General features: G+C 56.2%; 4 protein-coding genes and 1 long non-coding RNA gene across 15 annotated transcripts; 1 reads left to right on the forward strand and 4 right to left on the reverse strand.

Annotated features, from left to right (window-relative positions):
- The first annotated feature begins 8,509 nt into the window (after positions 1-8,509).
- On the forward strand, positions 8,510-16,832 carry LOC114484861 (uncharacterized). 3 transcript variants are annotated; one of them, XR_008616542.1, is made up of 4 exons: positions 8,510-9,195; positions 9,879-10,150; positions 15,958-16,307; positions 16,415-16,832. It is a non-coding gene; the product is annotated as an uncharacterized lncRNA (long non-coding RNA). The 3 variants fall into 3 exon arrangements; XR_003678229.2 differs by having other exon boundaries at positions 8,511-9,195; positions 15,958-16,832; XR_003678228.2 differs by lacking the exon at positions 8,510-9,195 and adding an exon at positions 9,202-9,521 and having other exon boundaries at positions 15,958-16,832.
- A 20,177-nt stretch (positions 16,833-37,009) lies between these two features.
- SMIM41 (small integral membrane protein 41) lies at positions 37,010-37,285 on the reverse strand. Its single transcript, XM_055082385.1, has one exon. The coding sequence runs from the start codon at positions 37,283-37,285 to the stop codon at positions 37,010-37,012; it is 276 nt and encodes a 91-aa protein (XP_054938360.1).
- A 1,840-nt stretch (positions 37,286-39,125) lies between these two features.
- On the reverse strand, positions 39,126-45,686 carry ATG101 (autophagy related 101). 5 transcript variants are annotated; one of them, XM_028484006.2, is made up of 5 exons: positions 45,052-45,686; positions 44,832-44,975; positions 44,456-44,577; positions 42,006-42,334; positions 39,126-39,974 (listed from the first exon to the last, which is right to left on the reverse strand). In XM_028484006.2, exons 4-5 carry the CDS (start codon positions 42,255-42,257, stop codon positions 39,570-39,572), a joined length of 657 nt encoding a protein of 218 aa, XP_028339807.1. In that variant the 5' UTR covers positions 42,258-42,334; positions 44,456-44,577; positions 44,832-44,975; positions 45,052-45,686; the 3' UTR covers positions 39,126-39,569. The 5 variants fall into 5 exon arrangements, with proteins under 5 accessions (XP_028339807.1, XP_007100978.1, XP_007100980.1 ...); XM_007100916.4 differs by lacking the exons at positions 44,456-44,577; positions 44,832-44,975 and having other exon boundaries at positions 45,052-45,193; positions 45,451-45,686; XM_007100918.4 differs by lacking the exons at positions 44,456-44,577; positions 44,832-44,975 and having other exon boundaries at positions 45,052-45,193; positions 45,304-45,686.
- Positions 45,687-53,332: 7,646 nt separating this feature from the next.
- Positions 53,333-74,375, reverse strand: NR4A1 (nuclear receptor subfamily 4 group A member 1). 5 transcript variants are annotated; one of them, XM_028484002.1, is made up of 7 exons: positions 74,351-74,375; positions 57,439-58,316; positions 56,497-56,626; positions 56,036-56,187; positions 55,496-55,698; positions 55,231-55,409; positions 53,333-54,149 (listed from the first exon to the last, which is right to left on the reverse strand). In XM_028484002.1, exons 2-7 carry the CDS (start codon positions 58,312-58,314, stop codon positions 53,893-53,895), a joined length of 1,797 nt encoding a protein of 598 aa, XP_028339803.1. In that variant the 5' UTR covers positions 58,315-58,316; positions 74,351-74,375; the 3' UTR covers positions 53,333-53,892. The 5 variants fall into 5 exon arrangements, with proteins under 5 accessions (XP_028339803.1, XP_028339804.1, XP_028339806.1 ...); XM_028484003.2 differs by lacking the exon at positions 74,351-74,375 and adding an exon at positions 67,989-68,189; XM_028484005.1 differs by lacking the exon at positions 74,351-74,375 and adding an exon at positions 62,045-62,069.
- Positions 74,376-92,566: 18,191 nt separating this feature from the next.
- On the reverse strand, positions 92,567-102,289 carry TAMALIN (trafficking regulator and scaffold protein tamalin). The gene is made up of 8 exons (XM_024123115.3): positions 101,954-102,289; positions 99,788-99,837; positions 98,127-98,181; positions 97,919-98,021; positions 96,549-96,642; positions 96,377-96,443; positions 94,382-94,448; positions 92,567-93,927 (listed from the first exon to the last, which is right to left on the reverse strand). The coding sequence occupies exons 1-8, from the start codon at positions 102,203-102,205 to the stop codon at positions 93,416-93,418; spliced, it is 1,200 nt and encodes a 399-aa protein (XP_023978883.1). The 5' UTR covers positions 102,206-102,289; the 3' UTR covers positions 92,567-93,415.
- Positions 102,290-110,441: the final 8,152 nt, after the last annotated feature.

Consider the following 110,441-nt stretch of genomic DNA (forward strand, 5'->3'; position numbering starts at 1 on the left):
AGATCCCACATGCCGTGGAGCGGCTGGGCCCGTGAGCCATGGCCACTGAGCCTGCGCGTCCGGAGCCTGTGCTCCGCAACGGGAGAGGCCGCAACAGAGAGAGGCCCGCGTACTACAAAAAAAAAAAAAAAAAAGAAAAAGGAAAAAGAGCACTTGACTGGGAATTAGGGGCTCTGGGTCTGGTCCTGTTTCTGTCACTAACTCATGGGGGGAAACTGAGCCTCAGTTTACCCATCTGTCAACTGGCAAATGGGATTTGTGCTCTCCCTGCTTCCACCACCCCCACACTGCCAGAGCCTGCCCTTCTGCGATGGGATGGGGTACAGGGGACCATGAGGCCCCTCCCTGAGGAGTCTTGCCCTGGAGGAGCTGCCAGTCTGACTGGGGAGGTGGGCAGGGACGTTCTTTAGCACTGTCCCGGGCCACTGTCCATGAGCCTCTCCTATGGGTCAGCGCTCACGACAGTACTGGGAGGTAGGGTCATCGCTCTCTTTTACAGATGAGCAAACTGAGCCCAGAGCCGGGACTCCAGCACAGCTCTGGCTGCCTCCAGCAGCCAGACAAGGGGGAGGCCACCGGAGAGGGGTGGCCCAGGGCCCTAGCCACCCACCATCAGAGCAGGTGTGTCATGCCGCTGCGGGCAGGGGGTCCCCTGGGCCCGGAACCTGAGGAACTCGGGATCTGTGTCTCCCGCACCGTTCCGCGCCCACCCCCACGGCGCCCGACGGGGACAGGACCCGGTGTGGCGCCAGGTACCGGGGAGGGGCTCGGAAACCTCTGTTCCCGCGGCGCCGACAATTGGTGTCCGCCCGCCCGCGGGTTGGCGTGCCTGGGCAGGGAGGCGGCTCGGGGCCGCCCGGAACGGACGGGACGGGACGCGACGCGGGCGGCGACGCCAAGTCTGAGCCCCGCCGCCTTCGGGGGCGCCCCGCCCGAGGCAGGGGAGGAGGAGCTTCCCAAAGCCGGTCGGGCCCCGCCCCCTGCCGGCCGCCGCAGGTGGATGCAGGTCCGGGAGACGGCGCCGCCTCTCGGGTCCCACTACCCAGATCAGTCACTCATCAAACAATTTCTGCTAGGGCTGAGGCCGGGGGTCCTGCGGAGGGGAAAGCCAGAGCCTGGTAGGGAGGCCTTGCCTTCTACCGTCTTTGACCTGCCAAGCCTCTCAGCCAGCCCGGCAACACCCAACACCCCCTAGGCCACACCAGAGACACCCTCTGCACACCCCGCAGCCAGGCTGCAGAAGTGGCCTCCTGTTTCTGGACTCCCCTTGCCCAGAAAGTGGGCAGAGCTGGAGCCCCCTCTTCCTGACTCCGAGCTGCTCACACACCCTCCAAGCACACCTGTCATGCTACCCTTGATACCCACCCCTCCTCCTGCCTACAGCCCAGCCGGGAACGTCCACCCAGTCTTTGCCTGCCTGCTCTAAGACCCCTCAAATACCAACAGCAAAATGCTTATGTAGCAATTACTATGGGCGAACCCTGTTCTTCCTGCTTTATAAACATCATACATTTTAACATCATATATTTAACAAGCCTGCCCAGAACAAACGCTGCACCGCCCCTGCCACACACACACACACACACACACACACACACACACACATATTTTGTGCCTGTCAATAACTCCATGTTCCCAGGTCTGGGCTCATGTGTCTTTCCTATCCCTCCCCCACCCCCAGCCCCGTGCTGGCAGCTGTGCTTCAGAACATTGAGCACTGCCTGTCCTTCCCTCCGCTGAAGCCCCCTCCCCCGCCACTGTGCCCCATCCTCAGGCAGCTCTGTGGGCAGCAGGTGCTGGGGAAGGAACAGAGACTCTACTCCCAGCCACTATGCACTGCTGTGCGACCCAGGGCTATTTTGTGCCTGTCAGTAACTCCATGTTCCCAGGTCTGGGCTCATGTGTCTTTCCTATCCCTCCCCCACCCCCAGCCCCGTGCTGGCAGCTGTGCTTCAGAACATTGAGCACTGCCTGTCCTTCCCTCCGCTGAAGCCCCCTCCCCCGCCACTGTGCCCCATCCTCAGGCAGCTCTGTGGGCAGCAGGTGCTGGGGAAGGAACAGAGACTCTACTCCCAGCCACTATGCACTGCTGTGCGACCCAGGGCAGCACAGGACCCTCTCTACGCCTCAGTTTTCTGAGCTGCGGGAACAGGTCATTTCTAAGGCCATGTCAGACCCCATACAAATGTAGGGTTTTGTATACAGTAAGTGCTCACTAAATGCATGAACAGCTGTTCACAGATTGTGACCCTGCTCTCAGCCCCCCTTTGAGTCCAGGACTTGGGAGGAACCGTGTCCTCCGCCTCCCATGCCCTGGCCTTCCTGGCTTCTAGAACTTCCGGATAGATCCTGGTCCAGGCCCAGAGGAGTCCATGACAGGAGGGGGTGATGATCTGTGAACAGGCCTGGCAGTCTCCTCCTCCCTCTAACCCTCTTCAGGGCCTGGCACCAGCATACAGGCCAGAAGAGAAAGATAGTCCAAGTTCACATGTGTTCAGAATCCCCCATTAGAGCACTATGAACCAAAGGTCCCCATGGGTTGGACCTACAGGGTCTACCCTGGAAGTTTCCCATCTGTAAAATCAGGAAGAGTCAGCTGACCATGGTTTTCAGCATGTACTTGAAGAGCTGCCCTTAACAAGCTCGTAACACTTATTGAGCACCAACTGGTGACAGGCACTGCCCAAGGCACTGGAAAGACAGGCTGCTGCGGAACGCAGAGAAGATGCTGGCAACCAGCTCAGATGCAGAGGCAAGGACAGAACCTGAGGCAGCAGGTTCTCTTCCTGGAGAGGGGAGCACGCACAAGGTGTGGAAGGTGAGGGCAGGGCCAGCTGGCTGGGGAGGGGCAAGGAGAAGGGCATCCCTGTGGGAATTCAGAACAGAGCCTCGGGTTTCCCCAAACACCACAGGTGGAGGACAGGAGAGAGCATCTGCAGTCCTGACCTCTGACTTACTGTGGCCTGAGCGCCAGACAGTCACATCCTCCAGTGGACAGGACAAGAAAAGAGGGGGTTAAACACACAGCAGAAGAGACCAGAGCCAGGCACCAGGCAGAACTTCCTGCTAGAACTGTCTGAATTCCAAACTGACCAGAGACTGAGGGGTTCCCTGATACCCAGGGCTTTCAAGAAGGGGTGTCACCAAGGGGCTTCAGGAGGGTCCTTTCTACACCAAGGTAGAGGGCTGGGGGAAGACCTCTCAGGGCTGCTCCACGCAGGGGAGGCTGTGAATAGGACAGCAAGGTTCAGCCATTCTCACATGTCTGGCCTTGTTTTCCTCACACAGCAGAAGTTACTTCGTCAGCTTCCTGGAAAACCTCTGTGCAATCACTGATGGAGAAGCCCAGGCCTCTCTCTCTCTCTCCCTCCACCCTCTGTTCTGATGCAGGAGCACAGACCCACCCGCTCCCAGCACAGGCTTGGGACCTGGCCCCTTACCCTGTCCTCTCCCAGCTGGGCCATCAAGATGCACTCACCAGCACAAAACCCAATGCACCCCCAGGCCCAGGCCCAGCCAGTCGGGGAGAGAGTGGGGAGAGCACACAGCCTGTGCCCAGGAAATGGGGCGGGGCGGGGGGTCAGGAGTCCCGAGCTCTAGTCCCGGCTCTGGGCCTCAGTTCCCCAAGCTGCACAGTGAGGGGCTGAACTAGAAAATATCCAAAGATACTCCCAGCTCCGACTGTTCTAGGACCAACAGGAAGACATACTCCCTTCCTTCACTGCGCCCACAAGGGGGCCAGGGCCAGAGCAGGGGCTGCCTCCAGACTCTGCCCCCACCAAGCTGTGTAACCTCTCTGTTGAACTCACTTGCCAAAGTGTCCTGGCAGAGGGGCTGTTGCTAGGGTCAAATGAGATAATGCTGGAAAACTGCACTGGGAGCATGGAGTCGGCGCTCTCACCTTTCATCTCCAGGGTGAAATTCCAAGATGGTGCATCTGGCACACACAGGATGACCGGCACAGAAAGATACAAAACACATTGCACTCAAGGGCTGGGGAGAGTATGGCCAGGGGGTAGGCTGGAGGCTTCCAGGGAAGGTCTGCTTCTCAAGGGAGGCGCTGGTCGGGAGCTGGAGATGCGAGCATTACAGATAGGGAGACGGGTCTAAGGAGGGGGCACCTGCTTCCTCAGGCCGTCTCCCCCGGGCCCCCTCGCTGGGAATTAGGCAGGCTGAGCCAGACCACCCCACCTGGAGAACTGACCAGGAGAACTGCCCTGCGACCCCAGCTCCCTTGAACAGAGAGGGCAGCCCTTGCCAAGGGAGCCCAGCAAAGGCTCCTGGGCTTGGAGAAGGGAGCCAGGGCTGTGCAGTGTGGCCTTGGCCAGTTAAGAGTCTGTAAGTGAAGGGACACTCCATGGGGCTTAAGATCCTTGGGGGAATTCACGACCCCTAGCCCACCTCCCTAAATGTGCAGAGGAGGAAACTGAGACTTGGAAAGGAGAGCTCACTTAGCCAAGGTCACACAGCAGCGAGCTCCCTCTCTGAGCCCTGACTGCCTTTTCTGCCTCCCAGGTGGGGAGGGCCAGGCCTCCCTGACTCCAGGTGCCCTTACCCGGGTCTGGGGCAGGTGTCAGTGTCTCCATGGAGGCTGGGAGGCCATTGCTGGGCTCAAGGCCAGGACTGGGTACCGCAGAAGCCAGCTTCTTCCTGAGTAGGGCGGGGAGGCCCAGAAGCAGGGAGACAGCCTGGCCTCCACCTGGCAGACAGCATTTGTTACCTTGTAAGGTACTTTCTCTTCTCCCTCAAACAGCTTCTGACCAAACTAGGTGGGGTTGTGGGTGGAGGAGGTGAGGCTTGTTCTTGGAGCCGTGCCTACTCACCTACCCAAGAACACCTGAATAGCTCTCCCTGGGAGCAGCAGGGTCCAGAGCAGCCCCCTGGCCTGTCAGAGAAAGCCAAACAACATACAGGCACGTCTGAGGACCCAAGCCTGGCCTGGGAACCACGATCCCTGGGTTCCCACCCATGCCCCTCCGGGAGGGGTTGTCTACCTGCGCTTAACCTGCGCTGCTTCCCCCTCACCTCTGATTTACAGCCAGTCTGGCTCTCCTGCCGTCTCACACTCACACCCAGACATACACACAGCACCTGCAGGGGGAGGTGGGGGGCAGGAGGCGGGAGGCTGGTAGTTGTGTGGAAACCGCACTTTCTATCCTTCCCTGAGGGCAGTAAGGCCTGGTTCCCCAAGGAGGGAGCTGCCCACCAGGGGCCCAGGGCCTCCTGCCTCTTGCCCAGAGGAAGCAGGCTGGGCACTGCCCGGGAGTCCAGCAGGGCCATGTCTGTCTCCATCTTCGGAGGCATGGAGGGGTCCAGGACCCAGGGCGGGTGGCTGGGAGGGGCAACAGGGCTGCTCACTCACCGGACCCTGTGGGGCCCCTGCCTGACTCTGAGTGAGGAGTGGTGTCCGGGGGTCCCAGTGACAAACTGGACTGAAGTGGAGGACCAGGGCCAGGCCACCATCACTGATGTCCCACACCTGGCACAGGGCAGGCCCCACTGAACACCTGATGAGGGGCTTTAAGGACGGCTGGCCACTCCCTAGCTATGTGACTTTGGGCAACTGTGAGCCTCCCTAAGCTCTGGTTTTGCCTCTGTAAAGTGGGAGTGATAGTTTCCTCCTCCCGGAGTTGTTTTAAGGGCCCACTGGGTCGACAGTTTGGATAGTAGCACATGATGGCCTGCAAATGGTCTTTACTGGGCAGCTGAGGAAGGGTAAGTGTGCTCCCCAGGGTCTCTGGCTGTGTCTGTGGACACCAAACCACTTCAGCCCTTCCAGGCCCTAACCGGAGGGAGCTCCAGGGGTACAGGGCACTTGGTCACCGAGGAACACCTCAGAAGGGGCTCACAGCACCACCGGGAAAAAGCACTGAGGACACGGCCCATGCCGGGCGGGGTCCTCTGCCCCCAGGTCGGCATGTCCTGGCCCCAGGGCCATCTGTGCACACAACTGTGTGTGTGTGTGTGTGTGTGTGTGTGTGTGTGTGTGTAAAGTGCCGCCAGGCCCGCTGGGCCACACCCTGATGACTCAGGGCTATGGCATGCGCCCTACCCGGCCAGTGGGAGAACAAAGCCAGCAACTCAGGGCCTCGGCATCCAGGCTGAGTCACACGCAAACACACCCAGCCAGGTGCCCCCATGCCTCCCAGGCTGGTCCCACCCCAAGGGATCTGCAGTGGAGAGCAGAGGCAGCCTCTCACACTGACGAGGGAGGGAGGGGGTTGGGGTCTGGGGTTAGGGTTAGGGGCATGCCTGGGCGCAGCTGACGGACAGACAGGAGCCTGACTGACAGACAGGCCTCGGGTCTAGACCAGGACCATCAGCCCACCTCTGGGCCCCCAGACTTCACTCACCCCAGGCAGCAGAGTCACAGGCCTGACCCTGGGACCCCAAGTCTGGCCCTGAAATGTATGGGAATTGTGATAGAGTGAGACGGCCAGGCCTTCCAACTACCATTCTGGTTAACACCAGGTGAGGAGTGGTTTCCCCACCTGAGCCTGGGAGTCAGGGTGGTCAGGAGAGGGGCCAGGGCTCACCCTGATAAGACCCTCCATCTCCCTGACCACCAGTGGCTCAAAGAAGGAGCAGAGGTTCCCAGACAAGTGTCCAGAGTGAGAGAAGACGCCCAGGCAGAAGGGCAGGGAGCAGGTGGGTGGCCTTCACGGGCAGGGAGGAGCCCCAAACCCCAGGCCAGCCCAGTGTGGCATGGGGCCCCTGCTTCAGCTAATACCCAGGCCCTAGAGAGTCTGGGGTGCAGCTGCAGAATGCCACCTCCTTGGGCCCCCGCCTGAGCACAGACGGTGGAGGGGGTCCTGCCACCACCTGGGGCCAGAGCATCCGGTCTCCAGCCGAGGCCTTAGCCGAGAGCAGTCCACCAAAAAGGGAGAGGACAGACCCAGCAGGACACCACAGGGCAGACAAGCAGATCCCTAAAACCCTCAACCAGCTGCGACCATGCCCAACCCCAACCCAACCCAAACTAACCCCAAACTGTGAACCACGCTCACCTGGGCTTGCCCCACCCCCATCCTGAACCCATGGCCGGATCTGACACCGCACTAACCCCAACCCTAAGGCCAAGTCTGAACCGTACCCAACACTACCCTGAAGCAGCTTCACTCCAAACCTGGGTGCTTCCCTATGCCCAAATTTTACCCCATTCGCAAAACTCAGCCCTAAAGCAATCCCATCCCAAACCCCAGCTCTGACCTGCACGCACTCTCAGACTTTTGCCCAAAATTCCAATGTCACCCCAACTGCAGCCCCAAACCTACAACATTCCTCCAAACTCTGCCTTCCCAGGCCCTCCCTTAATCCTAACCCGTATTCCACATCCCAGTAGCACCCCACGCCCTGTCTCTACTCTCACCACCGACCCTAGCCCAAGATCCCCAAACCCCAAGCTCCCCACAAGCCCACTTTTCTACCCCACCCGCCCCATTGAGCCCACGCTGTGTCCATTTTCTGACAATCAGAGACCTCTGCTGAGCCCTGGAGTGTCAGGTGGGGGCATAGATCCAGGGTAGTGGGTCAGGTCCCAAATGCCCAGGCTGGGAGTCGAGGTAAAAGGGTAGGGGCTGTGGACAGGACGTGCCCCCAGTAAGAACGGCAAGCACTCTGCCAGTACCATGAGCCCTGCACCCAGTGGCCCCATGTGAGGACTTATATGGGGTGGGCAGGGGGTCATTCAGTCTCTGGGCCTGCCCTAGCATGCCTGTCCTCCCAGCTGAGGTGGGAGCTCTGCTCAGAGCAGTCCAGGGGCCCACTGGGCCCACCCGGCCCAGAAACCCACCGCAGTACAGCCCCCAGCCCACTCCTCTACCCCAGACCCTGGGGTACCCACACCTCGGGGGAGGGAGTCAAACCCAGGCCTCTGAGACTTGTGCCAGCATTCCCCAGGGGGCCCCAGCACTCCTACCCCCTGTCCCTGGTCTATAGGCCCAGTAGGCTGAGTTCGAGGCCCTCCCTCTGCAGTCTGGGGGAGAGGGAGCAGGGATGCCTGGCTGGTATCAGCCGACACCTCCTGGCCCCAGGCCCAGGCTGCATTCCCAGCAAGCCAGGACCTGCCACTGGGTAAACAAGCCGTGCTCAGCACCCTCCTCCGCTGTCCTCCCAGACTCCAAGGTAGCTGCTGCAGCCAGATGAGAAGGTCTCTCCCTCAGCTCTAGCCGAGGCCTTCATGCTGCAGTTTCTGTCATGAGACTCCCCAGGACTCCTCTCCAGCAGGCCCAAGCACCCCAAACTCCTCAGGCCGCCACAGCCTTCTCTCACCCACTCAGCCCTGCACCCCAGAGACCCTGCACCCATGGCAGCAGCATGATCCTGAGTGGGTCCTTTCCTTAGCCTGCCACTCCCTGTCAGAAGACCTGGCCCTTAGTGGGCCAGTCAGGAGCTGTGGCTCCATGCCCCCCACCATAGTGGGCAAGGGAGAGCCTGAGAGGTTGTAACTCATCACATCTCACCTAGGAGGGTTAGGGGGTAAATTGCCTTGCCCCACCTCAGGCCTCAGCCAGTCCAGGGCTCACTCCAGAAGCCTGGATAAGCGCACGGGGCCTCTGGAGGCAGTGGAAGCTAGAAGACGCAGGGGACTCAGGGATGGGGAAGGCAGGACCAGGCCCCCGGGACAGGGCCTCCCCAGACCGCGGCCCTGGAAGTTCTTGCAGTCATCCAACCTGATTCCCTACAACGCAGTCCAAGGGGAGAAGGAGCTTTTCTTCCTCTCCGTCCCTCCGGGCACCAGCCAGGTCTGGACCCAGGCGCCTCTGGCCTGGTGCCCACTCTTCCCCACTCCTGCTGCTCGCACTGGCTCTGACCCTGCCCCTCCCACGCTCAGCAGAGAGACCCAGCCCTCCCTCGTCCGGGGGTCCGGGCTGCCCAGAGTCTCCCCACAGCTCCCCTGCTGCCCGTGGAATTCACGGCAGGACTCCCACAGGGTGTCAACCCACCCATTCCAGCAACCAGACCCCTGCTGCTCTCCACCTGCCCCTGCCCGGGCCACGCTGGCCCCGTACGCTCTCCAGAGAGGCCGTGCGGTGTCAGCCTCCTGGCTTTGCTCAGCTGCCCCTCCCCTCCACTTCCAGACAGGAAGCAAACCCTATCTGTCCCTCAAGCACCAGCTCAAAGGCAGCCAGGACTCCTCTCAAGCAGGCCCATCTCCTGCCTGCCGCGCCAGGGACGGAAGGCTGTGGCCGGATGGTCTGTGCCCTTGGGAAGCAGGAGATCAGGGGTGGCAAAGACCCATCACAAAGCTGCAGGACAGGGGAGGTGGACGTGCCCTCGGAGACAGAGCACAGTGGTCTGGGCCTGGGCTTCCCGGAGGGGGACTCCTCTTGGAGGAGATGGGGCTGTGATTTCACGGTGGTCTTGTCTGACACCTCCATCCCTCCCCAGCCGGCTTCAGGCCACTGGGTGGTAGCTGGGGGCTAGTGCTTCCCACCTGGAGCTCCAGTTCTCACGACAGTTTTGTGACATTGATGTTACTGTCCCCATTTTACTTACTGGGACACCTAGGCTACAACAAGGTAAGTGACTGCCTACGTGGCAGAGTGGGAATTAGATCTCAAAGCCCACCCTCCAAAGAACTAAAGACTTGCCACAAGTGGGTGTGAAGGTAGGGTCCCCGGGGGAAGGGCCAGGAGGGGGGCAGAGCCGAGGCCAGACTTTCACCTAAGTCGTTGAAACCCGACAGCGGTGTCCCCGGGCCTGGGGGAGCAGCCAGTACCCCAGGGCACCTCCACAGCCCGTAAGCGACTGATGTCCCGCCCCCCCCTCACATTCCAAGTGTCGTGAGCAAACCCCGCACCGCAGCCCGTGCACCGCGGAACGCACCCACGCACCTCAAACCCTCCCCCGCTTTCGCCCCCACTGTCCACATGCAGACCAACCAGACCGGCCGCGCCAGCCCCGCCGCCACCAAGAGAGGATCCAGAGTCTCCCCGCCCCCACTCGGAGCCGCCGTGAAAATATTCCGTGGCGCACTAGCGCCCCCAGCTGACCATTGTGGGACAGGCAGGGCGCAGGGACCCAATCCAGGCACCAGGCCAGAAGGAGGAGTCCTGCGTGCCCCAGGATCCCTGCCCACCCACCATTCCTCGACCTCCCTGAGCGCCCAGGGTCAAGTCGGAGGGGGTGAGCCAGGAGCAGAGAAGAGGTAAGGGCGGGCCTGGGGACCGCATTAGCAAAAACATAGAGGGGAGAACAGCAGGGCCTGAGGCTGATGGGTGGGTGGAGTGTGGGTTTCTGCCTTGGACTTGGTGATGGATCAGGCCCAGGCTGGAGAAGGGAAAGTCGAATGGGCATCCCAGATTTCTGGCACTGGCTGGATGATGATCAGAGCTACAGGTGAGAACAGGTCTGGGACAGTGGCTGAAGGACTTGTCTTGGTCATGTAGGCCTTGAGGGACCTGAGCGACATCCTGTGGAGACCAGCAGGAGGTGGTCTGGAGAGTCCGTGGACATGGCAGGGAGGCAGGGACATTCATTACAGCGCTGGTCCCCTCTCTGGCTTCTGACCCATCCTTGGGCAAGACTCTCAATGGGCTTGGTGTGGATTCGCTGCTCCTAGGGTCCCTTCCTGTTCTTGTACTTGTCATTACCTGCCCAGCCTCCCTCTGCCTGGGCCTCAGTCCCCTGCAGAGCCCTCCTAAGAACACAATGAGGACACAGATAGTATTAACTCCGTTTACTGAGCACTTACTAAGTGCTAGGCACTGCACTAGGTGGCCTCACCAGGCTGGGGGTGAAAACTGGCCACTCTGACATCAGTGCCCAAATCATAGGGGCTCCTGGGCCCCATCCATGTGGCCCCCAAGGTACTTCCAGGGCCCCCAGGGATGCTGCCTTCCCCACAGACAGGCACATGTAAAGGCACCCTGCCTCAGTGGCCAGTGTCGTCCATGAGAACGCTGCTCTGGAGAGCTCTCCATCCCCCACCACGGCCCGCTGAGTCCTCAGACCTCAGAGCCTTACATGGGTCTGCAGCAGGGTACTGAGGAGGAAGAATTGGGGGCGGGAGGCAATGCTTCCCTCTCTAACCATCATGCTCCCCAGGCCTCAGGGTCACACTGTTTAGGCCCAGAATCTCAGAGGCCTTCAAAAAAATGACGCTCCAGGCTTCCCTGGTGGCGCAGTGGTTAAGAATCCGCCTGCCGATGCAGGGGACACGGGTTCGATCCCTAGTCCGGGAAGATCCCACGTGCCTCGGAGCAACTAAGCCCGTGCGCCATAACTACTGAGCCCACGCGCCTAGAGCCCAGGCTTCGCAACAAAAGAAGCCCCCGCAATGAGAAGCCCGCGCACCGCAACCAAGAGTAGGCCCTGCTCACCGCAACTAGGGAAAAGCCCACACGCAGCAACAAAGACCCAATGTGGCCAAAAAAAACCAAAACCAAACGAGGCTCCTTCATCACCTGGTGCCAATCCCCTGAACCCCTCTCTCTGAAGGGGCCCCACAGCAGCCCTCCAGGCTGGTGGGACTGGCCCTGAGCCTGCTCCATCCACTGTCTCCCTCCCCCCTCTCTTGCCAGACACCTCGTGCACAGACCTCCATCCTCTTGCCAGCCCAGACACCAAATATACCCTATACTATCATTACTATACCTTATACTGTACCATGTCCTCTCTGCTATACTATATTCTATATTATTCCTATCATACTAGGAGGTGGAGACTGAGGGCCAGAGAGGTTAAATAATCTGTCCAGGGTCAAACAGATAGCTTGGAACAGAGGCTCATCCCACCCTGACCACTCAGGGTAATGCCTGGCATAGTAAAAGGCCCTTTGTGAGCTGGCTCCTACCTGCTGGCCTTTGCAGACCCGGCTCCAAGCTGCCTCCTCGGTGAGGCTGAGTGAGGTGTCCCTTCTCTGTGCTGACCCCAAATGTAACACTTTTCATTCATTCATTTAATAAACAATTACGAAGCATCCACTACGTTCTAGATGCTGCAATACCACCGTGGGCAAGCCTGATCCCTCCCTTCACGGAGCTTACATTCCATTCGGAGGGGAAAAGGACAGTAAACAAATATGTACAACATTGTTGGGGTCACTTCATGGGTTTGAAACGCACGCAGTCACCCGGGGCCCCGCCCTTGGTTTAACGCTCTGCTGCCACTATCTTGGAATTCTCAATAATATTTTAACAAGGTGCCCACGTGTTCCTTTTGCATTGAGCCTGCAAATTACGTAGGCAGTCCTAAACATAGTATGTTTGATGGTCGTTGCCATGGAGAAAAATGAAACAGGAAAAGGGAACGGGGGTGACAAGGAGGAGGGATGATAAATTTAAATCAGGTTTCATCCAAAAGCGATGGTTAGTGAAGGCTTGGATGGGGTGACGGAGCCAGCCAAACGGCTGTCTGGCTGAGGACAGGGCAAGGGCGGAGGGCAGAGGTGGGATGTGGCTGGGGTGTGAGGAGAGGCAGGAGGCCAGGGTGGCCAGAAAGGGGTGATGGAGAGAGGGCTGCTAGGAGGTGAGGCCCGAGAGGCCCCCGGGCTAGTCACTCAGGACTTGGCTGTACTGTAGAGACAGGAAGATACAGGAGACTGGTGACCAGGGTGCTGACGTGATCTGAGTTGAGGACGTACCAAAAGCCCCCTGCGGCCACGTAGAGGAAAGCCTGCGGGGCAAGGGCAGAAGCAAGGAGACCACTCTAACACCTTACTGGGATCCCCGTTACTTTTCTGTGTCCCCAGTAGACCTGATGGACTAGGGGTGGGGAAGGGGAGTAGAGGCCTCAGGGGTGATGCCCAGGTGTCTTTTGTGGGCAACCAGGTGGGCAGAGGAGCCATTCCACAAACCAAGACGGGGACCATCACAAGAGGGCAGGGCGGGTGGGGAGATGAGAGGCCATGGCTGCAACTTTCACCTCAGAAGCTGACCAAAGGCCCAGTCGGGGTCAGGGGTCCACCCACAGACAACCACACCCCACCCACCCTCGAGCTCATCTGTTCCTAGATGCTGTGGGGAGTATAAAAACCTGGCCCTGCCCCTCCCTTCTCTCCCCTCTCCCTGACCCCTCCCACCCTTGACGAGGGAGCTTCTCCTGTTCCCCTCGGACCTCCCCAGCCCTTCCTGTCTCGCTTACAACCTCAGGGAGGTGAGGGCTCCAGCAATAGTTAATTTGCATTTCATTTAGAAACGTGACCACCGGGCAGGGCCACCAAGTCCAGCCTTCAACCAGGGTCCCCTCTGCTGCATCCTGTGTAGCAGGTGCCCTCTGCTTTCATATCTCCAGGGCCCAGGAACTCACTCTCTCACCAGGAAGCCCAGCCCATGCTTGGACAGCTCAGCCAGACACCATTCACCTCCCTGTTAGTCCCTGCCTGGTCTTCTCTGAAGGCACGTGGAACACAGCGGCTCCCTCCTCCATGAGATGGGGGCAGGGGGAGACAGAAATGGCTTACTAAGCACCTGCTCTGTGCCAGGCACTTGGGGTGCAGAGGCAAGCAGCGTGCTGGGTTCCTTGCCCTTAGGTCACGTGACAAGTCCCTGCAATACAAATTGAAAAGAACAGCGAATTTTATCGAGCACTTACTATGTGCCAGACAATGTTCCAGTGCACTTTATGTGTAATAAAATCATTTAGTTGTCCCAAAAGCCCTCAAAGCTGGGCTCTGTTAATTATATTCACCTATGCATTGGCCCAAAGTCCTGCAGACACTATGGTGAACCAGAGTTCATGCTCAGAGGAGCAGGCTGCTGGAGTTAGCAACTAACTGCCTGTTTTAAGTGTTGGCCAGAGTTTCGCTTCTCAGTTTAAAGGGTTTCTCTCCTCCATCATCTCCAAAATACAAAATGCCTCTTCTCCCCAAAATGGCCCGCGCAGGTGGGAAGGGGCACAGTCCTCTGGCGCCATCTAGGGGCAAAAACATGCATTGCAGAGGTTTAAGTGCCGCCGAGGTGGGCGCCCCCGTCTGGTAGGGACCCAGAGGGACTAACTGCAAAAAAAGATCCTGTTAGGACGTCAGGCACCTCCCACCTCCCACCACGTGGCTGTGGTTCAGTATTGTAATGATGACTGCACACCTGCTTCATCTAGTTGCCAATCAGAAGACGGGTCCCTGTAGAACTGTGTCCCTAAAACGTTATTGTTTCTTTGGGGGGGGGGTCCCAAGCCCTTTTTATATGAACACTGGTGACTTTAAGAGTTCTGCAATCTGGTGCTCTAACAGACGGCTTCATACAGTCCCTGAGCACTGTTAGATTGTCCCTGATTCTGCAGTTAGGTAGACTTGAAACAGACCTTACTGGGGGATGCATGTAAGGGGGTATCACTCACAATACTGGCAGCATTCTTTTCCTTAGGATGGGGGTGGGTACAAGGATGTTCATTTTATTATTTGCTAAACTTTGTCTGTAATTTTTTATAGATATGAAATTTTTTATTTAAAACGTATTAATTCTTTTAGACAAACTTCCCAATGTTTGAAACCAACTGTATTATCACCCAGTTGTACCCACAACGAAGCACAGTGAAACAACCCTGGAGGCAGGCCCCCAGGGAAATCTCAGTTTCTGACCCCACACCAGCCACCCAGAGAATAAAACCAAGCCTCGAGGCCAGGAAGCTGCATGCAGCTCTACCCTGAGAACTCTGCCCCTTGAGCTACCAAAGCTTAATGTACAAGAACTACAATGGGTGTTTCACTCATTTGAAAAATAGTTAGTAAGCACTTACTATGAGCTAAACACTGTGTGAGGTGCCGGGAATCCAAAAGTGAGCTAGGTATGGCTCCTTCCAGCAAAGAGGTGACCCTTTCAGAAATGAGTTCTGACCATAAACAACAGCAGGACAAGATGGGGAGTGGGAGGTGCCATAAGAGGGAAGGGTGGGTGCAAAATGATCACGTCTATCTTGGAAAATCTGGGAAGGCTGCCAGGAGGAAGAGGCATAGCGCTGGGCCTTTAAGAGCACTAGAGGTTGGCTGCTGGAAGGAAGAGACTCATTCCAGAAGGAGGGAACAGGGTCAGGAAAAGCCCAGAGGGAGAGGATCCAGGGGTAGGTTTAGGGAACAGCAAGAAAAAGGTGGATTTTAGAAAAAGGATCCTGGATTCTCAGGCGGGACAGGTAGTTTGGTTTGCCATAGTGGCGGGCCTGGAGTGGGTCTAGACTTGACTCAGGAGGAGTGGGGAGCCATGGCAGGTGTTAGAGCAGGAGAGTGCCCCATCAGAGTTGCAGCTGTGTGCTAGGTGCTCGGAGCAGGGAGCAACTAAGCTGACCAGTGAGCTGGCGGCATAGGCCGGTGCTGGGAGGGGCGAGCAGAGAGAGAAAGGATTGCCCCTTCGGGTCTGTCTCTGTCAGTGAGTCTGCAGGGTCAGGAGTCATGTGGCCGACCCTCCCGCCCACCCACCCCACCAGAGGAGGTGGGAGTTAACCAGCCCAAAGCAGTGTGTGCACAGCACCCACTGGGCCCTGAGGGGCCACAAGAGATGCAGGACAAGAAGCCCGAGCCCGCCTATAGGAGCCAGGGGCAGCTCCCTGGAAAGCTGCCTCTACAAGGTGGAGCTTTTAGGAGCCCACTGAGCCCTTTCCTCCCACCAGAAAAATCCCCCCCACCCATCTACTCGCTAAGGACTGGTCTCACCACAGGAGATGCATTGCTTAGATCCAAACTTTAGTCCTTGTAGTAGATTGAATGGTGGCCCCCAAAAGATATGGCCACGTCCCAGAGTCTGTGAATCTGACCTTATTTGGCAAAAGTGTCTTTGCAGATATAATTAAGGATCTTAAAGTGAGATCATCCTGGATTATCCAGGTGGACCCTAAATCCAACGACAACTGTCCTGATAAGATACAGAAGAGAAGGGCCTTCTGTAGTGGTCCAGTGGTTAAGACTCTGTGCTTCCACTGCAGGGGGCACAGTTTCGATCCCTGGTTGGGTAACTAAGATCCCACATTTTGCGGTGCAAAAATAAAAAATAAAATAAAAATTAAACAAAAAAATGTTTTTTAAAGTTTCAGAAAAGGAGGCATGGATACATAGAGAAGGAGAAGGTGATATGAAGGCAGAAGCAGAGGTCGAAGCGATGCAACCAGAAGCCAGCTGTTATTGTTATTATACTGATGCACAGAGAGGTTAAGTGATTTGCCCAGGGTCACACAGCTTCTGAGTGTTGGAGCTGAGATCAGTAGCCAGGTTCCTGCCCACACCCTGAACCATTACAGGAGCCTCTCCCATCAGCTAAGTGCTCGCTGCTTTGCTTCTCTCACAACACTGCTCTGTTTCCTTCTTTCTGAGGACAGCCTTGTAACCAACGCCTTTCTGCCCCAGCTGCTGGGAAAATCGAGTCAACACTAACACCCAAGTACAGCACTGGGACTACCCTCCGTAGTCCCACCAGCTTTGTTTTCTTCCCAATTAAGGGGCCCTAGTTTTCTATTTTATCATTAATGATAGCCTGCTTCTTTCTAGAGAGAATGCGGAAGGCAGTATGTATTAAAGACGTAGCAGTAAGACCAACACAGAGAACTAAAATGCTGGGCCCACAGGAAACAGCGATTGTACAAGGCTGACTGAGTGGCCACAGATGCTGTGATTAAGCGTCCGGGCAGCCAGGGCAGAAGAGGAAAGCTGATCTGTTACTATCTGCAGGAAGCAGGCTCCTTTCTCAGTGGGAACAGTGTTTTTCCCTTATAATAAACTCAAGTGAAAGTTGCTCACATGGTCCTTGGTAAAGGGAACGCTGAGTGATGTGATCCACTGACTACGTCTTGAAAAACTATTTTTGCCACAAAAGGAAAGTGTATTTCGTGTGACTCTTGGCCAACGTCAAGGGCACCGCACTGAGCCACACTCAGGGAGGGAGAGTCATCCAGGAGAGAGACCAGCATGGTCCAAGGACAGACTGGCCAGAACTCGGAGACCCAGGCCTGGATGGATGGCTCAGCCCTTCAAAGCTGTGCCCTAAACATCCTCCACGGGCTTCGGTTTGTGAAAAATCGTGTTCCCTGAGAGCAGGGTCTAGTCTTTTCGTGTCTGCAGTGCTGCTCCCAGCTCAATGCCCTCAACAGCTGAGCTGGTTGGAAACGTGGGCAGAAGGGTGGTTGGGGCCAGCACCACGCCCTCTTGCCTGGTGCGGTGGACACTTCCTTCACCCCCCATGTCTGCTCTCCCCTTCTGTAGCAGCAGTGGAGCCCTGATTTGTCACTGGGCACATGGGCGCCCTGGTGTTTCCCAGCACCCTGGGCAGCTGGTTGTGGTCATGCAATCGGACAGCCAACAGCATGTGAGTGGAGGTCATGAGTCCAGCCTCCCCTTTGGGGAGACACCCTCTCCCTGGGTCGTCCCCTCCCGCTGGCTGGAAGCCAGAGGTGGGCTTGGCAAGTCAGCGTGGATGGAGCTCGCCTGTCAGCGTGTGGAGCAGCAAGACAGAAAAAGCCTGAGACCTGGGCTTCCCTGGTGGCGCAGTGGTTGAGAGTCCGCCTGCCGATGCAGGGGACGCGGGTTCGCGCCCCGGTCCGGGAGGATCCCGCATGCCGCGGAGCGGCTGGGCCCGTGAGCCATGAGCCATGGCCGCTGAGCCTGCGCGTCCGGAGCCTGTGCTCCGCAACGGGAGAGGCCACAGCAGTGAGAGGCCCGCGTACCGCAAAAAAAAAAAAAAAAGCCTGAGACCTGATGCTGTGCAGCTGCTATGCCAGTTCTCACTGTTCCTACCAGGACGGTACGGGACAGAAAACCAAGTTCCATCTGCTTAAGTCACTGTTATTTTGAGTCTCTGATGCATGGAGAATGGATAGCCCAACTAAACCCCAGTGAACCTGGGAACTCGGGTGAAAAGCCATCGTCTTTTGTCCCTGGGTGCTGGGTTCAACCAAGCAGTCTCCCCTGAGGCTAGTTCCCCAGTAGAAGGATGGCTGTTCCCCCTGAGGCTTTTCACGCATTACCTCATCCTCACAGCAGCCTTGCAAGGGACTACACACTGTCCCTGTTTGGCAGATGGGGAAACTGAGGCTCAGAGACATGACCAAACCTGCACAAGGGCTCAGAGGCACTGAGAGGTGGAGCCAGTCTCAAATCCAGGTCTGCCTGCTCCAGAGTCTTTGCTCCCCTGACAGAAATGAGAATTGTTCACCACTGAACCAAATGCAGACACGCTGTCCTCTGAGCGCGAGAGAGCCGTGTCTGCAGGAAATGCCTTGGTAAGCCTGCCTGGCGTCTGAGCTCAGATCCCCCAGGTCTCCGTGACGGGTTGTGACAGTCAGTCGGCAGGGCTCACCAAGCGCGGTGGGGCTTCGCAACCCTACTGAGGTCTGGTTCCCCCAAAAATCCACTGAGTGCGGGGCGTGGCGGGGACCCCACGGGAGAAGGGCCCTTGCGTGGGCAGTGACCCAGGCTGCAATCAGCTGCCGCAACGTTTCAGACCTCCTCCAACTTAGTAACATAAACAGCATCAGGTTTATTGTGCTCACAGAGTCCAGGGGTCAGGGGGCCGGGACAGGGTGTGTGTTGGGGGTGGAGGCTGGGGCCTCAGTGGGGAGGACTCGAGGGGCCGAGGGTGGCTCAGATGGACGTCCGGGGCTAGAATCATCATCACTCCAGCTTCTTTCTTCACATGTCTGGACCAGACGATTCGAAAGCTGACCTGGGCTGCCACTGTCAACTGGAGGATCCACGCAGGCCTCTTCACGTGGCTGCTCACAGCATGACAGCTGGGTCCCAAGAGGAAGTGTCCGGAGAGGGTCATCGGGAAAGCAGCGTTCCCAGAGGCCCAGGCCAGCACTGCCTGGCTTTTATGACCTAACCTTAGAAATCATATGGCATTGCGTCCACTGTGCCTATTGGTGAAGCGGTCTCAAGCCCACCCAGTTTTAGGGAGGGGACATAGATCCCGCTTCAACGGCAGGAGTGTCAAAGAACTGGGGACCATTTTTTAAACTGCCTAGTCCCATAACACCTGAGGGTATCTCTTCAGTCGACTTACCTGTTTGATTCCAGAGTGTTCTAACGTCAAAAAATAACTCCCCTTCTCATAGCTGATGCCCAGAATTTCCCTGGAGAGCTTTAGTCTTTGATCTTGAAGTGACTTTATTCTAAAACAAGCCCCCCCGCCAGCCCCAGCCGCCACGGGGACTGTGCTATAGGCCTGACCCTCCTTATGCCTCAGTGTCGGCAGGTGGGCTCACCAGGTCTTTCCAGAGAGCAGCAGTGGCTAAGAAAGGAAAGAGGGAGCACCTGGGCCATTGTGACACCAAAAGTTCATCCTGACTGGATGCCTGGGAAGGGGGAGGGAAGGAAAGAAGGGGGGTCCTAAGGTCCAGAGGTAAACTTGGCAATGTCACCATTTAGCTGGTCCTCCCACAAGCATCTGCCTCACCCCCACCTATACCCACTGCCCCACATCCCACTGGCTTCTGAGAAACAGGACTCCTGTCCAACGCTGTCCCTCTGAGGGTCCCTCCCCACTCCTATCCCCCAATCTGGGGTGGCCCTCTCTCTTTTAGAGCCAAAGATCTGTTAGGAGCAGATTCAGCATTGTTTTCCATTCAAACCAGCCTCCTCTGAATACTTGCTGTATCAGCAGTGTAGGAAACAAGCCAATCTAGGTTAAGAAAGGGGGGTGGGATTCAGGGAATTAGATGCTTATAAAATCACGGGTGGAGGCAGGAAGCTGGAGGCTTCCAGTGGAATTGTTGAGTTCAAGGACACACCAACATACCGCCAAGTCACTATCCGCAGAGCAGGAATTGCTGCAGCAATGGCCCCCATGCCTTCCAAATCCTGCACAAGCGCATCTCTTTGGCTCTACCTAATGCACTCTAGCTGCAAGGGAGTCTGAGAAGGGCGGTTTCTAGCTTTCTGGCCTCCACAGTGCAAAGGGCACATTGAAAGAGGAGGGAATGGATGCTGAGATCCAGGGCACCATACCCAGCACAGATGACAAGGAAGGAGTTTGCTGGACCCATCCCCCTCCTCTCAGGCACCTACAGAAGGTGGGGTCTCTCATCTCCCCAGCACATGTCCCCTGATTTATTTTTCCTGCCATTGCTGTGTCATCTCTAGAGCCATCAATCGCCCTGTGGGCTTCCTGGCCTGAGTAAGCTGACGTCCTCTCTGCTGCAAAGTGGAAGGAGATGGGGTGACGCTGGCTCCCTTTGCCATCGTGTCCCTTAAATCTCCCTCAAAGGCACATTTACTCCACATGCAAATTTCTTTACTGAAATATTTACATAAAAGGGAATAACCTCTTCTGAGAGAAAACGGTAACTCTCCAACTGACTTGGACTTTCCCTTGTGGCTCACTAAGGAATGTACCCAAAGATGAGGGCCTTTCCAAGCAAGGGACTTCCCTACACAGTGGACCCCCCTCCCACCTCTCCCTCCCTCTCCCTCCCTCTCCCTCCCTCTCCGTCTATAGCATCTGCCTCTTCCGGAAGGATCCTCCCCCCTGCACCTTCCTTCCTAAAGCCTCAGGTCTGGGTCCTGCAGCCCTAAATAGTGTCCCCCGCTTCAGTGGGGTGGGAAGAGGGAGCAGTGCCTGGCTGCCTATCCCTACAAGCCCTGGGGGGTTGGGGGATGGCTTGGAGGAAGTGGGGTGCAGTCCGTCCTGACATTGACTGGAGTCCTCCCATTGGGTTCCTTTTCATGATTCCCACTAGAGAGAGCTAGACACCCACCAGTGCCTTTGCAGGTGGCTCCAGCCTAGAGGAGCACGGGAGCATCTCCCAGGGACCAGAAGTTTAGACAAATGAGATTCAGAGGAAGAGCATTCCCACATTTCAAGGTGCCTGTCCTGCTCCAGAGGTCATCAGGTCCCCATTAATCTGTCCAGAATCCTTCATTTCTTCCTGGTCCCCCAAGGTCTAATGGAATCAGAAGAGAAGGGCTCTGGCCTGGATTACCTTCTTTGGTTCAGAGCTTCCCTAGGAAGAAATGAGGGTTCTTTCAACTTCCCTAGCACACTTTCAGGGTGCCTTGGGAGCTTAGAGGAAGGGTTTTAAGCTGAGACAGACAGCCCTCCCTCATTCCCACCACTGCATAAGTCAGGGGGTGCGGGGGGTCGGGGGAGCATGGTAAGGGGAACATGGGGCAAGGAGAGTTTTGCCGTGGGGCTCCTTGGAAAGTGGCTTCCTTGTCCTCCTAAGAGAGCCTCCCAAACCCATCCTGCCTCTCTCCCAGGAACTGGACGGGAAGCCACAGCCCAGGGAGCTGCTGTGCCCTCTTGGGCCACACGAGGGCGCCAGTCTCAGGTGGATGCTGCACCACATCTGCCTGGAGAGAGACCACTGACTGACTCCCCAGGCCTTGACAGACTGAGCCCACATCAAACCAGCCCTGAAGTCCATCCTTCCTCTACACTGACCAGTTGGTGAAGCTGAAAATCTCCCTTTACTGCTTAGCGCAGTGTGAGTGAGGTGTGTCCTTGCAGGTGAAAGCTTCCTGCTAACTCCAGGGGCTTCTCAGGATTGTGTTCTCCAGTCTCTTCTGACCCCACCCCCAATCACCACCCCTACTACTGGGCTAGACGTGGGGAGTGCAGATAGGAAGGAAGCACAGCCGGACTCACAGAGAGACCGACAGACAAATTGCCCCCAGAGTGCTAAGTGCTGCAGTACAGCTGTGCTATTGTGAGCTTGACCTGGCAGGTGTGGGGTCCTGGGGTGGGCGCTACAGAACCCCAAACAAGAGGTGTGTTTGAGCTGAGTCTGGGGTTATGCGGGTAAACAAGTGGCTCCAGGCTGCAGGACCAAGGGCGCCCAGGCATGAAGGCAGAAGACAGTCGACACAGGCAGGGAGCTACGGGGAGCTGGGGTGGCTGGAGCGGAGGGTGCGTGTGGGAACACGATGGGGGATGCAGCTGGACAGGTGCACCTAGATGGGGTGGAGGCATAAACTAGGTTCAGGAGACTGGACTTTATCCAGAGGGAAATGGACAATCAGGGAAATTTTAGGTAGTGACGTGATTACAGGGCAACGCTGGCCAATAGAATTTTCTGCAGTGATGGAAAGAGTCTGTATCTGCACTGTCCCGTATGGAAGCCACTAGCCACATGTGGCTACTGAGCACTTGACATGTGGCTACTAAGACTAAAGAACTGAATTTGTAAATTCTACTTGATTTTAATTAATTCAATTGTAGCCACAGGTAACTAGTGGCTACAGTACTGGACGGTGCAGATCCAGAGGAAGGACTGGAAGGGAGATTTGGAGGCAGGGACATCGGTTAGGAGGCTATGGAAATGGTCCAGGTAGAAGACAGTGGCAAGGAAATGGAGAGGAGGGCACAGATGCTAGAGGTGGATGCTAGGAGGATTCCCAGGGTGACCTGGGTGATGGGAGGCTTCCTGCAACATCACTGAGAACAGGGACCCAGGATGAACAGGGGTGGAAGAGATGGCAAGGTCAACTTTGGACAAGCAGAAATTGAGACGCCTTGGGACATCCAGGTGTATGGGCATCTAGTAGGTAGTTCTGTATGTGGCTCTGGTGCTCTGGAGAGAATGAAAGCTGGAGACAGAGATTTGTCAGTCACCAGTGGTCACGAACTGGCAACCCATGGGCCAGCTTTGGCCACAGGTGGAAGTTGGGATGGGCTCACACCATTTTTTGATGGATCCTACATTTTTAAATCAGTAGGATTCGTATAAAAATCTGGATTTCCATCTCCTCTTGAACAATCAGAAGATCTGACACCATCAGGCCTGAACCCCTCATGCAACAGTCATCTCCGGTCCCTTAGAGGGGCACCCTACGTTTCCCACCTAGCCCTCGTGGGCACTGTATTTGATCACCCGATGGTATATTTGGTAGCTATGGTAGATGGTTTTGAAAGAAACTCACAACAATCCCCCCCATCCCACAGGCCCCTTTACCGTGTGCCTTTGCCCCTTCGTTCATTAAGAGTCTCTTAATTTCCACTATTTTAAATCCAGCCACACAACCAACATGACAACCACCAGCCGTAACCACAGCAGCCAGAGTTACACTCAGAAATTAAAGTTCAGAACGTATAACATGGTAAAAACATACCCAGGTAAACTCAGATTCATCTAACAAAACATCTCTCAACCAATGCAGCCAACTTCCCCACAGAGCCAGCCCAACAGGCCTTCGAGCTTCCGAGCCTTGGCCCCCGGTCCCCACTCCTCAGCCAACAGCCCAGGCCACCAAGCCTACTCTCTGGGTCAGTTCATTTTAGCCAACAAGTTTGCTGACTGGCAGTAGAGACTGGTCAAACCAAAGCAAATAAAATAGCTCTTCAAGGAAGGGGCTTCCTTCGTGACAATCATGCTAACGGGAAACCAGCCAAGATCTATTGTGTCGCGGGAACCACGGAGCACGGTGAACTTTGGGTAAAATGGTTGTGGCACACTGAAATTCTTGAATCACATTTGCATCCTGTATAAAATTCTTGTACATATTTGGCCATTGCTCCATGCAGAGATCTGTTTCACATAAGTAGTAGTTCCGAAATCTGTTTTTTTAAAACTCTCTTTGGAAAAAAAAGTGAATTTAAATTTAGTAATGTGGCATTACAGTCCTTGGAAATAAAATTAATTTTATACTGTTGTTCTGACAAAGTAAAGGAAATGCACGATCCGAAGAGGCATGATTTATGCTTTTTTTTCCCAAAGTTCTTCTTCTCTTCCAAAGGGAAGGTTTTCAATGTTTCCCCAAAGGATGTTGGTTGGAATGGTGGTCCCATGGGAGGCTCCTTAAAAAAAAAAAAAAAAAAAAAAAAAGAGGAGGAGGGGGAAAATCAATTCTTTGGTCAAATCTGCTGGGAAGTGCTCTGTGCTTCTCTTAGAGTCATCATAATATTGGCATAGCAATGCCTCTTACAGGAACTGCAATAAAGAAACATTTTTAACTTTGCCTAACGCAATAATCCCCTAATTTATTAGAACACAGAACCCTATTTTCAAGCAACACCCATTAAAGTCCCTTGAGGCTGGAGGATCATGGAGCCCACTTTAAGAAACACCGCCTTAGCCACCGGGGGGAGGGGAGGTGGGGCATCAGCCTGGTTTTCCACCACATGGTTTTGAAATAGTCATCATCTCTCCCAAGTGACAAAGGATAAGCTATAGTTTCTACTTTTAATTCATTTCTCCAACAATTCCTATAATATTTGGTGTCTGATAAAGACATTTTAAATGAAAAGATACATTCAAATTTGGGACCAAACAGGCAGCACGATGTTCCTATTCGGCCTGCCGCCTGTGCCTTTGAAGTGGCTGTTTCTGCTCCAGCCGTTTCCACAGCCTCTGGACCTCGCTCCCAGGTGCTGGAACATGCTGTTCCAAACTTCAGCCAATCACACAGCCCTGCCTTCTCCACCCGGCTTGCATACAGGAGAAAAAAATGTGCCTTTTTTTTTTTTTTTGCAAACCCATGAAGAGCGATATCTAAAGAACAGACAGTATTGAAAGCATTTGGAGTTACTGGATTTCCTCACAAAACCTCATTGTTGCTAAATCCAAAAGATGAGCATGACGATATCCAGAAGTCTGCCGACTATCCCCCTTAAACTCTGCTGTCATTTCTTTAAAGCTCCCGTTCATGCCAGCAGCATGTCATACGATCAAACTCCAAGGTGCCTCAGCTAGGTTCTGGCACCTTTCTGGGAGCTAACACATCTTTCACTCGAGAGAACTACGGGGCTAGACTCCATTTATACTTTCTCCCTCCTCCCCACCCTGTGATCGAAGAAGAAATTTAAATCCAAAAATTTAATTCATTCAAAAATCGATTTCCTCATAGCCGTCTGTGTGCAGTGAATGGAACAGCAAAAATCCCTATCCTATTGGAGCTGACATTTAAGCAGATGGCTCAGGCAGAGAAGTTTCCAGCTAACATGGTAACTCTTGTCATGAGAGCCAGTCCAAGAAGGAGGTAAATCTACTTTTAGCTGAGTTGTTGGGTTTTTTTGTTTTGGGTTTTTTGGGTTTTTTTTTTTAATATTTATTTATTTGGCTGCACTGGGTCTTAGTTGCGGCACGTGGGATCTTCGTGGGGCATGCGGGATCTTTTTTTAGTTGCAGCATGCGGAATCTTTAGTTGTGGCATGCGAACTTAGTTGCGGCGTGCGGGCTCTTAGTTGCGGCACGTGGGATTTAGTTCCCTGACCAGGGATCGAACCCGGGTCCCCTGCATTGAGAGCGCGGGGTCTTAGCCACTGGACCACCCGGGAAGTCTCAGCTGGCTTGTTGTTTTGCAAGGAAGGGATTCAAAGTCAAATAGGAGGGTTCACATGGGCTGTCAACTGTGGGTGAAGAGCTGCTGTCATAGGGGTGAGGAGTCCAGGCTGCTGTGGGGAGAGAGACCCTGGCAGAGAAATGCCCTAGAATCTTCCCCCGTCCCCGTGGAGGGAGCAGAGACCCGGGCTGTGGACACCTCCATCATGGACCCCTGAAGCCTGGGGGAGCAGATGTGCAAAAGGCAAGGTGACTGCAAGAGGAACGCAGAGGGGACAGTGAGGTGAAAACGTTAGGGAACCCTCAAGTGGTACAAGGGACCGAGTTAGTTAAGTCAAGTCGCCTGCACAGCTTGGAACCCTAACTGGATCCTTTGCTAAAATACATCTTCAGCCTCCAGCAAAGTTCAGTGTGATCTGGGCCAGGGGAGGGGGGCAGCCAGGGACAGGGACAGTATTCCAGAAAAAGCTGTGCCACTTGCTGGCCATCTGGGGATTCTTGGAGGAGGAGAGCATCAGGCAACAGATGCTCCAGCCTGAGAGCTCCGGAGTCCGGCCCCCTAGGCACCTCTCTGTCCACAGACACCGCTCCCCTTCCCGTGGGGCGTGCCCCTTCCCACGCCCCTGCGCCATCATTGCCAGGTTGCTCTCTGGTTGAGTAGAGCACGTTCTTTGGTGGTTTCCTGAGAAAACGTACGAGAGAGGTTCATGTTCTGGGTCTCCGTGGAAGAGCTGGTCAGCCTCTCACTCATCCCCCCACCCCACCCCCTGACCTTGGCTCTCACCATGGCTCTGGTCCCCGGGCCTCCTTGCTGTTTGCTCCTTAACTGTTTGCTCGGGTGGGCTCCTTCCTCAGGCTGCCAGCTCTTGCAGTTCTGCTGTCCAGAAGGCTTTTCCCCACTTACCTTTATTGCTCTTTCTCACTCCGGTCTTTACTCAAATGTCACCTTCCCCATGACCCCACTTAATACTTCCACCTTTCCCCCGCACTCTCTGTGCACCCTCCCTGTTTTGTTTTTCTCCACAGCCCTTATTACCACTTGTTATGAATTGCAACCCCCCCAAAACAAATGTGTTGAAGTCCTAAGCCCCAGGACCTCACAGGTGACCTTATTTGCATTGCAGAGCTAATTGGTCAAATAAAAGTGAGATCACACGGGAATAGGGTGGGCACCTAATCCAATATGACGGGTGTCTTTATTAGAAGAAAGATATTTGGAGTCAGGTGCACAGGTGTCACGTGGAGAATGCCACGTGACAATGAAGACAGAGGTTGGAGTTACGCGGGTACCAGCCAAGAAACACCAAAGGGTGCCAGCAAGCCATGTGAGCTCGGAAGAGTTCCCGACAAATCACAGAGGGAGCATGGCCCTGCCGACACCTTGGTTTTGGGCTCCTGGCCTCTATGACTGTGTGACTTTGTTATGGCAGCTCTAGGAAACCAATACGCCATCTGATATTCTCTGTTTTAAATTACTTGTATTATTTATCATCTGCCTCACCTCACAAGAATGCCAGCAGCACAGGGGCAGGGACTTTTATCTGTTTTGTTCACTGCTGCATCCTCAGGGTCTAGAGCAGTGCCTGGCACAGGTAAGTGGTTTATAACATTGGTGGAATGAATGAATAAATGAAACCTATCATGCCTCTGTACCACTGAAGACTGGGTGCATGGCTGCCTCTACCTCTCCCTTCCCACACCTGGGTACCTTCTGTGAAGCATGGATGACCCTCCATCACACCACCCTTTAATGCAACTCCAGTCACCTGCCATCCACCCTACCTGAGCTACCTGAACCCACCCTTGAACTTTGGTGTCACCTGGAACTGTCCCATCTGGGTCAGCGTCGGGGCTGGACCCAGGGTCTGGCTGTCTTGGGTGCAGATGTCCCCCAGAGAATCTGTTATAATCTGAGAAGTGAGAACAAATGGGAGTCAAGAAAGAGCTCTGGTGGTCCAGTGGTAAAGAATCCGCCTTCCAACACAGAGGACGCAGGTTCGATCCCTGGTCGAGGAACTAAGATCCCACAGGCCGCCGGGCAACTAAGCCTGTGCGCCACAACTACTGAGCTCGCGCGCCTCAACTAGAGAGAGAAAAACCCTCATGCCACAACTAGAGAGAAGCCCATGCACCACAACAATAGATTCCCACATGCCTCAACGAAGATCCCATGTGCCGCAACTAAGACCCGATGCAGCCAAATAAATAAATAAATACATCTTTTAAAAGAAAGAAAGAAAGGGCCCAGGGCCTGGGGCAGGGGAGCAGCCTCCTTCACCCGCAGGTCTGAGGGCTGAGCTGGAGGAATAGAACAGGAGCAGAAAGGGAATCAGAGCTGGAGGGGGTCAGGGCTGAACGGTTCAGGACAGAGGCTGTGAGGATGTCAGGCGGGCAAGGGCTCTTGCTGTTGGGTGAGGCTGAGACACGTGGGTGGGTGTGTGGGTGTCCCGAGAAGGGACACGAGACGTGTAACTGAACACTCGGAGGGAGACTGCCAGGGGCGAGCCCAAGCTGGGGGAACGCCTGACGGGGACCCCAAGGCCTGAACGGGGGAAAGAGGCCAGCTGGGCAACGGGAGAAGGAGGGTCAAAGGCCCAGAAGACACGGTGGAGAGTGGGCAGAGACGATGAGAAGAGGAAGAGACCCAAGAGGGCAGCAGCTTGGGGACCTCGTTTTGGACTCCCTCCTTGGAGCAGTGAAAACCCATGCTGGCAGGTGGGGATGGGGGCATCCAATAGGGAATGGCTTGACCGTCTACTCCTTTTTAAAAGACCGCTCTGGTGCCCGTGGAGAAGGGGTGGACTGAGAAGCACCGACGGACGTGGGGCTGTGGGCGAGGTGAGGCTGGTGGCCAGAGATGGGGCAAAGCTTTCTAAGGGGTAGAATGGACCACATTTGGTGATGGGTGGCTGTGCAGGGGAAGGAGGGGGTGACTCGAGGACAACTGCTGGGGAGGAGGTGGTCCCTCGCCCTGGGAGTCAGGCCAGGAGCGAGGATGCTGCACCTGGAACAAAGGGCTTCCTCCCCGACTTCCGCGCTCCCTCTCGCTCATTAAGCTCCCGCCACACCAGCCTCCTTTCGGTCCCTCAGACGTGCCAATCTCACTCCCACAAGAGGACCTTTTGCCCCCCTGTCCCTCTGGCAGGAACACTGTGCCCCAGCCCTCAGCCTGGCTAGATCCTCGTCTGGCCAGGTCTCGACGCAGATGCCGCCTCCTCGGAGAGGCTTTCCCTGACCACCTCCGCCTAAAGTCGGCCCGCAGGTCTCTGCCCCATTGCCCTGCTGTGTTACCATCTGCAAATGACCATTTGTTCACACGGCCGTCAAACATCCCCTCCCACCAGCACGTGGGCTCGGTGGCGGGGTCCCTCTGTCTCATTTACCACGTATTCTCCAGTGGCTGCCAGCGGAGCTGCTGAGGAAATCATCGCAGAACGGACCAATGCATTAACGCAGCGTTCAGGACCCGGGTTAGGCTGGGGCTGCAGCTTTCAGAGCCATGGCATACAGACGGCGATTTAAGCTCCAGGAGAGCGGGGGAGCACCCAGGGCAAGAGGGCAGGGTAAGAGGAAGGCCTCGGACAGTCCTGAGACACTTGGCAGACAAGCCCTGGGAGAGGAGAGAGGAGGTGCTGGCACGGGACCTTCAGAGAGAGGTGAGACTGGGACGAGGCAAAGCAAGACCTCCCCAAGGGCTTGCGGTTGGGAGCCAGGGAGCCTGGATTCAACTCAGGCAGGCGCTCCAGGGACCTGGGGCCCATTCCCTGAAATCCACATCACCTCGGGAGTTCCCCAAAGTTGGTGTTATCCTTACCCCACTTCACTAATGAGGAAGAGGGTTTCAGTTACCCAGTGAGTGGCGGACCCAGAGTGTGGACCCACTATTGCAACGGAGCCCACGGTTTCAGCATCTCCCCTCCACATCACCAAGCTTCCTCCCGAGCTATCACGGAAGCCATGGGGACAGCTGTGAAGAGGAGGGAGAGGTCGGCAGCAGGTTGAGTGGCCAGGAGAGCAGCTGAGATAAGAACTGAAAAGCAGGTTCAAGCAACCATCCGGGGGTGGATCGTGACCGGTCAGCACCAGTGTAGACAGGAGCCAGGCTGGAGAGGAGTGAGTGGGAGGTGAGGACGCAGGGACGGCAAGTGGGGGTAACTTTGGAGAAGTTTGACTGTAAAGATGAAGCAAGACACAGGGTAGTAACTGGAGGCGCCCTGGGTGCACAGGAGGGTTATTTTAAGGTGGAAGAAACCTGAGTGTTTTGAAGTTGGAGCCAGCAGAGAAGGAGTGGTTAAAGGAGCATTAAAAAAACTAAAGTGAAGGGGGTGAGGTGCAGAGGTGGAGAGAGCATCCAGTGTGGGGAAGCATCCTGGCGCCTCCTTTCTGTGAAAAGTAAGAGGTGAGGGCATCTGAGCAGAAAATGCGAGATGAGGGGTAGGGTGGGAGCAGGGGCAGAGTTGAGAGTGGGCTTGGTCCGCAGTAATTCAGCTTCGCAGAGCTGCCCAAAGCCGCAAAGGGTCCTGTGCGGGTCTGGTGACCATTCTTGGTGCCGTCAGTCCACCCAGGGCTGAGGTGTTCTTTGGGGGCACTTGGCAGGCATCCAGGGCTGAGGTTGTACCAGGAGGGCTCCATGCGAGGAGTGAGGTCAGGCAACGGGCAAATGGGATTGGGACAACACGGAGTCTAACCTGGAGGAGAAGGAAGTGGGGGTGGGAAGGCGCTGAGGCATAAGGAGGAAGTAGGGACAAATGAAAATGTTGAAATGCACAGAGTGAAAGAATAAAGGTGTGACATAAAGCATAAAGCACAGCAGCATCTGAAGTAGGGACTTCAAAGACGGAGTAGTTTCCAGCTGTGTCAAGGTAAACAGAGGAACTGTGGGTGTGGGAGGTGTGGCTGAAGTCTCAGCCCTCCGGGCAGGATGCAGGCCTCACAGAAGTCACTGCAGCTTGGAAGGGAAGCACAGTAGCCATGGAGTAGAATGAGGTCTTCTGTGTGTGCGTTTTGTGTTGTTTTGTTTTGCCTAGGCGAGCCGTGTGTGTGTGTGTGTGTGTGTGTGTGTGTGTGTGTGTGTGTGTGTTAGAGCATTTACACATACAAAGGAGTAAACTATAGAAAGGGAACCCATCCCTCTCCCTGCAAAGGCTTTGCCGGCCCAGAGGGACCACGTTCCCCCTTTCTTCTGTATGGGGGCTCCTCCCCCATCACACAGGCTTAGGGCAGTGGTGGGGAGGGGTAGCTCAGGGAAGCCATGTGGTCCAGAAAGAAGCCTTCCGCCCTCCCTCCCTCCAGAACTGCAGGGGTGCAGGGGGCATGGACACGCCCCAGTTCCAAAATCCTTTGTTCCCCGACTCCCAAGATAGCTGGCTCCCCGGCTTCCCTCCCACCTCTTTGGGCACCCCTCCTCCACGGCCCACCATGTCCTCTCGCCCTGCCCTTAAGGGGTGGTCTGCTCTGCCTCCTCCCTTCTCCCCCAAACCTGGTCCCTTCCCACAGCTCCATTTTCTGCCTCTAGAGTCACCATGGCCTGGAAGTCCCTCTGCTGAGCCCCAGCCCCATACACTAATTGTCCACCTTGGATGTCCCTAACGTGCTTCCAACCCAACACACCCGAGCTGGACTCATCACCGCCCCCTCTGCCTGTGGCGCCCCCATCTGCAACAGCCATGAGTCAGTTTATGGACACCCAGCCTCTGTTCACCCCAGGACTGAAACGGGATTAGATTTGGTGAGGCGACAGCCCGCTCCTTTAGGCCTTGTGGTTTGGGGTGTCTGAGTCGAGCACATGACCAAGGCTTAGGACATTCCATACTGGCAACACAGTACCTCCGGGGTAACACACAGTCACAGCTGCTCCCAGGGTTTGGCATGAGGGACCTGGGACCTGAGGGACCCTAACCCCGCCTCTTTCATGATAGATACGAATCTGAGAGGCCACGAAGCCAACATCCCCTCTTCACATGGAGGCTGAGACTAATAACAGGCACACTTACTGTGCCAGGCTCTCTACACGTGGGGATCTCATTTCATCCTAACAAAACATGTACTAGCTCGGCCCCACTTTTCCCCACTCTGAAGAGGAGGGATTTGAGCCACGAGGGGTTAAGCACCTTGCCCAGGTCACACAGCTAGAGAATGTGGTGCCCAGCTTTCAAATCCAGCCACCTGATTCCAAGGCCTTGCTCTGACCACTAGACCACCCTGTCAGAGGCTGACAGAGGCCGCAGACCAACCAAGCCATGGGAGGCATAGAGGCCAGGCCTGCTCTCACTGTCAGACCTGAGTCAGGGCAGACCTGAGGCCAGAACTGCCGCTAGCCTTTGCAGTTATGTGCAGTATAAATTCCCTTCTGCTCAAGCCAAATATCTTTGGGGTTTCCTGTAAATTCAGACCAAAAAAGTCGTAACTGATAACACGGCCCCTCAGTGGTTGGCAGGCATCACCACCTGCTCAGTAATTCAGTCCAAGAGCTGGGGCTTCGTCCTCCTTGCTCCCTCTCCTTCATCTCTCACATCCAACTAGTGACCAAAGCCTGAATCCCAAACATCACTTGGATCTGTCCCCTTTTCTTTCCACCCCAGTCCAGGCCACCATTTTTTTAAAAATAAATTTATTTTATTTATCTATTTTTGGCTGCACTGGGTCTTTGTTGCTGCGCACAGGCTTTCTCTAGTTGTGGCGAGCGGGGGCTACTCTTCATCGCGGTGCGTGGGCTTCTCATTGCAGTGGCTTCTCTTGTTGCGGAGCACGGGCTCTAGGCACGCGGGCTTCAGCAGTTGTAGCACACAGGCTCAGTCGTTGTGGCGCACGGGCTTAGCTGCTCCGCGGCATGTGGGATCTTCCCGGACCAGGGCTCGGACCTGTGTCCCCTGGCACGGGCTCTAGGCACGCGGGCTTCAGCAGTTGTAGCACACAGGCTCAGTCGTTGTGGCGCACGGGCTTAGCTGCTCCGCGGCATGTGGGATCTTCCCGGACCAGGGCTCGAACCTGTGTCCCCTGCACTGGCAGGCAGATTCTTAACCACTGCGCCACCAGGAAAGCCCTTTTGCTGGGTTTTGATCACAGCCTCCTTGCTGTCTCTCTACCTCCAGCCTGCTCCCACCCACAGACTTACCCCCCATTCCCTAAGATCCAGATCTTACCATGTCACTTCCTGGCTTAAAACCCTCCAGAGCCCTCACTGCCCCCAGGATAAATTCCACTCCCGTCCAGGCTACCACTCCTCTGGTCTCATGTCCCTTCACACCCAGCTCTACCTACCTGCTTCTAGGGTACCACCAGCCCCACACCCCACTGCGTCTCTGCCCCGAATGTTCTTCCTCCCCTTCTTCGCTCCGTGAATACCCATTCGGTATCCCTTCCTCTACAAGCCGAGCCAGTCACTCTCTGCTCTTGGCTCTGTCAACACTGGGCACTTCTTATTGTCTGTATTAGCTTCAGTCTTTTTTTTTTTACAAACTTAATTTTTATTTATTTATTTATTTTTGCTGTGTTGGGTCTTCGTTTCTGTGCGTGGGCTGCCTCTAGTTGCGGCGAGCGGGGGCCACTCTTCATCGCGGTGCGCGGGCCTCTCACTATCGCGGCCTCTCTTGTTGCGGAGCACAGGCTCCAGACGCGCAGGCTCAGCATTTGTGGCTCACGGGCCTGGTTGCTCCGCAGCATGTGGGATCCTCCCAGACCAGGGCTCGAACCCGTGTCCCCTGCATTGGCTGGCGGATTCCAAACCACTGCGCCACCAGGGAAGCCCCTAGCTTCAGTCTTGTAAGCATCACTCTTTACTGGACTGTGAGCTCCTTGAGGGCAGGGCCTCTGCCTCATTCATCTCATCCCCAGCCCCAGAGCCAGCCTGGCACAGAGCAGTCACTCAATAAACACTCATGGAAAAGATGAATAAACGAAGTGTTCCCAGGAACAGGGTGGGTGGTGGGTGGTTCTATACCTTTTCTCTGGGGGTGGCCAGGTTCGGAGGAAAAAATAACGTCACATGATGATCACAGCCTTTTATCGACAGACAAGCACACTACATATTTGATCCCCATGCCATTGTTGCTTCCATTTTATGGATGAAGATACTGAGGTTCATGAAGATTTACAGTGTAGAATTCAGTGCACACGTTCACAAAATCCACTCTTTTTTTGAGGCGCAAGCTCTGGCCAGACTATGATCAGACGTCAATAGGTCAGCTGAATGAAGACATGTTCTTGCCCACACTGGCCACAGGGGGGCAATCGATTGCTGGCGTGAGAGTCACCGCCCCACTCCTAACCACCCTTGGAAAGCTTTGGATCTGGGTGTGGAAAGGGAATAGCCAGCACTGAGGAGAGACCAGGGGAGAGGGGCCATGGCTGGGGTTGCTATTTCAGGATCTGCCAGAAACAGTCCAAACTGGAGCGGGGCCCGGGGGTTACCACTAATGCCAAGAGTCAGAAGCTGGAAACATAGACCGTATACCCTAAACTTGCATTACCAGCATATTTAATAACAAGCCACAGGAAGAGATGGGGCAGTGATGGGGCAATGCTGGGGCACCCAAGACCTCCAAATGGGGGACAGTGACCCACAGCCCTCAGCAGGGACAAGTCACTGGCCTGTCAGACCACGGCCACCCTGCATCAGAGATGGGACAGGGCCCAGCAGGCAGGGGGCTGGTCAGCGTCTGCGGGCACCGAGCATCCTGGGGGTGTGGCCTCTTCAGTGCCCAGGACACACAGCAGTTGCCCGGGGGCCCGTTCATTCCTGGAGCGCTGACCTCCCAGACCCACACCATGAGCACTTCAGGAGGTTGGATGGAGCAGATCAGAGGCAGCAGCTGAGTGCAAGGATCCCAAGTTGAGGTCTCACGACAATCCAGGTTTCTCCCAGGCTGTCATCTGCACCGCACATGGATCAAAGGTAGCAGGAGTTCCTCATGCAGCCGGTGTGCTGGAATGGGAGCTCTCTGGGAGACAGACCACACAAGGCTCGGGAATCTGTAACAGACAGCCACCCCCTGTCTTTGCTGGGAAGGGAGCCAAGGAATGACAAACCTTTCCAGCTCAAAGTGAGACTCAGGGGCTGGAGGAAGGTTAAGGCAAGATGTCCACCCATCTGTGGCCCCGGCCTTTCCATCAAGGACAGCATAGGCTAATGGAGCTTGCTGGTGACCGGATGCCTGGCCTCACTCCACGGCACTCAGACCTACAGCCATCCCCCACCTCTCCCTCCCAGCCGGAGCCTGAGAAATGCCGTGACAGCAGCACCCATTTCCCAATTTTCTGAATTATTTTCCTCCCCACTCAGTCTGACAGCCTTGACCAGGGTCAGAGTTCCACAGCAAACATCTCAGTATCTTTCTCCAGGAACACTGAGGTCTCCAGCACATGCCACGGGCCAGCTACCCAAGCACTGAGCTGAAGGGATAGCAAAGGCAGGAAGTTGGACGAAGAAAGCCTTTGCCTACCCCATCTTCTCTAACCCCACCGGGACACCCCCAGCCCTGCCTGGGTGTGAGCAGACACCATGATGCTGGGGGCACAGTCCGTCCCTCCATCAAATCTCTCTACGCCTCTAACACCACCCAGACTTGAACCCAAAGGCCAACCCAAGTCATCACCTTGACCTCCGATCCCTCTGTTCTGTCCACTTGGATTTTTCTTCCATAGGTGTAGATATTCCAGCTGACCCTCTGAGCTCACCCGCACCCTCAGGTTCAGGCCAGGAAAGCTTAGCCCAGCGGGTTGGGGAGTTGCTGAGGCACCTGGAAGGCCATTCCCAGCAGCAAGAAGGTATCTAGCAAGGCTGCTGGGAAGTAAGGATGGGAAGGAGGACACGGAGCGGGAGGGGAGGAGTTGAGGTTCCAGTCCCGGAAACCATATGACAAATGTGGTGTGAAGGTTCATTCTTTTGGGAAGAGAGGCCATATTTTGCATCAGCGTCTCAAAGAGTGGTGAGAAATCAGGGAAAGAGAGGACAGAGCAAAGAGGGCAACCCAAGGGGTCCTTCTCACTCAGGGATGCCACCCCACCCCCAGAGCTCGGACTCAAGCAGGAGCCCCAGGGTCCAGTTCCGGCTCTGTCATTCACTTGAGCATGTCACTTTCTTCTCTCTGAGCTTCCCCATGTGTAAAATGAAGGGTTCACAGCAGAACTGGAGACTCTGTCCCAGATGGGGAAGGAGAACAGAGCATAGTATGGAGATGGGAGAAAGGATGGAAATGCAGCAAATTCAGCAGAACTTATGGGCAAGGGGGTGGGTGAACCTGGACACAATAAAGAGAGGGAGTTCCAGCCCCTCCCCCAGGACACAGCAAAGGGAGGTGGGGAATGTCCCGGGGCTGGCCCGCCTACACACACACACACACACACACACACACACACACACACACACACAACACACACACACACCCCTGGCCAGCCCTCTCTCCAAGGGGGTGGGATCAGCATGCCTGAGGTGAGAAGTCCACAGCTCAGCAAGGCCAGTGTGGCACAGCTGTCCGGGATTAGCACCAAATCCTGGGCTGCTCTGCGCAGGGATCACACGTCGTCAGCTTCACAGCTGCACCCTGCCCACTCCGGCCCCTCACCCCTCATCGGCCCTTCCTCGCCAGCACTCACTCCCTTCTCAGAGGGAAGCTGGGACCCTCCCTGCCTCTGCCCTGGCAGGCAGGGGAGGGGCTTTAGAGTGGGCGGGGCAAGAGAGGTCAGAGGCATCCCTGGTGAACAGCCCCACCCACAGAAACCTGGGAATCCCTTGGTACAACACTGAACAGAGGAGACAGACACAGAAGGCTGCCCTCGCCAACCCCTATGGCTCTGCCCAAGGCAGCCTTGGCCTAAAATTACCTTGTCTTTAGGCCACCCAGGCCCTTCCCTCCAGATGGTTCCTGTCCTTGGAGAGACAGAGGCAGGAGGGCCAGATGGAGCCCCTACAGCTGGGAACCCTCAGCCCCAGCTTCCCGGAGCAGCGTGCTCCTGAGGCCCCCCAGCTGTTAGGAATCTTGTCACCTACCCCCCCATGCACACCCCAAAGCCCCTTGCTCTGGGCCACACAGGTCCCCCCACCTGAGCAGGGGCTGTGGGGAGGGGGCCCCAGCACACCTCCCCATCCCCCAGGCTCATCCAGGCTCCTGGCTCTGCCCTAAAACTCCATCCACACTCCCATCCCTGCCTCAAGAGGGAGGCCACAGTGAGGAATCATACCCAAACCCCTCTCCGGGGGAAAAGGCTTCCTGAAGGAGAGGACGGGAGGAAGCAGAAGCCCGGGGCCTGGGTTGGCCGAGTTCCTGTGGCCATGGCTCTCCCCAGCCTCCCAGTGGGATGGGCAGTGCTGGGGTGACACCACGCTGGGCCTTAGCACTAGGTGGGGCTGGCGCAAAGCGGGGTGGCGTGGGTGCTGGGAAGAAGGGCTCCCCAGCACACTGTGGCTCCTCCAGACTCCCTCCTGTTTGATCCGCCCTGCTTCTCCCTCTCCCGCAGTTACACAGTGACCTAGAAAAAGGCCGTGGGTCGGGGCGCCGCTGGGCCGGAGAGACGACCGGGAGAGGGAGGGAAGGGCAGCCTCTCCGCTCAGATCCCGGCACCCCTGGGATAGCCGCCGGCCCACCCCGTGGGCTTCCAGAGCTGGAACGGGAGACGCTGAAAAGCTGCGTCTGTGGCTGAGCGCAGAGAGCCCGGTCAATACGACGGCTTCCAGCCCCTGCGTCCCCAGTCCCGAGGCGCTGCGGCTCTCATCCGGGCGGGCTCTCTCACCTGTGTGTGCGCGCGCGCGCGCGCGCCAGCATCGCCGGAGGGCTTCCCGCTGCAGCCGTCTGGCGCTGGGGGCCGCTCCCTCGAAGTCGGGCGTGGAGTCCGCGGGCCGCCGGTTGGCCGCGACCCCTGACGCAGCCGGGCGCGCCTAGGAGTCATCCTCGCCTCCGCTGGCGCCGCCGGGCTCTCCCTCCCGGGACGCGCGCAGCTCTCGGGCCAGCAGCGCCGTCAGACCCTGGGCGCGGAGCAGCAGGCCGGCGCCCAGGAACAGGAGCCCGCAGAGCACGAGCAGCGACAGCACGCCCAGCACCGCCGCCTGCACGGCGCGCGGCCCCTCGGGGGGCTCCGGCAGCACCCCCGACTGGTTGCAACAGGAGCTCAGCCAGGCGGCCCGGGCTGTGACGTCCGCCTGCGAGCCGTTCATGCTTCACGCTGGCTGCCCAGATGTGCTGGGGACCGCCAGATGTGCGGGAGCCCGGGGCCGGCGGGTGGGCGGCGGCCGCGTCCGGGAGGGGCCCAAGGGGCGGATCCCAGGCGCCGTGCGACCCCACCCCCTGTGTCGGAGCGTTCAGGCCCTTTCTAGACAAAGGGCTCCTCCAGTGTAGCCATGGCCCAGAATCCCAGGGCCGGTGTTACTTCTCGGCCCAAGAGCCCACACAACCACGCGCACGCACCCAACCGGCCAAACCCAGGAGTCCTGCCCCCAGGGCTCTCCCTCCCCCTTAGCAAAGGTCAGGAGATAGCCCTCCCTCAGAATCCCAAAAAGATCTTCCAGACCACATCCCAGGTGCTGGCTAGGGTGCTGCCCCCGCTGAGTGGGACACAGGACAAACAAGGGCCATTCCCACTTCTGGGCTTTCTGTCCCTGGGCCAAAAAGGTCAATACTGCTAGGTGGCCCAGGTGGCCACTGGGACAGGAGGCAAATAAGCAGCCTCTAGACCCTTAGTGATCATAGCCTTCCTTCATCGTGCATCATCCCCTTGGGAGACTCCTGGGGCTGGACAAGCAGGCCAGTGCCTCCTTGGTCCCAGGGGAGGGAGAGGGAGGGCTGGAGGACTTTAAGGCCTGCCCCCATTCCTTTGCTCAAGCCCCAGAGGTCAAGGAGAGTTACAGACCAAGAGGAAAGCATAGATTTGAGTCACCAGGGCTCCTGTCCTGACCTTGAGTAAATCAGTCCCCTACCTCCAGGAAATCACACCACCAAAAGGGATGGAGATGTTACTGAACTGCCCACTAAGGGGAGCTTGCTGCCAACTGGGTGTCCCACAGCCAAGCCAGGGTGGGTGACTGGAGCAGAGGCTGGCTGCAAAAAAGTAGAAAGTCTGGGGAAGCCTGGGATGGAGGAAAGACCCCCCCGCCCAGGTCTCCTGAGAACTGTAGCAACCCTGAGCTCGGTTTAAAACAAAGTCACTGTCGGCAAACACCTGACTCAGCCAACTCCCCAGAAGGGATGAGCTGATGGCCTCTAGGAGGAAAAGAAGGTTCCCCCAGACTGCAGCAGGCCAGGTAGGGTCACACCTCATCAAGGACTTGCTGAGAATTGGCCTTCCCCATCTCCAAACCCCTGAGAACCTCCTGAGTTCTCCAACTCCCCAGTGCCCCAGAGGTCAAGGGAAGGACATCAGAAAACCCCTCATGAAATAGCGCATGGCCAAAAGTGGCCTGGAATGAGAAAAACGTGCAAACACTTCCTGACCATCCTGGCACCTAACTGCTCCAGGACCATGGACAAGACCCCCAGCCCCTTTCTCCCTTAGCACAGCTGCTTATGCGCCGCTCATTTAGTTTGGTTAGAACCGGCACCTATGTAACAAAAAGCATTGTAAAATACGGAAGACTAAATCAATGAAAAGCACACAATGGAGTTCACTGGTTTTGAGCACGCTCGCCTAGAAATGAGTGAGTTACCAATGTCCTAACAACTGGCGAGGGCCAGCCCAAACTGGAAGAAGTGTTACCGGACACCAGTCCCAAGGTGGCCAATCTCTCTCCAGAGAGAGAAACACCAAATCAAATGAGCTTTCTGGTGCAAGTGGGGGCCTGTGTGTGCTCTATGAAGACAGAGGAGATATTCTTTGGGGTCATCTGAAGGAAGACCAGATGATATAAAAGGCAGGGATGTCACAGCTTCCTCAGGAAGGGAGGAGAAATAGCACAGTCATATCTAAAAGCAGTAGATCCTGATCTGTGTCTTCATTCATGGGACTGACCATGGTCACACCTGCTTATGTGAATGTCCAACAGAGTACAAAATCAATCAGCTTTAATCTATCTTTAATCCCATCCACCCACTCCCCTCATCTTGGAATAATGCCCTCAACACACACGTGTGTCCTGGCAGGTCTGCTATAAAAGTGTTAATGTTTCAGGGCAGAACACCAGCCAAGGGAGAGATGGCTCAACCCAAACTCACATTCTCAACTTTATTCACCATCCTAGTGACGGCTCCTCCGTACAGTGTAGGAAAGGGGACCCCCAACCAGGGGTGCGGAGAGACAGTGTAGGCCAGACTTGACCATCAGTGAAGGTGACAAGGACGACCAGAGACTGGCAACCACACAACAGGAAGCCAGGGGTGGCCCTTCCAAGTCTCATCAAGGACCTGGAGCGGGTCCCAGAGCCCCAAGGGCTAACAGGGCCTAACAGTACGATCCCCAGAAGCCAAGGTCCGCAAGCCGTCAAGGAGCGCCCAAGGCCCCAGCGACGCCTAGAGGGCCAGGGTGTCTTTGATGAGCCTGCGCATGGTGGTGGTGACGGAGGAGCCCAGGGCATCGGTGATTTGGAAGGAGATCTTGTAGAGATAGGGCTGCACGTCCCGCAAGCCTGTGTCAAACACGTTGTCCACCTCCGACTGCGTGGGCATCTTGGGCAGGTACTCGTGCCGGTTCATCACCTCCACGATGTTGATGATCTTCTCGCAGAGCTTCTCACCCACCTTCTCCCGGCAGATCTGCCGCTCCTGCTCCGTGGCCAGGGCCACCACGTGCACCTTGACCGTCCACACTTCCCAGGGGATGCACTCGTCTGAGAAAGGCCAGCGAGACTTCTTCTTCTGATAGAACTCCAAGGACATCTGCCCCAGCCCATCGCCCCCGGAGTTTCGCAGAGCATCCTGAGGAAGGAGGGGCAAGAGTGAGCAGGCCAAAGCCTCCGACGGGTTCTCGCCCTGTGAGGGCCTGCTTCCTACGCCCCAGGGAATTGCTCTCCTAGCTTCTTTAGTCCTTCCGGGAGGGCAGGGAATGAGACCCAGCGAGTAAAGGATTCGTGTGAAGTGCCACAGCAAACTGCCGGCCTAAAGCTGAAGGGTCCAAGCAAACAAAATCTGTGTGCTCACCCAACTCCTCCAGCTTTGCTCAGAAGTGAGGTCTTTAAAGCACATACTCTGGGCCAGGCTCTTTACACACACAATCCTGCTCGCTCCCCTCAACAAGTCTGTGCGGCAGGTGTGTAACCTCCATTTTACCGAGGCAGAATGAGGCTCAGAGTCACTTGCCAAAGTCCCAGGCCAGTGGATGACGGCGCCAGGGTGTGAATCCAGATTGTCTGATTTCAAAATCTTTGCCTTTCAACTTTACAAGAAGGGCCTTCCTTCTCCTTCCACAACCCCGCCCCTTTGGCCCCCATCCTTCAGAAGGTTCTCCAAAATCACCTTCTCTCCAACGTCTCCTTCTCCCCAGGCCAATTAGGCACAATCCTACTTCATTCACTCAATCACAACCTAAACTCACAGCCTCTAAAGAAAAGCCTCTGAAGATCCTAAACAGAGAGACAGAAGCCAAGGAACCGAACGGGGACAGGAGGGGAAGGACAGACCGGACCTGGAGCTTCTCCCTCTTCTCCTCTGAGAAGCCAATGGGGCCACCTGGTCCGATAAATCTGCCTGCCCCCCCGTGGGGTGTGGCGACCCCACACTCCTCCTCCTAGTGCAGCCGAGACCCTAAAGCACCTTTCCATCTGGGTCAGGGCCAACCCAGAATGTAAGGATGCCTCCCTCAAGTCCTTAACCGCCCATCAGGAGTAAGTCTCTCCTTCACGAACAAACCAAGCTCGTGTGCCCTCAGCTGACAGTGATAACAGCTGCCACTTCTATAACGCTTCCTGTGTGCAGGCTGTCAAGCACTTGACATATTTGACTCATTTAATCCTCACGGTGCATATGCCCCATGAGGTGGGTACAATTTTCATCCTAATCTTACACCCAGTGAGACTGAGGCTGGGAGGAGAGGAAGCACTTGCCCAAGGTCACACACTTGTCGGGTGGTAGAGCCTGGCTCCAGAGCCTGTGCCCTTAAGAGCCCACCGTGTTCCACGTGCCGCTCATAGGCATCTGGACGACAGGGCTGAGTACCGCTGCCTCCCTTTGAAGGGGGACTGGGAAACCCTTATGAACTTGCCCTTTCTGGCCTTGGAGGGATGGGGGTGGGGGGCCCACTGTGGCCTGGGAGAGGGTCCACCCCCTGCAAGGATCACACCTCTGTGGAATGGAAGTCAGACAGACAACCCTCCTCCTCTGACCTCAGGGAACACCTTAAGAGAAACTCCCTCGGTTACTTTAAAATTTAAAAATATGCACTCATTGAAATAGTGAAACACTGCAACACTGAATGAAGACAAAATAAAAATCACGCCTCCATTCCCACCCCGAGGTGACCAACATTAGCAGACTGGCGTGTCCCGTCCACCTTTCCCCTCGCCCCTGCAGGCACACACAGACACGTGCCACGCTGCCCAAGAGACACTCCACTTGGATGCCCCCTGCCTGAGCCCAGCAACCCTCCCTCTCAGGGAGTTTCATGTAAGAAAGGCCCAAATGTGGAAGCAGAGCAGAGGGGTATCAGTAGAGAGAGCTGCAGGGTCAGGGAGAAGGTCAAGGGCCCAGGGGCAATGATCACCCCAGGGGCCCTGACCGCCAATGCTACGAGGGCTTCCTGCTCTGCTTCCTTGCATTTTTACGAGGTCCCCTCACCTCCCCGCCCCCCACCAAGCCCTCCTCACCCACAGAAGCTCTGAAAGCGCCTGTTCCTTAGAACCTGAAAGAACCTGACAAGTACACCCCGGAAGGGCAAGCTCTTCCAGCAGCAAGCCGGGGCGGGGCGGGGATGACCCTCAGGGGCCACCTGCCGCCCACTGCGCCCCACCTTACCCTGAACTCCCCGACGACCTTGCGCAGGGCGCGGTCCAGCTCCTCAGAGGAGACGCGCACGTAGGTGAAGTCGATGAAGTCGCAGTCAATGTCTTGGGTGCCCACGGTGCCGATGGAGTAGGTGCCCTCCTTCTTGTAGTGGAACTTGCCAGTGCTGCGGTGCAGGAGCACCGTGTGCAGCACGGCCAGCATGGCCTCCTCCACCTGCCGCCCCTCCACCGACACCTCCAGCACCTCCGAGCGACAGTTCATCTTGTAGCCGGTGGCCCACGCTGGGGTCGGGGACGAAGAGTAAAGACGGGCGAGCTTCGCCCCACCCGGGGACCGCCCTGCAAACGGAGCCAGGTCAGATGTGGACACCCTCTGCATGATCTGCGTGTCACCTGTGCACTTCCTTCCAGGCCCAGCCCAGCCCCTGCCACCGCAGCCCGTCTCTGCGCGGCGCAGCACAAGCTGGCAGAGAATCACAGGCTCTCAGGATCAGAGAAGGGGAGAGCCTCAAGGTTACCAGTGCAAACGCCCGGCCCAGGCCTGAATTCCATGACGGTATGCGGTGCCGTTTACGGCAAGTGCTCGCTGTGCAACACCCGTCAGCCCCTGCCCTTGAGAAGCTGCCAGGATGGAGGAGAGACAGGCAGGTAAGCATTACCCCAGAGTGGTGAGACTACACGGTGGGAATAAGAAGAAAAAGGAAGATTGGAATCTGATCTCCTGGGATCTTGGATGACCAGATTAAGGCATCTGGACTCTGTCGCAAGGGCAGTGAAGGGTCAGTGCATCACTGTCCAACACTGAATCTGTGCATCAGAGAGTTAACTCTGGTTGACAAGCAAAGAATGGCTCGTCACTATTGTGGGGTCACAGACTGCTCTGAGAAGTCAGTGAAAGCTAAGAAGACTGGACTTGAAAACCTGACTGACACATACACACCAAATCTCACGTTTCCATCCACAGACTGAGGTAAAAACTTGCCAATTTAAGGCAGAAAGGGCTGGGCAAGGAGTCCAGTTAGAGGCCACTACAGTAGTGACAGTTACAGAGACAGTGCAAGGGGATATGGGAGAGTGAAGTACAGAGTGTGGGGTCTTCACGTCCAAAGGGCCTGGGTCTGAATCCCAGCTCTCCTATATCTTGCTCTGTGACCTTAAGCAAATCATTCAACCTCTGAATCTATTTTCTTATCTGTAAATTTGGATCGTTATGAGGATTAAATAAAATAACACATGTAAAACACAGTAGAATAGTGGTTAAGAGCAGTGACTCTAAAGCCAGACGGCCTGGGTTGGAACCCCAGCTCTGCCAACTGCTCACTGTGTGATCTTGGGCAAGCTGCCTCACCCCTATGTGCCTCAGTTTCCCCAATCCATAAAAAGGGCATATTCACAATAGCTACCTTGAAAGGGTCGTCTCAAGGACGGGATGAGTAAGTATCTGTAAAGCACTTAAAGCAGTTCCTGACAAGTAGCATTAGCTGCTATAATTATTTCATTGTCATTAATGAGCGATGATGCAAGGCTACAGGACAGGACTGGTAGAAGGAGTGGGAAGGAAAGAAGAGACTTGAGGGCTTCCCTGGTGGCACAGTGGTTAAGAATCCGCCTGCCAATGCAGGGGACATGGGTTCAAGCCCTGGTCCAGGAAGATCCCACATGCCGCGGAGCAATGAAGCCCGTGTGCCACAACTACTGAGCCTGTGCTCTAGAGCCCACGATACACAGCTACCGAGCCCGTGCGCCACAACTACTGAAGCCCACGCGCCTAGAGCCCGTGCTCCGCAACAAGAGAAGCCACCGCAATGAGAAGCCCACGCACCGCAACCAAGCGTAGCCCCTGCTCGCCACAACTAGAGAAGGCCCGCGCGCAGCAAAGAAGACCCAACATAGCCAAAACTAAAAAAATAAATTTTAAAAATTAAAAAAAAAAGAACAGACTTGAGAACGAGAACTTCATCAGTAACTGAATATGAGCCCAGCAGGAGAGGGATCAGTCAAATTTCTTAGCTGAGAGGGTTCAGCCTACACACCTCCCCTGACAGAGAATTCACTACCTCTCCCAGCAGGCCATTCCGTCTTTTCAAAGCTCTACTCAGTGATTCCCTCTAGAAAAGGAATCTGTCTCTTAGTGCTTCAAACCACTAAACTTAGTTTTGACATCAAGAGCCACACACAGAATCTGTCTCACCCTTTTTCCACAAGGGGGCCTTTCGGATATTTGAAGGCAACTCTCCCATCACCCCCTTACCCGCCCCCCCCCACCCCTTCTACAGGTTAAAGGTCTCCAGTCCCCATAAACATGCCAGCCTGACATCACATCTTATCTCCTCAAGTCTGGCAGCTCTCTTCGAAGTGTATTGGTTTGTCTCTTTGTCCCTGAAGACAGGGCAGCAGTCCATGGACTGCTCAGAGATCAAGCTGGCTCTGCCTCTCGCTTGGCAATCAGCCCAGGACTACCTGTATTATCAGTTATCTTTTCACAGGTGTTAATCTTGACTGATCTCTCCAACTAGGCAGACAATTCCTTGAGGGCGGGGACTGTATCCTAGTCGTCACTGGAATCTCAGTATACCTGATTCCTAGAACAAAGTGACTGATCAATTCATCCTGATGCAAGAATTGTTGCTGGGCTGGTTCTCTAGTCTAACTTCATCCAGCAATTTCCCATCCAAAGATTCCCAGCTCTGATCCAGCTCCCCTTTCTTCCACAGACCCCTTCTTGTATCCCCCGCAAACCTTCAAACAGGCCATCCATCTCTTCACTTCTGCCCCAAACCCAGGCTCTTCCCTCATTCTCAGCGCTACTCCACTCCTTCAGGAAGTCAGTACTAACCGACCTCAGCCTCCTTCCCAACGCGGCCACCTCTGGTCTGTGATGAGCTTGTCTGCTCCCTCACCACCGACCCCAGTGAGCAGGGGACATCTCCAAGGCAGGGCCTGGGAAGTCTCGTCCCTTCGGTGCCCCCAAGGCCCAGATCTGCAGAGTACAGGGGCAGAGGCTGACTGATGCCTTCTTTGAGTCAGGCCGGAGCCCAGGGTACCCCCATCCTCACCTTATGCGGAGAGGCTGGAGCGCGGGTCCCTCAGGCTGGACCTTGCCCTTCCTCCTCCTCAGGCGCAGGTACGCCCTCCGCAGGTGCGATCTCTGCAGGTACGCCGCAAACTCCGCGCGCCCGATGAGCCGCAAGAAATGGGCTGAACGCAAAAACACACAGTTATTCGGCTCCGCATCAAGAAACCCCGGCCGGACGCAGGAAGGACTTCCCGTCCGAGTCGCGTTTCTCCAGCCACCAGTCCCGGCGAACCTCCACGGTCCAGTGCTACGCGGGAGGAGCGGACTCCTCCAGGTCTCGGGAGCGGCGCCCCGCGCCCAGCCTGGCCGGTCCCGGGAGTTCGAGGCGCGCCCGCGCTCGCACAAGAGAAGGGGGCACACAGCTAGAACGGTCCCCCACCTCCACGAAACCCCGTCCTGGACCTTCGGCCACGTACCCGCCCTCCCGGCGGGCGCCAGATCACCTCGGCAGGAGGCGGTGCCGGCGCCGGAAGCCCTGACCCTCCTCTGCGAGCCTGGCCTGTCCCACCTGCTCCAACGGCCTCCGGCGGGGGCGCGAGCAGGGCTGGCCGAGCCCTGACACTACTGCAGCTACCCAGATCGCTCTACCTCCACTCCAGAGGACAAACAGAATCATACGCTGATATATAATTTGAAATCTACCTTTTTCTGGATTATCTATCGGCTTTTAAGATTTGATGGTAAGAAGTATCTCCCTCACTTGGACGAGTCCATTCACTCCCACCACCGAGGATGTTGTTGTGTTTCGGCTGGAACAACTCACTTCCGCCATAGAGATTAGAGGGAAGGAGGGGCTTGATGGGCTCTGTGCTGCCTCCCTTGGACGAGAGGAGTCATCGGCGGCGAGCCACCCCTGGAACGGAGCCCCAAGTCTGGGCTCAGAGGCCTGGAAGGGGCATCGATCCCCCAAGATGAGGGGCGTGCCATTTGGAGAGGTGCCCTGGAGATGAGCTCAAGCCAGTGTTCTGAGTGAATGGCAAAACTTTAGCTTGTTCAAAGTGCATGATAGACAAGATCCCGAGCCCCACAAAGATGCTGGACAAAGGGGCTTAACCTTACTCCGTTATCTTCACACAGGAGCACTTCTTGGTGCTCTGCCATGACAGATCTGGTGACATTTCTTGTAAAGCTTGTAATTCTGCCATTGCCTCTGTGTGTGCCTCTTGATGTCATTCATCCATCCTGATTTTCTCCCCTATAAATGGGGCCTGGAGAAGGAGAGAGCGGCCTGCTTTACAGACCAGCATCCTCTTCTAGAGCCTGGACTTAACCAGAGGGGAATCAGGATAAAATATTGAGAGGGGAGGATCTGTAAGGAGCCAGAGGAGGGGGACCCAGGGAGGTTAGAACCGGCCCCCCGGGGGGGCGGTGAGAAACAGAGCCTAGGGACTTCCCTGGCGGTCCAGTGGTTAAGACTCCCCACTTCCACTGCAGGGGGCGTGGGTTCGATCGCTGGTGGGGGAACTAAGACCCTGCATGTCGTGTGACCAAAAATAAAACAGAGCCTAACTTCCAGAGACTGCCAATGAGTGAGGGGAGTGACTGACTGCTCTCTGTCCCCTGACACACTCATCTCAGGGCCCTTCACTGCCGCTGTCCTGACATCCCCATCATCACCACTACCAGTCACCGAGCTTTCCAAGGTACCACACCAGCACTTCACATGCACTAGTGTGTTGATTTCTCCAACTGCCTTTGAAAGTAAATACAGTTTCCCCCCAGCTTACAGATAATGAAACTGAGGCTCAGTGATATGTAGTGATGTGCTATGACGGCTAATGTTATGTCTCAACTCGACTGGGCCACAGAGTGCCCAGACATTTGGTCAAACATTATTCTGAGTGTGTCTGTGAGGGTCTTTCTGGAAGAGATTAACATTTGAATGCAGACTTAGTAAAGCAGATTACCTTCCCTAAGGAAGGTGGGCCCCATCCAATCAGTTGAAGGCCTGAATAGAATAAAAGGTTCTGACCCTCCCTGACTGCTTTCAAGATGGGACATCAGACTTGAAGTGAACTATCTGCTCCTCCCGGGCCTCGAACCTGCCCGCATTTGGAATCGCACCATCGGCTCTCCTGGATCTCCAGCTTGCTGACTGTAGCTCTTGGGACCTGTCAGCTCCCATAATCACATGAGCCAATTCCTCATAATAAATCTCTTTCTATATATACACATCCTATTGGATCTCCTTCTCTGGAAAACCCTGACTAATACACTTGCCAAAGCCACACAGCTACTCTTTCCTCATTCTGCCAGTCTTTTTACCCACTCTCCTTCCTCCACACCTCACCTTGTCCCTGGAGCCTTTCCTGCCTGAGCCCCCTCACCTATCTTATCTCACATCCAGACACTGGCCAGTCCTTGCCTCCTCGTACCTCCCTGAATCCTTACAGGGCCATTCTCATTGCAACTCTGACCCTGAGTCCTACACACATCTGGGTGGTCCTGTCAGGGAGCAAGGGTCTCAGCCCAAAAAAATGAGGCTGTGTGGAATGAATTCTCCCGTCCTATGCCACTACTCCTGATGACCCAGATGGAATCATTCAATCATGCCACACCTGTGTAACTGTCCCCATGCGAGGCCGATGTCTTACCAAGGGGGACAAGTCACAATCCTGGCCCTCCAGGAACTCAGAGTCTCACAGAGGAAATGGACCAGAAGTTGCACCTGGGTGAGAAAACACAACCAGTGGTATGAAAAATGGCAGCAGGTTTTTCAGGGGCCAGAAGGGACCAGGATGGAAGCCACTGCTGTCATCCCAGAAAGATGCCTGTGGCCTGGAATAGAAAGTGACACATTCAGAGTGAAGAGGAGTCCCAAGCCCTGCTCTCAGCAAGCTGGGAGGTGACTGGGCACCAGTGGAAAACCAGGACAACTGCAGAGAGCACACAATAGCAACCTGAGGAGATGGACAAGAAGGGGGCTTGGCAATTCCAGGACAAAGTGGGGCTACAGGGAATTATACTGGGGCGGCTTCCTGGAGAAGGAGACAGAAAGGAGTTGGAGAAAGAGGTCTCACTGAGGGCTGAGGGTGGGAACTGAGAGTTCTGAGGCAGGCCAGGCCAGGACAGAGGGAGCTGACTTCTCAGCCAGAGTCACGGCCAGCCAGTCAGACAGGCGACTGGCGAAGGCCCTCTGAGGCACGTCTGCTGCAAAGGCTTTGTGGAGGGACCTCGAAGGCCAACCCAAGACCTTGGGAGTAGGCAGCTGGCTTCTCATGGCGAGTGTGGCCTCGGACGGCCCCGCCCCATCCTAGTGCGCCCAGGGGAGAGCTGAGCCCTGAAGCTGGCCCTGCAGGCCACCCCCAGCCGCTCCAGAGCTGACCCCAGTGCGTCACAGGGAGTGACTCAAGCCTCCGCAGCAACAATGAGTGGGACTGACGTCAGGCTGGGGGCCCCTGACAGTGGCCAGCTTGGCTGTGTAGCCGGCACCCTGCCCGCTGACCCTCTAATCCGAGCCAAGCCACAGGGGCGATGAGGACCAGCTGTCCCCTTCTGACATCTGCCCCCTGGGATCCTGGGCAGGGGTTGCTCCACCTCCTACCCTTTCTGGATGTCACTCCCAGCCCCACCTCTCCCAAGGCAGGGGAAACGGCTGGGTGGATGAGAGAGTGGCAGAGAGCATGAGGAAGAGGTGGCTCGCAGCCCAGTCTCATCAGGCAGCCTCTAGACCTGGGCTGGGTGGGAGGTGGCACATCTGCTGCTCTTTCCCCTGGGACACATGGGGCTCTGTCCTTCTGTGACGGGGAAGGGTGCTGTGTCTCTTTCTCCGAGATCTACGTGCTTGTCTCTCTGGCCAAGCTGGGGTGGTGCCTTATTTCTGTGTCCTGCCGGGGTAAGGGGTCAATCTCTCCTTCCTGAGAGGTCTGTGCCTCTGTTCCTTTGGGAGGTGTGTGCATATCTGTTGTTCTCTGGGGCAGAGGATTCTGCGAGGCTATCCTTGCAAAAGAAGAGGCCTGTTTACCCATGCTTGGTAAGGGAGTCTCTCCACCTACTCCTGGGGGGCTGCTTTTCTGTCCCAGGTTTCCTATCGGGTAGGGTCACCTCTGTAGCTCTATCCTCATGGTACCCCAGTTACCTGGGATGGGGTCCAGGTCTGCTGCTTGGGCTCCCCCAAGGCTGGGCTCCCCAGGTGGCGGTCCTTTCCCTCTGATGGTCCCTGACTAGGGCAGCGATGGTCAGCACCCTGCCCGCCCGGCTCGCAGCTGGGCACTGCTCCCTGCTAACGCAGCACGTACCAAGACAGGCCCCCCCTGCACTCCCCTCCCCAGCCCAGCTGCCACCCCCGGCCCTCACAGCCGAGCTGGCATGATTTATGTTCCTGAGCCAGCACCTGGGTGAGACCTTGAGGAGACCTTAAGTGGCCCCCCGGCCTGGCAGGGTCAGGGCCCAGCAGGAGGCAAAGGGGAACCAGGGTGGTGGGCAGGATGGCCGGAGCATGGGCCTAGGGGTGGGGGACGGGAGGCAGACGCCAAGGCCAGAGCCTCCAGGGCCCCAGAGCCCTCAGAGTCCAGCTGGGGACCCTGGAATGTGCCTCCCGCCCTCAGAATGTCCCCGGCTGTGTGGGGAAGGGGATATTGAGGGGGTGGAGGGGGGTTTCCTCAGCCTTGCGCTCCTTCCTGCCCTTCCCACAGGGGGCTGGACGTTTCCAAGTCCCACTAGGCAGCCTAGGCCTTACCCAAACAGCCCCCAGCCCGGGGGCCGGGGCAGGGCTGGCATCGGCCTGAGCCTGCAGCAGGGAGGAGCTGCGGTTTGGGACTCCAGGGAGAGCAGAGCAGCGGCCGGCTGAGCTGTGGGGCTGCAAGGCCAGGCCCGGACAGGGAGGCATGGCGGACGGACGGAGGCGCATCCCTTCAGCCTCATGTTCTGAGAAGGCCCAGCAGCCCCGGGGTCACTGCTAAAGGCAGGGGCTCGGCGGGGCTGGGGCTCGTCCAGATTTAAGCTAAAACATACTGAGAATCCTCAGACCCAGCTCTCACGTGAGGGGACCCAGCACTGCCCCTCAACCAGAACAGGCCCAACACAGCTGCCTCACGGCCACGGAAGGACATCCTTAGACCTGCGGACTGTCCAGCCACCACACAGCAGCCCCCCACCTCTGCCAGGCTCTCACAGACTTCCCTCTGCAGCCACAGAGCCGGCTACCACCCAGCCCGGCGCATGGACACTCAGAGCAACCATGCGGTATCATACAGCTCAACTACCGGCTGGTTGCCTGTGACCTTCAGAAGCTTCTCTACTTCCTTGAGGCCAACCCTCACTGCCTAGCTCCATAACCACGTCCAGGTGTAGCACAGCTTCCCCCATCCCAGGCCCCAGTGAAGGGCCATCGGTCCCTGCTCAGGGCCTAGACCTCAGAGCTATGGCCCCAGTCACCGAGCCACCTCCAGACTGGGGAGGGGGCCAGGGCCTCTGGGCACAGGGCCCTGCGTGGGTGGGGTGTGGGGAGACAGGGAGGTAGGCTTCCTGGGTCTCCTGTGAGGACAAACAGCGGGATTTGAGACCTTGGAAAATCCCGCCTGGGATTCCAGGCCCTGCCGGCGTCACTGCCTTTTGACTATTGTCCCGGACGGAAACGGCCCAGCCCCCGGGCCGCAGGGACAGAGCGGCCATTGTGAGGCCCCACCAGGCTCAATGCCCCCTTGTTCGCCCTCCTGGCCCCTAGCAAGACTCAGAGGCCAGTTCTTCCAGTTGCTGGTTGGAAAGAAAAGGCCTGCCTGCAGGCTCCAGCCCTTGGGTGGGGCAGGGCGGGGCAGGGCAGGGAAGGGGAGGGCAGGGCTGGAGAAATCAGCCCCCGACCCTGTACCCCAATCGCCAGAGTCCTGGAAAGGAGCCACCATCCATGGAGCTTCTTTCATTTACAAGGACAGGGAGACCTAGTGGTTAAGTAGTTAGACCCATGCAGCTCAGCCACTTAGAAGTCAAGTGACCTTGGGAAAGTCATTTCCTTTCCTCTGAAATGAATGCTCCTCTTTGGTAAAAACGATAGCTATTATTTATTGGGTGCCTGCTACATGGCAGGCACTGTTGGAAACACTCTGTATACATTCATTCATGTAATCACTATTAGCAACTTTGTGAAATAGGTTCAACTAATTTCCCCATTTATAGATGAAAACACTGAGGCACAGAAAGGTAAAGTGACTTGCCCAAAATTGCACAGCTAGGAAGAGCTGGAGCCAAGATTTAAAGCCAGGTAGTCTGGTTCTGGAGTCCTCTCTCTTTACCCCTCTGCTGTGCTGCACGCTTTCCTTACAGTGTGGTACCAAGGGCTAGAAATAACAAATATCATATGAAAAGAACTTGGTGGATGATAAAGCATAAGATGTGGTAGCTACTGTCATCGCTATGGGGCCTAGATATCTATAGGGACCAAGATTCTCCACTGCCCCGGCCCATTCCCGACCCCTGGCCCCTCCTCAAACACCTTTTGCCTTCCCCAGGGGCCTGCCCTGTGCTCCACATCTGTCTTCGCCAAAGAGTGATTCAAAGGGAGAGGGACTCAGCCCAGCCACAGCTGGTGGGCGACTTCCCAGCAAGCTCTGCTCCTAACCAGAGTACTACCACCAGACTCACCTCTGCGTGGAACAGACGGGAAACCAAGGCTAAGTGAGGAAGAGGGGCTTCTCAGAGAGCAGCGCGGAGCTGGGGGCAGGGCTGAGAACAGAAGCAGATCTCCCAACCGCCCCACCCCTAGCCCCGCCTTGCCAGGTGCTGGTGCTGTGACACAGGCTCACTCACGAGCTCTGGCGGGGGTGCCAGGGATGCACGCTTGGAAGTCCACACACTGCTGGCCGTGGCAGTCATCATGCACAGGGCCCAGGACTCCCCAGCCCACCCCACACGCACCCTTCAGAACAGAACCTGAGCGAGGGCAGGTGGCTGGGGACTCCTTGGGGAAACTGCAGACTGGGGCTGGAGCACCAGGGAAGGCCCTTGATTCGGTCCTACTGCAGAGCAGAGCCCTATTTTGTTCGACTTCCATCCAGCAGGGGCTGCCCTCATCCAGCCAGTTCCTAGGGGCTGTGGAGGCAGAGGTTCAGGGGTCCTGGGCCAAGGGCCCTCCAGGGTCATGAGGCTGGAAGGGCACTGAGAGCAGGGAAAGGGACCGGACCCCGCGTGGCTACCTTGGGCCTCGTGTTAGGGTCAGGCTACGTTCATGTTTCTCGAAGAGTGGCCTCCAGGCCTCCCGCCTCACAGACACCTGGGTGCTGGGTAAAAGTAGAGCTCCATGAGCCCCACCCCGTCAAATCCGAGTCTTTGGGGTAGAGCCTAGGAATTTGGGTTTTTTTAAGAATCAATTTTATTTATTTTTGGTTGCATTGGGTCTTTGCTGCTGCATGCAGACTTTCTCTAGTTGCGGCAAGTGGGGGCTACTCTTCGTTGCAGTGCGCGGGCTTCTCGTTGTGGTGGCTTCTCTTGTTGCGGAGCACGGGCTCTAGGCGCGCGGGCTTCGGTAGTTGTGGCACGTGGGCTCAGTAGTTGTGGCACGCGGGCTCAGTAGTCGTGGCACACGGGCTTAGTTGCTCCACGGCATGTGGGATCTTCCCCAACCAGGGATCGAACCCGTGTCCCCTGCGTTGGCAGGCAGATTCTTAACCACTGCGCCACCAGGGAAGTCCCTAGGAATTTTCATTTTAAGCCAGCTAAGCATCTGATGGGCTTGGGGGATGGAGAACCTACGTGGGGGTATTTGGGCACAGGTAGGGACCTCAGAACGGTTTCCTTGCCAAGAGGGTGCTAGACGCGTGGGGAGAAATATTGAAAATGGGGATGGGAAAAAAACTTATACTGAGTAATGACAGCCGCTATCACCATCCTGAGCTGCCTTGTACCCAGCCCTATGGTGAGCACCACATCCACACTCCCGCAATCCCAGCAGCCAGGTGAGGTGGGGAATGCCCTCCTCCCTGTGTTACAGATGTGGAAGCCGAATCAGAGGCCATCACCCCAGGTTAGGAACTTACAGCCAAAGCCGGTGCTCTTATCCCTGGATGAATCAGCCTCCAGGTGCAGGCCCCATCCACGGGCCAGGCCTGTTTCCCAGAGGCTTTCTCCGTGTCCGAAACTAGTCTCAGTGCTTTGCGTAACAACCCCATGAAGCAGCTGCGATTATTTCCACCTTTTACAAATGAGTAAACTGAGGCCAGTAAGCTCAGGTTGGTCACATCCAAGATTTATGGGTGCCACCCCTGCCTCTCATGCCATTTTGGGGATGGGTGGTATGGGGGGAGGGTGTCAGAGAGAGACAGGATCCTAGCTTCAGCTACATGTCTATTTTTTATTCAATATATTAAATATATTAATCAGAAAAGTCACATACTATAAATCCAGGAAAATACACAAATATAAATGTCAGAATCTGTCACTTGTCTTCCTCCTAGAGTGAGTCTATGTACACGTGGAAGGAGGGCGGGAAGAGACAGCAAGTAGGAGGAGGCTGGTGGGGGCCCGTCCCTCCCTCCCAAACCCCACTCCCACCTCAACCTCTTCCTTCCTGTATTTACAGCAGCATTCGGCTTATTTACAGCATGGCGGCGTGTGTGTTAAAAACGGTTTTATCTTACAAAAACATGAAGACCAGGGCTGGGCTGGGGGGTAAGACAAATAGTACGGGTCACCCCTGTGAATGCATCCCCCTCCCCCAGGGCATGAACTCCCTGCCGACCTCCCAGAGCAGGTGGCGGGGAGGGGCGGCCAGTCTGCAGCTCAGGCCCAGGCTGAGGGGTGGTGCTCCAGGGGTCCGTGGGCCGTGGGCTAAAGGCACGTGGGGTGGCGTATAAGCGTGCGCACAGAGTGCACGTGTGTTCCCGGGCTGGGGTCAGAAGGGCAGCGTGTCCATAAAGATCTTCTCGACGATGGGCGGAGGGGGCACCAAGTCCTCCAGCTTGAGGTAGAAGATGCGCTGCAGGCCCTGGGTGCACAGGGTCCGCAGCTCGGGCAGCTTGCCCAGCAGGCGCGACAGGCAGCTGGCCGGCTGAGGCTCTCCTGCCTCGGCCGAGATGTGCTCCTTCAGGCAGCTGGCGATGCGGTTCTGCAGCTCCTCTACCCTGCAAGGCTCCTGCAGCCCGTGCCGGTCTGCGGGGAAGGTGCAGGATTAGCTGCACAGCTGAGGAGCAGACGCCCCTCTCCCCTGCAGACCCGGCCTCTCTCAGGTCTCTAGAACGGCCGCCAGTGACCAGGCCCCACAGCCCTCTGCACTGTGCAAAAGCACAGGAGCCCATTTCTGAGCCCCAGCAGAAGCCTAGCAAGGCAGCAACACTCATCACCCTCATCTTCCAAGTGACAAAGTGAGGCCCAGAGAGGTTAAATGACTTGCCTAAGGTCGCAAAAAGGAAATAAAACCCTACGCAGGTTTTCTGATGAGGCCAGTGTTGCTTTTTGGTTTTTTTCCCCCCAGACTGTTTGTGAGAAACCCTGGGTTTGAGCAGCAGTGTTTCAGAGGCCACCTCCAGGGAAAGCAGGCCTCAAAACCCACCACACTCTCTCTGCAGCCTAGAGTGCCTCAGATTTTGTCCTACAGTTTTTTGCCCTATGTAGCTTCGTGAAATTTCAGTTAAAAAAATTAAGTGAAAAAGAGGTGGGGGCAGATTCTGGTGCTTTAAAAAATAAAGAGACCCGCAAACCTCCGCATTTAATGCCAAAAACTCCATCCTGCATAATTATATTTACATAAAGTATACAAAAAGCACAGCTAATCTGTGCTGTTAGCAGTCGGGGTGGCAGCCACCTTTGGGGGAACTGATGACTGCAAGGGGGCACAAGGAGGGGTTGTGGGGTCCCGGTCATGTCTGTTTCTTGATCTAGGTGCTGTTTATGTGTACATGCTCCATTTGTAAAAACTTCCTGTGTGCAACACGATTAAGATTTTAAAAACAAACCCAAACTTTAGGCCACACATGACACCTACATGATCAGGACCTTCGGTCCTCTGGGATAACTCACAGGCTGGCTCGGTTTGCAGTCAGCCACAGCTGGGCCTGAACCCTGGCTCTGCCACCTGCCAGCTGTGTTGCCCTGAGCCATGCTTACCCCTCTCTGCATCTAATCACCCTCGCTCCACAAGGTGGGGGCCCAGGAAGCGCCAGACGCCCGCCCATCCGGAGCCAGGCCCCCAAGCCCTCCCCGTCTCCCCAGGTGTCTGGAACTAGCCACCCACCTGTGATGAGGACGAGCGCAGAGAGGCAGGCAAAGGCAGGGACGTCGACGACCAAGCTGTGCAGGGAGCGAGAGAAGGCCAGGATGCTGTCGATCCAGTCCCCGAAGCCGCGGGCACACTGCAGCCGGTGCAGCACCAGGCCCGAGCAGAAGATGAGCTTCCCCTCAGCCGGCTTAGACCTGGTGGGCAGGGACGCAGACACTAGTCAGAGAGGCTTGAGGGCAGGGCGGCAGGGTGAGGGGTGAGCAAACAGCTGGAAGCTCACCGGTAGGCCAGGCGGAGGATGAAGAGCTCCAGGAAGGCCGACTCCAGCAGCAAGTCCTGGTCCCCGGGGGACAGCTCGGCAAAGCCGGGGATCTTCTCAGCCCACTTGCGGATAACCTCCAGGGAACCCGAAAGCAGGTCGTAGAACTGCTGCACGTCCCCGGCATCCTCCTTCCCGAAGTGGGGCAGCACCAGCTCCTGGAACTAGGAAGCGGCCTGGCGGGGTCAGACCCCGGGAAAAGCCCCGCACCAAGGCCGCCATGTACAGCCATGTCGTGCCCTCCCTCGGATGCCAGATCCCGGGGGTGAGAGTGGAGCTGAGATTCCGCCCACACTTGCTTGCCAACTTTCACATATTAACCCAGGGCCACGGCTGCTGGAAGGAGCACGTTTTTCTAATTGGCCACTGCCCAAAGGGGTACATTTTCCCACCTGGTCAGCCTGAAGGGGCCTCCTCTCTTTTCAATTTGTGGAACTGGGGGTTAGGGGGGCTTTTCTAATGTGCAGGAAAGCGCTGAATGCGGGGTGGGTGGGGCCTCACCTTGGAGTAGTCCAGTTTGGAAGTGCTGGGCCCTGAGTCCAGGTGTGCCCGGACCAGGGAGGTGAGGAGATTCGCAGGGGAGGCATCCGGGGGCTGCTTGGGCTTTGAAGGGAGCCGACCCCGCCGCCCCTTCAGGCTGTCTGTCCGGACAACTGCAGAGAAATGGGCAAGGGTGAGCAAGGGAGGAAGGGACCCAGGGAAGGGACTCTCAGCCCAAGCCGTGCACAGCAGTGCTGGGCAGCAACCCCAAGTCGAAGGACCTAGAGCCTCCGAGACCCAGGGGGGACTCTGCAGGGACCTCCCCCACCACAAGGCAGGCAGGTGGACCAGAGGTCAGGGAGGAAGCAGGGCCCAGGCATGCCCTCCCCTGCGGCCCACCAGAACAAATGTCTGGGGGACTCCGCCGGCCCCACCCCACTCAGGCCCACCTCTGTCCCACTGGGCCTGTGCCAGCCACCCACCTTCCTTCACCATGCCCACAGCCAGGCACTTCTGGAAGCGACAGAACTGGCAGCGGTTTCGCCGTCTCTTGTCCACAGGGCAGTCCTTGTTAGCCAGGCAGATGTACTTGGCATTTTTCTGCACTGTGCGCTGGGTGGGGGGGGGGGGGGCAACACGGAACACAGGCTGTCAGAGTGTGGGGATGGGGGGAGCCCAGGGGAGGGAAGCGTCCAGATCCTACTGCCATCACAGACAAAAGCTCTCTCTGTTCACAGCTATTTTTCTAACATTTGGGTGGCAGGGGAGGGAGAGATGGATGGGTGGGGGAAGGAAGAGAAAAGTCTTGGGGACACTGGGGGAGGGTTCGGCCTCACCCTCAGGACACAAGATTAGGGGCTCGGGGCTCCCCAGCAGCCGGTACTTCTTAACATGCCTGCGTCCGCCTGACCCTTCCCTGGGGCAGACACGAGAGGGCTGAGGAGGGGCTGGGGGTGGGGACGGGAAGCGAAGCAGGCACCCAGCACTGGGACAAACACACAGCCTGTTCCCAAGTCCGCCCCCAGCCCTCAAGCACCAAGCCCTCTTCTCAGATCCTTTCATCTTGTGCCAGGAACACGAGTGCCTGGGGCCCCCCTTCCCACCAGGACCTTGAGTGGGGGGAGGCCAGGCAGAGGAAAGCTAGAGGCTGGCCACTGAACTTACCCTCGTGGGTACCCCTGCAGCCCGCACCCTCTGCCCAGCTCTCACCCTTCCCTCCATATCTCTACAGCCCCAGTCTCAGCATGAAAAGGTCCCAGCTCCCTGCTCCCAGGACAGTGGCCCACCTGGCAGGCCTGCCCTCTTCTTAAAGAGCAGAACTTGTTGGGAGGAGAACCCAAGGGAAGCCACCACAGACCCCGCTGGGGTGAGAGAGCAGCCTGTCCCACCTCTCATAAAAAGCTACCCCCCGGGCAGCCCAGTACCTTGAAGAAGCCCTTGCAGCCCTCGCAGGTGCGGACACCATAATGCTGGCAAGAGGCGTTGTCCCCACACACAGCACAGCGGCCCTCAGTTCCACCCGGAGCCCCACTCCGGGCCTTGGCTGAGGTCACGGATGCATCCACCATCCCCAAGCCATCAAGGTGTGAAGAAGCAGGCACCAGGCCTGGGAACGCTGTTGGCATGGGATAGCTCTCTCCCTCCCCCAGCTGGTGGGCAGCCTGCGAGGGGAACAGCTTCAGGGGGCTTTGGGCCAGGCTGGGACTGGGGCCGGTGGGAGGGCTGAAGGAAAAGAAGGTCAGCGGCTGGGAGGGCCCAGAAGCCTTGGGCAGCTGCTCTGTCCATGCCCGCATGCCTTCGTAAGTCTGGCTGGGCGAGAAGGGGCCGAAGGAGCCGTCCCAGGGAGAGAGCTGGGGCGGCTGGAAGCTGGGCGTGGACGGTGATGGGGCTGAGCAGGGACTGCCATAGTAGTCAGAGCCGCTGGAGGACAGGGTCTCATCGAGAGGGCCGCTCAGGGTGCCGGGGTAGCAGCCGTACACCTGGAAGTCCTCAAACTTGAACGAAGCAGAGGCAGGGGAGGTGGCTGACGATGAGGATGTGGAGGAGGCTGAGGAGGAGGCCGAGGAGCACGGCTGGGCTGTTCCCGGCAGCTGGTAGAGGAAGGTGTCAAACTCCCCTGTGTAGCCGTCCATGAAGGTGCTGAAGCTGGGCAAGGCAGTGGGGACAGTGGGGGCCGCCTCAGGGCTGGCCAGGTCCATGGTGGGCTTGCTGAGCTCGGGGGTCAGGGGGTCGCTTGTCAGGTGGTCACGGGGTCCTGGGCTTGGTGCTGGTGTCCCATACTGGGCTTGGACACAGGGCATCTCTGGAGAAGGAAGAGACCAAAGAGTGGGGAGGGGGGGAGTCAGTGAGAGAAGCCTGAGGCCTGACCTCTAAGCATAGGCCCCTGAGCTGCCAGGTGGCAGGAATCCCAGCCAGCCATGGGACACGAGGCGTTAGGGCCACAGCCCACCACAGAACCCAGGAATCCTGGCTCCCGGCCAGAGCACCATCTCGACCTCCATGTCACAAAGCCCCTGGGCAATGGCCCAGCAAGAGTGGGCTCAAGTCGGAAGGCCAGCCACACCCCAGGCAGCCTGGGAACCCTAGGGAAGGCATCCAGCCAGCATTTCTCTGCTGGAACAGGGGAAAGCTGTGTTCCTCCAGCCCCCTGCCCCTCCCTCACTGGGTAAGGCATGGGTGGGGGCTGGGAGAAGGGTGGGTGGGAGAGGCAGCCAGGCAAAGCCTGAGCCCAGTCCCGGGAGCAGATATGCTGTTCCTCCAACCTGGCACTTCTGGGAATATTCCCAGGCATGGCCCGGCCTCTCCAAAACCCCCTCTCCTCCTCCCCACACAGTGCCAGTGTCTGGGCTGAAGGACATCCTGCAAATGGAAGAGGAGCTGGGAGTGAAGGCCCAGCTGCCTACGAAAGCAGCCTAAGCAGCAGTGAGCCTGTGCCCCTCCACCCCCCAACCCCGTCCCCACCCTACGTACTGAGCAAAGGCTGCAGATCCCACGCGCACCCCAGTCCTGCCATCTGGGACAGGCACCCACTCTACACTGCCTGGGATGCTCCCAGAAGCAAAGAGAAAGGGAGCCCAGCCTCCTTACCCAGTCCCCAGCTCCCCAAGGGATCAGGTAACCTGGCTCCAGACCTTTAAAGGCCGTATGCTGGAAGGGGGAGCATGAGGGAGAAAGCAGCCCCTGGACTTCCAGGAGAAGTCCTGAAGAGGAATTCCTCTGCTATCCCCAAAGCATTTTCCCCTGTTATTTTTATGAGAGCACTCAGAGTCCAGGAGACTTGAGGTGGCTATGCAGGGAAGAGGAGGAGCCTGCTGGTGAGTGATGGAAGCCTGGGTCCCTCCACTAAAGAGTTCTGTGCCCTGAAGAAACCAGGGGCTCAGGCAAAGGGGGTTACACCCTGCCCCAAACCTGAGGAGCCTGAAGGAGCAGAGAGAGCATCATTCAGGGGGGATCCCTAAGTTTGCAGACAAGTCAAAAACTAACACAGAGGAGGCTCCGGGACAGTTCCCCATCCCACCTCCTGGCTTGGGGGGTCTCCGTGACCCTGGCCTCATCAGTCAGGGAGAGAGGCTGGGTGAGAAAGCAAGCTGAAACAAAGAGTGCCATAATCAAGGGGGACAGCAGGAGGGGGCAAAGGCTGGCATCACCTCCTGGCCAAGAGCCCAGGGAGTCCTCTGGTTCTAGCCTTTCTCCCACCTCCTTGAGCCCTGGACAGGGCAGCTCCACCCCTGACCTGACACTCCCACAACCAACCCAGACAACAGAGCCCCCAGAAACTCTGGCCCCACCCACCCAGTGGCACCCGTCCAGAGGCACCGAGCACCTGCAAGAGATAAGGGTGGCCACGTCTACCTGCGCTACAACAGCCTGGGCAGGGATGGGTTTGGGTGGAGGAAAAGAGGCAGCAGCTACACAGGGTTGGGCTGGGTGTTCCAGCCTTATTCAAATCCCGTTTCTCCACGTGGACGTCCCACATCCGGATCAATCCCCACCAAACTACCCCCACTCCAGCCTTCATGCAGGTACTTAATGACACAAGATATGGACCTACATCTAGCCTTTGGCCGGAAGCACAGGGAGAAGGAAGAGGCGGGGTGGAAGGAGGGAGCAAGGAGAATCCAGCTTCAGGCGGGTCCTGGCAACAATGTGGTTTGCACCTGTTGTGCTAAACAAGCCTCAGGCTGCACCCTACCTGTATGATCCAACAGAGACTGAGGCGGGAGTGGGGCGGGGGTGGTATCCTCTAGGTGGTACCACACCAGAGACTGCAACATTAGCAACTGCCTACCAAGGATCCCGAAGGATGACGCTTTTCACCTCTCTCCCTCCCTCCCTCCGTCTCTTTCTCTCACACACACACACAGACAGACACAGATCCAAGCTACAGTAAAAACAATCTTCCCTACGCTTCCAGAGATCCTGCTCCTACCGGTGAGAAGACTCCTTTATTCCAACACACAGCAGCACCCCCTGCACAGTTCAGCCAATGCTGACCTCAACAACCTAGACCTCTCCTAAGATAATTCAGGCAGAAACTTCCAGCTGGGGATCACCACAAACTAAGCCACAGCTTCTAAAGTGTTAAGAAAACAACTAACAACTCACGGCTGGGGGGCGAGCTGACAAGCTGGGAAGGAGACCCTTTTGGAAATTCAATCCTGGTAGGAGTCAGATACATCCCAGCAGCCCAAGCTCTGTGCACCTTCTCCCCCACGCACACCGTACTGAGACCCCAACCAGCAACTAAGTCCCAGGCGCCCTGTGCCCACTAAAGGATCCTGGGAGACTGAACTCTAGCCAGTCCCCTACTGAACAGGTCCCCATTGCTGGCGCCAACCTAACCCTCTGTGGCTTCCACCTTGCACAGACATCCCCCCCGCCCCCGACACACACAGACACACACACACAGACACACACACACAGACACACACACACACAGCGCTCAGTAAACTCCAGTCCGATCTGAGTCCTCATCCCGTTCCAACCGCTAACCCCCAACGCCAGAGCTGCATCCTACCCCCGCCCTCCTTCATGCTGACCCTAAAACACCCTTTCTGCCCGCTCGAACACCCATCTCCTTCATGCAGCAACCCCCCCCCAACCCAAAACAGAGCTCTGTGGAGATGCACGCTTCCCGGGGGTCACCTACCCGGCTGGCTCCTGCTCCCCCTGCCCAGGACCGGCGCCCCAAGTCGCAGCCCGGTCCCGCGTGCGCTCCCGCGGTCCTGCACACTCCCCCAACTTTCGCAGCCTCCACCACTGGGACTCCCGGCCGCGCCGGGCCCTGCTCTTAAGCGCTCCGTGACGCACGGGGAGGGGCGGGGGCGCCACTGACGCACGCGGCCCGGCGAGCTTTGGCCATACAAGGGCGCGGGGGGCGGCGCGGTTCCGGCGGGAGGCGGCCAGGGGGAGGCACGGGGACGGGGAGCCCGAGGGGGCGGGGCGAGAGGGGGGGCCTGGAATGTCTGCGCGCGTGACGCACGCGGGGTTCCATTGACGCAGGGAGCGCGGATTGTTTGATCTATAAATAGTCCCCTCTCGCCCTCTGCGCCAGCTAAAAATAGCAGCTCGCGGACTCGCGAGGCTCCTCCGGCCGGACCCAGCACCGGCCCGGGGCTCCTGGAGCCGAAATAAGCAGCCCGAGGGCCAGAGCCCGAGAAAAGGGTGCTCTAGCGCCGTGGCTGCGGGGCTTCCCCGGACGAGGAGCTCCTCACCCTCCGGCTGCTCCCGGGAGCCACGACCGCGCCCGGCTCCGCTTTTGCACCCTCCCCAGCCCTTCCTGCGGGCCCGGGGTGCCCACTGCCCTCCTGTGCGGCCCGGGGAAGGCCTAGGGCTGGGGCGGGCAACTCAGGGACGCACCCCGGGGAACCTGCGCCCCCCACCTCAGCCCAAGGCGCTGCCACTGCACTTGACCCTTCTTCCCTAGCGGGGTCTCGGGCTGAGAGGTTGCCCAGGGACGTCAGACACCACACTACCCCCACCGCGCGCGCGCGCGCTTACTCCCTCCCCCCAGTTTCTCATGCAAAGTACCTTCCGGAGGGCAGGGATTCGCCAAGCCCAAGACAGGCCAACGGGCTGTGCTTCACAGCTGAAGTTGATTTCTCACCACTACCCTCCCCAGTCCCTGACAGGGTGAAAGCACTCTAGTTGGGAAATTACAGAATTTCAGAACCGGGTGGAGCCTGAGAAATCTTTTCGAATCTGTGCCGACTCTTCCCCATTTTATAAATAAACAGGCTCAGAAAAATAATGGCACTTGCTCAAGGTCACAGAGCAAGGTGGTGGCACACTGGGGTGGAACCTGACTACATCTCTAGGGGATCCCTTCACACCCTCCGCTGTCCATGATCAAGGAGTTCCCACCTGCAGCCTTCCCGGGAGCCCTCGCCTGCTAGGTGGTAGAGGAAGGGAGAAAAGGCCAGTATTTAGAAGAAGAGAGCCCTCCCCACACCCTTCCCCCTCTCCCCTCTCAACACTGAGCTTGCGCCCACGGACCCCACTCTGGCCTCCCCTGGTCACCCAGCAGCACTTTCCTCTACCCTTGAGGCACTTCCACTCTCACCTCCATCTCAGGTTTCCCACACCCTGCTCTCCAGCCCCCACTTCTGCCCACTCAAAGGTCCCACCAGCACCTCAAACGTCACCCGTTCTAGACAGAGCTTGCCGTCTCTGCACTCCCTGCCTGCCACCCATCTCTGCTCCTGATGCCCCACATGCTACTTTTCACTTTTCCCTGAAATTCTATTTTGGAACTTCTCTTGGATCCTCCGTTCCTACTGCCAGCCAGAGCCCATGCCTCACTGGTGCCTGAAGGCAGCAGACCAGCTGACAGAGCCAGCGACTTCCCCTTCTCCTTGCCCACATCCATTAAGAAACTGCCCCTTCATCAGCTTGCCTCCTCCTTCCAAACCCTACTGTCCACCACGGATGGAGCAGTCTTCATGTAACACCAGCATCATTCGGTGATCCGGTCAGAACCTAGCATAGCTCCCCCATTGCAGTACACAGTCTCAACACGGACCAGTCTTCGGAGAGCTCTGGCCTTTGCTAAAACATCTTCCAAAGACGCTTCACAGCCACCTGCGTGAAGGTGAAGTGTGGGCAGGATGATGTTTAGCCAAAGTTTTGTTTTTCTTTGTCTTGGGCTTTTGCAGAAGATATTACTTGAATAAAAAGGATTCCACCGCTTAAAACTGGTTTGAAACCACTAATATAATTCATGTCTTCCCATTTTGCAGATTAGGACCCAAGGGCTCCCAGAAGAGCTGCACCTTGCCCAGAAGCACAAGCAAGTCCGGGCTGGTGAAACTAACCCAGCTGGGTCACGGGGCTGGTTTCCCCACCTAGCCCCCCCCAGCCCAGCAGGGCCTTCCTCAAAAACAATTCTAATATGTTAGCAAGAGATGATTAGCCAGGCCAATGTTCTTCCCCGGTCAATGTTCTTTCCTCCAAAACTCATCAGCAAAAGAAAAAAAGAAAAAAGAAAAAGTATATTAGCTGCAGCCTTAATGGCTCTTTGAAAGCTGACCTAGCCTTGAGCCCTAGCACCCCCTTTTTTTTCCCCAACACTGTCCATCTGTAAAGAGCAACACAGACCATCCCCTACCTTCCCATGGGGAGGCCCACCCAGGAGCCCCAGGGAACTCAAGTGTGGTGAGGAGCTGTCCAGGTTCCCAGTCTAAATCTCCACATCTCAGCATCCAGCCTCCAGATTTGTGCCTGCAGCCCAGGCCCCATCTCTGTGGGAGATTGCAGGTTTGGAGGCTGCAGTCTTGCTGCCCCAAAGGCAGAGGGTGGAAGAGACACCAGCAGCTGCCACCTGGCCATGCTTGTGGAGGTGGGGGATGCTGGGGGCTTGGAACACACTACACTCTGAAAATAAGTAAATTAGGAGAAAAAGGCAGACCCTCTGTAGGAACACACCCAGGGAGCACCTAGCCTAAGACTGAGTGGGGGAGAGGCGAGAGGGGCTTGGGGACCTCAGGCTTCATCCCTGCTGGCCAGATGCCCTCCAGGGAGGGTGGCCTGGGGCTCTGAGGTGGAATCTGGCCAAGGTGGGACTCTTGAAAAGGCATAACTGATGCAGACTTTGGGAGACCTAGAGCATAAGCTGGTCGAAGGCTGGACAGAGACTCCAAGGGACCCAACTAAGCCCAACCCTTAAGAGCAAGGTCAGAGTGAACAGCTCATTGTGGGGTGGGTGAGGGTTGGAAAGAGACAGGTAATGATGGCAGAGGTATCCAAAACTAGAGGTGAGGACCAGAAGGTAAGGCAGGGCCATGATAACACAGGAAGGGCAGGGAAAGATGCTGTGCTGGAGACGAGACAGCTGCCCAAGGTCAGGCTCGCACAGCGCAGCAGAGCCCACTAATCTACCCTCACCACCCCCAGGCTCCCCGCTGCCCCAATATAAAGACCTTGGGCTAAACCTTCCCACCACCCATTGGGCACATTGTTCCTCTTCCTTCTATTCTAATCCTACTGATCCTCTAAGACTTCAGCTCATAACACCCTCCTGGACCAGCCTAACTCTTAATAATAAGTACCTTCTCACTGGAGGGTTTGGGGGTAGGGGGAGTGAGGAATACCAATGAAGGGTCAGACCTCGGCTTAGGGCACATCATATGGATTCTTCCACTGAATCCTCTCCCTAACCTTCTACGTTTGGAATTACCACCTACATTTTATAAATGAGGAGGTGGAGGCTTAGGGGCCAGGAATCAGACTCCCCTAACTCCCAGTTCTGTGCTAGACCCACTGCCCTCAACTCTGAACTCCAGAGCTGTGGCTTCTGGCCCCATGAGCCTTGATTCTTACAAGTGCACCACAGAGCTGGTACGCACACGGCCTATAAACTGAAAACAGCAGTGCCTATGAGGGCGTCTTTGGGGGGACTGGAAGCATCCCAGTTCCTAGTCTGAACGATGGTCACCTGGGTGTGTTCAGTATGGAAAAGTAATCACACTATATACTCTTAAGATTTCATGTCTATGATTTGTATGCTTTTTGGTATGTTACGTTATACTTTCAGAAATACAAGTTTATTTACAAAAATAGCCACACCTAAATGGGAGAGACATATTTATTCAAATGGATGCAGATGCTGCTGGAATTTACTGAAATCACAGAGAAACAGTGGCTGTTTCTCATTATGTTATTTGTTCTATGAACACATACTCAAGAGCACAGCTACGGGTTAGGAGAGGCTGCAGCATCTGACATTAGAAAGGGGTCCTCTCGCAGTATGTTTTTTCTGAACCACTCAGCTCGGGCCTGGCCCCTACTAGTCAAATCTTGTGGGGTTCGGGGACTCTCGTGCTCAGGCCATCCCTCCCCCGACAACCAATGTGTGAACATGAGGGCAAGGCCCTGTCTCTCCCACCTTGGCAGGAGGCCCCTTCATGCATCCTCAACAGTAAGTAGCCCAGGGCAGGCCGCAAATTGGCAGCCAAAGTACACCATCGTCGCCCAGCCAAGACGGTGGGTAAATAGGAGATGGAGGAAGTGGAACTGCACAGCCCCTTTCCCATGCTGCCCCACCCACCTCAGGCTGGCCCCTGTCCCTGCTGAGCAAAGGGCAGGAACTTGCCTTACTTTCACCAAGACCATCCTCACCCAGGGGCCTCCACACCCTTCCCACAGGGTAGACAGAGGGAGTGAGCTTTGCCTCACCCCCCCCACCCCCCCCCCACCCCACCCCCCCGCCAGCTTCCCCACCTTAGCCCCAGGACCTATCACCAGGCCCGACCCGGCCACTTCCTCTTCCTGCCCTGGCAGCAGGCAGGGGGATTTGTGCGGTAGGCAGGGAAGCTCTGCCTACTGCCCCAGGGGGCTTCCACGGACAGCTCTGGGAACTGGGGATGTAGGGGCAGGCCCAGGTCTGATCTTCTGGCCCTTGTCCAGGCCCTGCCACGACCACACGTGTCGTTACCTCCCAGAAAACAGGCTCCCAAGGACACGGGCAGGTCAGCCGCTGCCCTCCACTTCTCACCCCAGCCCCCAACAGAGGCAAAAGATAAAGGAACTCTCAGAGGCATCTTTGACCTGGAGCCAGCAAGCCTGGTGTGTGACCCGGGGCCAGTCCCTTGCCCTCTTCGGCACCCGTTTCCTCATCTGCCCAATGCTGACACCATCACTAGTCCCGGTGCTGTTAGAATTCGAGTCACTAACGGAAGGGGGAGGCTCACAGTGAAACGGGAGCACTGTCTGGGGACTGGGGCTCTAGGGACCTGCAGCAGGATCCTGAGGCAGGCACAGAAAGGAGACACCAGAGCCGTCAGCTCGACTGGGGAGCCAGCACCCTCCTTCTTCAAGAACCAGAGATAAATAGTACCCCATCCCCACCTCTCCCTCTCCAGGGCTGCGTGAAAGGAAATGAGAGTATGCCCAGAGATGCGGCTCCACCCAGCACCAGGAAAATTCCAGACTGTATGCAGCAAGTGCTCAATTGATACTCTGAAGAAAGCTGGTTAATTGAGCAGGTCAGACCTCTCTCCACAGAAGTCATTTTCAGTCCCGTGATTTCTCAACCCCCAGCCCGCTATCAGGCCAGAAGGAATCAACATACAACATAAAGGATCACGATCAGACTTCAGGAAGAACATCCAGACAGAGCTGGAAAACACAGACAAGATCATGGAGTTCCTCTGGGAAGAGTCGACCCACGCCTCATTTGTAGCCTCCTCATATCTCCTTCCATGGGCTTCCCTGGTGACGCAGTGGTTAAGAATCGCCTGCCAACGCAGGGGACACGGGTTCGAGCCCTGGTCCGGGAAGATCCCACATGCTGCGGAGCAACTAAGCCCGTGCGCCACAACTACTGAGCCTGTGCTCTAGAGCCTGTAAGCCACAACTACTGAGCCCACGTGCCACAACTACTGAAGCCCACGCGCCTAGAGCCCGCAACAAGAGAAGCCACGGCAATGAGAAGCCCGTGCACCGCAACCAAAAGTAACCCCTGCTCGCCGCAACTAGAGAAAAGCCCGTGAGCAGCAACGGAGACCCAACGCAGCCAAAAAAAAAAAAAAATCTCCTCCCATGCCCCTCAGTCTGCTCAGCTCCTGGCCAGCTCTTCTCTCCCCCACCCTAGGGGGGGTCTCCCACCACCTTGAACAACATCAACAACCCACCAAATTCTCCTGTCCCTGCCCAAGGTCTCCACCCAGCCTCCTTGGGCAAAATTTCAAATTCCGAAATAAAAACCCTCTGATAACGAGGCCCAGCCGGAAAGACTGATGCATTTTCCTATTGTTAAAGTATTTTTAGTCACAGGCTCTGGATTCGTTTAAAGACTCACGTTCAGAAAGGGAAAAAAATTTTTTCAAGAACCGAGAAGGAGAGCACACACCCTCCCACGTAAGGAGCTCCGCTTATTCCACGCCGGCCCAAACCCCTGGCCCGGCTCCCGGGGAGCGTGTTTGTGGCAAGCCGGTTGGCGGACTTGCCAAGCCTCGCTCCAGTCCTGCTTCTCAGGCACCAAACCAGGCGAGAAGCCAGGCAAGGAGGGCGGGGCAGGGGCCGAGGGCTCAGGGACGTCAATCCACAAGTTCAGACCCCAAGTCCCAACCAGCTGGGGGGCCAGGGACCCTACTCAGGGACAAGTGCTGAGGTACCTGACTGACACCCAGCTCACTCCAGCATCCCTCCCCAGCCTGAGCAGACCAGTGTTGTCCAGGCCGGGTCAACAGGACAGGAGGATGGAAGACCCTGTTGCAAATCTGAGGAAGGAGAGAGATGACATCACCTATTCCCTCGTCTCCTGGTTCTCAACCACAAAGTGGTCCAAGTCCAACTCCCATCATCCAAGTGCCATCAAGCCTTTACTCTCATTCCTTGGGAGGGTCAGCCACCCTTGCTTCCTCCTCTGCCCCTCCTCCTCTGGAGGCCAAAGAAACCACAATGCGGACAGTCGCAATGGAAAAAGATCCAAACAGCCCAGCCCCTGTGCCTCAGTTTCCCCATTCCTAAGACTCACCAGCTTCCTCCACACGATCTGCTTTGATTCTCTGAGGTCCTGGACAACTGCACCAAGGGAAAATCCCGGGGTTCGTTGGGGACTCTTCCCAGTGGCCTCAGGAAGCCCTGCGGGAAGAGACGTGACCGCCCAGTCAGCCCGTCCTGCCGACCGAGGCTGTGCACCAGCTGAGTGGACTCAGGACGTGGAGTGGCCTCCAAGCCAGCATGTCCTCCTCTGTTTATATAGCTGAAACCAGAGCTGGCCTCTGGGGGCAGGGGGAGCTGCCTCAGGGCCCTCTTGGCCGAGGCCTGACTTTGGCCCAGGTCAGCAAGAGCCTAAAATAGTCAGCTGACGGGAGCCCCGGCATGAGTGTGACCCTGGGCCCATGCCCGGGCCTGGCAGACAGGTGCCCACGTCACAGGACCAGCAGCTCTAGCACTCATGGAGCCCCTGCTGGCAGCCCTCACGGTGGCCTTGGCAGCACCTCTGGCATGGGAATTCCACCCAATCCCCACCCTCACCCAGACGACGGACTGACCGCAAGGAATTCTGACCCCAGGAGCCACTGGGTACCCAGAGGGAAGGCTAGGCGCTCAGCAGGGCGCGTCTGACCTGAGGGCAGAGGTGGGGGCTGAGCGGAGGGAAAGACACCCGGCCGCTGCTGTCATCTTCACTCACATGCTTCCCGAGTCCAGATGTCCAGCTGACCAGGGACACCTGCCTCTTCCACTTACAGTAATTCCTCTCCCTGCCCCAGCCCGAGGTTGGTGGCACAGTGCCTGCTGCCAGCAAGAGGCCAGGAGCATACCCAGCGCAGCCCCCGGAACAGGAGGCCCTGCTTCCCAGGGCTTTCCCTCCTTCCCTCCAGGCTTGGAGGGCTGGGCAGCCCATCCTCCCCATCCCAGCCACCTCTCTGGGACTCCCTGCACCTCGAACACCAACTCCACAAGAGGCAACAGAGTTTGGGGGTCCAGGGGGGGATACTGAGCCAGCTCCTGCTTCATCTGGGGATCGCTCAAGGCCTGAAGGGGGTGTGGCTCAGAGATGACCCTCGTTTCTGGGGAAGGAAGAAGGGAATAACAGGGTCCCTGTCCAGGGTGCCAAGCTGAGCTCCAGCTCTCTCAGGTAAACACAGTGACCAGGACTATGTACCCTTGACCCCGCCCCAGTATCTCAAGTCCCCAAGGAAAGGCCTGGTGGAAATCCCATTCCCACACTCCACCCCTCACCCACAGATCAGCTTGGGTCTTCTCTGGAGGCATCTTCAGGCAAGGAAGGTGCGTCCTCCACCAGCTGACCAGGCCACTGGGCTTGCCCCAAATCCAGAAGACCTGGATTCTGAGCTTGGGTCTACATGTCCTCAATGCAGGACCTTGAAGAATGCCTCTTCCCCTCTCTAACTCAGTTTCTTCATCCATAAGAAGAGGAGGGGAGCTAGACGGCCGAGGATTTCTCTGGCCACGGCCACAAGTCTGAGACTTGCCCTCTCAGGGATGTTGGATGCATAGTGAAGGGTCTGCCCCTGCCCTTGGTCAGCAAGAGCCTCCCCATTCATAGAGCCACCTCCCCATACCGGACCCCACAGGACCTACAGGCCCACCACAGAAGGGGGCAGTCATCACCCTTTCAGGGAGGCAAGGGGTGGTCCCAGTTTCCCTTCATGCACTCCCTTGGTAGAGTGTCTACACCCTAGGAACAAGGCAGCTTCCCATCCCCCAGGTCTGCCCCGCTATACTCCCAGCCTGGCCTTGAGCTACACAACCCCACCCCATCAGCTTCCCGGAACCAGGCACATGCTGCCCTGGGAGCAGCTGTCATCCCCGACAACCCCATGACACCCAGGCCCAGAGCCCCCCAGTCTGTCCAGCTAAGAAAGTCAGGCTTCCCCCCTTCCCTGCCCCCACGTTACCCCCACCACTGAAGAAATCAGATCTCCCCATGCTGAGCAGCAGCTCGCCTACCATCTCTGCAGGGCTTCCCCCTCCATCCCCCAAACCACATCCGCTTCAGGCAGCTCCACACCCACCTGCTCAAGGACCCCGGGGGGGCGTACAAAGGGCAACAGCAGGGCACTCACCACTCTGGATGGACCAACGGAAATTGAACAACGCTCGAGCATCCCTCAGACCTTCAGGGCCTGGCAGAAGGCGCCGACACCAGGGAGGGGCTGGGGCTGGCCTCTGTCCACGGTGGGGGCCTACAGAGGGAGAGTCCACGCGAGACAGGAGAAACCAGCCAGCAGGACCATTCCCTGGAGACAGCACAGCCAGAAAACACAGGAGTGGGAACAGAAGCAGGACCCGGGCCATGAAGGGGGACAAGCCAGCCCAAAGACCTCCGTGAGCTGGGCGTCAGAGGCTGGGGGCCCACACCGCAAGCAAACAGCACTTGGGAACGTGGGGTGCGGCCAGGAGCTGCCGACAGTGTCTGGGGCATCTCAGGGCCCTGGAGACACAGCTCCTCAGCCTGACACCCCACTCCTGGGGGGAGGGGGGTACCTCAATCCAGCTTTCAGCTCCCTGATGTGCACAAAAGGGCATGTTGTAGGCAGAGAAAAGGGAGCTATTGTGAGGACAGAGCAGAATACTCCTCTCTCCTTTAAGGGGCTCCAACTTGGCCCCCAAAGCCTCAGAGGCCACAGAGCAAGGACTCCATGCCCCCATCTCGAGGCAGCCCAGCCTTCTAATCCGAGCCATGGGGACTCTCAGGAAATTCTCTCTGAAAGTATTCCGGTCACAAAACTGGAAGGTCCAGCTTGGGGTAGAGTGGTTAAGAGCATGGATGCTGCATCCCTGTTGCCTGGGTTCAGATCCTGGCTCCATCACTTGTAACCTTAGGCAAGTTACATAACTTCTCTGTTACTCATCTGTGAAAATGAGAATCTGTGGGACTTCCCTGGTGGCGCAGTGGTTAAGAATCCACCTGCTAATGCAGGGGACACGGGTTCAAGCCCTGGTCCGGGAAGATCCCACATGCCGCAGAGCAACCAAGCCCGTGCGCCACAACTACTGAGCCCACATGCTGCAACTACTGAAGTCCACGTGTAGAGCCCATGCTCTGCTACAAGAGAAGCCACCACAATGAGCAGCCCGTGCACCACAACAAAGAGTAGCCCCCGCTCGCTGCGACTAGAGAAAGCCTGCATGCAGCAACAAAGACCCAATGCAGCCAAAAAATAAATAATAAATAAATAAATAAATCTTTTAAAAAAAAGAGAATCTGTAATTGACATCTCTAAAATTAACAACCATACAGTTACCAGCAGGCTTAAAATGAGCTCATATGTGTAAAGGACTGAAAACAGTGCTGGATACACATAGGTGCCATCATTATTAGGAGAAATTGAATGAAGACACATAAAAGCTAACCCCAGAGCCTGGTTCCTATTCCAAGCCACTTCTGGGCACCTGGCCTCTACTTCCAGAGCCACCTGTGTGTGCCACCCCTCCAGCCTCTTCAAGCTCTCCCCTCAACCCTGCTGGTGCCAAAGGATTCAGCCAGAGCAACGCAGACCCCACTTCTCTCCTTCCCTTTTCCTACCCTTACTCAGCCCTCTCCTCTCCTGACTGGGCCCCAAGGTGAGGGCAGGACCAGCCAAGGCGTGATCTTCCCTGGTTATCAGGATGCCCTTCAGGCCGATGAGATCTGGGAAAAGAGAAGTAGATGCTTCCACGGTGGCAGGTAGAGGGAGTGAGGAGGAGGGGGTCTCAGAGGGTAGGTGATGGACTCCTTCACCCTCCTAACCTCTGTCCCAGGGTCCAAAGGCTTAGGGGAGTTCCTCTGGCCCAAGGTACCCAGATTCTCCTCTTACAGAAATATTAGCACCCCGATATCCCTGTGGGTATAATGGGGAGCAGGGCATGAAGAAGGGGAAGGTGGTCTGGATCATCTGGAGGGAGTCCAAACCCAAACAGAAGGCAAAACCAGGCTGCAAACCTGGCCCAGCCCACAGCCTACACCTGCTTCCCAGAATGACCCTGTCATCTTCCCGTACCCCAGAAACAGTCTGCGGTCATGCCCTAGAGTCCCCCCATCCCTGACCCCACCAACCTTCCCTTTTCTCCCTTCCAGCCCACAGCTGAGGACAAAGGGTAGGGAGGGCCAAACACCTCCTACCACAGTCAGGCCCAACCTGCGTGCCCGGGAAGACCCTGTATCTGAGAACAGGGGTCAGAGTCGGGGATCCAGCTGGTGCCCAGAAAGTGATTCATAACATCTTAGAGCAGGCATCTGATCCCATCTCCTGCCCCCCATCAAAATCCCATCCTCAACAGTCATTCCACAAGCATTTACTGAGGGCCTACTGTGAGCCAGACAGTGAGCCTCAAACAGTGGGAGATCCAAGAAGCAGCAAATCAAGACCCCTGGGCCCCAGGAGGTTACAATGCAGGAACAAATCAAGATCGGTTTCAATCAGCACTGTGCAGAGGACAAACCAAGGGCTGAGTGGGCTTGGAGGAGGAGAAAGTGATTCCCCCCCAAAGGAAGTGGGAGCCTCAGGCCAGACTTCAGTACTCAGCTCCTGCTCCCCTTCCTTGCTGTGTCCAGCCCCATGGGCTTTCTTTCCCCACTCAGAGCCTCTGCACTGGCTGTTCCCTCTGCCAGGAAAGTCACTGCCTGCAATGTCTGTATGGCTAGCGCCTTCTTATCAATCAGGTGTCCATTCCCATTTCAACTCCACTCACACCCCGCCACATGAACCTATTTTTATCGTCGCCATAGGACTAATGCTGTGCATTTGTTTACGCGTCTGTCTCAATTGCTGCAGAGTTCAGTCTCTCCAAACCAGAGCTCAGTACTAATAGGTGCTCAGTAAGTATTTGTGGAATGCGGGAGAGGGGGACTCAGACGTGCCTGCATCAGGAAGGGTTTAGGAGGAGGGTCAGCCAGTCACTTGGAAGGAGGCAGGGAGAACACTGCAGCTAAGGAGCTGTCCCTTCCATTTGGGGGCAGACCCAAACTCCAAGGGTTCTCTCCTATGTTGAGTCACGACTGACACAAGAGCCCCCAGCCCTGGATGCCAGCCCTACATGAATGCACCTGAAACCTCCTTCTCCTCCCTCCTATCAACTGAGTCTTTTCTTATCTGAACTCCTTGCAACAGGACATGAATGACAGACCCTCTGCAGCCCTGGTGGCTTCCTGATGGCATAAACTCTGCATTGGCCAATGTCCCCACCCAGAAATGGGCGTATTACTATTATCAACAATAACAACAGCAGCTAATATTTGTTGAACACTGTATGCTAAATATATCACTAAGCACTTTACACTCATGTTCTCATTTTAGCCTCACAACACTGTGAGAAAAGCATTATTCTTATTGTGAACATTTTAACAAGGAGGAAACTAAGGCACAGAAATGTTAAGCAACCTGCCCAAGGTCACACAGCTAGGAAGTGACAAAGCTAGGATTAGAACCCAGGGAGCCCAACCAGGGAGCCCAGGGCCAGGCATCCCCCCTTCCCTCCTTGGACCTGCTTAGTGGGCACAGAGCGATTTTACAGCCAACACCAGAGAGCCAGTGGGAAGCTCCAGGGCCTGGGTTGCTGAGTTGAACCTCTCAGCTAATTTTCTTAACTCCAGCACAGGCCTCAACATTCATAATCAGTCTCATTCATCCTGTTAGACTTGGTCCATCCTTCTGCCTGGCTGCCATCGCTTGGAATCTTGGCTTTACCGTACTATACATTGGTCATTGTCATTCCTCTCACCTCTAGGTCACTACAAAGAGTCGGCTGGCTTCCCTTTCAAGTATTCATCCAATTCACTTGGTGTGGGTCTAGGACCAAGCCTGAAGTCACCACTGAAGCCTCCTACTACATCAGCACACTTTGGGCATAACTATTCTCAATCCACCTACCTCTGCCCAGCCTTCCTTTTCCCAGCACACCACTAATACTAGCCCCCAACCCAAATTATTACTCCACTGAAAACCACTGGAGATGCCACCTCTGCAGCATTTCTAATCCCAGGTCCGCTCCTGACTCCACGAGACCCTCTCCAGGCTCGGCTTCTCGGCTCAGTCCCACGAAGGGGTTGCACCGGCAACTCTGGTCCCTCCCGGCTCGTTGTCCTGGCAGCCGAGCTCCCTAACTCCTGGAAGCCAGTAGGGAAATGGAAGAAATTCCTCCGGCCTGGCCACCTCCAGCGCCCCTCGCGGGCCAAACCCCACCCTTGGCGGGCTGGGGCGAGAAAGCGCTGGCCGCCACACTCGGGGGCTGACTCGGATCTAGCCGGTTCCGCCGGGAATCCAGTCCCTGCCCCCACGCCCCCCGGTCTCCAAGCGGGACTCCCGGCGCGGCCCCGACCCCCGTCACGCACCCGTGCAGACCCCACCCTTCCCGGGGCCCCCGGAGCCCCCTCCCCGGCCCCCTCACCTTGCCCTGCTTGCCTGGCTCGCCTCTCCGCCCCCGCCTTCCGGGGTCGCGCTCCCGCCGGCGGGGAGCGGCTCGGCAGCGCAGGAGCGCCCATGGCCGGGTGGCCGGGGGTCGCGGGCGCCGCGCGAGGGGCCCCACTGTTCCGCCGCCGCCGCCTCGCGCTCCTGCCGCCGCGCCGCCGCACCGCGCCCCCCGCCCCCGCAGCCGCCAGCGCCGCCGCCCCAGCCCCGGGCTCGCCTCCCCCGGCGGGCGGGGACAGTGACGCGCGCCCATTGACGTCTCCGGAATCCCGGCTGCGTGGCCGACGCAGCCTCATCAATGGGGCTAAAAATAGCGGCGCCTGGAATAGCCGCGAGGGCCCGGCCCCGCCCCGCGGGCCCCCCTCCCCAACCCTCGCCGCACACCCTGTTACATAATCCGCCCGCCTGTGGCCTGGATGGGGGAGCTGTTTTTCAGGTGAGGCGTCTGCGGCCTTGCTGACATCGTCCCAGGCAGCGAACCTGGAGCTGACTTATAAATAAATTTACCCGGCGGCTTCCCCGAGGAAGAGGTGGAAAAAGTGAGGCCCAGAGAGGCTCAGCAGCGGCCCAAAGTCACACAGCAATTAGGCTGCTTTGAGAAACCAGGACCGGGGCCCTCTGAGCCCTGGACACCCCCACCAGCATCACTTGGCCTACATGCCACCACAAGGGCAAGGAGCCAGCCAACAGGGTGTCCGGCGTTCACACAAGAAGGCAGCTTAGAGAAAGAAGACTTCTGGGAAGGTGAAATTTCTCCTGGAGAGAAGCATTCCCAGAGGCAGCTGCTCCCATACTACTGTGTGACCTAGGGCAAGTCACTTCACCTCTCTGAGCCTCAGTTTTCTTACCTATAAAATGAGGATGATGAACTTTCCTGGTGTCCAGGGGTTAAGACTCTGCGATTCCACTGCAGGGAGCGCGGGTTTCATCCCTGGTCAGGGAACTAAGATCCCACATGCCACACAGCGCAGCCAATCAATCAATCACTCAATCAAAATGAGGATGATAATATTATCCACCTTTTCCAGTTATCAGGAGTCAGGAGAACTGAACAACTGTGGAGGTGCCTTGTACACAGTAGTTACTCATAGTTACTTTCTCCTCCTTGCTTTCCTCTAGGAACCTGAGTTCCCCAATCCACAGGAGTGCTTAGTGAAAGAAATACACAGAGGCACACCACAGTGGCTAGGAAGCCCTGAGTGGCCCACCCTCTTCTGACCATATTCTTCTCCCCAGTAAGAGCCTGCCTGGGAGTGACAGTGCTTGGAAGGTTTCTCTCTCCCACCTGACTGGAACACTCTTTGGAAATGGGAGAACTGTATTTGTCTTGAGCAAACAAATCCTTCTCCCCCAACAGCAGCCCACTTAGGAGGGGCTGGCTCAGGGAAGCCAAGCCAAGGCCAGAGCAGTGGGGCTGGGGTTACGGTGTCTGCCCCTGTGTTGCCCGGCAGGCAAAGCCCTTGGGGAACGCCCATCAGGCAGGATCAGTCCTGTGCTCTGCGGCCCCAGCCATCAGCCGCTACTCATTTTTGGAGCCACCTTAAATTATGAGCATGCTAATCAATCCCAGCACGCAGGCCAGGCCCCACGCAGCAAAGAATCTCTTCTGCATTCAATACTCTCCAAAAGAGGCCCCATACCTCCACTCAGCCCTCATTCCAGGGGCCACATTCCTCTCCCCACCCCCCTGCCCACCCCCAGAAATCCTTTCCCGACCTGTCCTGAACTCCTGCTGCAACTCAGAAGCCCCTTTCTCTCCTTCTTGAAAACGATCCCAAGAATCTCTGTTTTGTTTCAAAATCACCTTCTCAGAACCTTTATATTTCTTTCCCAGATTCAAATATTAGGCCAATATGGAGATAAAGAAACAGAGTCTTCAAAAACGGCAAGGTCGGGGGTGCCGGGAGGCTGTGAGTCTAGCTTTTTCCTTCCCTCACCACCCTCCTCTCCTTCCTACCCCAGGAGTTCCTTCCAAATGGGCTTTTTAAAGAAGCCACTACCCCCACCTCCTCCTTTTCTTTTTCCAGAAATCTAACTTTTGAAATACATTTTAAAAATATTTGCCTGTGTAGGAGAAATACATTTATTTGGACAGGAAGGATAAAATTTTTTAAACGTCTCAGTTACCAGTTTTTCCATGAAGGCTTCCAGCCCACAGAGGTCTCTCCCTTCTATAAATACTTCAGCACAACTTGGCTTCATTATATACTCTCCTGTTTTATAATGAAATAAAAAACATATTAAAATATGTAATGCTAAAACACACACACCTTTGTGGCTCGTGGTGGCAGACTGAGATGGTGGAAGGAACATAGGCTCAAGAGGCCTGGGATTGACACTGGTTCCAACTATTACCAACTATGTGACTTCTGGGAAGTTACTCACCTTCTCTGGCCTTCAGTTTCTTCATTTGAAAAAAGAATAACGACATACCCATCTCACAGAGTTGTCGTTAAGAATGCATCTTTGATAATAGATATAAGAATGCAGCAAGGAGTCTGGCACATAGTAGCAGACCTGCCATTTCCACACAGGAGGATTTGGGGGAAGGCAGGGCTGGGACTTTGTCTTGAAGCTGCATGTGCAAAGTACTCACCCTGGCTTTGCCAGCTGGTATGTTTATCAGGGGGCTTGAGGAGCTGCACAGATGAGGGCAATGTCACCTCATTATGTCATGAGAGATGTCCAGTAAATTTCAATCCTCTTGTTGTCTCCTTGACCCGGCTAGTCAGTGGCCAAGCCAGGACCACAGCCCCAGTCTTCTGACTCCCAGACCAGTGCTCTAATTTGTATGCCCCATCTTGAACCTTCATAACTTAGCCTCTCCCCTTTCTACACAAATTCCAGGAACTACCACAGAGCCCACATGGCAGATGGGAAAACTGAGGGGAGAGAAGGTCAACTCCTTTCACGGCTCAGGAGCTAGGGCTAGAGGGGAAAACAGACATCCCAGCCAGTGCTGTCCCACATTCTGGGAAATTCCTAAGGCAAAGGACAAGATTTTTGCCACAGAAAGATGGATCCTAGTCTGACGGGGAAGCAGGACACAAGAGGCCTCCCTGGAAGAAGCGAACATGGTCACAGTGTGAAGGGAGAGACAGGACCAGGCAAGGCAGAGAGAAGGGAGGGTATCCCATGGAGGAGAAAGACTGACCTCAAAGTTCACAGGGGTGGGGTGGGGGCAGGGTTGAGATCCTGGGGGTGCAAAGCCCCAGGACCCAGGACAATCAACCAGACCCTTAGTGGTGTTCCCCATATGCCCTTCCATCTCAAAGTAGCAAAAACTCACCTAGTCAGGGAGACACCACTCCACCTCACCTCCACCCTTGCCCACTGGGGGCAGTGGTAAAAGGATGTCAAGGGGGTGCCCCTGTCCAGGCCCCAGCCCTCAGTGAGGAGAGGGGCTGTGGAGGGTATTCCCTTTGTGGTTCCCTTCCTTATCCTGAAGATGGAGAAATACCCGGCTGGGGTCCTCCCACCACTCCCCAGGTTTAGGAGCAATTAAAGGGGAAAAAAAAAATGGGGGCACAAAGACAGGTCCTTCCAGGGGCTGTCGCAGGGATCATGGCCTTCTACGGACAAAACCCGGATGAGAGTACTTGCTCTGAATTACATAAGGACGAGGAGGGGCCCCGCTGGGAGCTTTTAAAAGTGCCTCCACATTTGCTCTTCCCTAGTTGCCATGGAAGGCCATCAGGGCCAACATGAAAAAGTGGCCAAAGTCACGAGGCTGGAAGTGACAGAGCTGGAATTAATGTCAAGATTTCTCCTAAATCCAAGCCAGGCTCTTTATTAAAAACAAACAGAAATCCTCTGTAACTTATTTTTTTAATTACAAAATCAAACAGGCTCATTGTAAACAAATGCAAAACGTTACAGGACTGCGTGATTTACGAAGTGAGAGGCCGGTAATCCACTCCCAGAGGAGTCGAGTTTGGTAATCCTCTGCTGTCTGCTTTCAAATTTCTCTCCACGTCGCCAGAGATCAGATCTGGCCCAGCGGGCCCTCCCAGAGGGGCCGGGACCGGAACGCTAGGCCGAAAGAAACAGGGCAGTGCCCCACGCCGCGTTCCCGTGGGCGGCCGCGCTGCCCAGCGCCGGGCCGGGGTGGGCCGGGTGGGGCCCGGGGAAGCCGCTACCTCACGAGGCGGACCCGAGGGAGTCAGCACGGGGTCCAGCCGGGATTCCGTTGCATCACCCGGCGGCGCGGAGCCGCGGCTGGGTAAACACCGCTGCAAACCATTGGCTACCGGGCCGCCCTTCCAACCAATAGCACGAGCGTATGCAAATCAGCCATTGGGCTTTTGCTTCCTTTGGATCTGATGTATGCAAACAGACCTCTTTGCCAGGGTGGGGAGACCCTGGCCTGAGGAAGAAGCGTGTCTCGAATTCCGTAGGGGGGCTGGTTTGCGACTTTCCATCCCAAATCTGGTCCAGCCACTCCTATGGGGAATAGAGTATAATTAAGTGTAAGCGCCCTTAATTCTTGAGCTATCTTTCCAATTAGACCCTGCTTCTTTGGAGATTCAGTGAACCTAAGAAATGGTGCAAAAATTAAGTCAACTTGGAAACGAAAAGAAGGAAGAAATAAGAAATACAGAGATACAGAAAGCTGGATCGTACTTTGGAGAACAGCTAGGCCAACCCTCTCGCTGGGGACACAGCAAAGAACAAAACAGACACAGCCCCTGTCTCCACCCCTACTTAACAGCCCAGTGGTGGAGACTGCTGTTAAACCATCTTGCAAATAAGTACTAAGCGATGTAAAGAGAAAACGAGTTGCAGGGTGCCAATGCGATATTTAATGTGGAGCTGTAATTTACAAGTGGGGTGGTGGGTAAGGGAAGTAATTTTTCTCCTTCCTCAGGAAGTAAGTTTTCAACTGAGGAATATTGATGAGGTACAGAGTGGGGGGAAGGGCCAAGTGTTCCAGGGAGAGGCAGTATGTGGGAAAGCCCAGGGGTGGGAAAAAGCATCGTGGAGGGCTGTGTGCCAGACACTGTGCTGAGCACTTTCCTTGCTTTGTTTCTTCTTCCTTCGTTCAACAGCCCTCTCAAGTGGGCACTATTTAGTATTGAGAGAACTGAGGCTCCAAGAGGCTAAATAACATGCCTAATGTCATACAGCTGAGAAAATGTAGAGGGTGGATTTGCATCCTGGCTGATGTGGCCTCAAGTCTATGCATTGAACCACTAGCTATTGCCTCCCGGATTAGAGTCTGAAGTTCAGAGAGGTGAAGTGATTTGCCTCGAATCTCATGGCTGCAACAGAGCTAGGACCCCCAGAGAGGTCTGCAGCTTTTTCACTGTGTTGTGAAGGAAGGTGGGGCTCAAGAATGAGGAGCAGGACAGGGAGGGAGTGGAGGGAGGATGGGGAGACAAAGGGTCCTCCCTGCCCAGACCTTGGCCTAGAACTTGGGGTTTACTGAAGTGAAAATAGGTAGAAGTTTTTTTAAATTTTATATATTTTTGGCTGCACTGGGTCTCCATTGAGATGCGCAGGCTTCTCATTGCGGTGGCTTCTCTTGCTGCGGTACACGGGCTTCAGTAGTGGTGGCATACGAGCTCAGTAGTTGTGGCTTGCAGGCTCAGTAGTTGTGGCCCACGGACTGAGTTGCTCCGCGGCATGTGGGATCTTCCCGGACCAGGGCTCGGGAAGGTGGATTCTTAACCACTGTGCCACCAGAGAAGCCCGGAAATAGGTAGAAGTTTTTAAGCGTCTTCCTCTGGGGGTCTGCTGCTAGCCAGCAGGCGGCTGCCCTGGAGACTCTGAGGGGACTGGCCTGCCAGATCAGCCCAGATTAGCCAAATCTTGTGTGCTATTCAGGTTGCCAAGCGACGCTGCTCCTCCTCCAGCTCTCACCAGATGATCCAGCTCTGGTTACCAGTGACAACTCCCAGGGGAGGGCCTGGAGAGACAGGGAGGCAGGCAGGAGAACACGGGAGGCCAAGCCCTTTCCTATACAGGTTTACCTGGCAGTGGGCGGGGGTGGGGTGGGGTGGGGTGGGGTATCCCTTAGCTCTCTGGCAAACTTTGGGCCTGTCTCCGCATGCCATGGGCTCAGAAATCCAGGACGCACAGGCGCACAGGAGGGTAGCAGAGCATGCGCAACACCTTGGCACAGGTGGGGCCTTCCAGGGAGAGCTGCTGTAGGAGCTTGGGGAGGGGGTCCTGTCCCCACACCTGAGCACCAAGAAGAGCAGCCGTGTGTGTGTGTGTGGGGGGGGTGTGTGTGTCTATATCTGATCATTGAGCAAGGAATCTCATCAAGCAGGAGAAGCAACTCACCAGCCTTCCATTGCTCCTTTGTAAAATTTCCCACCCTTCTCCAGTTGGCGGGTTCCTACCTGTCACAGGGTTCTGGAGTCACGGAATAAAGAGGTCCTAACTCCCTGGGAGTACCCATTCTACTGAAGGATTTGGGGGAGAATAATTAGGCGATTTAACTGTTAGGTAATTTAAATCATTTCTATACTTTTAGGGAGGGTTTTTTTTTTTTTTTTTTCTTTTTGAGGGGTAGGAATCTTAAAGGCTAAGAACTGGAATAGCCATCCTCATAATTCTTACCATATGATCACCCTACACTGGGAGAACACCCTCCTACAGCCTGGGTGGTCTTTGAAAGTCTGCCCAAGGTGCTCTCAGGAGTAGGAGTGTATGTGCCTTGTCTCTGGAGGGCTGTGTCCTTTCCAGTGGGCATCAGAGTGTGTGGGCACCTCCTTGGGTCCAGGAGTGTGGTGACAGAGCGGGCTGTGACATAGAGGCATGGGGGTGGGAGTGGAGTGTAGCCCTGGGATAATGGAGCCTGCAGCCTCCGGCATTCCCCTTCCCACCCCCAATCTCTCTGGCTCCTCTTGCTCTCCTCTTGGGGCCCTGAGCAGAGGATGCCAAGGAGCAGAGATCCCGGCCTTCCCTCGTGCTGGCTGCAGAGATTCCAAAACGCTTTCTCTGGGCGAGGCTCTGGCTCCCAGCACCCGGGGTGGCTGCAGTGGGCACATTGTAGCTGTGAGCTGCCTCAGCCACTCGGGCTTGAGAGTGGGACGATCCCTCAGATGCTCGCACCATAAATGTCCAGACACAGAGTCACAGACGACAGGCAGGGCCTCCTTCCAGAGAGGGCTGGGTAACCTGAGCTGCCGGCAGGCCCTCAGGTCACCTCAGGAGAGGTCAGCTGATGTGCCTTAAGACCATTCATCATGCCCCCAGCCCAGCCCGGCCCTGCCACGGCTATTTCCAGCCTCCGGGTACAGAGTAGCTTATGTAACAGGCTGGCAGCCAGGGGCTGAGCTGGGGGCACTTGTGGCAAGGGATGGGCTGCTCCTACCTCCCACGATCAGGCCCGCCCCTCAGAGCCCCTGTTCCACATGTGGACGTGTGTGGCAGGAGCTCACAGGCCTGGGTGGAATCACTGGGGACAGCCCGGTGGCCCCCAGCACACTTTCACTTCCTCCCTGCCAACCTGGCCTGGAAGATAACCCAGTCTCCTCCCTCCCATGGACCTGAGGCCACCAGGCAGCCTCTCCTTCAACCCTGAGCCCTGCATGGCCTCTGTTCTCTCACCCTCCCCTGAGGCTCAGAGGAAGAGCCAGGTGTGTTTGCTGCTGGCCCCTCTAACAAATGCCTCTACCCATCCCCGAAGCCCCTTTCCTGACTCCGGTGGGGACTGGGAGGTATCCCTTGGAGGTTAAGCAGGGTTCAAATACACGTGTTCCCATCACGGCTTTGGGCAGGCTTTGTCAGCTTGCTGAGCCTCAGTTTCCTGTATGGGAAATGAAGAATCATATCTCTTTTTCCATGTGCTTGTGATCACGAGGGCTTAGGAACCCATTCTGTCAAGAGGCAGATTATTCAGGTTTGAATCCCACCCAATCTGTGTGGCCTTGGGCAGTTTATTTAAGCTCTCCATGCCTCCGTTTCCTTGTGTAGAATGCAGACCGTGACGCGACCCATCTCCCTGAATTGTAAGGGTCCCATGAGTTTCTACACATAAAGCACTTAATGCCTGGCACAGGGCAGCCCCATCTAAGTGTTGGCTATAATTAGACAATGTTTGGAGATCACTTGCCTCAGCCTTGGCTCCTAATAAGCTCTTGCTGAAAGGTAGTTATATTTAACTTCTTTCTCCTTCACTATTTTAATCCCCTTCATAAACCCACCTTCACTTAGCCTTGCAAGTGCCCTCTAATCTCTCCTCTTTTGTTGCTAATCTGCTGCCACTACCAATAAAGGCATGTGTAAATTATATTCCCAGGTGTTTACATTCACAAAACATTTCACACACATTCCTGTTTGGGCTTCACAGCAAACCCAGGAGCCAGCCATGCAACTCCTGTCATTGCCCTCATTTTACAGAGCTCAGAATAAGGTGTGATCTGTCCAGAAGACTCAGCTGCTAAGGGGTGTGTCCAGGACAGCAGTCAGGGCATTCCAACCTTGGGCACCGGAGCACGCCGGATGAGACGGCCAGCCCATGCCAGCCCCCCGCTGCCAGTGCAGATTAGCACAGGGGGCCCTCCTGCTTCCGGTCCCAGCCTGACTGAGCGCCCACAGAGTGGGAGGAGAGAGGCCTGTGAGCTTTATAAATATCTCCATCCTAGTACCAGCCCTGGGAGACCCCAAAATGCTGTGTGGTGGTGCCCTCTACTGGACAGAAGTGGCTTCTACTGGGCTGCTGCCTCTGAAGGAAGAAAGGCAAGTGGTAGATTTATTCATATTCGCACAAAAATCTGTCCAGGGCCTACTATGTGCCAGGCAGTCTCCTAAGAGCCACAGAGGTGGAGAAAAAACTCAAAAACTCCCTACCTTCCAGGGAGATACATTTAGTGGGGAGATACAGATAAAAACGTATGCAAACTTATAAGCTTTTGTACAGCAAAGGAAACCATAAACAAAACAAAAAGCAACCTACAGAATGGGAGAAAATATTTGCAAATGATGCAACCAACAAGGGATTAAGTTCCAAAAAATACAAACAGCTCATACAACTCAGTAACAAAAAAGCAAACAACCCAGACGAAAAACGGGCAGAAGACCTAAATAGACGTTTCTCCAAAGAAGACTTACAGATGGCCAACAGGCACATGAAAAGATGCTCAACATCACTAATTATTAGAGAAATGCGAATCAAAATTACAATGACGTACCACCTCACACCGGTCAGAATGGCCAGCATTAAAAAGCCTACAGGGGCTTCCCTGGTGGCGCAGTGGTTGAGAATCTGCCTGCCAATGCAGGGGACACGGGTTCGAGCCCTGGTCTGGGAAGATCCCACATGCCGCGGAGCAACTGGGCCCGTGAGCCACAACTACTGAGCCTGCGCATCTGGAGCCTGTGCTCCGCAACAGGAGAGGCCGCGGCAGTGAGAGGCCCGCGCACCGCGATGAAGAGTGGCGCCTGCTCGCCGCAGCTGGAGAAAGCCCTCGCACAGAAACGAAGACCCAACACAGCCAAAAATAAATCAATTAATTAAAAAAAAAAGAGAGAATGAAAGAAATTCTGAGAGGTAAAAGCCAAAGTCACAGGCTTCCATGGACCCACAGATTACCACCTTCCAGGAAACCAGTCAAAGACTGGGCTGATATTTGCTCTCTTCCCATTAGTTGTCAATGAGATTTTGCTAGAAGAGTCTCAATTATTCCAAGCAAATGGAAACCCTTAAGGGGTAGAATGCCATCATATACACAATGCAATACTATTCAGCCATAAAAAAGAATGAAATAATGCCATCTGCAGTAACATGGATGGACCTAGAGATTATCATACTAAGTGAAGTAAGTTAGAAAGAGAAAGACAAATACCATACGATATCACTTATATGTGGAATCTAAATATGAAACAAATGAACTTATCTGCAAAACAGACTCACAGACATAGAGAACAGATTTGTGGTTGCCCAGGTGGGGACGGGGGTGTGGAGGAGGGATGGAGTGGGAGTTTGGGATTAGCAGATGCAAACTATTATATATGGAATGGATACACAACAAGATCCTACTATATAGCACAGGAAATGATATTCAATATTCTGTGATAAACCATAATGGAAAAGAATATGAAAAAGAATGTATATATATGTATAACTGAATTACTTTGCTGTACAGCAGAAATTAACAAAACACTGTAAATCAACTACACTTAAATAAAATAAATTTAAAACACATACGTAGGACTTCCCTGTCAGTCCAGTGGTTGACCGCTTCCACTGCAGGGGGCACGGGTTCGATCCCTGGTGGAGGAACTAGGATCCCGCATGCCCCGAGGCGCGACCAAAAAAAATATGTAACATAATGCCATGTAATGAGAAGTGCTATGAAGAAAAACAGAGCAGGTCTAGAGAATGACTGGAGGCTGCTAATGATGAAGGAACAGTCAAAGAGACTTCTCTGAGGAGGCAACAAGGTAGCAGGGACCCCGGGGAAGTGAGGGGAGGCGGAGACCTTTTCCGGAGAAAAAGCTAAGGAGGCCGAGGATGAGTTGGAGGGCCCCAGAAGGGGACTTTCTGGGTGGGCTGGAGGAATAATGAGACCCACGTGGCCAAGAATGGTGTCAGGGTGGGACAAGCTCGGAGATGGAGATTTCTCCCTTTCTTACCGTTATGGCACATGGAGAAGGGAGAACATCATAAGTGCTCTGAGAATCAGGCGGCTGGAGAAGAGTACTGCGCAAAACACAGGCGGCACGATAACACCGGCTAACAGGTTCTGAGCTGGCTATGCCCAGGGCTTTACCGCAAGCCTGTGAAGTGGGTACTCCTGACATTATTACCATTTTGCTGAGGAGGAAACTGAGGCTGAGAAAAGTAAACGTTATGCGGTTTGCCCAAGGACGGAAATATACAGTCACAGAGCAAGGACTTGAATCCGGGTTTGTCTGACTTCCAGAAGCAGGCTTTTACGATGATTCGTACCCTTGGGAAAAAAAAGACAGGACATAAAACAGCATGCAGAGTATGGCCACATATGCGATATATATGTTTATTATAGAATTATATTTGAATTATATAATAAATATATTCAATGCAAATATGACCATATATATTACATGTATATTATTTTTTAAAGAAAAGACTGGAAACCAATGCATCAAAATGTGGTGCTCCCAAGGGATGACTTAAGCCTCTCCTTCCAGAAGGCGGGAGAGAACGCCCTTAGCTTTAACAACGACCACAGCTCATCCTCAGATGCTCCCTTTCAGTTTACGAAGTGTCTTCTTTCACTGTCCCGCATTTGGACTTCACGACTGCTATTTCACAGGGAAGGAAGCCAAGGCTCAGGGAGACCGCGACTCTGCCGCAGACAGCCTGTAACAGAGTTGGAACCAGGACCGACATATACATAGTCGGAGTCCTGCAAGGGTCAGGTCAAGGAAAGGACAGAGAAGGCCGAGAAGTCAAGGAAGGTCCTAAAATAAGTGGCCCGGGGGCAATGAAGACGCGGCGACGGAGGTAAAGCAATTCCCTGGTCTTCCCAGCAGAGGGCGACACCGCCCCCAAGCTCTGCAAACAACCCGGGCCACGCCCCCCCGCAGGGACAGCCCCTCCCCGAGACCCAGGGAGCTGGGCGGAGCGCAGGGGCCGCTTTCCCCGCATTCTGAAGGGTCTTGCGGTCCGTGGGGCAAGGAATGAAGGGCGGGCCCGCAGGAGAGGCTTCCGGGGGCGGGGCGGGGGTGGTGGGACGGGACGGTGTGGGCGTCCGCAGTGGGGTCAAGGGTGCTGGGGCACCGCGCGCCGCTGTGGAGCGAGAAGGTCGCGGCGTGGGCGGGGGGGGGGGCGGTGCTGCGTGGCTGTGGGACTTCCTGAGGCGGCAAGACTTGCTGCTCCGGGGAGGCGGTTACTCGTTCAGGCTTTGCCACCTGCTTCCCTCCCAGCGAAACGAAACCCGGAGTCCCCTTCTCCACCCCCAACCCAGCTAATGGCGGCCGCACCCCTTGGCTGGGACCTGCCTCCGCAACTCAGCCCTCAGCCGCTCGGCCTCAGGGTGGGCGAAGTGGCACTCCCACCCCCACCCCATTTCAACCAAGCCCAGAACTTGAAGGTCAATCCTGAAGCCCCTCGGCAGCTCATGGGGCTGCTCCCCGCAGCACCACCACCAGTCTGATCTCCCCCTGCTGACCCCAACTGCTGGTCTAGACATGAACCCCGCTCAGTCCCAGACTCCTCTCGCCTCCCCCCCGCCCCCGACCATTGGCTACACCCAGTCAGCCAGCAGGTCCTGATACCCGTGTCGTGTCCCTATGCCCCACTCCAACCAAGGCGGGGACATAGATGTGTCCAGTGGGCTCTCCTTGCTCCCCAAGAGCTCCCAATTTGGGGGGGAGGGGGCGGAGGCAAGGGAGTGGCCACCACACATCCCAAAACTTACACCGTGAAGCAGAAAGTGTTTCTGTGCCAGTGGGAGGCTCAGGCCCTCAGCTCCCGGAGGATGACACGGATGACAGGACCTCAGGGGGGGCCTGAGTTCAGTCAGTATTTGGAGTGCCAAGGTTCTAGGTGGGAGGGAGCTCAGAGGCCTCGGGAATCATCTTCATTCAACAGCCAGTCAATAAACCCTTATTGAGGGTCTGGGGTGATTTAAAAAATCCTGATGCTCCAGCCCCGACCCAGAACTCCCGAATCAGAATCTTATGGGGGGGACTTCCCTGGTGGCGCAGTGGTTAAGAATCCGCCTGCCAATGCAGGACACACGGGTTCGATCCCTGGTCGGGGAAGATCCCACATGCCGCGGAGCAACTAAGCCCGTGAGCCACAACTACTGAGGCTGCGCTCTAGAGCCCACGGAGCCACAGCTACTTAAGCCCCTGCGCCTAGAGCCCGTGCTCCGCAACAGGAGAAGCCACGGCAATGAGAAGGCCGAGCCCGCAACGAAGGATAGTCTCCGCAACTGGAGAAAGCCCGCGTGCAGCAACGAAGACCCAATGCAGCCAAAAAAAAAAAAGAAAAAACAATCTTATGGGGAGGAGTAGGGTCCTATCTTTGGTCAAATGTTCCCCCAGGCGATTTGTTGCTATAGTTGGTAACCACTGGTCTTTCATTCACTTAACCAGAGACCATGTTCCTCAGCACTAGTGGGGCTTGATCTGGGCCTTCAATCAGGGTGAAATTTGGAGAAAGCTGAAAGTGCGACCTGGGTGGCCAGTCACTCTGGTGGGGGAAGGGAGTTGCTGGATGGACTGGCCAGCTGTGTGTGTTGGAGGGGGCCCTGTTAGTGACTCTTTAGGGAAGCAGTGGGGAAAGAGGGGCAGTATTTGCATAATCTTTACTTTTCGCATAGATTTATGTGTTCTCTACTGAAAGGCTAAACTCCAGGAACAGAAAATTCGCTGCCATTTAGGAGGTGTCCCTTATAGCAGCAATTCTTTGTGTTGCAGTTTAGCAGCTGTGCTTCCTCCCCTCTCCCCGCTCCCACTCCAGTCCCGGAGCCTCCAGACCATGCAGAGTTCCCTGCAGAGAAGGTAAGCTGGTTGAAATCATGGGAGTTGGATAACTTAAAAGTTCTGAATTCATTCTTCACTCCCTTCAGACATACCTGCCTTCAGTGTTTTTTGTTTGTTTTGCGGTACGCGGGCCTCTCACTGTTGTGGCCTCTCCCGTTGCGGAGCACAGGCTCCGGACGCGCAGGCTCAGCGGCCATGGCTCACGGGCCCAGCCGCTCCGCGGCATGTGGGATCTTCCCGGACCGGGGCACGAACCCTTGTCCCCTGCATCGGCAGGCGGACTCTCAACCACTGCACCACCAGGGAAGCGCCTTCAGTGTTTTTTGAATGCCCACGCATTACCAGGCCCAGGAATGGTGTCCGAGAGCTTCAGATGGGTTGTGTGGTTCCGAGGAGGCCCCGCCTTGTAAGGGCGTGGGAGCATGGCTGAAGAGGTGGGCTCGAAGGTGGGGGACTGTCTTCACAGCATGTTGGCTGAGGGGAGGACGCTACTTCTGCCCCACCCTGTTTCGCGAGCTCAGGGCTGACAGGTGCAGTGTTCTGAGGTCACCACCAGGGGTCAGGCGCACCTGCTCTGTTCTCCAGCGTCTGTCTCATCTCTTGGCTATCTTACTCTCTGAGGAATCTTCCTTGGTCCCTTGCCCTTTCTCTCTCACTTCTCTCGGCCGATCACTCCCTCCTTTAGGTCATCCCATCCAGCCATCAATGCAGGACCAGGCAGGCTCCCAACTCGACAGCCTGACGTTTCTCCCGACACTTGGAGAGTCCCACAGCCCTTCTCACTTCCCCAGCTTCATGAGTGACGGACTGGTGAGCAGAAAGTGTCTTCTACTGTCTCACCTTTTCCCCTCCTGCTGCCGTTCAGCTCACGTTCTCTGGTTTTGTTTCCAGGCAAAACAGGAGTGTTTATAGGTTCCCTCCTTCTAACAGGTTTTCTTATGTGTGTCCACAAAGCACTTCTCTAAACCCAAGTTCTTTTGTGACCCCCCAGAACCCAGTGCCAAGAGCCCCTCCCCACCTCACTCCAGGACAGCACCCACATCCAGGAGCCTTGATCCCTGTGGACCTGATCTCCTCCTCCTTTTGCTGTCTGGTACACCTCAGACCCTGCTCTCTCAGGTCCCACCTTTCATTTACCCTCCGTGCTCCCACCTTGCTCCCCACAAGTGAGTCTTACAGCTTTGGAGGTTCAATTCCTCGAAATGGTGCCTTACCACCTTGACCCTGTCCTCACACTCCTTCCTCCAGGAAGACTTCCCTCTCCCCAGTCTAGGCTCTAGAGACAGACAGATCTGAGAGAATGCTGCTCAAGCAGGTACCAGCTGTGCTACCTTATCCTCTCTAATCCTCAGTTTCTTCATCTGTAGAATGGGCTGTCAGATATGCTGTGAGGCCTAAGTGAGGTGATGGATGTGGACATGCTTAGCACAGTGCTGGTACCTAGGTGATGCTCTGGGAGCCAGTCTCCTGTCCTTTCCTTCAAGACAGCTGCCACCCCCACTGTTCCCCACCTCCAGCCTGCTGTCAGGAACCTGCCCTTGTCTCTGTGCACTGGCTGCTTCCGCTCCCCCCACCGCCCCTGGGCAGAGCTCTGGCCTGGGCAGAGGGGGACAAAGCAGGGGACTCAGGGCCATGCAGCCACCATGCTGAGGGGATGGGGCAGATGCAGGGCTCTGTGGGGACCTCAGATCTGAACTCCATCTGCAGGGCTGTGTCCTCAGTCTACCATGCATGAGACCTGGGGTGGCATCCACTCTCCTCCTTCCTGGAATTAGTAGGGGCCCCTTATGGCCTGGGGAGGGGGAAGGGCTCCCACAGAGTCCCCTGAGGCTTTGAGAGGACCAGGAGGCTGGTGGGAGGGGAAGGAGGGGAGGCAGGGCAGGGGGAATACCGACCACACAATATTCTGAGTCCCTGCTCCTTTCCCATCCACCCCCACCCCTCCACCAAACACGATCCCTGGGTTAATTTTTAGCATCACAGCTCTCACATTAGTCACTCCCTGTCACCCACCTACACGGCAGGAGGCTGCTGTGCTGGTGCCGTCATTCCGTCAGCTGAGAGGTGGGATCCAGCCCCACCCTGGGCACCCCCTCACTCTCCTCGGAGTGCACACGGCCGGCCAGGAGCCCCCCTTCAGCCTGGGTAAGCGGTGCTGACATCACTGCCAACACTAGCTGCTTGGTGGGGGAGGGGAGGAACAGGCTGGTAAGAGAGGGGCTGGGAATCTATTCTGGGAGGAGAAAGCCAGGGAGGCCCTGGCAGCCCCCCACTCCCAGGAATGTGCTAGGCTATGCCCAGGCAGCTGGTCTCCTGGCAGCTGGGGGCTCTGGGAACAAAGGTGCGAGAGGTCCCCTCCCCTAGACCTGAGTCCCTGGGAGCTGCTGTTTGTCATCACTGCAGAGCAGCTGTTCAAACAGGGAGCTTGGGGAAGGTCCATTTTCTTAATCAAATGTCCTCCCTCCCCAGGACCAGGGAGGGCAGGGCAGCCAGGTGCAGGTGCCCTGGCTGGAGCCGACACCCAGCCCCGAAGGGATTTGGTGAGAAGGGCCCACAGATGCCAGCTACAGATGGAGCAGGGCAGGGGCCTCCCCACCCCACCCTCCAGGGCTGAGAGGTGGGTAGGTTGTGGTCACCCCGGTGCAGAGCTGGCCCCAAGGAAGCATTCCCGTATATTGAGCACCTGCCATGTGCTAGGCTGTGTTAGTCCCTGGAGGTACAGTGTAACACAGCTGACTTTCCTGTCTTAGAAAGGCAAAAGGCAGATACAAAAGAAGTCAGTAAAATTACCAATTGGGAGTAAGTGCTATAAGGAAAGAAAAATAGAGGGCTCAAGATAAAGAATAATGGGGACAGGGGCTTCCCTGGTGGCGCAGTGGTTGAGAGTCCGCCTGCCGATGCAGGAGACACGGGTTCGTGCCCTGGTCCGGGAAGATCCCACATGCCACAGAGCGGCTGGGCCCGTGAGCCCCGCCGAGCCTGCGCGTCCAGAGCCTGTGCTCTGCAACGGGAGAGGCCACAACAGTGAGAGGCCCGCGTACCACAAAAAAAAAAAAAAAAAAAAAAAAAAGAATAATGGGGACAGGGAACTTCTGATCAGATCAGGAACACCTCTTTAAGGAGGTGATGTTTAAGATGAGATCTGAGAATGGAGGAATCAGTTTTGCAAAGACTTCCAGGCAGAGGGAACAGTATGGGCAAAGGCCAGAGGCAGGAAAGAGCTTGGCATGTTTGAGAACAGGACTAGAAAGAATAGTGTGGCTTAAATATGATGAGTGACATAGGAGGAGAAACGATTTGCGCTTGAAGAGAACGGCAGGGCCCAGATCCTGGAGAGCCTCGGGCAGGGCATCCCAGTATAGTCGCAGAGGTTGTGCACTGCACAGAGGCTCGCAGCTGCCAAATTGTTGGGCCCGTGTGGGTGCCGTCAACCCACAGGAAGGGATGCGTTTTTGTAATTTGTCTGCCCAGAGGGACAACACATTATGGCTAGGCCATGATAAAGAGTTTGGATTTTATTTTTTTATTCCAGGGGAAACCATAATGGGTTTTAAGCTGAGAAGGGTTGTGACCCAATTTCCTTTTTGGAAAGATCACTCTAACTGCTGTGTGAAGGGGTGGTCCAGGGGTGAGAGAGGAAGCAGGGAGCCATTCAGGAGGCAAGTGCGGTGGTGCAGGAGGGAGAGGCCTGCCTGGTGCCACTTAGACCTCTCAGAACCACCCCTTGTGTGTTGATTACTGCCAGGGAGGAGCGCTGGCTCAAGAGGCTCAAAACTCAGGCCCAACTCTGCCACTTACTTTCTGTGTGACCCTGGACAGGTCACTTGCCCCGGGTCACCTCAAAGAAGGTGGTGACCACCTCTTGAAGATGCTTTGAGCACACACTGTATTTATCGAGGCTCTATTATGTGCTAGCGTTGGGAAAGAAATAATGCAGTGAGTAAGACAGGAGAGGTCCCTGAGTCCTGCTGTATGGAGTGTACATCCTAATGTGGAAGGGAGCCAGGCAAAAACCAAAACCCATCTGGGTCGAGACAGTTGCAGACGGGGATGAGTAGTATGATGTAAATAAAACAAGGCTCTATCAAAGCAGAGGGTGTGACAGTATTTTAGACCAGATGGGACAGCCTTGGGGAGGCCAAGCTGAGTACCAAAGGAGTCAGCTATGGACAGAGCAAGTGCAGAGACCCCAAGGGCAGGGCATCTGAAGTGTACTGTGGGCAAAGTGGCCAGAGCAGGGAGCGAAAGGGGAGGCAAGAAAATGAGGCAGGCAGGAGTCAGATATCCCTGCGTAAGAGTTGGAATCTTATTCTAGGAGTGATGGGAAGCCTTTGAGGAGTTCTAGAGCAATGAGTGACCAGTGATTGGGCCTGTCACAGGTTGCGTGGGTGATGGCTAAGGTCTCCTAAGCAGGAGACCCCAGACCCCTGGGAGAAAGGGTGCCAAGCAGTTGTTTACACAAGGATAGTTAAGAAGTATAGAGGAGCCTTGACCCCACCAGTTGTGGTATTTGGGGAGGGAAGTTCTAGATACATTAAACACGAGGCCCAAGTTCTGAAGGGGTATGGGGCCTCTAGTTCAGGCCCATACATGTAAGTTAAACTCTCCCAGTCTGTTTCCCTGGCTGCAGGCTCCGAGCAAATAAGATGTAAAATATAGTGAGTGAGTGAGTGAGTGAGAGAGAGAGAGAGAGAGAGAGAGAGAGAGAGAGAGAGAGAGAGTGTGTGTGCCCTCAGGGTGCTTACAGAGAGAGAGAGAGAGAGAGAGAGAGAGAGAGAGAGAGAGAGAGATAGTGTGTGTGTGTGTGTGTGTGTGTGTGTGTGTGTGTGTGTGCGCGCGCGCTGGGGGGCGGGGTGGTGGAGTCAGAGCTTGCCCGAGCCCAGAGCCCAATCCTCCCCCTCAGGCAGTCACCACACTGACACAGATGCAAAAAACCGTCGATTTTATACAGTCTGTGGTTCAGAAGCAACAATATGCAAAACGGTGGAACAGTCTGTGCTGCCCCCATCCCCCCAGACATGCCCATTCCTGTCCCCCAAGGGGCAGAGGACGCAGGACCCCTGCCGGGCAAGACCCCACTTAGTTACAGGCTCCTGGGAGGGGCCAAGCCCTTAGGGGTCAAGGCTGGGAGGGAGGGGGACCAGCGCTGGTTAACTGGAACTATGTCTGTCGGGGGATGGGGAAACGACTGGGCATAGGCCATTTCTCCCCAAGGCCAAGGGTGGGGAGCAAGTAAAACTGAGGAGAGGGCTTCGTGGGACAGGGTCCTCTCACCCGGAGAAGGGGTTTTCTTGGACACCCCACAAGGCACTACTGACCCAGATGTAGGATGGCACGCCCCATCTTTGGCCCCCGAACCTCTCCCAACCCCGAGCTCGCCTAGTTCTCCCGTGCCCACCTCCCACTGTGGTTTTGGGGAGGAGTAAAGGGGCCTGGGGCTCGGGTTCATTCACCACTCTGCACAGCCAGGAAGGCAAGCCAGCTGGGGCTGGCAAGGACCCTCTCCCGCCGCCTCGGGCTCCCGGAGTCTCCGCGGCCAGGCGCCCGCCCCCGCCCCCTTTTTGCACTGGCTGGAAAGAATAAATAAATAAATACCTTCCCCCGCCCGCCCCCGCCCCTACAGCTGGCTCTCCTCCTCCTCCAGGGAGCGGTTGAGTCCGGGGATGAACTTGAGCAGCCGCCGGCGGAAGCTGCGGTACTTGGTTTTGCGCAGGCCGGGGCCGCACAGGGCCTGCTCGCGGGCCTCAGTCCAGAGAGCGCTCGGCGCGCCCACGCCGCCGCAGCCGCCGCCGCCGCCGCCGCCCCCGGGGCCCGCGCACCGCACGCTGGCGCTGCGGCTCAGCACCGCCCGGGGCCCCGGGGCCGAAGCGTCGGCGGGACCCGGGCCGTGCGCGCGCGCAGGGGGCGGGGGCGGCGGAGGCTCAGGCGGTTCAGCGCCCCCGAAGAAGCACGTGTGGTAGACGGCGTCATCCGCGTCGACCCCGGCCCGCCGCGCGCCGCCGCGGGAGCCCCCGGGGGCGGCCAGCAGAGGCCCGAAGGGCAGTGAGCCCGGGAGCAGGCCCGCACCGTACAGGCTGGAGCGCACGGACTCCAGCGTGTCATAGATGCTCGGGTCCTTCACCACGAGGCCTGCCGGGGCAGAAGACACGAGGGAGGGCCGTCAGAGGGCACGGGTAGGAGACCTCAGCTCCTTCCTGTTGACCATCTGTGTGGCCCTTGGGCAAGTCACAACCTTGAACCTCACTTCTCTTGTCTGTAAAACAGGAATTATACACTCAGATCCTTATGAGGATCACTTATGACACAAGAGCCACGGAAGGGGTCTGAAACAAACTCTTGGAGCCTTCCTGTTCCCATCTGTAAAATGGAGATGGTACTATCTTGTACTCCTTCAAGGGACAATTGTGAGAATAAACTAAAACTGTGTGTGCATCAGCCTGGGGCAGCATTGTACCCAAAGTAGTAGCTCAACAAACCTTTCTTCACTTTGCAGTGGGAAGTAACCCACTAGTTCTGAGGGGGAAGCAGGAATGGGGGTATCAGTAGGGGTGCAAGTGGCCCTTCACACCCCTAATCTACTCACCGTGCACCAGCCGCTGCTCCTGCACCATTAGGGACCTGTATTCTCCCCACTTCTCATACAGGGTTTGCTGTAAGAGACACCCCCCGCCTCACTGTCGGGAGCTAGCAAGAAACTAGCAGGAGGTGGGTACAGACTGAGGGATCAGGGAGTACATAGAAGAAACCTTAAGGTTAAAAGGAGGTTCAGGACTTCCCTGGTGGTGCAGTGGTTAAGAATCCGCCTGCCAATGCAGGGGACGCGGATTCCAGCCCTGGTCTGTGAAGACACCACATGCCGCCGAGCAGCTAAGCCCGTGCGCCACAACTACTGAGCCTGCGCTCTAGAGCCTGCGAGGCACGACTACTGAAGCCTGCACGCCTAGAGCCCGTGCCCCGCAACAAGAGAAGCCAATGCGATGAGAAGCCCGCGCACGGCAATGAAGAGTAGCCCCCACCCGCTGCAACTAGAGAAAGCCCGCGCGCAGCAACGAAGACCCAATGCAGCCAAAAAAATAAATAAATAAAATAAAATAAAAGGAGGTCCAAGCAGATAAACTACCCCTAAAAATCAGTGGGGCCGGTAGGGGCAAGGGCTTGGGAAGAGGAGGGTGGCGACTGGATGTTATCTGTGCAGCTTTACCTTCAGGTACTGCAGACGAGCCTCCAGTTCCGCCTTCCGAATTGATGTCCCATACAGAGTTTCCAGTCTGAGGAGGTTGGGGAATCAAAGGCTGAGTGGGCCCACAGGGTAGGGAAACACTGAGAGAAGCTGAGCTCAGGAATCCCTCAGGGACCGCGGCACTTGGACGTACCTGAGAACGTTGCCAGACGCCTTAATGATGTCAACAATTTCCCGATGCCGGATGCCTTCCACGTTCAGGCCGTTGACACTAGCGATGGTGTCCCCTGCCAGGCAGAGAGGGGATCAGAATCTGCTCCACGGGGCATGTGGAAGAATTCCACGCCACCTTCGCCAGAAAGGGTAGGGGTAATAACCCCACAAAATTCTCCTGAACTCCCTACTCCCAGTCATGGTTCTGGGGAGATCTTGTCCAGGCCCGGCACCCCAGCTTGGGGGCCAAGGCCCTCAGACACCCACATCTTCACCTCACTCTCAGGAAGCTCTGTCCTCAAAGGCTGAGCCCTCCTGGCAAGGCTGGGCTGCCCCCAGAGCTGGTTATTTTGGTCCAGCCCACAGGCTGTCATGAGACCCAGCCGAGACAGGAAGGGGGCAGGGTGAGTAGCACCAAGCTAGGAGCTAACACTGGCCCCAGGCATAAGAGGCCTCAGCTTCTGATACCCTGCGCCACTGCAGAGCCCCCTGACCTCAGGCAGAGCAAGGCGCCATCTCTGAGGGCCCACTTCCCATCTGGAAAAGGGGGTGTGGACCCCTGCGGTGGCTACCATGGGGATTAGGAGGGAGGGTGGATGTGAAACTACTTTGCAAAGTTGCAATATACCCCTTAGCTACCAGGGGCTGCTGCTAAATAGGCAGGGAGGTAAGGGCTTAGGGAAGGAAATGGTGACAGGACTGGGTGGGGGTCAGTTTGTGCAGTCGCCGGCTGTCCCTTCCCGGGACTTGGGACTCTAGATTTGGCCAATCCGGAGGGTCTCCTACCGGTGGCACCATTTCCTTGTTAGAGGAAGTATCACAGGTACCCCAGTTTGGGGCCAGGTTGGGAGCAAGATAGGCCCTGATCCTCAAGATCAAGCAGATCTAATGGAGTTGTTTCACCCCAACTCCTGCCCATGCTGGATTGCCAGATCGCCAGGGGGAGGAAAAACAGCAGCAGCAACACCTGCCATTTACCAGGCCCTGGCTCTGTGCCCAGGGAATTCCCTCACCACACTGACATGAGGACATGTTACTGCCCCCAGTTTGCAAAAAAATAAATAAATAAAATAAAATAAAAGGAGGTCCAAGCAGATAAACTACCCCTAAAAATCAGTGGGGCCGGTAGGGGCAAGGGCTTGGGAAGAGGAGGGTGGCGACTGGATGTTATCTGTGCAGCTTTACCTTCAGGTACTGCAGACGAGCCTCCAGTTCCGCCTTCCGAATTGATGTCCCATACAGAGTTTCCAGTCTGAGGAGGTTGGGGAATCAAAGGCTGAGTGGGCCCACAGGGTAGGGAAACACTGAGAGAAGCTGAGCTCAGGAATCCCTCAGGGACCGCGGCACTTGGACGTACCTGAGAACGTTGCCAGACGCCTTAATGATGTCAACAATTTCCCGATGCCGGATGCCTTCCACGTTCAGGCCGTTGACACTAGCGATGGTGTCCCCTGCCAGGCAGAGAGGGGATCAGAATCTGCTCCACGGGGCATGTGGAAGAATTCCACGCCACCTTCGCCAGAAAGGGTAGGGGTAATAACCCCACAAAATTCTCCTGAACTCCCTACTCCCAGTCATGGTTCTGGGGAGATCTTGTCCAGGCCCGGCACCCCAGCTTGGGGGCCAAGGCCCTCAGACACCCACATCTTCACCTCACTCTCAGGAAGCTCTGTCCTCAAAGGCTGAGCCCTCCTGGCAAGGCTGGGCTGCCCCCAGAGCTGGTTATTTTGGTCCAGCCCACAGGCTGTCATGAGACCCAGCCGAGACAGGAAGGGGGCAGGGTGAGTAGCACCAAGCTAGGAGCTAACACTGGCCCCAGGCATAAGAGGCCTCAGCTTCTGATACCCTGCGCCACTGCAGAGCCCCCTGACCTCAGGCAGAGCAAGGCGCCATCTCTGAGGGCCCACTTCCCATCTGGAAAAGGGGGTGTGGACCCCTGCGGTGGCTACCATGGGGATTAGGAGGGAGGGTGGATGTGAAACTACTTTGCAAAGTTGCAATATACCCCTTAGCTACCAGGGGCTGCTGCTAAATAGGCAGGGAGGTAAGGGCTTAGGGAAGGAAATGGTGACAGGACTGGGTGGGGGTCAGTTTGTGCAGTCGCCGGCTGTCCCTTCCCGGGACTTGGGACTCTAGATTTGGCCAATCCGGAGGGTCTCCTACCGGTGGCACCATTTCCTTGTTAGAGGAAGTATCACAGGTACCCCAGGTTGGGAGCAAGATAGGCCCTGATCCTCAAGATCAAGCAGATCTAATGGAGTTGTTTCACCCCAACTCCTGCCCATGCTGGATTGCCAGATCGCCAGGGGGGTACCCCAGTTTGGGGCCAGGTTGGGAGCAAGATAGGCCCTGATCCTCAAGATCAAGCAGATCTAATGGAGTTGTTTCACCCCAACTCCTGCCCATGCTGGATTGCCAGATCGCCAGGGGGAGGAAAAACAGCAGCAGCAACACCTGCCATTTACCAGGCCCTGGCTCTGTGCCCAGGGAATTCCCTCACCACACTGACATGAGGACATGTTACTGCCCCCAGTTTGCAGATGGGACTGCTCAGCATCACACAGTAAATGGCAAATTTGCCTAAGTCCAATCCATTCTTCTTTCTGGCCTTCTCAAAATAGGAGGAGGAAGGGAAATTGTTTTCAGAAGAGATTTCTTACCCCCTCTGCTTGGGAGTAAGGTCATACCCCTTTTCCCAGAGCCCTGTGTCCCGGGTTCATGCCCCACCTGGTGTGAGCCCAGCCAGCTGGGCAGGGCTGGACTCATGAACCCGGCAGACAAAGGTCACCATCTCCACGCGCTGCTCCTCCCGGTGGTGAAGGCCATAAGTCTGTAATAAACAAGGGGACCCTCAGCCCAGGGGTGGGGCGAGATCCATCCGTCCGTCTGACCAGCCTCCCAAGCCATCCCTCCCTCTGCACTCAGCTTCTCCCACCTGGATCTCAAAGCCGAAGGTCTGGTTCTCCTCCTTCTCCAAAGTCAGCACTTTCCTGCAGGAGACACAGGGGCCATCTCATCAAGACTTGTCAGAATTAAAAGGAGCTTGGCAGTCCCATAGCATGGCCCTCCGCTAATGCTGGGAGTCTGCTCTGGAACATCCAGGCAGGGCTCACTGTCTCCAGTGACAAGTCACATTCATCACAGGTTGTCAGAATGTCCTTTTCCCATTCGCAGCTGAAATCAGCTTCACGGAGCCACACAGCATCAGTCCAGCCCCTGGTGGGGGAGGCACTGGAACGGCTGACCCCCGGAGCCGATGGACTAGCTGAGTTTTTCAGCCACACTCCCAGCTTTCTAGTGAGCCCCAGAAGACTACTTACTGCCTAGCTGAGGCCCCAAATTCGGCCACAGCCTGGAGCACCGTCCGCTCCAGAGCCCTGGGGAGAGGGCTGGCCCCACCCCCAGAGGCCAGTCACGAGGCTGAGCCCAGACCACAGCTGCTCCTCCCAGCTGCGGTGAGGCCAGCCCACCAGATGTGAGGGCTGGGGGGAGGGGAGCCTCGAGGCCGCCCCTTCCCGCACTGCAGGCCTGCCCACTGGACACAATGGTCTGGAGTAGCTCCAGATTCTCGTCTGCTGGGGGAGCCCAGAGTTTCCTCTGCCCACCCCCACACCCCCTTCCTTCCCGCCCAGCCAGAGGCAGAGTTAAAGCAGCCTGCAAAGGCCCCTTCAAGCCTCACGGCCTCAGAAAGGCCCTGGAGACCCAGGCCTCTCAGTGCCCAACCTGACCCACATATCCCCCAAATGCTGAGCGGCAACTCCCAGCCCCAGCCTGAGCTCCTCCCTACTTTGAACGCAGGCCTTTCCCCCTCTACGTATATTGGGGCGGGGAGCAGGGTGACTTCTGTGTCTACTCCAGTGCTCTCTGGTTTTCTGGAAGGGTTGGCAAACTTTTTCTGCAAAGGGTCAGACAGTAAATATTTTCGCCTTTCTTTCCGAGACCTAAATTATTTGACAGCCTCCGTCCTATATTGTTCTTTGTTTTTATTTGTACGACCCTTTCGAAATATAAAAACAACTCTTAGCTCAAGGCCAGTCTGGCCGGCGGGCCATAGTCTGCTGATCCATTTTGGAAGAAGCCGGGCCCAAATCAGGATGGGACACGAGCAGAGTGGGGCCTGAGTCAGCACCTACTTCTGCCCTCACCTCAGACCCTTCCTAAGAGGCCACCACAGGATGGGACCAGCAGAGGACTGAGATTTTGGATGCAGGGGCAGACTGGAGCAGCTGGACATAGCTTGGCCATGGTTTGGGCCCTCAGAGTTTGCTGGGCTGGGAGGGCTCAGGGTAGCTAGCCCCGAAGACTTCTCCTGCTTCCCTCCTCCCAGATCCAGATCTCTCCAGGGAGGGGTAACTGGCAGGGACTGGGGGTGGGTTGAGGAGCACCTGATGACTCAGAAGTCCCTATCTCCTTCCTCTGCCACCCCCTTCACACAGCCCACACCTCCACCTGCCCCTCATTCCTAGCAAGGGTGCTGTGCTGAAAGGGTGGGAGAATGACTCCCCCTGGCTGGGCTGAGATGCTGTGTCGTGCTGCCCCCAACCCAGCGCCTCCCCCTTTTGGACCAGGGCAGGGGCTGGGGTAATGGTGACTCACCGCTGCTGTTCAGGACTCTGGCTGAGATTCTTCCAGCGCACTCCTGAGCCCTGGGTGGGAAGGAGAGTCAGGAAGGAGCAGGTGAGAGGGAGCTGTCCTGGAGCAGATGATGAGAGCCCTCCTTTGGGGGTTTCTCACCTGGGCTCCGGCCCTAGACCCAGCACCCCATTTCCTGTTGCCTGTGTGTCCGGCCCCAGCTCCACACCTACTCTGGTGCCAGGGTAGCTATCTGCAGAGTGCCACCATCAGCACCATTCCACAGCTCTCTCCCTAAGCTCTATCCCCACAGCCGGGAGGACTGTGGGGGCACAACAGTCTCCTGGGTTCCAGATGCATGAACCTCTGCGCCCTGTGCTGGTTCCCAACCTGGAGGGTAGGGGGTTTCATTACTCTAGATAGAACAGTCTCCACCCCCAGGGTGCACATCTGTGGCGGCTCAGGCCCCCTAGACCCCACAAGCTGAAGCAGGGGCTCTTCCCAGATGTTATTCAGGGAAGGGCAGGGGGTCCCTGGGCTTGCCTATCAAAACACTCCAGAGGCCCCTGGGCCGGTCAGGTCTCTCCTAATTTCTCATTCACACAGAGTGGCTCGGGGGAGCCGGGGTCAGAGGCCCAGGTATGGAGAGCTGAACTCTCAGCCTGAGCGTGGAAAGGCAGGGGACAGAGGGGCCCAGCCTCCTCCCTCAAAGTAGACTGTTTCAGGGACCAACTATGGATTCCAGCGGCAGGTGGCCAACTGTGCCCAGCTCCACCTGGGTCGCTCAACATTGCCATATATTTTGTTGCTTTCTGGGACAAAAACAAAAAAACAACAAAAAAACAAAACCTTGGATCTCAAACTTGTCCTTAAGTCTCACTATACTTAAGGAGAGAAATTGGGAGTTCTTTTTGGGGGGGGGCGGGGCATGGCGGATGACAGAGCTGAGGGGCCCTACCTCTTTTGGGTCCTTGAGAAACTAAAGCAGTCTCTCTCCCTCCCTAAATTATTGATCCTTGGAAGAAGCCCAGTCCCAGACCAGCCCTTGTCCTGTGTGCCCCAAACAGCCCAGGGCCTTCCTGGTCGGTGCCCTCGTTAACCCTCCCCCCAGGCTGCCCCAAGGCCAGGAAGAGAAGGAAGCCCTCCTTCTCCAGAACCAAAGATTGGCCTCAGGGGTGGGGACAGTTCCCAAATGGGCCAGGGAGGAAGGACTGGGCCGCATAGAGAGACCCCTTTGTCTTTCCACCCGATTTTCATAAAATGCAAATTCTCAACAAGCTGTTCATTGTGTTGGGGGGAGCCAGGGGCCAGGGGGAGAGGAGGGGGGGCTGAGCTGGGAAAGGCCACCAGCCCCTTCTCCCTAACTTGGGTCTTGAGTTCCCCTTTCTGAGTGCTCGGGTCCCCCTCAGGCCAGAGGAAGAGCCCTGCGCAGGGGGAGACTCAAAGGGCGGGCGCGGCCCGCATCCTTCCTGCCCCGCGGGCGCCCTGCGACCCCTCCCACCGCGTCCGGTCGCGGCTGACTTCCAGGCAGCGGTGCCCTCGAGCCCGCACCTCAGACGCAGGGCAAGGCGGCAGGCCCCGAGTTCAGGAATCCGGGCGTCCCCTCGGAAGGGTCGGCGGCGCCGCACGCACTTCCCCCGCTAGAAGGCACGCGGTGCGTCCGCCGCCCCCCTCCCCACGCGGAACCCGCGGACTCTCAACTTGACTGGGCGAGCGGCGGGACCCCAGCCCGAGGCCTCCCCGCTCCCACAGGAGGAGCCCGGGCGAGGCGTCCTGGGGACCTCGAGACGCCTGGGAGCGGGGAGGCGGGGCTCGGGGGTGGCCGAAGACCAGCTGGGGCGAGGGGAAGGGGACCTGGGCAGGCGGCAGGAAGGAGAGCAGCGAGACGGGGCGGGGGCGCATGGGGAGTGGAGATCTGCCAGGTCGGGGGCGGCGTGGAGCCGGGGTCGCGGGTATGGGGGATTGCTCCTTCTGAGCATAGGGTCGAGGGGACCCAGCAGGATCTGAACGTGTCCGTGGGGGATCAGCGGGCTGGGGAGGAATGGGGGGACTCGGGGGCCCCAGGAGAATGGTGTGGGGGTCGGCAGGCGCGAATGGGGGCTGCTGCGGGTTGCGCGGGTCCTGAGGAAGGGACCCCGGAGGGTACCGAGAGCCGAGAGGGGGGCCGCGGGAGTTGGGGGGCATACGCACCTTTCGGCGAGGCAGGGTACCCCCGGACACGGCGAGCGCGCGATACAGCTCGGCAGGGTGATAGTCCTCCAGCGCCGCGTACAGCTCGTCCCCGGGGGTCCCAGGGCTGGCGGCTGCGGCAGGGGGGCCCGAGGCCGGGGTCGGGGTCGGAGGGGCTGGAGCAGCTTCCGAGTCGGGGGCCGGGGCAGCAGGGTCTGGGGCGGCCGCCGCCTCCTCTTTCTGCTGCAGCTTCCTGAGTCGGCGGAGGGTCATGGCTCCGGCGCCCCTCGGAGGCGGCGCTAGCTCCGCGCGGCGGGGCAGGCGGCGACTCGGGGATGCCAGCCGGGAGGGTGGTGTGTCGCCTCCCTTTATACGCTCGGGGAGCGGGGCAGGCGGGGAGCGGCCTCGCGGGGCCTCGCCCCCCGCACGGCCGGCTCCGCCCCCCCGAGCCCCCCCCACCGCCGCCGCTGTCCCGGAGCCCCGCCCACAGCTCCCGAGGCATGCCAGGCTGGGGAAACTCTTGGGGACCGGAGCGCTCAATAGGGGGGGAAAAGCTAGCCGCGGAGGGGAGGGGGGGTCCAGGGCATCCCGGGGCGGAGCATGGGTCTCCGTGATACCTGAGGGACGGGGAGCCTGTGAAGGGGCTTGTGCACGAGACTTGAAAATTTAGGGATGGATATCTTTGGAGATTCAAGGAGTCTGGGCGTGGAGCGACCGTAGGAGTCCTTAGGAGGAGGTTTGGAGGCCACCCAGAGTAAGATTCTAGGAGACCCAAGAGGCTGCGGAGATTTTAGGCAAGGAGAGGGAGGCAGGGGGAGGGGTGAGGTCCCTGATGAGAGGGAAGAGATGGCCCTGAGCTAACTGTGCAGAAGCCGCTAGGGAGTGAAAGGGTCCAGGATTTCCCCCTTACACAGCTATCCCAGAAGAGTTCAAAGAGGCTGGCTCTCCTTCCCATGTCATGGGGAAAGGGAAGAGGGGGAAACCCAAAAAGTAGTAGACTTAATTCTGGCCTGTCCCCTCAGAAGATCAGGAGTTGTTCCTCCTGGATAAACCTTTCCTCACCTCCTGATGTTGGAGCTCAGGTATCCTTTTCCCATCCGATAGATCCTTACTATGGGATTGACTCATGGCAGGGGATGTGACCGCGCTGAGTGGTTGCTCAGGGTTGGGGGAGGGTGCTCAGCCATTATCTGACCTTTTTTGGGGACCATCTTCCCCCCAGCCCCGGCTGTGTTGCCGGTGGCTGCCAGGCCATGGGAGAGGTGGGAAGGGCCCAGCTGAAGTCTCTGTCGTCAGTGGTACCCGAATAAGAAGTGAGAGGAGGAAGTGGAAGGCCAGGTCTGGCGTCTAAAGAGTGGCCAGCCACCACAGGGCGTCAGCATCACAAGCTGGGGGCTCCACATCCCGACGTCTGCCACTGAACAGAAGCCAGGAATGTCCACATTGTCCCCTCCTCCAGTGTTCCCAAATCTGTTATGCCTTTATAGCTGACATTTATTGTGCTGTGCACACTGTTCTGTGTATTCTTTTACATCTTTTACATCCATGAATGAATTCATTTGGTCTTCATAACAACTCTATGAAATAGATACCATTATCATCCCTTACAGAGGAGGAAACTGAGGCCCAGAGAGGTTAAGTAACTTGCTTTAGGTCACTCAGTGGCAGAGCTGATTCGAACCTGGGCAGCCTGGTTGCAGAGCTTGCAGTCTAACCACTATGTGATACTGTCTTCCGCTGTTCTTCATTCACCCTACGTTGAAGCCCCGCTCCGGGCCAGGTTACAGAGGCTCTTGGTCAGGTAGGGAGTGACACACGCACTGGTGCTGTGTTAGATGCATGGCCTGCGGAGTACAGAGGGGCTAGTGGCCCATCAGCCTGGGGAGGCCAGGAAAGGCTTTCTGTCTCCTGTCTCTCTCAGTCCATGGGTCTGTCTCCATCTTCTTGCTTCCTAGTCTCCTTGACTCTGTCTGTCTCTTCCCCACCCCCAGGCCCCTGGGGCCCCAGCCCCTACAGGAGGTGTGGTGGGGAGGGGGTGCTTCTCCACCCCGCAGTGATTACACAAGTCCAGATGGCAGGATGCTTGTTGGGTGGGGGGCAGGGGGTGGATTGGGGACTGCCACGGGCCAAATGCTAGCTCCCTTAGTGCCTTCCTCACCCTCCTCCCCCCTTCCCCCTTGGCATCACCAAGTGGCCATCAGCTGAGGGGCAGAGGGGGCGTTGGTGGGGAAACACGGGACTCTATTGTGAAGCATTAGCACAGATGGACCCCTGGACCGTCTGCTGCCTGCTCCTGACAGACGGCATCTGCAGCGGGGGTGGGGATGGGGAGGCGGGCAAAGGCAGCAGAGGCAATGGTTTCTATCCTCCTCACTCCGTGCTTATTCCTGAAGGGACCCTCAAAAGGGCATCTTGTAAGCTCTCCTGTACCGCCACCCCACCTATCCCAGAGGGTTACCTAAGGGACACCTCCTCGCCTGAAACCTGGAGGAGCAGACACCACGGGTGTCACAGCACGTGTGTCTGCCAGCCCTGTTGAGACATTTCTCCTTCAGACTGACGTGGAGACAGAGATTGCCCATCAGGATCCAGGCCAGTCTGCCTCCCGACCTCCAAGTCAGAGAACAGCGCCAGAGAAGTGAAGCTCACACCAGTTTCCGCCTCCCGCCAGGCAGGGTACCCTAGAGAACCCCAGAGCAAAGGTGGGCCCAGGAGATGCAATTTCTGTCACGTTCATTGCATGATTTCCTCAAACCCTAGAACTTCAGAGCCGGGAAGGGCCCCGTGGTCCGGAAAGAGGACACCAAGTGGTCCAAGCCCTTATTCAACGGAGGAGGCGAACTGAAGCCAACCAGGGAGGGAAAGACGATGGCAGAACAGGCACTAGAACCCACTAGAGCCCAGGTCTCCTGACCCTGGAGACTGTTTAACTCAGCTGCTGGTAGCTCCCGCTGAGAGTTCAGAGACCCCTGCCTGCTTCCTCCTCCCAATCTTCCCAGTTTCTCCAGGCAGGAGATGGGGAGCCCAGGATGCCACACTGTGGGGGGGTGGTGCCCTCTGGTGGCCATGAGTCTCGGAAAATCTTCAAATCAGACTCCGAAATGCTGTCTGGCTGGTGCTAGACCCCCTCCTGGAATCCCAGCCAGGTTTAAGGAGCCCCCAGAGCTCCTCTCTGGCCTGAGATGGCTGTGTTCAGCTGAGACACCAAGCCCTGCTTCAGTCACTGAGTTCTGGAGTTTCACACATGTTAGGAAGTTGTGTGTTTGTCACCCAGCAGTAGGTGACACTGCTCAGGGAGAGGGCAGACAGCTGGTGGGCTTCCTCTGTGCAGGAACCTGCACACGTCAGACAGTACACCAGGCCTAAAGCTTTGCTTTTTCTGACCCTCCACGACTTCCTCCTGAGCCTGAGTCTCTGGTCTAGCATCTGCTCTCCTCATCCCATCTTCTGCAGCTCTCTTAAGGCTGGTGGCGGGTGGAGGGGGGAGGGAAGCATGCTGCACGCCACCTGCAGCCTCATATTAGGACACCTCCCCCTCTGTTCTCCTCCCCCCGGAAGCCTCTTTGCAAAAGCCCCATCGCTCTGGCTCCTGCAGACATCTGCACTCAATCTGTACCTTATTCCTGAGCAAGTCCCAGGCTTTCAGAGTGAACTCTCCAGGCTTTGCTTCCTTTGGCTCCAGCCGTCCTGGCCCCTGGCTCTCAGCGTAGGCGGGCTTGGCCTGTGGTAGGGGCACAGAGAGCGGGGGCTTGGCTAATGGACAAGGCCTAGGTGAGATCCCTTCTCTTTGGGACAAGCCCTTGCCCAGGTACCTGACAGTCAACGGTCCCCTGAGTCCTGTCCTTGCCCACCTGCTCAAGCTCTAGGCTCCCATCAAGAGGTTGGGGCACTCAGGGCAAGAGCTCCAGAAGCCCAGGCTCCTCTGGCATCTGAGTTAACGTCAGGGCTCTCGCACAGTCATTTCATCCCAGGACTGGGGGGCTGATCGGTCCGCTGGGGCTCCTCTCTGGGTACTGCCACTGCTTCTGAGTGGAAGGTGGGAGGGTGAGGGCCTGGGACGGAGCTGGCTGTGTGGGCAGGAATGAGGGGCTGGGCCCTGGCTGTAGGATGCTGAGGGAGGCCTGGGCAGCTGGTAGGCAGCTGACTGGGCAGGGAGCGGTTGCTTTCCTTAATGGCTCCTCTTGCCCAACTGTTTCCACGGGCTAGTGTCTGTGTGTGGCACTGGGGTCCAGGGGAGCCCAGCAGCAGGGGCGAGGGGTGGGGTGGATCCATCACAGCCCAAAGAGCTAATTCTAGGGGGTCTGGGAGCAGGGGCAAGGCGGATATGGCAGTTTATTTGTTTTGGATACTGTGGCTTCTGAGTCTAGTCCCAGCCAGAGGCCAGGGACCATCTTGCCTCCTAGGTGGGATGGCAAGGTAGCTCGGGCTTGAACAGGTTAGACTGGTAGAAGGGAGAAAGGGTCATCTCTCTAGTTTTCCTTACAGTATCCACATACCACTTCTAGGACAGACGGCATGTATTATTTTACCCCGCCTCATTTCAGACAGGTACAGATAGCTAGGACAGAAAATGACAGCTTTCAGGGCCCCAGACTCCCCAGATCTCCTCTCTCTTGGCAAACACAGCTGCTCTGGTGGTCCAGCCCTGGTTCCTTCTCCCCAGGGACAGCCTTGTACACGAGGCTAAGATTCTCCCATGGACTCCACACTGATGTCGGCTCCTCGTCACTGTCCACATCTGATCACACCCCCACCCTCTGCATCCTTTCCACTGTCTCTCCCTGTCCTCCAGCTTTTCCTGCTCTACCACCTCGGCAGTTACCTTCTCAGGTCAGCACTGTGTTCTTCCCCCAATACAAGTAAGATCACATCACTCCCCTGCTCAAAACCCATCAATGGCCTGCCATTCCTACATCAGGAATGAAAAAAGAGGTGTTCATTCATGGGACAACTCCACATAAGCATGCTGTTGAGAAGAATTTGGAGACCAGGTCGAGACTCAGGAGGAAAAATTACTGAGATTAGCACTCTGAGGCAGTTGTCACAGGGGACGTGATGGCACTGGTGGCTCTCGGGATACAGTCTTGACAGCTTAGCACAGGATGGCTCCAAGAGATTTCCTGTGTGTACCCCTGGCTCTCTTGCTCTAGCCATACTGAACCTGTGGTTCTCGAACAACGCACTTTTTAAAAATAATTAATTAATTAATTTCTGGCTGCGTTGGGTCTTCGTTGCCATGCGTGGGCTCTCTCTAGTTGCGGAGCGCGGGGGCTACTCTTCGTTGCAGAGCACGGGCTCTAGGTGCGTGGGCTTCAGTAGTTGTGGTGCACGGGCTTGTTTGACCTGCGGCCTGTGGGATCTCTTCCGGGACCAGGGCTTGAACCTGTGTCCCCTGCATTGGCAGGCGGATTCTTAACCACTGCGCCACCAGGGAAGTCCCGACACACTCTTTTTGACCAAATCTCCCTCCTCCCCAGTCAGCAGGCCAGTGCCTATCCCTAAATAGATGTCACCTCTCTTGACCCCAATCTTCCTGTCTGTTCTGTGTTTCCAGAGGATTGTGTGTCTACCCCACCATAGCACGTACCTCACTCCATTGTAATTACCTATTAACTAGTCCATTCTACCAGGTAGGGAGCCCCTGGAGGGCTGGCTTTCCCTAGGCACCTCACCTGAGCTTCCATGACGCATTACATACGGCTCTGTAATGGGACTTGCTAAAACCTGCTCTACTCTCTATTCTCTATACAAATCCTCTCTGTCTCGAAGGGCAGTGGCCACAGGTTGTTCGTCCTCGTATTCTGCCTACTGCTTTACACACTAAGGTTGCTGAACACATGCTTGTTATTTAATTAGAATGTATCTAGAGCCCAGTCCATCCTATTGTTCCTTAAACCTTCCTATCCCATTATCCTCCATCCTTGGCCTCCAAGGAGCATGCCCAGGTGGATCCAGAGCTATCTGCCATATTCCTTTAATCCCACCCTGTCTGGCCATGCGATGCCTAACACCTTTCAGGGTGTGGTGCCAGGGGTTTGGTCAAAGACCAGTCTGGATGTTACTGTGAAGGTATGATTTAGATGTGATCAACATTTAAATCAGTAGACTTGGAGTAAAGCAGGTTAGGTTACCCTCCACAGTGCGGACGGGCCTCATCCAATCAGCTGAAGGGCTTAAAAGACTGAGGTCCCCTGAGGAAGAAGAAATTTTGCCTCCACACTGCCTTCAGACTCAAGACTGCAACATCAATTCTTCCCTGGGTCTCTAGCCTGTCAGCCTGCCCTGCAGCTTTGAGACTTAACAGCCCCACAATTGTGTGAGCCAATTCCTTTAAATATCTATCTATCATCTGCCTAATCTATCCAGCCCTCCTATTCGTTTTCATTCCTCTGGTGAATCCTAATAAACCATTCCTGTCTTGATCCACAGCTTTCCCTCCCTTTCCCTCACCTTCATTATGCATCCCTCACATGTTCCTGCGTGTCTCTTGAACTTTACTACTCTACCCCTCATTTTGTTTTGGTTGTATTTAGCAAGCATGTTCTCCAGACTATAGATCAGAGGACGTGGCCTGGGGTAGGGGGTGGGGACAAAAATTTTAAATGTGTGAAACAAAACCCCTAGTGATACACCATTAAATGAACGCAGGGCTCCTGGGTCGTGGGCCTTACAAAGGTGAAACGTTAGTAACCTTCAAGGGCACCTGAAGAGGTCCCAGAATTGCTGCCTTTCTGATTTTCAAAACGGTAAGGTTGAACCTGCAATCCATAGCCTAGTGAATTTTAGGTCCATGCTTGGCAAGATGACTGATCATTGATTTGACTTTTGAACTAGGTTGAGATCCACTACAAGCCACTTCACCTCTCCTTCCGACAGACAAAGAGATGCAGCAGCCAACAAGAATACCTTGCCACTTCAACAAGGTACTTGGGATTCTACTGTTATCTTTGCCCAAAAAGAATTATGGCCAGGGTGCAAGGACAATTTAATTAGCAGCCACTCTGGGTTACTAGGATATATGCCAAACTTAGAGCCAACTTCTAGAGGTAAGTTACTTGATTTTCTCCGGCCCAACAGTCTCAGATGGGAGGACAATGGAAAACTCTGGGCAACAATCAGAATTCTAAAATATTGACAGGCTGCAGCAATGGACAGGTTCTGTGGTAAAATTTAACAGGGTAAACATTTAAGGCATATAAGGTCCTGCACTTGAGTTCAAAATACCAACTTCTCATATACAGGAAAGAGGAAGGGGGCTGGATTTTACTCAACCCAAACATAAGATGCAGTCCTGGGATGTGACCTGAAGGTGACAAGCAGAGTCTGGGATTCTCGTTCTAGTCTGTGCTGCCAGTGAATGCCTGGGTGGAATGTCATGTGCTCTCCGTGGCCCCAGGCTTGAGCCAGGTCCTCGGAGAGCAGCCGGCGTGGGGGAAGGGCATGGCGCCATGGAGGCAGGATGTGCAGAGGCTGAGGGGCTGCAGTCTCTGGCCAGACACCCTGGACCCAAGGTCTTCTCCACCCTTGTGAGCTATGTGGGCAATTTATTTGTCTTCTCTAACCCTCAGTTTCCTAATCCAATCTCATACATTGTTTTGAGGATGAAAGCAGTTCATGTACGTAAAGCCAATTTTGGCACACTGCGTAGCACAGAATAACTTTTTTTTTTTTTTTTTGCCGCTGCACAGCATGAGGAATCTTAGTTCCCCAACCAGGGATCAAACCCATGCCCCCTGCAGTGAAAGCGCGGAGTCTTAACCACCGGACCGCCAGGGAAGTCCCACACAGTAACTTTTTAATAAGTATCTGCTAATATTAACTGAAGAAACCCTAAGCTTTGCCAGATTCATAGTAACGTAACAGCTGCCTTCAAGTATTTTAAGGGACCTTATATGGAAGAGAGAATAAGTGCTCTGAACCATCTTGGAGAGAAGTCACAGAGAGGTTTCCCAGTTCTACGTAAGGAAGAGCTGTTCACTGAGCAGATGGCCGGCAGGTGGAGGTTGTGGTCCTCAGTGTTACAGCACCAGGTCCACGCCATTTGGCAGGGATGCTGTGGGGAGGTCAAGTGCCTGATGGGTGCTGGACCACTGGAGTCCCATCTAAACTTGAGAGTCTATGATTCTAGGACTTGCTCTCTTGGTTCCTCAGCCTAGAGATGTTGTGTTAGGGCTGTTCCTCACAGCCACCCACACACTGAAAACCCCGGAGTCACCATAGAAGACTCCCATCTCAAAGTCGCTTAGCCAACCCCAAATTCACATTTATACTCCAAGTCAGGAGGCGGAAAGCTAAAACTGAGGAGGGAGGGCCCAGGCTGCCTTCGAGACTGGGTGGTTTGTGACTTACCAGGATCAAGACCCTCTTTTTTTTTTTTTTTTTTTTTTTTGTGGTACGCGGGCCTCTCACTGCTGTGGCCTCTCCCGTTGCGGAGCACAGGCTCCGGACGCGCAGGCCCGGCAGCCATGGCTCACGGGCCCAGCCGCTCCGCGGCATGTGGGATCTTCCC

Source organism: Physeter macrocephalus, unplaced genomic scaffold (genome assembly GCF_002837175.3).
Source record: "Physeter macrocephalus isolate SW-GA unplaced genomic scaffold, ASM283717v5 random_95, whole genome shotgun sequence".
NCBI classification, from domain to species: Eukaryota; Metazoa; Chordata; class Mammalia; order Artiodactyla; family Physeteridae; genus Physeter; species Physeter macrocephalus.

Bases quoted from the DNA above. Each gene is read 5' to 3' on its own strand.
- ATG101 (XM_007100916.4), bottom strand. From the start codon at position 42,257: ATGAACTGTCGCTCGGAGGTGCTGGAGGTGTCGGTGGAGGGGCGGCAG. The intron at 39,975-42,005 runs GTAAGGTGGGGC...CTCCTTCCTCAG, and splicing joins AGGTCGTCGGGGAGTTCAGG to GATGCTCTGCGAAACTCCGG.
- NR4A1 (XM_028484002.1), bottom strand. From the start codon at position 58,314: ATGCCCTGTGTCCAAGCCCAGTATGGGACACCAGCACCAAGCCCAGGA. The intron at 56,627-57,438 runs GTACTGGGCTGC...CCCCCCACCCAG, and splicing joins GCTGCAAGGGCTTCTTCAAG to CGCACAGTGCAGAAAAATGC. The intron at 55,699-56,035 runs GTGAGGCCCCAC...GCCGCTTCCTAG, and splicing joins CCAAACTGGACTACTCCAAG to TTCCAGGAGCTGGTGCTGCC.
- SMIM41 (XM_055082385.1), bottom strand. From the start codon at position 37,285: ATGAACGGCTCGCAGGCGGACGTCACAGCCCGGGCCGCCTGGCTGAGC.
- TAMALIN (XM_024123115.3), bottom strand. From the start codon at position 102,205: ATGACCCTCCGCCGACTCAGGAAGCTGCAGCAGAAAGAGGAGGCGGCG. The intron at 99,838-101,953 runs GTGCGTATGCCC...CTTCCCACCCAG, and splicing joins GTACCCTGCCTCGCCGAAAG to GGCTCAGGAGTGCGCTGGAA. The intron at 98,182-99,787 runs GTGAGTCACCAT...TGTCTCCTGCAG, and splicing joins CAGAGTCCTGAACAGCAGCG to GAAAGTGCTGACTTTGGAGA.